Source organism: Anomaloglossus baeobatrachus, chromosome 3 (assembly GCF_048569485.1).
Source record: "Anomaloglossus baeobatrachus isolate aAnoBae1 chromosome 3, aAnoBae1.hap1, whole genome shotgun sequence".
In the NCBI taxonomy this organism is placed as follows: domain Eukaryota; kingdom Metazoa; phylum Chordata; class Amphibia; order Anura; family Aromobatidae; genus Anomaloglossus; species Anomaloglossus baeobatrachus.
In genome coordinates, this window is record NC_134355.1 from 559,052,460 (window position 1) to 559,174,355 (window position 121,896).

At 46.6% G+C, this 121,896-nt stretch overlaps 2 protein-coding genes across 5 annotated transcripts; one reads left to right on the forward strand and one right to left on the reverse strand.

The window, feature by feature from the left end:
- Positions 1-11,307: 11,307 nt before the first annotated feature.
- On the reverse strand, positions 11,308-77,965 carry ATG4B (autophagy related 4B cysteine peptidase). Of its 2 annotated transcripts, XM_075340851.1 has the most exons (13): positions 77,892-77,965; positions 66,823-66,924; positions 66,176-66,247; positions 63,046-63,144; positions 47,816-47,914; positions 37,233-37,305; positions 37,067-37,146; positions 35,892-36,049; positions 33,706-33,784; positions 32,791-32,936; positions 22,064-22,120; positions 21,168-21,261; positions 11,308-12,029 (listed from the first exon to the last, which is right to left on the reverse strand). In XM_075340851.1, the coding sequence occupies exons 1-13, from the start codon at positions 77,902-77,904 to the stop codon at positions 11,956-11,958; spliced, it is 1,146 nt and encodes a 381-aa protein (XP_075196966.1). In that variant the 5' UTR covers positions 77,905-77,965; the 3' UTR covers positions 11,308-11,955. The 2 variants fall into 2 exon arrangements, with proteins under 2 accessions (XP_075196966.1, XP_075196967.1); XM_075340852.1 differs by lacking the exon at positions 47,816-47,914.
- THAP4 (THAP domain containing 4) lies at positions 77,746-116,617 on the forward strand. Of its 3 annotated transcripts, none has more exons than XM_075340849.1 (6): positions 77,746-77,854; positions 88,205-89,106; positions 94,828-94,987; positions 96,839-96,948; positions 98,975-99,078; positions 116,424-116,617. In XM_075340849.1, the coding sequence occupies exons 2-6, from the start codon at positions 88,332-88,334 to the stop codon at positions 116,541-116,543; spliced, it is 1,269 nt and encodes a 422-aa protein (XP_075196964.1). In that variant the 5' UTR covers positions 77,746-77,854; positions 88,205-88,331; the 3' UTR covers positions 116,544-116,617. The 3 variants fall into 3 exon arrangements, with proteins under 3 accessions (XP_075196964.1, XP_075196963.1, XP_075196965.1); XM_075340848.1 differs by lacking the exon at positions 77,746-77,854 and adding an exon at positions 78,023-78,321; XM_075340850.1 differs by lacking the exons at positions 77,746-77,854; positions 88,205-89,106 and adding an exon at positions 91,790-91,864.
- Positions 116,618-121,896: the final 5,279 nt, after the last annotated feature.

Sequence of the window (121,896 nt, forward strand, 5' to 3'; positions counted from 1 at the left end):
GGAGCCATAGGCTGCTGCACTAAAGTGACAGTTGTAAAGGCTGTGAAGAAAACCCGCCATATCTGTGTACTACTAAAACTGCCCTGGGGACCCCGCTTCACCTACGGGAAGCGTAAACAACTGGCTGCCTAACCATCACCCCAGAGGTCTGACCTGCAGCCCCAGTAACCATACTGGAACCGTAGGTGGCGTCACAAAATACTTTTATTTATTTATTTAATTTATTTTTTTTTTATTTTTATTATTTATTGACTTTTAGCGACCACCAGGGCCACAGAACCGGGCACAGGCCCCGTGATATAATCCCATTAACAAACACCCGGAACCGAGTACCCCACGGCCCTGGGGCGGGTCATATACTGCAGAGGAGGAGCTATGCTTTTGCATCTACTTAGTGTCCTCCTATGGATAGGCAGCATAACACCCATGGTCCTGTGTCCCCCAATAATGGCTAAGAGAAAACGATTTTACGGTGAGTACACAAAAATCCGTTTTTTTTCAGTTGGTCTTATAAAATATTCTAATTTTCTGAGATAATGACTTTTGGGTTTTCATTGGCTGTAAGCCATAATCGTCAACATTAACAGAAATAAACACTTGAAATAGATCACTCTGTGTGTAATGACTATATAATATATGTATTTCACATATTGTATTGAATAACTGAAATAAATGAACTTTTTGACGATATTCTAATCTATTGAGAAGCACTTGTATATGAGGCAGCTTCAGATGTAGTGCTTACTACCTAAATAGGAAAAAGCTTGTAAGCACTGTGACCACCGCTGCTAGACTGCAGCGTTTGCCTGCTTTCCTGGTCACCAGCTGTAAAAAAAAAATAACTTTTTTTGCAGGAGAACACAGACAGATTTTATGAAGCAATTTGAAAAATTGCTAGGTTTTACAATTGCTTTCCAATTATACCTATCTATGAAGAGGGGAATAATCCTTTTAAAGCTACATTGCCAAGATGAGTATTTGATATTGCAGATTTTCTGCCCCTATTTGCTAAATTAGGTGACTTGCTTTTCTTTTTTGTGTGTCATATTTTAAGCAAAGTTGCTTTGTTTTTCATACTTCCTGGTATTTCACTTTGACAAAACTTTAGATACAATCATTTGTGGATTACATACGTTTTCAGTGCATTTTAGCAGCAGAAACATTAAAAATGCATATGCTTTTTTACATGCAGATTTTCTTCATGTAATGCTATTCTATGGGGAAAATTAGCACATAAACCTAAAACTGTGTACGCACAAGTAAAACAGATGTCATAGATTTTAAGCACACTGCATATAGATATATTATATATACACACATACATACACACACACAAACGCACACAGAGTGAGGAAAATAAGTATTTGATATAATGCCGGTTTTGCACGTTTTCTCATCTACAAAGAATGGAGAAGTCTGTAATTTCACTTTAAGGGAGGAATTTTGGGTAAAGATAGCTAATGGTATCTTCATACAGGGTATCAGATACCGGTGCCGTATTAGCTGTATAACAGAGCTGCTGTTAATGTATCAGACAATGATCACACAGACATGTTCTCTCTTTGAGCCAGCGTCACCCACTGAACTTCGTGTATTGGATAGGTTTAATTATACAGTTTGCATCATTAACCTTGAAAATAAAACAGAGTCTAGGGAGGATTCCACTCCCCAATTTCTCCCAGCATGTTATGAAACACATCTCTATTTGTTATACATTCTCTCTGTGTAAATCTTCTGATAAGACTTTGCACGTTTCACATTCTGGCTTCTTTATCTTTGGTTAACCCCTTCATGACTATACAGCTTAGAATATTATGGGTCTATGCGATGGCTACATAGACAGATAATTATGCACCTACATCTATATTTTGATTATTTACATACACAGATATTACGTTTAAACAAACAAGCTATAGCTCAGGCCACCGCCACAACTTCACCTGTAACAGACATAAAGAAAAAATCTAGGAAATCACATAGTAGGGTTTTTAAATAATTAATTTGCATTTTATTGCATGAAATAAATATTTGATCAGCTACCAATCAGCAAGAATTCTGGGTCTCACAGACGTTAGTTTTTTCTTTAAGAAGCTCCTACTCTGCACTCATTACCTGTAGTAATTGCACCTATCTGAAGTAGTTACCTGTATAAAAGACACCTGTCCACAAACTAAATCAATCACACGCCAACATCTCTACCATAGCCAAGACCAAGGAGCTGTTTACGGACACCAGTGTCAAAATTGTAGACCTGAACAAGCTGGGATGAGCTACAGGATAATAGGCAAGCAGCTTGGTGAGAAGGCAACAACTATTGGTGCAATTATTAGAAAATGGAAGAAAGACAAGAGGACTGTTAATCTTACTCTGTCTACAGTTCCATGCAGGATCTCGTCTCGTGGGGTAAGGAGGATTTTGAGAAAGGTTAGGAATCATCCCAAAACTACACGAGAGGACCTGGTTAATGACCTGAAGAGATCTGGTACCAGAGTCTCAAAGACTACAGTAAGTAAAACACTATGTCATCATGGATTACAATCCTGCAGGGCACATAAGGTTTCCCTGCTAACGCCATCACATATCCAGGCCAGTTTGAAGTTCACCAATGACCATCTGGATAATCCAAAGGAGGCATTGGAGAAGGTCATGTGGTCAGAGGAGACCAAAATAGAACTTTTTGGTATCAACTCCACTTGCTGTACTTGGAGGAAGAACAAGGAGTACACCCTCGAGAACATGATCTCAACCGTGAAGCATGGGGGTGGAAACATCATACTTTGGGGGTGCTTTTCTGCAAAGGGGACAGGATGACTTCACTGTATTGAAGGGAAGACAGATGGGGTCATGTATTGTGAGATTTTGGCCATCAACCTACTTCAATCAGTAATAGCAATAAAGATAGGTCGTGGCTGGGTCTTCCACCATGATGACCCGAAACACACAGCCAGGGCAATGAAGGAGTGGCTCCGTTAGAAGCATTTCAAGGTCCTGGATTGACCTAGCCAGTCTTCAGACCTGAACCCAATAGAAAATGTATGGAGGGAGCTGAAATTCAATGTTTCCCAGTAACAGCCTCGAAACCTGAAAAATTCCTGATGTAGTGTGTGTAAACTTGGTCATTAACAACAGAAAACGTCTGACCTCTATAATTGCAAGCAAAGGTTTCTGCAACAAATATTAAGTTCTGTTTCTCAATTGTATCAAATACTTATTTATGCAATAAATGCAAATAAACCCCTTCATCCCAGGGCGATTTTATGTTTTTCATTTTTTCCTCCCCTTTTTCCATAGGAGAACTTGTTTTTTGCGGGACGAGTTTTACTTTTGATTGACACCACACATTCTGCCCCATTTTATACTGGAAAATGGGAAAAAATTCCAAGTATGATGAAACTGCAAAAAAAGAGCAATTGCACGATTGTTTTTTCCGTTTTTATCCTTTCCTGTATTGAGCTGCAGTAATGTGCAAATTTCCTCACTGTGGGATCAATAAAGTTTTATCTTATCTTATTTACCACGTTCACAATTTTGTAAAACTGACCTAGCATTATGATTCCCAGGACAGTGCGTAGATACTAAACATGACTAGCTTTACTTTTATCTATGTGGTGAAAAATAATTCAGAATTTTACAAAAAAAAAAAAAAAGCGCTTTTGGCGCCATTTTCTGAGACCCGTAGTGTTATCATTTTTCAGGATCTGGGGCTCAGTGATAGCTTGTTTATTTACATTTTTACTTACACCATTGTTGAATAGGTGCAACGTTTTGATCACCTGTTATTGCATTTTAACGCAATGTTGTGGTGGCTAAAAAAAACGTAATTCTGGCATTTTGATTTTTTTCTTGCTCCACTGTGTACCGATCAGATTGATTGATTGATTTTACAATTTTGTTAGTTAGCGCATTTCTGAATGCGGCGATACCAAATTTTTTTTTTTATTATTATTCTTTTATTTTTAATAGGGAAAAGGGGTCTGTGCTTTGAACTTTTAGGTTTTTATCTTTCGTTATATTTTTTAAAACTTTTTTTATATTTTTTAATGATTTTACTAGTCCCTGTAGGTGACTTTATGCCTACACAGTCTGAACGCTTCACATGATCAGAGCGATGCTGATGCTCTGTATTCTCAGAGCTATACCTTTTTTATTTCTCCGCTAATGGAGCTCTGTGGCGGCTTGTTTTTTTGCAGGACAAGATGTAGTTTTCAGTTAAAGCATTTTTGTTTATGTTCAACTTTTTGATTGCGTTTTATTCAACTTTTTTTCCACACCATGATGAAAAAGCATTTTTTTGCATTTTTTTTTAAACTGTTCACTGAAAGGGTTAAATAGTGGCAGTTTTATAGATCAGGTCGAGCCAGACTCGTATTTTGTGATTTTTTTTATTTTTTTTACATTCTGCAAGTTGTTTTTTTTTTTTACTTTTATTTTACCTAGTCCCTATATGGAACTTTCACTTTTCTTACTATGATCGCTGGTATAATGCATTGCCATGCAGCAGAATTGCAATGCATCATACAGACAGAGTCAGCCTGCAAATCGCCTGTCAGACACTGCTGCAGGCTGTTTGACAGGCCAATGTTCATGGCAGACCTGGAGGTCATCATGTGACCTCTGGCAGCCACGACAACACTCGGCTCCCCCGTGATCGTGTCACAGGAGAGTCGGGAGAGGTGAGAGAAGGAGCTCCTCTCTAACTTCTATGTGCCGCGATCACTATTGATCGCGGCACACAGAAGATTGCAAAGGGTTAACATCATCAGGACCTGAACCAATCAGGTCCCGAAGATGTGTCCGGGGAGAACTACCATTCTGCACTGGAAACACAGCGATGGCAGCATGCAGGGGGTCGCGATCCCCACATGACCGCAGGCCATAAAAAACGTCAGTGCTGTACAGAGCCCAGCAGAAGCCGACTTATATTTACTGTTGGTGGTCCTGAAGCAGTTAATCTAACTTTTTTATGTTTCTTTTGGAGTAATGGCTTCTTCCTGGCAGAGTGGCCTTTCAGCCCATGTTGATACAGAACTCGTTTAACTGTGGATAACGAAACAATCTTAGCAGCTTCCGCCAGCATCTTCAAGGTCTTTTGCTTTTGTTCTTGGGTTGATATGCACATGTCTGACCAAAGCACATTCATCTCTGGTACACAGAACCCGTCTTCCTCCTGAGTGGTATGATGGCTGGACATTCCTATCTTGTTTGTACTTGTGTATAATTGTTTATACAGATGAAAAAGGCAAGCTCAGGTATCTGGAAATTGCACCAAAGGATGAACCAGATTTCTGCAAGTCTACAATTCTCTTCCTGAGATCTTGGCTGATTTCTTTTGACTTTCCCATGATGCTACACAAAGAAGCAGTGTGTTTCAGGTGTGCATTAAAATACATCCAGAGGTTTCTCTATAACTCAGATGTTGCTTATAAACCTATCAGAAGCTTCCGAAGACATGACATCATCATATGGGCTGCCCAATATTCTTTAAAGGCATAGTACTCTTAGTGTATATAAACTTTTGACTTTGCAGTAAGTAATAAAAATGCCTTAAAACACTCTCTCATTAGTCTGGCATTTGGCAAATATATATAATTTTGGTTCCTAATTGACCTAAAGCAGGAAAGGTTTATTCTGATTTCATGTCAGATAGTGAGAAAAACCTGCAGATGTGTCTTTTTAGATAGTGGATGTAAAGTAAAGGGTATGTTTCAACTGTATATATACAGTACATATACAATAAAATAAAAAACATTGTGTGTGGATATTATACATACACACCTGGTAGATTAACACATTGTGTTCAATTTGGACAAATAAAGGATCATATTGTTGGTAATATTTTTTGTTGACCAACCTCCAGTATCTTTTCCAATGAATTAAAGCATTGTTAATTATATTATTTGTGTGAAGCAGTATGTTAAAAACTAATCTCCAGAACCATATGTGCAAGTAGAAAAGTGAAGTTGACAATTTTAACTCAGTTTTTTTTGGCAAGAACCCTGTACTCCTAAATATTAAAAGGAGAATTGGAGTATTGTAGCTTTAACTTCTTTATAGCCTCCATATAACACATCATACTGACCTCTCACAGCTGTAAACGACAAATGTTAACACACAACTTTTATACAGAGTACTAGCTGTACTACCCGGCTTCGCCCAGGTTAATAACTGCTGTTAACAAAATAGAATGTATTAACAAAAATGTATTCTGCACACATTGGCTCTTGAGGAAGCTGCTCTTCTCTTATCAGCACGCCTCGCTTCCCTCTCCTCAGAAAGTTCATTGGCCCTTGAGAAAGCAGCTCTTGTTCTCTTGTCTGCAAGCCTCGCTTCCCTCTCCTCAGAAAATTCATTGGCTCTTGAGGAAGCAGCTGCTGTTCTCATGTGTGTCATCCTTGCTTCTCGATCTTCACATTCTTCATTGGCCCTTAATGCAGCTTTTCTTTTAACATCAGCTGACATTCGTGCCAAGGAATTCCGTTTATGAGGCATTATTGTGGTAAAAATAGTCTGTAACTGACAGTTTCTACATCCTCTCACATAGAGGTAATGTGACTGATATCAGTCTTTCCACCAACACACCCTAACTAACATCCTATTACCTCACACAAGCTTTGTTATACTGAGAATGTCCTTTGTTGCCTATATTAACCAATCAGAGCTCAGATTAATTAACTAGCAAAATAGAAGCTGAGCTGTGATTGGTTGCTATTGGCAGCCTGATAAATCTCCAGGCAACAGAAAGCCCTCCCCCCGACAGTATATATTAGCTCACACATACACATATAGACAGGTCATGTGACTGACAGCTGCCGTATTTCCTATATGGTACATTTGTTGTTCTTATAGTTTGGCTGCTTATTAATCAAATTTTTATTTTTGAAGGATAATACCAGACTTGTGTGTGTTTAGGGCGATTATGTGGTGAGGTTGGTGTATGTGTGGTGAGATGTGTGTTGAGGGTGGTATGTGTGTTCAAGCATGTGGTAGTGTGTGTGTGTTCATATCCCCAAGTGTGGTATTCCATGTCGGGGCCCCACCTTAGCAACTGTACGGTATATACTCTTTGGCGCCATCGCTCTCATTCTTTAAGTCTCCATTGTTCACATCTGGCAGCTGTCAATTTGCCTCCCACACTTTTCGTTTCACTTTTTCCCCATTACGTAGATAGGGGCAAAATTGATTGGTAAATTGGAACGCACGTGGTTAAAATTTCGCCTCACAACATAGCCTATGACGTTCTCGGGGTCCAGACGTGTGAGTGTGCAAACTTTTGTGGCTGTAGCTGCGATGGTGCAGATGCCAATCCCGGACATACACACATACATACATACATACATACACACATACATACACACATACATACACACATACATACACACATACACACATACACACACACATACACACATACACCTTTATATATTAGATTATTACAATTTTATACCTCCTGCATAAAAGAAAATATGGTTAATTTTACCTTAAAGCATAGTTTGAGTTCTGACAGTGCAGGTAGCCTTAAAATAGAGGATTTCATCATGGAAGATGCCTTCGTCAGTATGTAAGCTATGTTATGGTAGGAATAAAATTAGTCCCCACTTGAAAAGAACTAATCAATTCACAGGATCTGGACCAGAGCCATGTACAGAGTTCGAGGCAGCTACACAAGAGCCTTGCGAACCACCTCATACCCTGGTGTGACATCATCATTACGGCGTGATGCACAAATGATGGCACGCAGTGCCTACTAATCAGGAGAGGTGCCGGGAATTCTGGCAGGTCAGAAGCAGTTTGCAGGGCTCCAGTCCTGTGGCATGGACTATTGATGTGAATGTTGGACTATGGTCATGCAAATCACTTCGATCATTTCCCTTTGTGATTTTCTTTTTCATGGCAGCAAGCAGGCCCGGACTGACAGGCGGGAGGGGCGGGACTTCTCCCGGCGGGCTGGCCGGTGGAGGGGTGGGGGGGCCGCCCCCCGCCTCTCCCGCAGGTCTGCAGTGGCGTAGCAAAGGGGGGGCGGAGGGGGCGGTCCGCCCTGGGCGGCACATGTCAGGGGGGCGGCATTTTGGCCACTCGCCTTCAGTTCTGCTGTCCCCGGGCTGAGTTCCGGGGACCGCAGTCCTCGGCAGGAAACTGTGCCTGCCGTCCCTTTAAGGCAGGGGTGGGGAACATCCAGCCCGCGATGACCTTTTCTGCGGCCCCCGGGGCAGATTCCCGGAGGCTGCAGTGCTCGGGCAGCCGCTCATCTTGTCTACTGCCGGCAGACAGCACTGGGGGTGGGACTTCCTCCCTCCGGCTCCTACATGCTCCCCTGTGAAATTGCAGATAGAAGCAGAGTGATGGGGCAGGGGCCTGTATAGTGCCGTGCGTTCTGCCTCTCACCCTCCAGTTCTGTGCTCTGCTGCTCAGGTCTATAAGGTCTTTTCTTGGAGAGAAAAGAGGAGAATGAAGCCAGCCCTTGAACTGCTGCATCCATCACTTGTGCTGCACCTGATCTTACAGGGCAACTAAGCAGCAGGTACTTATATCTATGTGTGCTGTGTATACGGCGCGTGCGTGTGCTGTGTATACAGCGCGTGCGTGTGCTGTGTATACGGCGCGTGCGTGTGCTGTGTATACGGCGCGTGTGTGTGTGCTGTGTATACGGCATGTGCTGTGTATACGGCGTGTGTGAGTGTGTGCTGTGTATATGGTGTGTATGTGTGCTGTGTTTGTTGTGTTTGGCACTTAATAAAGTTTCATATTGTGAGGTTTATTGGTATATCTAATTCCTGGTGTGCATATGTTTACCTGCAGAGCTTTTTTCTTCTCCTTATGTACTGTGTATACGGCATGTTGAGTGCTGTGTATGGCTTGTGTGTGTATCTCCTGTGCATGTGTACTAAAATATATGGCCGGTGTAAAATATGACAACTGTGTGAAGGCTGTGTGCAGTATACGGCCAGTGTCAGAGCGGTGTGTGTATGTACAGTGTCTCCTGTGTGATATATATGATTTACCAATCTGCGCTCCAAACAAAGACAATCCTGGAAAACCAGTTGTGAGAAGCAAACATCACAGTCGCACCAAAGAGAACCAGCTCCGGCCGCCACAGTAGGGGTATAGGGGAGAGTTAATTGTTTGACCAATTATAGCCGGGTCATTTTCAAGTTAATAATTTGGTGCGGCCCCTGAAGGTTGGTAGAATTTTCCAAATGGCCCCCAGCAGTAAAAAGGTTCCCCATCCCTGCTTTAAGACCACAGCGTCCTCCTGGTTTGAGCTTCATCTGTGGGCGGAGCTACCGCGCGGCCTGCTCAGTCCCACAGATGAAGGAGGCGCAGTATCAGCCAGCGACCTCCGGCGCTGTGTGGGCCCCCTCTCCTCCGTGACCGAGCGGTAAGTGCTACCCCCCTCGACCTGTATACTCCCTCCCAGCCACCCGGTTTATGGGCCCCAGTGAGCTGCATGGGCTTTCCCCAACCCCCAGGAGCCGCGTGTGCGGGCCCCCAAAAGCCGCGTGTGTGTCTATGTGCAGCAGAGGTGTGTGTGTGTGTGTGTATATGCAGTAGAGCTGTGTGTGTCTGTATGTAGCAGAGTTGTGTGTGTCTGTATGTATGTAGCAGCTGCAGAGTTGTGTGTGTCTGTATGTATGCATGTATGCAGCAGCTGCAGAGTTGTGTGTGTCTGTATGTATGTAGCAGAGTTGTGTGTGTCTGTATATATGCATGCATGCAGCAGCTGCAGAGTTGTGTGTGTCTGTATGTATGCAGCAGCTGCAGAGTTGTGTGTGTCTGTATGTATGCAGCAGCTGCAGAGTTGTGTGTGTCTGTATGTATGCAGCAGCTGCAGAGTTGTGTGTGTCTGTATGTATGCATGTATGCAGCAGCTGCAGAGTTGTGTGTGTCTGTATGTATGTAGCAGAGTTGTGTGTGTCTGTATGTATGCATGCATGCAGCAGCTGCAGAGTTGTGTGTGTCTGTATGTATGCATGTATGCAGCAGCTGCAGAGTTGCGTGTGTCTGTATGTATGTAGCAGAGTTGTGTGTGTGTCTATGTATGCATGTATGCAGCAGCTGCAGAGTTGTGTGTCTGTATGTATGCATGCATGCAGCAGCTACAGAGTTGTGTGTCTGTATGTATGCATGCATGCAGCAGCTACAGAGTTGTGTGTGTCTGTATGTATGCAGCAGCTGCACAGTTGTGTGTATGTATGCAGCAGCTGGCTGCACAGTTGTGTGTGTATGTATGCAGCAGCTACAGAGTTGTGTGTGTCTGTATGTATGTAGCAGCTGCAGAGTTGTGTGTGCCTGTATGTATGTATATATATGTATATATATATATATATATATATATATATATATATGTATGCAGCAGCTGCAGAGTTGTGTGTCTGTATGTATGCTGCAGAGTTGTGTGTCTGTATGTATGCTGCAGAGTTGTGTGTGTGTGTCTGTATGTATGTATGCAGCAGAGCTGTGTGTGTCTGTATGTATGCAGCAGAGCTGTGTGTGTGTATAATAGGCCTACATGTGTGTAAAAAGGTGAAAGTCTAGGACTAATAGCAGCAGTCTACAATTAGATCTTTGATTGTAGTTCCATGAAAAATAAATATTTTGATGGTTTTCCGGATTTTTGAAAGTTTGTGGCAAGTTCCAGCTACAGTACTGGTGCTGCATGCATACAAGTATGTATTGCAGTGCTAAATTTACCACAATGCTAATGCAAATGGTTATTTTTTTGGAAAGCGATTTTTGCATGTGGGCTGCTTGGGTTTGAGTTCCAGGGCTGAATTTCAGTCCCAGTCCGGCCCTGGCAGCAAGATAAGTATGCCGTCTGCAGATGCCAGCCACTTCTCTGTTGCCTCACTGTTTGATCTTTTGCTGAAGACTTGGGTAGTCTAATTCAAAGTGGTTGAGTAGGATATTACACCCAACCATGTCACAGAATAAATAGCTCTCAATTCCACATTTCACTTTAAATTCTAAAAAGGAAACATTCTTGAGTGTAATAAGCATTCATACCTTCTATCCTCTAATCCCTACAGGTCTAGCTGGGGACTTGAGAAGGTTGAGCTTAACTTACCTGCTGTCCATTGCAGTCAGCATAGAGGAAACAAGCCAGAGATAAAGTCATCTTAGTTCCTACATTTTCTCAAACTACCTGTTACATCAGCCCTTCCTGAAGACATCTGGAGGTCTACTGGGAAACATGAAACACGTGCGCTCCACCTTTTGACTGGCATAGGACAATACAAAATTGCGGAGGGTGAAATTTTTGCTTTTTAAAACATTACTATCCCTTTAATTGGATCTTTTTAAAAAATAAAATCAGCTGGAGAAACTTTTAATAACATTGAAATAAATATTGAAGTCACAGGATGGCTACATCCATTTATCTGGCGACTGCTATACTGAAAGTTAGTAACAAGCGCTGTCCTGGTGACGGCCTACAATCTGAATCATCGAATACTTTCAGCCGCTCAGCATATTGTGATCTGGTCAGAAGACCAAGCAAGGCTTAAGCTGAAGACAATGGAGAGATTTCCTACAAACAACCACTAAAAAACAAAAAAAAAAACTGTCACTGAAGGCAATTAAAGGCTCTTTGATGGAATTCTTCATCCCAGTAAACTTAGAAGATGTATATTCTCTCTGATGGGATCAAATGAGACATGTCTGCCCAGCCAAGAATCCTGATTTTATTGTATTCCACATCTTCACAGACAGCCGGACTTCCTTCTATTGTCTTTGCACATGGAATGTAACAATACGGACTCCATACAATGCACTCAATCTTGGACGCGTCTGGGCGTCCTAGCGTTAGGTACTGTATTACGATACAGGGTTTTGTATATAGGACAATTCTTATATCCAGCAATGTTTGTATTTTCTTATGAAGAAGAAGCAGCAGTCTCCTTACTGTGGAATATTACCCTTTTCCCCTTTGTGTATCAGTCAGGTTGTCTTTTCTTTTCTTCAAAAAGATAAAATTTCAAATTCTTCATCTTCTGAGTCAAAAAATCTGTCAAGGCGGTCTGCATCTGAGGAATCTAACACAAGAATGATTATTTTAAGCCTAAAAGTTAGTACATTTTTATATTGTATACCGAGCGTGTAGGTGGTGAAATTTATCACTGTGGTAATAGGGGATGTGACCACATTAAAGTGAACCTGTCAGGTGCAATATGCAGCCAGAACCACGAGCAGTTCTGGGTATGTATTTCTAATCCCTGCCTAATCATCCCAGTATCTAGTAGTATACATTAAGAGATCTTTAGAAAAAGTATTTCTAAAGATCCTTTAAGATATGCTAATGAGTGCAGGGACTAGTCGCAAGGGCGTTAGTTCCCTTGGCTAGTCGGCCCCCTTAGCATGTAAGCACGCGCCTGTGGCGTGCTAACATGCTGATGAAAAGTGCAGCATCAGAAGCATCGTCGTACTCACCTCTGTTGCCACCGCACCCAACACTGCATTTCGGCTCAGTGCACATGATCCCTGGACTTCTGGTCATGCACACTATGAAGCCAAGTGTACACGTCCCGGTTTCAAACTGTACCAGTGTGCATGACCGGAAGTGCCGGGGACTTCTGATCATGCGCACTGACCATTCTGAGGTGGTGCAACAGACACAGGTATGTGCTTCACTGCCAACAACGCTGGGCAGTGGGCATTGAATAGCATATTAGCATGCCCCTGTGGGTGTGTTGCCATGCTAAGAGGGCGGAATAAGCGCAGGAACTAACACCCTTGCGACTAGTCGCTGGCCTCATTAGCATATCATAAAGGATCTTTAGAAATACTTTTCTAAAGCTCTCTTTATCTATGCAATTAGATATAGGGATGGTTAGGTAGGGACTAGCAATATGTACCCAGAACTGCTCGTGGTTTTAGGTACATATTTCACCTGACAGGTTCCCTTTAACTATTTGCAACAGAAATTTCTACACCATTTCTAATTCTCTTGGCAGGAAAAATGGTGCATAAAATAGACCCGTTTTTGACATGCAAATTTGGTGCAGATTTTCCCCATTTATTAGTATTAATGAAGTTTACAGCAAAAATTGCTGATAGAATTGACATGCTGCAGATTACCGTATTTTTCGGACCATAAGACGCACTTTTTTTCCCCCAAATGTTGGGGGAAAGTTGGGGGTGCGTCTTATGGTCTGACTGTGGCTGCGGGGAATGAGGTGCTGCGGTGGAGCGGGTCATCGGGGGCACGAGCAGGCTGTAACAGCCTGCTGTGACCATGTGTGCCCGCTCATTACATATGCACGCCCATCCTCCCGCCCATTTTTCAGCGCAGAAGCCGGCGCTGACAGGTGGGCGGGAGGACGAGCGGGGACGCGCACATAGTAAAGAGCCGGTCCGCATGATCACCCCTGGCAATTACAGCCTGGAGTGATCATGTGCGGTTGTATTCACTGTCCCCCGCGCGTCATCATCAGCGCGGGGTGCAGTGAATCAGTGTACTCACCTGTCCCCGTGTGTGGAGCCGTTCCCCTGCAGCACGCGATGTCTTCCTGTCTGTGCCGGTCAGCTGATCTGTGCCGGTCAGCTGATCGGCACAGACAGGAAGACATCGCGTGCTGCAGGGGAACGGCTCCAAAAACACAGGTCAGTGGTGCAGAGAGGAAGATGATCGGTGCTGGAGGGAGTGAGGAAAAGGTGAGTATAAATGTTTGGTTTTTTTTTCTCTGTGCTATAGGATACAGGCCATATACCAGGATGGTATATGAGCACGATGGGGGCATATGAGCAGGAGGGATGGGGGGGTATATGAACAGGATGGAAGTATATGAACAGGATGGGGGTATATGAACAGGATGGGAGTATATGAACAGGATGGGGGGTATATGAACAGGATGGGAGTATATGAACAGGATGGGGGGGTATATGAACAGGATGGGAGTATATGAACAGGATGGGAGTATATGAACAGGATGGGAGTATATGAACAGGATGGATGGGGGGTATATGAACAGGATGGATGGGGGGTATATGAACAGGATGGATGGGGGGTATATGAACAGGATGGGGGTATATGAACAGGATGGTGGTATATGAACAGGATGGAAGTATATGAGCAGGATGGGAGTATATGAGCAGGATGGGGGAATATGAACAGGATGGGGGTATATGAACAGGATGGGAGTATATGAATAGGATGGGGGAATATGAGCAGGATGCTGGTATATAAGCAGGATGGGGGTATATGAGCAGGATGGGAGTATATGAATAGGATGGGGGAATATGAGCAGGATGCTGGTATATAAGCAGGATGGGGGTATATGAGCAGGATGGGGGTTTATAGCAGGATCATATACAAGGCAGGAGGATCATTAACAGGATGGGGTACCTTAGTAGAGAATTTGGGGACATTACCCCCATAACAGTGTCAGCAGCAAATCCTCGCCCCATAACAGTGTGTCATGACCACATTTTTTTGCTTAAAGTTTTATTTTCCTATTTTCCTCCTCTAAAACCAGGGTGCGTCTTATAGTCCGGTGCGTCTTATAGTCCGAAAAATACGGTAGTTCTGTTACAAATCTTCAAGAAAAAATAAGAAATATGTGTATGAGACTTCAGGGATCACATTCACTTTGCTGGGACTAGGAAAGCCTTCAGGTTTTATGACAAATCTGCACAGAAAAAAAGCAACAAAACCACAATGTGTGCACAGGCCCTTACAATTACCGATAATCATCCTTTACTGTAACAAAGTCTGATGTGGATAATGAGAAGCCCTGCATTGTTATTTAGGATTGCAATTCTGATGTAAGACATGCCTAAACATCCCCCTGTCAATTCCCAAATACAGTGGAACCTTGGATTACGAGCATAATTGGTTCCGGGAGTGAGCTCTTAAACCAAGTTACTCTTATATCAAAGCGAATTTTCCCATAATAATGAAATAATTGAAACACAGACAATTTGTTCTACAACCCAAAAATATTTACAATATTTATACAAACGTATTACAGTAATACAAAACAAAATGTCCTGTATTCATAAAATTCTTACAGTACACTAATACAAAATACTGTACAGTACAGTAAAAATATGTAAAACAAATTAAACTGCACATTAGAATTGGTGTGCGAGAGGTACAGTACAAGCAATGTGCTATACTGGTTAGCTGAAAGAGTACAATACTGTGTCCACACATGCAAATTGATAGACATGGTATATAGTATATACTGTACTATGCAATGGTATACTGTATACTGTAAACAGTACATATGGACAGAAATATACCTCCAGAGTGGGTCAGAGCGCGGTGAATGGATGGAACCGGAAGTGTGCACGGTGGGAAATTGCTCTTATTGCAAAGCATTGCTCTTAAACTAAGTTACACATTTTTAAAAAGCTTTGCTTGTCTTGCAAAACGCTCTCAAACCAAGTTAAGGGTGCTTTACACGCTGCGACATTGCTAACGATAAATCGTCAGGGTCACAGTGTTTGTGACGCACTTCAGGCGTCGTTAGCGACATCGCAGCATGTAACACCTCTGAGCGACCTAAAACGATCGCAAAAGAGGTAAAAATCGTTGGTATTGAAGAGGTCGCTCCAACACCAAAAATCGTTGACAGGTGAGTAGCGAGGTTGTTTGTCGTTCCTGTGGCAGCACACATCACTATGTGTGACACCGCAGGAACGAGGAAACTCACTGTACCTGCGTCCTGCCGGCAATAAGGAAGGAAGGTGGTGGGCGGGATGTTTGGCCCGCTCATCTCCGCCCCTCTGCTTCTATTGGGCGGCCACTTAGTGACGTCGCTATGACGCCGAACGAACCGCCCCCTTAGAAAGGAGGCGGTTCGCCGGTCACAGCGACGTCGCTAGGCAGGTAAGTCCGTGTGACGGGTGTAAGCGATGTTGTGCACCACGGGCAGCGATTTGTCCGTGTCGCACAACCGACGGGGGCGGGTACGCACTCTAGCGATATCGGTACCGATATCGCAGCGTGTAACTAAGGTTCCACTGTATTAAGATTTATAATATGGATATGGATTGAGGTCAGGTTCGCAAGTTGCAAAAAAACACCTTTTATAAGGCTGCACTGTTTCTGTGCATGTACACACTAAAATACGCAATACATATTTGCATGTTTGAACATTTTTGTTGCAGATTTGACCCAGCTTTTTTTTTTTTCTCATGCCTTTTTAAATAAAGAAATGCTGGAAGTCTTTAGTTAAAAAACTGCAATTTCACTTTTTACATGTATTTTTTAGACTCCGCATAAAAGCCTATATGAAGAATGCATAATAAAGAAGTCTTTTTAAATACACAGTGACATGAGTTTTCATGAAATGACATCTACTTACCTTCAACTATTAAAGATAATCTGGTCACCAGGCTTTTGGTGTTCCATCTGAGAGCAGCATAATATATGGGTAGAGACACTGATTACAGTGATGTGGTACTTGGTGGGCTGCTTGCCAAAGTTTTTAGAAAATGAAGATTTTTGGTACTCACTCTAAAATCTCTTTTCCAAAGCCTTCATTGAGGAACACAGGAACCATGGCTTATGTCTTCTGCCACCTGGAGGCTGACACTAACAACACATCTTAATATAAAGAAAGTCTCCTCCTCAGCATACTATACCTAGCCTGATACTACCAAGCCTCATCAGCAAGCAATGGTCGCACCTTAGAGGTGGCCAGGCCTCTGCACAGGCCTTCCAGAATGACCATCAAGGAATCCAAATGTCTCAAGTAGCGCCACATGGCCCTGATGACGTCCAGCTTGTGCAAAGCTCTCTCAGCAAAAACAGAAGGCAAAAGGCAGAAAGATGGTAGGACAACTTCGAGAGAAAAAAATTGAACCGAACGCAATATCACCTTGACTAGGTGCAGAATAAGTTAAGGTGCACGAAAGGAGAGATAGCTCCAAAACCTGCCTGATGGTGGTAATTGCTATACGGCCATCTTTCAGGAGAGACAGAATGGCGAAATGTTTCCAATTGGCTCAAAGGTCAGGGCCTGAATTGTGTTTAAAACACGATTGTGATGTCAAGGAGGGTGGTACGGTAGGCTCCTGTGAGGTAAAGAAGCCAAATCTCTCTGAAAAAGAATGGCCAAGCAGATGTTTGGCCCATGAGTGAACTAAGTGCCAGTCCTGAATCCAGACTCAATTGCAAAAAAAAAGAGAATCACTGGACAAGATAAGGATATTAAGCCCTCCCAGTCCGATGGTAGATCAATGGAGGGCGGCTTTTGTGCAATTATCAAAGTCTAAATAGCTGAATTGGATAGGCCTGATACCCTCAGAATTTAAGGCTTCAACTGCCATGCCGTGAAAATGAGTGACCATAAATTCTGTTGGAAAAGTAGACCCAGAAAAAGAAGATCTGGATAGTCTGGAAGAGCCCAAGAGACACCTTCCAGGAGGTTGAATTATCTGTGTACCAGGATCTTTGAGGCCAGTGCAGTATGACCAGGTTGCCAGGAATCCCGTCTGCAGTAACTTTCTTGAAAAGCTTAGGTAGCAGGGGCAGATGTAAAAACAGGTATGGGAGGGCCAAGGGATTGCCAATGCATTGACTGCCAGTGGATATCGAGACCTGGCCACAAACCTCAGCACCTTGCAATTCCATCTGGATAGCATTAGAATGACGTCTGGCGTGTCTCACTGAAGACCGTTCTGGCTGAAGACTTCTGGATGAAACGAACACTCCCCTGAAGATAACAGCGAGGGGCTTCAAAAATCTGAAGCCCAATTGTCCACAATGGGAATGTGGATCACTGAGATGAATGGCACTATGTTCCTCCTAATCCAAAATATTTAACCTCTGCCATAGTTGATCACCTCAGAGTTCTGCCCTGTGCATTTATTTATACCACTACAGTGGTATTTTCAGACTGAATCTGGACAGGTAGACCCAAAAGTAGGTACTGCCAATGAGGAAGCGACAGGGAGATAGCTCTGAGCTCCAGTACAGTGATTGTGACTGGACCCTCCCATTCTTCCATAAACCTTAGAAGGAGAACTGAAAGAAAAACTGCTCCCCATCTGAGGAGACTGTCCACTGTCAGAATTTGCCACTGAATAGGGTGGAGGAAGTGACCCTGATATAACATGGGCAATGTCAATCAGAATCTGAGATAATGATTGATACGCAATGGTAGGTTAACAGGTTGATCCAGGTAGTGAACCGACTTGTCAAAGCAAGACAGAACGGCGATCTGCTGAGGTCTGGAATGAAACAGAGTGAAAGGAATTGCCTCGAATGCCATCATCATCTTGCCTAAGATGCTTATGCAGGAACGGAGGGGGGTCTTCACTGGTTGCCTAAAGACCCAGGTTGTAAACTGAAAAGAGGACTTGCACTGTTGAGAATCCACCGGAAGAAAGACACAGTGCCCCAGACTATCTGTAGACTCTCCAACTAAGCAAGAGAGAGGAACACAAGTGCCAGGACCCAGACACAGCAAACAAAAAAAACATGGTAGAGCAGCGCTTGGCAGGGCCACATCAAAGACATACTTCATTGTCCCGAAAAAACTTGATTCTGTGGCTATGCGTTGGAAAGTCCTGGCACCAGCTTTAGCTCTGTGCAATAGCATCTTGCTATGGTGTGCAGGAGGTCAGGAGTCACAGACAAAAAGGACCAAGCACCTCAGATGAATGATCACCGATTGTGCCAAGGTACACAGTCCTGCCATACCGATAAGATAGGATACAGGCTGACAAGTACAGGCTGGACTCTATGTTGCTCTTTAAAGTGAAACAGAGGGGCATCATCTAACTCTGCTACCCATCCTAATGACCATCCAGAATCTAAACACAAAACAAAGGTTAGCTCCGAACCAAACCAAGGCTCAAGCTGGTGTCACACTAAACGACAGCGACAACGACGTCGCTGTTACGTCACCATTTTCGGTGACGTAACAGCGACCTTGTAAGTCGCTGTTATGATCGCTGCTTAGCTGTCAAACACAGCAGAAGCAGCGATCATAAGGTCGCTGTGCTACATGTTCAGAGAGCAGGGAGCCGCGCTTAGTGCTGGCTCCTTGCTCTCCTGCAGCACACATCGGGTTAATTAACCCGATGTGTGCTGCAGCTACATGTCACAGTGCAGAGAGCAGGGAGCCGCGCGCACTGCTTAGCGCTGGCTCCTTGCTCTCCTTGCTACAGTATGCATCGGGTTAATTACCCGATGCATACTGCAGCCACATGTCACAGTGCAGGAGCCGGCGCTGGCAGCAAGAGCGGAGGCTGGTAACCAGCGTAAACATCGGGTAACCAGGGAAAGGTCTTCCCTTGGTTACCCGATGTTTACGCTGGTTACAGCTTACCGCAGCAGCTGCCAGTGCCGGCTCCTGATCGCTTCATTTCGTCGCTCTCTCGCTGTCACACACAGCGATGTGTGTGTCACAGCGGGAGAGTGACGACCAAAAAATGAAGCTGGACATTCAGCAACGACCGGCGACCTCACAGCAGGGGCCAGGTCGTTGCTGGATGTCACACACAGCGACAGCGACGGGACGTCGCTGCAACGTCACAGAAAATGGTGACGTAGCAGCGACGTCGTTGTCGTCGTCGTTATGTGTGACACCAGCTTAAGACAGGTATTAGACTCCGACCCATTTCTGATCACAATGACACTAAATTAAACTGAGGAGGCTTGGTGCTACCGAGCTGTGTATGGTATGCTTGGGAAGAGACAACTTTTTTATCAAGATGTATTGTTAGAGTCAGCCTCCAGTTGGCTACAGACTTAAGGTCCAGTCACACTAAGCAACTTACCAGCGATCCCAACAACGATAGGGATCGCTGGTAAGTTGCTAGGAGGTTGCTGGTGAGATGTCACACTGCGACGCTCCAGCGATCCCACCAGCAACCTGACCTGGCAGGGATCGCTGGAGCGTCGCTACACGAGTTGCTGGTGAGCTCACCAGCAACCAGTGACCAGCCCCTAGCGCCGCGTGGAAGATGCTGCGCTTGGTAACTAAGGTAAATATCGGGTAACCAACCCGATATTTACCTTGGTTACCAGCGCACGGAGCTACACGTGCAGAGAGCAGGGAGCAGCGCACACTGAGCGCTGGCTCCCTGCTCTCCTAGTTACAGCACACATCGGGTTAATTACCCGATGTGTACTGCAGCTAAATGTGCACAGAGCAGGGAGCAGCGCACAATGCTTAGCGCTGGCTCCTTGCTCTCCTAGTTACAGCACACATGGGGTTAATTACCCGATGTGTACTGCAGCTAAATGTGCACAAAGCAGGGAGCAGCGCACAATGCTTAGTGCTGGCTCCCTACTCTCCTAGCTACAGCACACATCGGGTTAATTAACCCGATGTGTCCTGCAGCTACATGTGCACAGAGCAGGAGCCGGCACTGACCGTGAGAGCGGCGGAGGCTGGTAACAAAGGTAAATATCGGGTAACCAAGGACAGGGCTTCTTGGTTACCCGATGTTTACATTGGTTACCAGCCTCCGCAGAAGCCGGCTCCTGCTGCCTGCACATTTAGTTGTTGCTGTCTCGCTGTCACACACAGCGATCTGTGCTTCACAGCGGGACAGCAACAACTAAAAAATGGCCCAGGACATTCAGCAACAACCAACGACCTCACAGCAGGGGCCAGGTTGTTGCTGGATGTCACACACAGCAACATCGCTAGCAACGTCACAAAAGTTGTTCGTTAGCAGCGATGTTGCTAGCGATGTTGCTTAGTGTGACGGGGCCTTTACACTATGGTTCCAGTGTCCTCTAGTGAAGTGACAGAGATAGCCCTGGTTTATCTGTGACAGCTCTTCTCTCAAGCAGTTCTCTGAATGCTGTGATCTGTACCCACCCAACATCACTAATTGGCAGCTTTCTGTATACACTGTGCATAGGCACCATGCTGCTAATCAATGGTGATGGTGGGTTTATATAGAGCTCATGAATATGGAGACATACATGGTGGTAGGTTTACTAGTCCAACAGTGATCTTTTTTTCAAAAGTACAGCAAGCAGCCCAAGTAAGTGACAAACTGCTTGAATCAGGTTCTTTGTCAGTACAGTATGCTGCTCTCAGATTAGGTGGTAAAAAATGGTGACAGATTCTCTTTAAACAGATTTCTGCCCCAAAAAATGAAGCTGGGGAAAAAAAGCAGTATTTTTGCTATATGTGACCATATCTTTATGTTGAACTAATCAACAGTTTTAACCGCAATACAGGCAATGTGAGGGTACTTACCTGGAGTAAGGTTGAGTACATCAGGATTTGATAGATGGAGCGGCAGCTGATCAACAACTTCAAACATAGGCAACGATCCCCCAGTAAGTGATATCTGAAAAAAAACAAAAAAAACAAATGCATCACTCCGAAGAGCAGCACAGCTCCATACACTGTTTATAGTCAGTGTTCAGGTACTGTAGATCAGCTCCTATTGTTTTCAACCACAGCATGTCTGCAGTACACGGCAGCTGCGGAGTTCTGCTCAGTACACCGTTTTAATCCTGACAACGCCAAAGCTGATAAGTGAGAGTGGTGGGTGTCAGACTCCATATCTTATATTTATGACTTATCCTGAGATTACGTCATCATTATAAGTAATGGAACCCCCTTTTAACCCCTTAACAACCTAGCTAAGAAAAGTATGAAAATGCTAAAGCGCTAAGCTCACTTCATACCAGCCTGGCTGTGTTACATAGCCGGCATTTGCCTGTAATTGAGCTTGATCACTGCAGTTTATCCATTTAAATGCTGCTCGCTCTTAGTGTCCGATCGCAGCATTTAAATTATATAATTGTTTACACAGTAGCTCCCATTGGAGCCTGCAACCCGAGCCGCAGCATATCAATTTATTGCTGCGGAGCTGCAAGCGTTCTCTCCAGGAAGAATAGAGAGAAAGACCACATTGGCCTGAACCCCGATCATGGGCACGAGCTGCTGCGGTCAACTCTCGCGGCCCCGCAGGACAACACGCTGTGTCCAGAGTTGTATCTAGGTTTTTCCTTTACCTGTTGACCTTCACACCCATATATCACCATGGTCAAAACTTGTTGACATCCCCCGGGCACATGCCCTGTAGTTACGCCTCTGTAGAATAGGACATTCTGCTGCTGAATTTATCTACTGCCTGCACTGACCTTTCTAATGCGCTGGCACCAGTCATCAAAATCTTCTTCAGAACTGCAAAAGAATCCCTACAGTAAAGAGAAATGATATGAGGTTTTACAGGGAATTTCCAACACTGCAATGAAACACAAATAATAGACAGTATTGAGGTTTCTTTTCTACTGTACTTTTAGAAAGTGTGTCCAGAAGGTGGCTTTTCTAAATGGCAACAGTTGATCTTTATTTATTTCTTTAAACAGTTGGTCTTTAGGCTATGTGCCCACGGGACAATTTTACCCGCGGATATATGTGCAGGTACGTCCGCAGGTTTCCCGCAGCAGCACCCCGGAATCCGCAGCTATCCATTGCTGCGGGATTCCAGCGAAATATCTGCGGTAAACCTGCGGACATTCGTGCCACTTACCTGCGAAAGTCCTGGCCTCTATCTCCATAGTGGAGAGGTGGGACATCCGCAGATATTTCCACAGGAATAATTGACATGCAGTTACGTGCAGCTATGGGACATCCGCAGCATATTCCGCAGCCTCACATACCGCCGCATGGACACAGACACTCCCCATGTCCCATAGGATAACATGGGGAGTGTTTGTACTTGCTAAAACCTGCGGATTTATCTAGAAACTTCAGATAAATCCACAGGTTTTCCGCTGCAAAATCCGCAGGTACAAAGTCCCGTGGCACATAGCCTTACATTACTTTTGTGTTCTTGACTTTCTAAAGTTAAAATATCCATATTAGGCTCCATTCACACTGGTATTGTTTTACCAAGAAAATTTTGATCTGTAAAAACAAAAATTTGAAACTTAAAGGGAACCTGTAAAGTACAATATGCACCCAGAATCACGAGCAGTTCTGGGTGCATATTACTAATCCCCGCCTAACTGTACCAGCCTAGAGTAGCATAGCTAAAGAGATCTTTAAAAAATATATTTCTAAAGATCCAATTTTATAAGCGAATGAGGCCAGGGACTAGTCGCAAGGGCGTTCGCTCCCTTGGCTAGTTGGCCTTCTTAGTCTATGTGCCCACGGGGGAAAGTGTCCTGTGGTTATATCCGCAGGATCTCCCAGAAATCTGCTGCTCAACTTTGTCTGTTTCCATGCTGCGGTTTTATTGCGGAATGTCGTGCGGATATGGTGCGGGCATTCTGCATTGAGGATACAGTACCATGGCTTCGGCACTGCATCCTCAATGCAGAACAAGTGCTGAGTGATCGGGGCGTTCATACTTACCTTCATCACGCAGCACTTCACTCCAGTCTCCGGCCGTGTTTACACTGTGAAGGAGAAGGTGGGCGGGCCTGAACTAGCTCTGGCTTTCACATGACCGGAGCTCGTGCAGGCCCCGGCCACCTCCTCCTTCCTGCTCCTGTGCTCAGAGGAAAATGACCGGGTGTCTGCTATCAAGGCAGGTAAGTATGGGACCAAGGCAGGGGTTTTACGCAGGTAATGCCGCAGGAATAATTGACATGCAGTTATTTGCGGCTGCGGGTTACCCGCAGTATATTCCGCAACTGCACATTCCGCAACGTGGATACAGCACTCGCCATGTCCCATAGGATAACATGGGGAGTGTCTGTACATGCTGAAACCTGCGTATTTATCTGGAAAAAAGAGAATTTTGTTTACTTACCGTAAATTCTTTTTCTTATAGTTCCGACATGGGAGACCCAGACCATGGGTGTATAGCTTCTGCCTCCGGAGGACACACAAAGTACTACACTAAAAGTGTAGCTCCTCCCTCCGAGCATATACACCCCCTGGATGACAAATCTAACCAGTTTAGTGCAAAAGCTGAAGGAGGACATCCACCCATAAGTAGAGATAGAGTAAAACCCGGAATAACCGGAACCTCTGTCTACAACAACAGCCGGTGAAAACACACGGAACAAGAACTGCCAACAGGCAACAGGGAGGGTGCTGGGTCTCCCATGTCGGAACTATAAGAAAAAGAATTTACGGTAAGTAAACAAAATTCTCTTTTTCTTCATCGTTCCTTATGGGAGACCCAGACCATGGAACGTCTCAAAGCAGTCCATGGGTGGGAAATAATCAGAAAACTGAGAAGTAGGCAAAACCTAACTTCACAAATGGGCGACAGCCGCCTGAAGGATGCGTCTGCCCAAGCTCGCATCTGCCGAAGCATGAGCATGCACTTGGTAGTGCTTTGAAAAGGTGTGCAGACTAGACCAAGTGGCAGCCTGACAGACCTGCTGAGCCGTAGCCTGGTGCCTGAAAGCCCAAGAGGCACCGACAGCTCTGGTCGAGTGCGCCTTAATCCCCGGCGGGGGAGGCACCTGAGAACATTGGTAGGCATCGGATATGGCCGACCTAATCCAACGAGCCAGAGTCGGTTTAGAAGCCGAGAGACCCTTGCGCTGACCAGTGGTTAGCACAAACAGAGAGGTGCAACGCCTGAGAGCGGCGGTGCGTGACACATAGATCCGGAGCGCCCGCACCAGATCTAAAGTATGCAATGGTTTCTCAAAGCGATGCACAGGGGCCGGACAAAGGGAAGGCAATGAAATGTCCTGGTTAAGGTGGAAAGAAGACACCACCTTAGGGAGAAAGTCCGGAGTCGGACGGAGAACCACCTTGTCTTGGTGAAAAACCAAAAAGGGTGACTCCGAAGAGAGCGCAGCCAAATCAGAGACTCTCCTGAGAGAAGTTATGGCCACCAGAAAGACCACTTTCTGTGAAAGTCGAAACAAAGAAACCTCCCTAAGAGGCTCAAAGGGGGGTTTCTGTAAGGCCGTGAGGACCAGATTAAGGTCCCAGGGATCCAAAGGCCGCCGGTAAGGAGGAATGATGTGAGATGCGCCCTGCATGAAGGTGCGCACCTGAGCCAGTCGGGCGATACGCCGCTGGAACAACACTGACAGAGCCGAGACCTGTCCCTTGAGGGAATTGAGGGATAGTCCTAGCTGCAGACCGGACTGCAGAAAGGACAGGATGGTCGGCAAGGAAAAAGGCCAAGGAGCATGGCCGGAAGAGCGACACCAGGACAGGAAAATTCTCCAAGTCCTGTGGTAAATCCTGGCCGAGGAAGACTTCCGAGCCTGAGTCATAGTGGAGATGACCTCAGGAGGAATGCCTGAAGCCGTCAGGATCCAGGACTCAAGAGCCACGCCGTCAATCTGAGAGCCTCAGAATTCTGGCGGAAAAACGGACCTTGAGAGAGAAGGTCTGGGCGGTCTGGGAGATGCCACGGCACCTCTACGGACAGACGGAGCAGGTCTGGGTACAAAGCTCGCCTGGGCCAGTCTGGAGCAATGATTATGACCCGACGGCCCTCCATTCTGATCTTGCGCAGGACTCTGGGCAAGAGAGCTAGAGGGGGAAACACGTAGGCCAGACGGAACTGGGACCAATCCTGAACCAGCGCGTCCGCTGCCAAGGCCTGAGGATCGTGGGAGCGAGCCACGTAAACCGGGACCTTGTTGTTGTGCCGGGATGCCATTAGATCCACTTCCGGAGTGCCCCACTTGCGGCAGATTGACCGGAACACTGCCGGATGCAGGGCCCACTCGCCGCTGTCCACGGTTTGACGGCTGAGATAATCTGCCTCCCAGTTTTCTACGCCTGGGATGTGGACTGCGGATATGGTGGACTTGGAGTCCTCCGTACACTGCAGGATGCGTTGAACCTCCAACATTGCCAGGCGGCTGCGAGTCCCGCCCTGGTGAATGATGTAGGCAACTGCTGTCGCGTTGTCCGACTGGACTCGAATGTGCTTGCCCGCCAACAGGTGGTGAAAGGCCACGAGAGCTAGGAGCACAGCTCTGATTTCCAGCACATTGATCGAGAGGGCTGATTCGGACGGAGTCCAAGTGCCCTGTGCTCGGTGGTGGAGAAGCACTGCTCCCCAGCCGGAGAGACTGGTGTCCGTGGTGAGGATCACCCAGGACGGAGACAGGAAGGAGCGTCCCTGAGACAGAGAGAGGGGCCGAAGCCACCACTGAAGAGAGCTCCTGGTCTGTGGTGACAGAGCCACTAGCCTGTGCAAGGAAGAGGTCCGCTTGTTCCAAAGGCGGAGAATGTCCAGCTGCAGAGGACGCAGATGGAACTGGGCAAAGGGAACCGCTTCCATTGACGCCACCATCTGACCCAGCACCTGCATGAGGTGCCTGATGGAATGACGGCGGGGCTTCAATAGAGAACGCACCGCCAGATGAAGGGACTGCTGTTTTACTAAGGGCAGCTTCACAAGTGCCGGCAGAGTCTCGAATTGCATCCCTAGGTACGTACGTTTCTGGGTCGGAGTCAGAGTGGACTTGGGCAGATTGACAAGCCACCCGAATTGAACAAGCGTGGCGAGAGTGAGCGAGACACTCCGCTGACAGTCTGCACTGGATGAAGCCTTGACTAGAAGGTCGTCCAGGTAAGGAATCACTGCCAACCCCTGGAGGTGCAGAACCGCAACCACTGCTGCCATGACCTTGGTGAATACACGAGGGGCCGTGGCTAACCCGAAGGGGAGAGCCACGAATTGGAAATGTTCCTCTCCGATTGCAAAACGTAGCCAACGCTGGTGTGAAACTGCAATTGGCACATGCAGATAGGCATCTCTGATGTCGATGGATGCTAGAAAATCTCCTTGGGTCATTGAGGCAATGACCGATCGCAGAGATTCCATGCGAAAGTGCCGCACCTGAACATGCTTGTTGAGAAGCTTGAGGTCCAGGATGGGCCGGAAGGAACCGTCCTTTTTGGGGACTAGGAAGAAGTTTGAGTAGAAACCTCTGAACCGTTCCCGAGCGGGAACCGGAACAATTACTCCGTTGGCCTGCAAAGATGCCACGGCCTGAGAGAAAGCGGCGGCATTGGAGCAGGGGGGAGTGGACAGAAAAAATCTGTTTGGCGGGCTGGAAGAGAATTCTATCCTGTAGCCGTGGGAGATGATATCCCGCACCCACTGATCGGAGACGTGTTGAAACCACACGTCGCCAAAGTGGGAGAGCCTGCCACCGACCCAGGACGTTGCTGGCGCAGCCAGATAGTCAAGAGGAGGCTGCCTTAGTGGCAGCGGCTCCTCCGTTCTTTTGAGGACGCGGCTTCGCGCGCCAGCTGGGTTTTCGATCCTTGGCTGAGTTAGTGGACGAGGCTGAGGGCTTAGAGGATGACCAGTTAGAGGAACGAAAGGAACGAAACCTCGACTGGTTCCTGCCCTGGACAGGTTTCCTGGTTTTAGTTTGTGGCAAGGAAGTACTCTTCCCGCCAGTAGCTTCCTTAATGATTTCATCCAGTTGTTCACCAAACAGCCGGGACCCTGCAAAGGGGAGCCCAGCAAGGTACTTCTTGGAAGAAGCGTCTGCTTTCCACTCTCGAAGCCACAAGATCCTGCGGATCGCGAGGGAATTAGCGGAAGCCACCGCCGTGCGGTGAGAGGCCTCCAGAATGGCAGACATGGCATAGGATGAAAAAGCCGAAGCCTGGGAAGTTAAGGCAACCATTTCGGGCATAGAGTCCCTGGCGAGGGAATGTATCTCCGCCAGAGAAGCAGAGACTGCCTTAAGAGCCCACACTGCTGCAAAAGACGGGGAGAACGAAGCCCCTGCCGCCTCATAGACAGATTTGGCCAGAAGGTCAACCTGGCGGTCAGTGGAATCCTTAAGTGAGGTGCCATCAGCCACAGATACAACTGTCCGGGCTGAGATTCTAGACACCGGAGGATCTACCTTTGGTGAATGAGCCCACTCCTTGACCACTTCTGGTGGAAAGGGAAAACGGTCATCAGAACTACGCTTTGGGAAGCGTTTGTCAGGACAAGCCCTGGGCTTGGTCACAGTGGCCTGAAAACTGGAGTGGTTAAAAAACATACTCCTTGCTCTCTTAGGTGAGGTAAACTGGTGCTTTTCTACCAGAGAGGCTTGTTCCTCTGACACTGGTGGATTGAGGTCCAGTACGGAATTAATGGACGCAATCAAATCACTTACATCCGCATCACCCTCAGATAGATCAATAGGGTACATAGAGGTAGCGTCCGAGCCCACAGTAAAGGCATCCTCCTCGCCCTGCACTTCAGCTCGTGAATCAGAGCCGTGGGACGAGGAAGGAGAAGAGTCCCTGCGTCTCCGTGTAGGAGGACGGGGTCCGGGAACAGATAAAAAATCCTCTGAGAGCTCTGCAGAGCGAGTCGGAGCCGCAGAAGCGCCCTGAGAAGGGGGCTGATGCATGGTCAGCAGAGTCCGGGACAGCTGTCCCATGGAGTCGGCAAAGGACTGGGAGATAGCTTTAGAAAACGATGCTACCCAAGCCGGGGGTTCAGCCACCGGGACTGGAGCAGCCGGAGAGACCCCTGAGGAGGCTCCAGGCTGAGGCACTACCATGTTAGAGCAGGCATCACAATGTGGATATGTGCTCGGTTCAGGCAGAATGAGCTGACATGCAGTGCAAATAGAGTAAAGCCTTGCAGCCTTGCTCCTAGTGTGAGTCATGCTGCTGAGGTGGAGGTTCTGCAGTAAAGAACACACTCCTTCAGAATGACCCCCAGAGAGTGTACAAGAAAGTCCACAACCAGAGGTTGTGGCTTACCAGACCGCTTTTGTGTGCCCTCCGGTTCCACAGCTTGGACCCCCAGACAGATGCAGTAGCTGCAGCAGCCAGCGCCGATCAGTGTGTGAACGCTGATAAAATGGCGCCGGAGTGAGGAGGGGGGGCGGGGTTGAGTCCAGGAGCGGGAACCGGAGGGCCAAGGAGAAATACAGGGGAGGGGAACATCTCCTGAGAGGAGTGTCCTCCCCTCTGCTGAACGGCCGGTGGGCGGCGCCGCACTGTTCCCCTGCATGACTGACATGCAGGGGCAGTGAAATCGAAACTAGGCCGCATCTGAAGCCGGGGCCTAGATTTTTCCATGCGGCCGACGAGCAGGCACCCTCGGCGCGGTTCTCAGGAAAAAACCAGAGAACCGGCCGGAAATCACAAACAAAGTGAAATAACACAACTCCCCACAATAAATGTACAAGGAACCCCTGAATAACGTCTCAATACTTAGCTTATGAGACGCAGGGCCAGGTCCCTGAGGAGTGATCGCTCCGTCCGGCAGGATCCTGACAGGGCTGCAGATGGAGACCGGTCTCCTGCAAAGCAGAGAGAACCGTGATGGCTCCCACTTCAAGCCAGAGCCTCAGAGGATGGTGAAGGAGCGCGGCATGTGAAGGCTCCAGCCTTGTAAAAATCAACCTTAACAGCACTGCCGACACAGTGGGGTGAGAAGGGACATGCCGGGAGTCCAGATTGGACCCGCTTTTCTTCCAAATCTTTGAAATGAAAAAATCAAAAATCAAAAATCAGAGAATGCATGTGTGTGTGTGACCTCCTGAACACAAAGCATTGAACTGGTTAGATTTGTCATCCAGGGGGTGTATATGCTCGGAGGGAGGAGCTACACTTTTAGTGTAGTACTTTGTGTGTCCTCCGGAGGCAGAAGCTATACACCCATGATCTGAGTCTCCCATAAGGAACGATGAAGAAATCCAGATAAATCCGCAGCAAAATCCGCAGAAGCAAGCTCCAGTGGGCACAGGGCCTTAGCATGTACGCATGTCCCTGTGCTAATAAATGCGGAGCGTCAGAGGCTGGTTGCTTTCACCTCTGCTGCCACCGTCAACGCTGGATTTCGGCTCAGTGCGCATGATTCCCGAACTTACGGTCATGTGCACTATGAAGCTGGCTGTACACTAAAATGTCCTCCACATGAGGTAAGAGACATGGCTATATCAGGAAAGCAATACTTAGCCATGTCTCTTACGTCATGCTGAGGGCATTTTAGCTTAAATATCCATGGCTACGACCATGAGCAACTAACTAACCAGCTGTCATTATATTAGTGGACACACTAATGGATACCAAAGCTGCAATGCCATGCACATGAGGTAACATATGGCTAGATCAGGAGAACTATACTACATTTCTAATTGGAGGTATTGGCTAATATTATTATTATTATTATTACTACTACACCTATTACGTATTAGGATAGGATCTTGGAGATGGGAATAACTGTTTAAGTTATAGAACCAGATAGCAGCATGAATCAGACACTGGCTCTATAATTTCTGTCAGATATGTTGTATTGTAGAAAACAGTGCTGATTTAGAGTAAATATTAGTGATGGACGAGCAGTAAAATGCTCAAATGCTCGTTTCTCGATTCGAGCTGGTCAGGTGCTAGGATGGGCTCAACGCGCATAACGAGAATTATGGAAATTAATAATTGGCCTGTCGGGTCTGCGACCACATACAGGCAGCCAATTTTGATTTTTTTGGCCACGCTACCTCCGAAAACATTGTTTTATCATTCATGAGAGCCATTTAGACTGCAAATGGCTCTCACTGGGCTGCCTGCTCCTGTCACGCAGTGACGCAAGCCTGTGCTTTGTGCTTATTATTTCAAGGATGACACATCCGAGCATGCCTGATATTCAGCCAATCATCGCAAGTGCACGTGCACCCTAATGCTCGATCAAGTACTCAGCACATTTGCCATCACTACTAAATATATATTGAAATGCCACCTGTGAACCATGCTCCTAAGGCTAAGTTCACACTTCAGTTGTTTTCAATCCGTCAGGTCCGTCAGCAACGGATCAGTTGTTTTTTAGATGTCAACTGATGCAACTGATGTGTTTTTCACAGGATTCCTTTCACAGGAATCCTGTGAAAAAACGGATCAGTTGCGTCCGTTACGTCCGCTGTGCGTCCGTTTTTTGACGGATCAGTCATGATCCGTCTGTGTTTGGGACAGCCCAGTGGGCGTGCCAAGCATGCTGGGCATGCTCAGTAGAGCATGACGGAATCCTGCGCTGGATTCCGTTGTAAGACGGATTACGACGGAATCCAGCACCATAGACATGCATTACAAGCTTGACGGATGGCGACGGATTCCTGCGCGGCGCGTTAATTTTGACGGCCCGAAAAACGTTACATTCTGCGTTGCTCCCCGCTCGGCGGTCAGTCAAAAACGACGGACCACGACACAGCGGATGCAACGCAGGGTCATCAGTCGCAATCCGTCACTAATAGAAGTCTATGGGGAAATACAGGATTCCTGCAAAATATTTTGCAGGATTCCGTAATTCCTCAAGGCTACGGATTGTGACTGATGCAAAACACAGGATGTGTGAACTTAGCCTAATGTGACTAGTCCAAGAGGTTGGTCTCCAAACTCCTCACCATGAGTGACAGGCCTCTCCGTACATCTGTGTATAGGGAGACACCTGTCAATCAGGCATAACAATGGAGGAAGATGTTGCCAGGGACTAGTCACCCGAACGGACCTGATTGTATGTTTTTGGTTTTTTTTTTTTTAATACCCCAGTGTTTTAGAGTAAAACACATGTACAAATGCCCATGGTTTTGGCAGCATGAATCAGCTGTCAGGTTAACTTTATTGAGTAGTCTAAGCTTTTTGTCTAAAAAGGTATTATATATTACATATCCTTAAAATTGTTTGGTAGATTTACTCTAAAACAAAAATAAAAAGCCAGATTACGGCACCTCAGAATTCTGGAGTAAAACACCTTAAGTTGCAACAATTTTATGCAACTCAGAAGTTGTGCAAAAGTATTGCGATGTTTGGCATTTAAATGCCAGTCTTCGCAAGTTACGGCAACTTGGGTGCAGCATGGGCTGGAAAGGGTGCAGTAGATGCTCCTCCATAAAATTAATTTAGTTTCACCAAAGTTTTATTGTAAATGACATGTACCATAAGCAACATAGATGTAATACTAATATTACTGATCCCCACGCAGGGGGCTTAGAAATAATGAGCAATTTTGTAATATTTCTAGAGTTAAAACAGGATAGGGGAAGGAGGGTATATAAAGACCATATGGTATCACATTACTATAATAAGTTATATACATTCTTACAAAGAGAATTATCCAGAGAGACACGTGACCCGTCGTTCTCATCAAATTAATTGAAAGTCACGCATAACATTCTGGAGTAGATCTCTGGCAGCGGCGCACACCAGTTAACTAATGTATTTAAATAATTCATTAGGAGCATGGTACTCCAGTGAGCTCGTTCATTATGACTTATTTTCTGTGCCAGTCTTAAAGGAAACCTGTCACCAGTTTTGGGGCCTATAAGCTGCGGCCACCATCACTGGGCTCTTATATACAGCTCTTATGAGCACAGGCCGTGCTGTAGAACATAAACACTTCTCCGTGACTGGTGCCTCCTCTTTCGGCCATCTTGATCGTCCTTCTTCTGAGGCCTGGGTGCATGATGCATCCTACGTCATACACACAGACCGGTATTGAGGTCCTGCTCATGCGCACTACAATACTTTGATCTGCCCTGAGTAGGGCAGATCAAAGTGCGCCTGCGCAGGATCTCAGTGCCGGCGAGTGAGTATGACGTAGGACGTGTCATGCACCCAGGCCTCAGAAGAAGGACGACCAAGATAGCTGAAAGAGGAGAGGAGGCGCCAGTCCCGGAGAACGGCGCCACCCATCTGACTGTTGTGCACCGGAGCGACCTTCTAGTGAGTATTATAAACTGTATTTTATGTTCTACAGCGCGGCCTATGCTCTTATATACAGCATGTTAGAATGCTGTATATAAGAGCCCAGTGATGGGGGCTGCAGCTTATAGGCCCCAAAACTGGTGACAGGTTCCCTTTAATGAATTGGGACAATAGTCTTAAGTAACAAACGCACTTTCACTGTGTATACAGGCTGGTTGGCATCAGCACAAGTCATTCTTAAATTAAGTTGTCCAAAAATCACACGTACCACAGCAATAGAAGGGTCGATCTCTGACACATGCATCCGGCATGGAGGATGCTGGCAGTGGAAGCTGTCATCTGCTATATAAATCCCATCAGTGGGCTCCACAGCTGGCTGGGTGGTGTGAGGATCTAGGTAAATGAGTTCATCACCTGTTTGATACATTACAATGTAACAGTGAATTATGATAAGCACAGAATGCTAAATAACACTGCCGAAAAATCTACCAAATAAAAAATTATATCCAAAACAATCCATATAGACAAAACCAACATAGCTGTATTACCCATTAAATGCACAATTTGTATTGTTTGGCATTCATTAAGGACTATGCATTTAAAGGAAGTCTCATTACCAAACAGCAATTGAAAATAATAATACCATCCATTAGGTGACTTAGACCATTTAAAACGCATAGCTTAAACATAAACGTTACTTCTTTAGTGCAACAGAAAAAGACTATTTATTTTATATGTAAAAAAAAGTGCTTCTCGGCGCCCCCTTGGGAAGGCCAAGAGCTCAATGCACCGTTCTGTCCCTGTGCATGATTGCACGGACACTGTAGTAATCCAATGTGAGCATATAGCCTCGGTGTGGACGTGCTCTCATCCCTCTCTCCTGAGTTCAGTGCCCACTCTCTGCATACAGGATCACACAAGAACATTATGAGATCCTATGTGCATTTGGCCTGGAGGAGCTCCAAAACTAGAGAGCCACACACCATTCCATTATCGATTTTCTCTCTAGGTATCACTGCTGGTTTTGGTTGAAAAATACTGACCAAAATACTGTGCAAGTGACCTGAGGGCGATACAAATGCTCGTATGTGGACAATAATTTTACACCCCTTTGTCATATATAGGAAACATCATAGCAAGTCTGGCACTGCTCTGTATAGTGGGCATCTAATGTTATACATACCAACATATCCTATGAAGTAATGAGCACTATTTGGCCGACCACCAATAACTCCTAATGACTGTGGAAGCATAAAGCAGTGCTGAAAAAGATGAAATGCCACAGCTGATTATATAGGATTAGGACGGACACGTATACATATAAATGTAACAGTAAATAAACACACACACACACATAGTATATAGTCATAGAAAAGCACCACTATTGCAGGTACTGGGTGCCAGGTCTTTCCGCAACCTTCCATAAGTTTCCCAGCCAGTCTCCCACGCTGATACTTGCCAGGCCTCGAACTAAGTAACATCTGCGATCCGATGAGAGCAGGCACAATGAGTTCAGCATGGCCATCGACCATCCACAACCTTCAACCTTTCACAACTTGTATTAAATATCCAAAAATAGAGAAGTAAAGGCAGCAGTCCAGCTTTTTAGTGAGAAAAGGCTTTAATGAGCCTGTGGCAACATTCCAGCCACGGCTTGGAAAAAGTTCACCTGGAACTGAAATGTTGCCACAGGCTCATTAAAGCCTTTTCTCACTAAAAAGCTGGACTGCTGCCTTTATTTCTCTATTTGTGGTATTTCTGGATATTATACACACACACTAATATATATATATATATATATATATATATATATATAATATATATATATATATAATATATTTTACATAAATACACACTGTATACACACACTAAATACACACACATACATACAGTGCACCCCTGCAATTCGCACCCTTAGCCTAATACTTGGTTGCACAACCTTTAGCCAAAATAACTGCGAACAACCGCTTCCGGTAGCCATCAATGAGTTTCTTACAATGCTCTGCTGGAATTTTAGACCATTCTTCTTTGGCAAACTGCTCCAGGTCCCTGAGATTTGAAGGCTGCCTTCTCCAAACTGCCATTTTGAGATCTCTCCAAAGGTGTTCTATGGGATTTAGGTCTGGACTCATTGCTGGCCACTTTAGTAGTCTCCAGTACTTTCTATCAAACCATTTCTAGTGCTTTTTGAAGTGTGTTTTGGGTCATTGTCCTGCTGAAAGACCCATGACCTCTGCGTAAGACCCAGCTTTCTCACACTGGGCCCTACATTATGCTACAAAATTTGTTGGTAGTCTTCAGACTTCATAATGCCATGCACACGGTCAAGCAGTCCAGTGCCAGAGGCAGCAAAGCAACCCCAAAACATCAGGGAACCTCCGCCATGTTTGACTGTAGGGACCGTGTTCTTTTCTTTGAATGCCTCTTTTTTTTCCCTGTAAACTCTATGTTGATGGGTTTTCCCAAAAAGCTCTACTTTAGTCTCATCTGACCAGAGAACATTCTTCCAAAACATTTTAGGCTTTCTCAGGTAAGTTTTGGCAAACTCCAGCCTGGCTTTTTTATGTCTCGGGGTAAGAAGTGAGGTCTTCCTGGGTATCCTACCATACAGTCCCTTTTCATTCAGACGCCGACGGATAGTACGGGTTGACACTGTTGTACCCTCGGACTGCAGGGCAGCTTGAACTTGTTTGGATGTTAGTCGAGGTTCTTTATCTACCATCCGCACAATCTTGCGTTGAAATCTATTTTTCTTTTCCTTCCACATCTAGGGAGGTTAGCCACAGTGCCATGGGCTTTAAACTTCTTGATGACACTGCGCACCGTAGACACAGGAACTTTCAGGTTTTTGGATATGGACTTGTAGCCTTGAGATTGCTCATGCTTCCTCACAATTTGGATTCTCAAGTCCTCAGACAGTTCTTTGGTCGTCTTTCTTTTCTCTATGCTCAATGTGGTACACACAAGGACACAGAACAGAGGCTGAGTCAACTTTAATCCATGTCAACTGGCTGCAAGTGTGATTTAGTTATTGCCAACACCTGTTAGGTGCCACAGGTAAGTTACAGGTGCTGTTAATTACACAAATTAGAGAAGCATCACATGATTTTTCAAACAGTGCCAATACTTTTGTCCACCCCTTTTTTATGTTTGGTGTGGAATTATATCCAATTTGGCTTTATGACAATTTTTTTTTCTTTTTCATCGAAAATAAATTTAATGAAGATAATAATACCAAAGAATATGTGATTGCAATCATTTTCAAGAATAAACTGAGTATTATCTGACAGAATTGCAGGGGTGCCAATACTTTTGGCCAGCACTGTATATATTTTATTATATAAAGAAAAATAGTAAAAGAACCACTACCTTTAAGGTTTCAATGTAGGCTTCATTGATTTCGCTTAGTCCTAGTCGGAGAGGTATGAGTAATACTAGAGGCGTCCACAGCCTGTGTGAATTCGAGGCCCCATCATGGCCATTACAGAGCGGCGCCGAGTCACAGCTTCCCAGTCTACACAATCGCCCTGCACAAACAGAAACATCTGATTTGTAAAGGGTTTCATCATGCTCCAATCACTGAATGCTTTTAAATGCAATAAAAAAAATACCTAAACTGTTATTGCTTAATTTATTAGTAAAATATATGCAGTGTATTGTGCACTTGGACAAATACCAATCACCACCTTCTCAGAATCCCAGCAAAATTACAATCCTCTTCTGAAACTTGTGACCAATATTCTGACATCTGAGTTGCAAAGCGCCTGTGTGGGCCGAAAGTTGCTTTTCCAATGTAAGTTAATGAGCGCCTCATAGGCCTACACTGCGAAAGCAACTACCGTCCACATAGAAGAAGGTGTGAGCCGGCTCAGCTGAATAGCAGTCACGTGGTTCAGAAGAGGACTGGGACGAGAGGAGACGGCGGCGATGCGCAAGTATTTGGACACATGCACATTACACTACTTATAGTTTGCTATTGGATTAGGGAATAAACATTTTCTGGGAGATTTACTTCAATGGAAATTTAGGCATTAGAACAGCTATGCTCATAAAGGAAGACATTATGTAATACTTATTTGTTGGGATTTCTATTCTGAATAACCAGAGGATACATACGGTAGTAGCTGCATCATCACCTTAGGAAGACAATGAGGAAATCCATCACTATAACTGGAGTAGTTGGGGTGGGAGTCAATATACTCCTCTATAATAACACTACAATGTTTGAAAACATAAGGATTTGACCACGGCATTGATAAGGCAAACACGACCCATGGGTTTCTGGTAGACCTTTTCAGTTTTTCCATTAGTGGGTGTTCTCAAAGGAAAACCTGTTATAGATTCCGTCATATTTACCGTAAAGAGACAGAAAACCCAGCAGACACTATTATAAAAGTGAATGAGGCCAGTGGGGGCCAATACTGTCCTTCATGTGATAGAGCCAACACTAATTCAATTTCCCTGTTTTTCTCCAGAACAGAATAAATGAAATAGCCCAGATTCTCAGATATGAGAAGAGTACTACATTGATGTTATCCTCTTACTTATCTCATCTGTCACAACAGTATTATCCATTGCTATGTGGACAGCCATCGAGCTCCACTGATCAAAAGCGGCTAGTTTTCTGCAAAGAGAGACATAAGACGTCTGCAAGTATACAATAAGATGTAGAAAGTTTGTGGATAAGTAATGATGGTGCTTTTTACATACCTCAGCACCTGTGCTACAGTGTTTGGCCCATACCACTGGCCAATGTATTTCCCTTCACCAACTCCCATTTGGGCTGTAATAAAAAAGAACAGATTACCACGAAGACGTACAAAGCAGCATAAACGCGGAAATACTGGTGATAAGCTCATTACTATACCTTATTAATAGACATTAGTATAAAAATCGCAACATTTACATGGGTGATGATGGTCTGACCTGAAGTGTGTAATTAAAGGACTTATTATGAAAGTAGAAAAGTATTGTACAGTGGTACCTTGCTTAACGAGAACAATCCGTTCTGGGGCTGTGCTTGTTAACCAAGTGACTCGTTCAGCAGAGCAAGATTTCCCATAGGAAATCATTGCAATGCAGACAATTCGTTCAACAACTTGTTAAATGTTCCATCCTGGTCCCCTATTGTGCCATTCCACACATGCACAAACACGTACAAACACATACAAACTCACACAAACACACAAGCACGCACGCACATATATGCTCACCTTACCTTCCGTTGCATCACCGGTCTCCTGGAACTTGCTGTTCTCTGGTACGGGGCCGGGCTGTGTATCGGGTTACCATAACGACGAGGGAGGAACTTCCGCGGCCAGAGCGCTAACGTCAAAGGCAGAGCCGCTTGCCTCTGATTGGCCAGCGCGCTGCCTTTGAGTAGCGGTGACAGGAAGTTCCTGCTTCGTTGCTATGGATGCCGATGCACAGCCTGGAGTGGAGCAGAGCGGCGAACTTCAGGACCCAGGAGGCCGGCGATGAAACTTAAGGTACACTATATTATATGCTCACCTTACCTCCGTTCCATCGCAGGCCTCCTGGGTCTTGTAGTTCGACGCGAGGACGTCGCGATGTACCCGGGAACTACAAGAACCATGAGACCGGCGGTGGAATGGAAGGTAAGGCGAGCATAATACTGTGTGTGTGTGTGTTTTGTGAGTACATGTGTGTGTTTCTGTGGACTGCAAGAGCGGGTCAGAGCGCGGTGGATGCACGGAACCGGAAGTGTGTGCGGTGAGGATTTTGCTCATACAGCAAAGTTTTCTCGTAAATCGAGTTACAAATTTACAGAATGCTTTGCTTGTTAAGCGAAATTCTCGTTAAGTGGGTTACTCGTTAAGCGAGGTTCCACTGTATTACTTATTACCTCCAAGATTTGAGTTATTCTACTCTATATCAAATGTTGCCTATCCTATAACTTGTAAGCACGTTCTTTATTCGAATAAAATCTTATTTACACAAAAAAAAATCACAACATATACCTCTACTGAGCATGCATGTCACACATCTACATTATATACCCACCACTGTACAATCAGACCTGCTCTCCATCTACATTCACCTGCTGACATAATAGCATCAAACATTCAGTTCTAGATCAGTCAATGACTATAGATGGCAAAATAGTAACTATTCGTGTTTGGATTATGCTTCCCCAATACAGAGTACTATTCCAATATTCATCACAAATAACAAAGTGCTCGGGTTCCCCATTGACTTGCATTAGGTTTGTTATTCATGACAAATACCGGAATAGTACTTTGGGATTTGTTATGAATAATCCAAACCCTAATAGTTCGTATTAGCCCATCACTCTCAATAACGCATCAAAATCAGGAGTCAGGTAACCAATACACCTAAAAATATGACAGTTAGGCTATGTGCCCACGCTGCGGAAACTCAGCGGAATTTGCGGCGATATTTTCACGGAAATTCCGCGGATTTCTCAAAAATCCGCAGTACAGCGAGTCTCCAGCCATTTCTATGGCATTTGGGGAGTGTTGTGCCCATGCTGCATTTTCTTCCGCAGTGGAAATAGTGTGGATTTCTCTGCGGAAAAATCTGCAGCATGTCAATTATTCGTGCAAATTTTTCTGTGCGATCCTATACTTACCTGCCTTGATTGAAGACACTGGAGTCACTTCCTCCGGTGGAGAGGAGTGCGGTAGAGCCAGGAGCGGGTGGCAGGAGGTGGGCGGGGCCTGCACGAGCTCCGGTCATGTGCGGAACTAGTTCAGGCCCGCCCACCTTCTCTGCAAAGTGCAGACAGACACGGCCGGAAAGTGAAGTGCTGTGTGATGGAGGTAAGTATGAACTCACCGATCACTGCAGCACTTGTTCTGCATTGAGGAAGCAGTGCCGAAGCCATGGTACTGTGTCCTCAATGCAGAATGACCGCACCATATCCGCAGGACATTCCGCAATAAAACCGCAGCATGGAAACAGACAAAAGTTGTGCTGCGGATTTCTGGGAGCTCCTGCGGATATAACTGCAGGACACTTTCCCCGTGGGCACATAGCTTAAGAATTTGTTCACACGTTGCGTTTTTATTACGTTTTTCCGCAAGAAAAGCAGCATTTTACTGGCCCAGCAAATTGAATGAAATTTCTGAAAATCTTATGCATATGCTGCTTATTTTTTCCTTGAAATCTGCAGCATGTCAATTCCTTCAGCATTTTTCGCCAATTCTAATGAGTAGGGAATATATATATATATATATATATATATATATATATATATATATATATATATATATATATATATATATGCTTTAAAAAAGATGCATAAAAAAAACACAAGCAAAACAGTGTCTTTCCTGCCGAGAGATCTTTTTCATGCAGAAATGTCTACATCATATAATTAGCGTGTGCACATACCCTAAGCGTCACTACATAAAAGGACAAAAATGCGTCAGATTTTTTTGTGTAAAGAAACGGAACAGCAGATTACAGTATCAGGCATGTGGATAAGGTCATAACCAGATATTGGCAGCCTGGAAATGCTGTACCATCTATAAGCACCCTAATAAAGAGCTAAACTGTGGGATATACAGGCTTGTAGGAAAAGATTTGGTATCACTGATAGTCTGTTCATTATGCATGGATATCAAGGGGGTGATCTTAATAAATGACTGACACCCATTAGGACAGCATTTTTGCATGCTAAAGTCATAAAAAACAGATTTTAATAAATATAATATAATCAAGGGTATGAGAGCTGGTCAACGCCATGAAACGGCTGAAAAAAAGAGTGAGGTGGGTGGGGAGATTACTCACAAAAATGCTTGAAAGACTCTTCCCATTAAAGGTTATTTGTCAGCAAGTTTTTGCTCTGTAACCTTAGGACAGTAGGATGCAGGTGTTAAGATATTGAATTCAGGGATCTGTCACTTATTAAGCTGTGTGCTATTTAAACATTAAAGGGAATCTGTCACTAGAGTTTTGTTACTTCATCTGAGAGCTGCATAACGTAGGCAAAGAAATTCTGAAAGTAACCATGTTTATCTTAGATCACTGTGTGCAGCCGCTCTGACCTTATCTCAGAAATGAGTGTAGCAGAGCTGGAAGCTGTCCCCATCCACATCAGGTTCGCAATAAATTGTGCATTGACTGTGAGGTCTCAATCACAGCAGGGGGTGTGCTGGTCTGCTGTGCAAAGGAGGAGACACACCAATGTTAAATCACAGAGCAATAAACCCTTTAGGCCATGTGCCCACGGGAGTCTATACCTGCAGATTTTGGCACGGAAAACCTGCGGATTTCTCTGGATTTTTTAGATAAATCCACAGGTTTTAGCAAGTACAGACACTCCCCATGTTATCCTATGGGACATGGGGAGTGTCTGTCAAGGCTGCGGAATATCCTGCGAATGTCCTGCAGCAGCACGTAACTGCAGGTCAATTATTCCTGCGGAAATACCTGCGGAAATCCCAGCCCTCCACTATGGAGATATAGTCCGGGACTTCCGCAGGTAAGTCGCATGAATGTCCGCAGGCTTACCGCAGCTATTTTGCTGGAATCCTGCAGCTATGTATAGCTGCGGATTCCGGGGAGCTGCTGCGGGAAACCTGCGGACATACCTGCGGATATATCCGCAGGTGTGATCTCCCGTGGGCACATAGCCTTAGTATGAGTAAACAGTAGCTGCACACAGATAAGAGAAACACAGATTTTTTTTCTTTTTTAACTCTTACAGCATGTGTAAGCCCCTTTAAGAACTACCAAAAACTCTGGCTGGGCTAATAAATATGATGACAGCATGTCCCTTCTAGTTTGTCAGTGCAATGTTAAAAAGGAAAAAATCTACATCAATATCTACATGCTAACTTTGTTCAATTGGTCATATTAAACCGTAACCATTGGTTAATTTTTTTTTCACAAATCAATATGCACATGATAAGAAGCTGTAAAATATCTTCGAGAAATCTGCTTCTTTCTCCTCGTGGACTGATCTTTAATTTTCAAAATTCTAAGTTCACAGGTAACATCTGTCTTCAGTGAATACAGATTTTCCCATTACTGAGCATGTGGGTTTTTTTTTTTAGTAAAATCAATGGCTGAAAAGGCTAAAAACGCAGGACATACACACAAAGAATTGACATGCTGCAGTCTTCTAGTGCACCAAAAACTGCAAACAAAAAAAGAGAATTTTGTTTACTTACCGTAAATTCTTTTTCTTATAGTTGCGTATTGGGAGACCCAGACATTGGTGTATAGCTTCTGCCTCCGGAGGACACACAAAGTACTACACTAAAAAGTGTAGCTCCTCCCTCTGAGCATATACACCCCCTGGATAACCAGATCTAGCCAGTTTAGTGCAAAAGCTGAAGGAGAATAGCCACCCACAAGTAGAGATAGAGCAAGAACCGGAACAACCGGAGCCTCTGTCTACAACAACAGCCGGTGATAACACGCGGAACAAGAAACTGCCAACAGGCAACAGGGAGGGTGCTGGGTCTCCCAATACGGAACTATAAGAAAAAGAATTTACGGTAAGTAAACAAAATTCTCTTTTTCTTTATTGTTCCTATGGGAGACCCAAACATTGGGACGTCTCAAAGCAGTCCATGGGTGGGAATAAACAGAGAAGTAGGCGGAACCTAACTTCACAAATGGGCGACAGCCGCCTGAAGGATGCGTCTGCCCAAGCTCGCATCTGCCGAAGCATGAGCATGCACTTGGTAGTGCTTTGAAAAGATATGCAGACTAGTCCAAGTGGCAGCCTGACAGACCTGCTGAGCCGTAGGCTGGTGCCTGAAAGCCCAAGAGGCACCGACAGCTCTGGTCGAGTGTGCCTTGATCCCCGGCGGGGGAGGCACCTGAGTACACTGGTAGGCATCGGAAATGGCCGACCTAATCCAACGAGCTAAGGTCGGCTTAGAAGCCGAGAGGCCCTTACGCCGACCTGTGGTTAGCACAAAAAGAGAGGTGCACCGCCTAAGAACAGCGGTGCGAGACACATAGATCCGGAGCGCCCGCACCAGATCCAGAGTATGCAACGCTTTTTCAAAGCGATGAACAGGAGCCGGACAAAAGGAAGGCAGGGAAATGTCCTGGTTAAGGTGGAAAGGAGAAACCACCTTAGGGAGAAAGTCCGGAGTCGGACGGAGAACCACCTTGTCTTGATGAAAAAACAAAAAAAGGTGACTCCGAAGAGAGTGCAGCCAAATCAGAGACTCTCCTGAGGGAAGTTATGGCCACTAGAAAGACCACTTTCTGTGAAAGACGAGACAAAGAAACCTCCCTAAGAGGCTCAAAGGGGGGTTTCTGCAAGGCCGTGAGGACCAGATTGAGGTCCCAGGGATCCAAGGGCCGCCGGTAAGGCAGAATGATGTGAGACGCGCCCTGCATGAAGGTGCGCACCTGAGCCAGCCGGGCGATACGCCGCTGGAACAACACTGACAGAGCCGAGACTTGTCCCTTGAGGGAATTGAGGGATAGTCCTAGCTGCAGACCGGACTGTAGAAAGGATAGAAGGGTCGGCAAGGAAAAAGGCCAAGGAGCATGGCCGGAAGAGCGACACCAGGACAGGAAAATTCTCCAGGTCCTGTGATAGATTTTGGCCGAGGAAGACTTCCGAGCCCGAGTCATAGTGGAGATGACTTCAGGAGGAATACCAGAAGTCGTCAAGATCCAGGACTCAAGAGCCACGCCGTCAATCTGAGAGCCGCAGAATTCTGGCGGAAAAACGGACCTTGTGAGAGAAGGTCTGGACGGTCCGGAAGATGCCATGGCACCTCTACGGACAGATGGAGCAGGTCTGGGTACCAAGCTCGCCTGGGCCAGTCCGGAGCAATGAGGATGACCCGACGGCCCTCCATTCTGATCTTGCGCATGACTCTGGGCAAGAGAGCTAGAGGGGGAAACACGTAGGACAGACGAAACTGGGACCAATCTTGAACCAGAGCGTCCGCTGCAAAGGCCTGAGGATCATGGGAGCGAGCCACGTAAACCGGAACCTTGTTGTTGTGCCGGGATGCCATTAGATCCACCTCCGGAGTGCCCCACTTGCGGCAGATTGACCGAAACACTGCCGGATGCAGGGACCACTCGCCACTGTCCACGGTTTGACGGCTGAGATAATCTGCTTCCCAGTTTTCCACGCCTGGGATGTGGACTGCGGATATGGTGGACTTTGAGTGCTCCGTCCATTGAAGGATGCGTTGAACCTCCAACATTGCCAGGCGGCTGCGTGTCCCGCCTTGGTGATTGATGTAGGCAACCGCTGTCGCGTTGTCTGACTGGACTCGGATGTGCTTGCCCGCCAACAGGTGGTGAAAGGCTAAGAGAGCTAGAAGCACAGCTCTGGTTTCCAGCACATTGATCGAGAGGGCTGATTCGGATGGAGTCCAAGTGCCTTGTGCTCGGTGGTGGAGATATACCGCTCCCCAGCCGGATAGACTGGCATCCGTGGTGAGGATCACGCAGGACGGGGCCAGGAAGGAGCGTCCCTGAGACAGAGAGAGGGGCCGAAGCCACCACTGAAGGGAGCCCCTGGTCTGTGGCGACAAAGCCACTAACCTGTGCAAGGAGGAAGTCCGCTTGTCCCAACAGCGGAGAATGTCCAGCTGCAGAGGACGCAGATGGAACTGGGCAAAGGGAACCGCCTCCATTGACGCCACCATCTGACCCAGCACCTGCATTAGGTGCCTGATGGAATGACGGCGGGGCCTCAGCAGAGAGCGCACCGCCAGATGGAGGGACTGCTGTTTGACTAAGGGCAGCTTCACAAGTGCCGGCAGAGTCTCGAATTGCATCCCTAGGTACGTGAGCCTCTGGGTCGGAGTCAGAGTGGATTTGGGCAGATTGACAAGCCACCCGAATTGGACTAGAGTGGCGAGAGTGAGCGAGACACTCCGCTGACAGTCTGCGCTGGATGAAGCCTTGACTAGAAGGTCGTCCAGGTAAGGAATCACTGCCAACCCCTGGAGGTGCAGAACCGCAACCACTGCTGTCATGACCTTGCTGAATACTCGAGGGGCCGTGGCTAACCCGAAGGGGAGAGCCACGAATTGGAAATGTTCCTCTCCGATTGCAAAACGTAGCCAACGCTGGTGTGAAACTGCAATTGGCACATGCAGATAGGCATCTCTGATGTCGATGGATGCCAGGAAATCTCCTTGGGTCATTGAGGCAATGACTGATCGCAGAGACTCCATGCGAAAATGCCGCACCTGAACATGCTTGTTGAGAAGCTTGAGATCCAGGATGGGCCGGAAGGAATCGTCCTTTTTGGGGACTAGAAAGAGATTTGAGTAGAAACCTCTGAACCGTTCCCGGGCGGGAACCGGTACAATTACTCCGTTGTCCTGCAAGGATGTCACGGCCTGAGAGAAGGAGGCGGCCTTGGAGCAGGGGGGAGTTGACAGAAAAAATCTGTTTGGCGGGCTGGAAGAGAATTCTATCCTGTAGCCGTGGGAGATGATATCCCGCACCCACTGATCGGAGACGTGTTGAAACCACACGTCGCCAAAGTGGGAGAGCCTGCCACCGACCAAGGACGTTGCTGGTGCGGCCAGATAGTCAAGAGGAGGCTGCCTTAGTGGCAGCAGCTCCTGCGGTCTTCTGTGGACGCGCCTTTGTGCGCCAGTTGGGTTTTTGGTCCTTGGCTGAGTTAGTGGACGAGGCCGAGGGCTTAGAGGTTGACCAGTTGGAGGAACGAAAGGAACGAAACCTCGACTGGTTCCTACCCTGGGCAGGTTTCCTGGTTTTAGTTTGTGGCATGGAAGTACTCTTCCCGCCAGTAGCTTCCTTAATAATTTCATCCAGTTGTTCACCGAATAGCCTGGATCCAGCAAAAGGAGCCCAGCAAGGTACTTCTTTGAAGAAGCATCTGCCTTCCACTCTCGAAGCCACAAGATCCTGCGGATAGCGAGGGAATTAGCCGAAGCCACCGCAGTGCGATGAGAAGCCTCCAGCATGGCAGACATGGCATAGGATGAAAAAGCTAAAGCTTGGGAAGTTAAGGCAACCATTTCGGGCACAGATTCCCTGGTGAGGGAATGCATCTCCTCTAGAGAATCAGAGATGGCTTTGAGAGCCCACACTGCTGCAAAAGATGGGGAGAACGAGGCCCCTGCCGCCTCATATACAGATTTGGCCAGAAGGTCAACCTGGCGGTCAGTGGAATCCTTAAGAGAGGTGCCATCAGCCACTGATACAACTGTCCGGGCTGAGAGTCTAGACACCGGAGGGTCTACCTTTGGTGAATGAGCCCACTCCTTGACCACCTCAGGTGGAAAGGGAAACCGGTCATCAGAACCACGCTTTGGGAAGCGTTTGTCAGGACAGGCCCTAGGCTTGGTCACAGTGGCCTGAAAACTGGAGTGGTTAAAGAACACACCCCTTGTCCTCTTAGGCAAGGTAAACTGGTGCTTTTCTGCCAGAGAGGGTTGCTCCTCTGATACTGGCGGATTGAGGTCCAGTACAGAATTAATGGACGCAATCAAATCACTAACATCTGAGTCACTTTCGGACAGATCAATGGGGCACATGGAGGTAGCCTCCGAGCCCCCAGTAACGGCATCCTCCTCGTCCTGCGAGTCAGCTCTTGAATCAGAGCCGCGGGACGAGGAAGGAGAGGGAGCCCTGCGTCTCCTCTTAGGAGGACGGGGTCTGGGACCAGATGAAGAATCCTCTGTGAGCTCCGCTGAGAGAGCCCTAGCAGCAGAGGCGCCCTGAGAAGGGGGCTGATGCATGTTCAGCAGAGTCCGGGACAGCTGTCCCATGGAGTCGGCAAAAGACTGGGAGATTGACCTAGAGAAGGATTCTACCCAAGCCGGGGGTTCAGCCACCGGAGCCGGAGCAGCCGGAGGGACCACTGTGGGTGCGATTCCAGGCTGAGGCATTGTCAGGTTAGAGCAGGCATCACAATGTGGATATGTGCTCGGTTCATGCAGCACGAGCTTACATGCAGTGCATATTGAGTACAGCCTTGCAGCCTTGCTCCTCGTGTGAGACATGCTGCTGAAGTGGGGGCTCTGAGCCAGAATGACCCCCAGAGAGTATATAAGCAGGTCCACAACCGGAGGTTGTGGCTTACCAGACCGTTTGTGTGCCCTCCAGATCCCACAGCCCGGACCCCAAAGCAGCTTAGCAGGGATGCTGCAGCCAGCGCCGCTCGCAGAGAGAAACGCTGATAAAATGGCGCCGGAGCGAGGAGAGGGGGCGGGACCTGCTCTGAGAGCGGGATCTGGAGGGCCAAGGAGATTTACAGGGGAGGGGACATGTACTCAGAGAGGAGTGTCCCTCCCCTGTGCCGAACGGCCGCTGGGCGGAGCCGCACTGTCCCTCTGCATGATTGACATGCAAGGGCAGTGAAATCGAAAGTAGGCCTCCGGCGAAGCCGGGGCCTAAATTTAAGCGATGCGGCCGGCGCGCAGGCCCCATTGGTGCGGTTCTCAGGTGACAACCAGAGAACCGGCAGGAAATGTCAGAACAGTTACACAGCACACTCTCCCCAACAATAAAGTACAAGGGACCCCCCGAATATAAACGTCCCAGATACTTAGCTTGCTGAGACGCAGGGTTCCAAGTCCCTGGGGATGAGTGCTCCGTCCAGCAGGATCCTGAAGGGCTGCGGATGGAGACCGGCCTCCTGCAAAGCAAGGAGAACCGTGCTGGCTCCCACTTCAAGCCAGAGCCCGAGGGATGGTGAACGAGCGCGGCATGTAAGGCTCCAGCCTTGGAATCAACCTTAACAACACCGCCGACACAGTGGGGTGAGAAGGGACATGCCGGGAGTCCAGGCTTGGACCCGCTTTTCTTCAAAAACTTTCCAAAATGAAAAATCAGATGATAATGCATGTGTGGATGTATGCCTCCTGAACACAAAGCAATGAACTGGCTAGATCTGGTTATCCAGGGGGTGTATATGCTCAGAGGGAGGAGCTACACTTTTTAGTGTAGTACTTTGTGTGTCCTCCGGAGGCAGAAGCTATACACCCAATGTCTGGGTCTCCCATAGGAACGATAAAGAAAAGACGAGCGCTCAGCATTTCTGAATTCTCATAAACTTTTCTGGTAGAAGGAAAGACATGCAGTTTTGGGAAACAAGCCGCACCCAAAAACGCGGTAAAAACGCAGTGTGCGCACACAGCCTTAAAGTGGTTTTCCCCTCTAGTGAGTAATTCAATTTACCTACTCGTCTATAATTTTGGGTATAAACAATCCTGTATGTATAATTCCATATATATGAAATGGAAATCACATGTTCATTTGGATACTTTAGTGACTATCCGCGCAGTCATGCTGCTGACAGTGAATGCATTGTCTCACCCACACAGGCCTCTCACCAATCTGATGTATGGAGTAATAACTGTCTTTCTTGTCTAGAAAAGCAGTCAGGATACTGAGGTACTCTCCTGTTGGTCCTTTTTTGTCCCATCTCCATTCTATAAAAATAAATAGTCATTTAATCATTTACTTCAGCAACATGTAGAATGAGCTCAGATACAGCCGCCCTCATATATATATATATATATATATATATATATATATATATATATATATATATATATATATATATATATATACACACACCGTATTTTTTGGACTATAAGACGCACCGGAGTTTTGGAGAAGGAAAAAAAATAGAAAAAGAAATTTAAGTAAAAAAATGTGGTCATGACACACTGTTATGGGGAAGGGGGTGGGTCTGCTGCTGACACTGTTATGGAGGTAATAATATCCTCAAATTCTGTACTCATATCCCCCATTCTGGGCCCCTTTCAGGTACAGTGCCTTGCGAAAGTATTTGGCCCCTTTGAATTTTTCAACCTTTTCCCAAATTTCAGGCTTTAAACAAAGATAAAAAAATTGAATTTTATGGTGAAGAATCAACAACAAATGGGACACAATTGTGAAGGTGAATGGTATTTATTGCTTATTTAAAAGTTTTGTAAAAAATAATAAACAAAATTGGAGCGTACAATATTATTCATCCCCTTTACTTTCAGTGCAGCAAACTCACTCCAGAAGTTCATTGAGGATCTCTGAATGATCTAATGTTGTCCTAAATGACTGATGATGATAAATATAATCCACCTGTGTGTAATGAAGTCTCCGTATAAATGCACCTTCTCTGTGATAGTCTCAGGGTTCTGTTTAAAGCGCAGATAGCATCATGAAGACCAAGGAACACAAAAGGCAGGTCCGTGATACTGTTGTGGAGAAGTTTAAAGCCGGATTTGGTTACAAAAAGATTTCCCCAACCTTAAACATCCCAAGGAGCACTGTGCAAGCAATCATATTGAAATGGAAGGAGTATCATACCACTGCAAATCTACCAAGACCCGGCCGTCCATCAGAAATTTCATCTCAAACAAGGAGAATTTTTACTGAGGAAAGCAGTCAGCCCTTTTTAAAAGCCGTTAGTATCTGCCATTACTTCCTCTTGTGGTCGGCATTCCACAGTCTGACTGCTCTAACTGTAAAGAAAGAAAGAACCCTTTCCTATTTATCTGCCAGAATCTCCTTTCTTCCACTCGCAGTGAGTGCCCCCTGGTCCTTAGTATTGTCTTTGGAAGGAATAAGTCATGTGCCAGTAGTTTGTATTGACCACACATGTATTTATACATATAAATGAGATCTCCTCCGAGGTTTTTTTTTTTCTAAGCTAAACAAATGTACCTTTTTCAAATTCTCATCATAGGAGAGATCTTCCATCCATTGTAATAATGTAGTTATCCAAATCTGGATCCCATATTCTAAATGTGGCCTTACAAATGATTTAAAGAGGGGAAATAATACATTGGGATCACAATGATTTATCTCTCTTTTTAGAGAGCTCATGAGAATGATCCTCTCCCTTTGGAAACTGGGCTGTAGGGCAGTGTTCCAACATGATAACAACCCCAAACACACCTCCAAGATGACCACTGCCGTGCTAAAGAAATGAAGGGTAAAGGTGCTGGACTGGCCAAGCATGTCTCCACACTTAAACCCTATCGAGCCCCTGTTGGGCTCTGTCAAATGGAAAGTGGAGGAGCACGAGGTCTCTAACATCCGTGATGTCGTCATGGAGGATGGAAGACCATTCTAATGGCTCCTGTGAAGCTCTAGTGAACTCCATGCCTGAAAATAATGATGGCCACATAAAATAGACACTTCGGGAACAATTTTGCCATTTTCACTTATGGGGTGTACTCACTTTTGTTGCCAGCTGTTTTAACATTGCTGACTGTGTGTTGAGTTATTCAGCGAGCACACCAAATATTAGAAGTATATTAATATACTGGTGTGGGCGATATGTTCTATTAACAATATTATGACCTTTCCTTTTATTTTTTTTCAGTATTTTCTTGAAAACTTTAATAAAAACATATTGATTATAAGTATATATTGTTTTTTTTTTGTTACAGCTCAGTTTTTTTGGTGTTTTTTGTCTGTTATCTTGCTTTATTTAAAGTTGGGGGTGCAGCCCTCCTTATACTGAGGCTGAACAACCAATTGCTTCCCACTTTGTTGTGTATTTAATCTGGGACCCAGCTGACCACTTGTTACCATCTGTGAAGATGTAATTTACCCTCTCACTGTATATGCTGTGATACTATGTCATGATATGTATATTTCCCTGGTTGTATTAGTTGTAATTCATGTATTTTCTTGGGGGAGCTACTGGTCTCAATGTGTCTCTCTCATACAATTGTAGTCTTGGCATCTAATGTGATTATGTAAATAGCCTGTCCTCTTCTTTCCAGAGTTGTGTATCTAATCTGTAATTGCATTGGCCAGTGAAGGAATAGTCATTGTGCTGCACAGCAGGGGATCCCTTCATCTACTGTGGCTGGCAGACATATTGGAGCCCTGTGATGGACCAAACCATTGATGATAGGATGTGTGACCCCTACCCCCTGAACAAACATGGTGGGCTGGTCAAGCAGCACAGACAATGCATTTCCCTTTTTGTAACTTCAGAGTGAGCTGGAACTAAGAGAGGAAGGAGCTCCAGCCTGGGTGGCTGTGGACACGGACGGAGCTAGGCCTGTGTGGCGGCCCGTGGGAGTGTGTGGAACTCTTTGGACTACTGTAAGGACGATTGCTTTGTTATCCGGTCCGAGGATTGTCGGGAAGGGCCCCCGAATCTGTTTTACGTGGACTTATCGTGTGCTGTTCCAGTGTTCTTGTGAATAAACCTGTTGGATCGTCCCTCGGCCTCGTCCATCCTTTGCTCTGTTGTACACTCCCGTCACAAACTGGTGGCAGCGGTGGGATCAGAGCAGAAGGAATGGAGGACAATGGCTCAACATCAGGAACCAGCACTGCAGAGTACAAGACCTGGACTTTGGGGAGCCTGCAATCAAAGGCCCGTGAAGTAGGAGTTCGTTTCAAAGGACTCTCCAAGGAGCAGCTGATTGAGGCGCTAGAAGGAGTCTGTTCGCAAAATGACGTGGAGGAAGGATCCTCACAGCAAACGGAAGAAAGACGGCAGCCGGAGGTGAATACCCAAAAAAGTCAATGGGTTGTGTGGTACAAGGAGGAGATGGCACTGTTGGAGATGAGGCCACCATAGAAGATAAGAGGGAGGCCATGCGTGGAGCTAAAGAGAAGGAGCGCAGGATGGAGGAGATGGTACTGCTGGATAAGGAGCTCGCTGTGGAAGCCGCGAGAGGTTCCAGACAGACTGTAACCCCAGCACCCATCATGAGGGAACTTCCCAGGGTGTCCCGCAAAGACTTTAAGCCGTTTAATGAGGCTGCAGGCGACATTGAGGGCTTCTTCCAGGACTTTGAGCATCAGTGTCGATTAATGGAAGTCCCGGACAGGGAGCGTGTCCGGCATCTGGTTGGGCTCCTAGAGGGGGGAGCTGCTGAAGCCTATAGAGCTATGGACCCTCGGTGGAACTGTGAGTATGCGGATATTAAACAGACTATTCTAGAACATTATGCTGTGACCCCAGACACTTACAGGACTCAGTTCCGTGCTTTAGCCTGTGATGGGGAAGTGTCTTTTAAGATATATGCTCATAGACTCAAACAAATATGTAATCGCTGGCTGGAGGCAGAGGAGGCCTTATCTTGGGAGACCTTCCTGCAGGTCATCCTAAAAGAACAATTCTTTGCCCAGTGCCCCGCTGAGATCCGGGAATGGGTGCGTGATAGAAAACCAGCAACAGTGGGGGAAGCTGCTGCTCTCGCTGATGAGGCTCTCACCATCAAGCCTCAGTGGAGGGTTCTGTTGGAGGATGGAGAGACGCCTAACAGCTCCACAACACCGGATGCCCCCAGTTATTCTGTCCCCATTGTTCCCCGTTCCTCTAAGCCACCACATGTTGATACCCGTGTTAATGTGCCTCCAGTTGCTTCTACTGCACTTTCTGGAATACGCCGGGGAGAGGAAGTAACAGAGTGCAGGTGTTATGTTTGTAGGCATCCCGGGCATTTGCAGGCCTCATGCCCAGCCAGGCCATGGAGGAATCATCCTCAAACCCCTACAGCACCTTCAGGTGGGAGCCGGCCTCCAAGTTCCCCTACCCCTAACCCAAGAGGACGCCTTGGATGGAGGGAGACCCAGCTCAGATGCTATCAATGTGGACAGCCAGGGTATCGGCAAGTCTCCTGCCCAGCTGTTCAAATGAGGACTGATCCTGCACCCAATCGGATTGTTAATTATTTACAGCCCAGTGCCATGGAGGAAGATGTGGCACCGCTATGTGAGGACTGGCCTAGTGACCCAGCCCCCCATGTTGCACCACCAGGAGTTTACGGGGTGCGACCCGCAGTTATGACGACTTCTGCTCATCGAGGTAAGCACTTGCAGGAGGTTGTGCTGGATGGACAGAGACTTGTTGGATTTTGTGACTCAGGTGCTTTCCTCACACTGGCTGATCCCCGAGTGGTTCGGCCTGAGGCAATCCATAGAGGACCTGGGATTGTCATTGAACTGGCTGGTGGACAATGGAGGACTATTCCCACAGCCACAGCCACTGTGGATCTGAACTTTGGTTTTGGGGTCAGGCGATGTGTGGTTGGGGTGATGGGTGGTCTGCCTGCAGCTGTTCTCCTGGGCAATGATGTGGGAGAGCTACGATGCCAATTCGTGGCTGCATGAAGCCACATGTAAGTAACGCTCTGCCTGTGTGTACTTAACCAGTGACCTGTAGAGGTCCCTAGTACGTACACAAGTTGGGAGGGGGAGGGATTGTGAAGATGTAATTTACCCTCTCACTGTATATGCTGTGATACTATGTCATGATATGTATATTTCCCTGGTTGTATTGGTTGTAATTCATGTATTTTCTTGGGGGAGCTACTGGTCTCAATGTGTCTCTCTCATACAATTGTAGTCTTGGCATCTAATGTGATTATGTAAATAGCCTGTCCTCTTCTTTCCAGAGTTGTGTATCCAATCTGTAATTGCATTGGCCAGTGAAGGAATAGTCATTGTGCTGCACAGCAGGGGATCCCTTCATCTACTGTGGCTGGCAGACATATTGGAGCCCTGTGATGGACCAAACCATTGATGATAGGATGTGTGACCCCTACCCCCTGAACAAACATGGTGGGCTGGTCAAGCAGCACAGACAATGCATTTCCCTTTTTGTAACTTCAGAGTGAGCTGGAACTAAGAGAGGAAGGAGCTCCAGCCTGGGTGGCTGTGGACACGGACGGAGCTAGGCCTGTGTGGCGGCCCGTGGGAGTGTGTGGAACTCTTTGGACTACTGTAAGGACGATTGCTTTGTTATCCGGTCCGAGGATTGTCGGGAAGGGCACCCGAATCTGTTTTACGTGGACTTATCGTGTGCTGTTCCAGTGTTCTTGTGAATAAACCTGTTGGATCGTCCCTCGGCCTCGTCCATCCTTTGCTCTGTTGTACACTCCCGTCACACCATCCACATTGGAGTTTTGATAGACACAAGTCAGGTATATATAATGGTTTTAACTTTAGTTGGTTACGGACCGTCGCAGATGGGTACACTGTGACGAGGTGGGACAGCTTCTTACCTTTTTGCAAAAATGTATACACTAAGTACCTTGCATTTTATTCATTATTATTCAGGGTATTTTTCATACAATTTTTCTCTTTGTGTTTTTTTTTTAATATATACATATACACATACACACAAATACATATATAATAATCATTAGTAACAGTGTAATTTTTACTCCGTCACTGCCACTTTTTTTTTAGACTCATACTTCCTGTCCTTACAAGAAGGGTTTTCAGCAAGGCTCCTTATCAGCAGAGGCAGGATTACGATTACAGGTAACACCTCTTTATCCAGCAGAAAACACAGCCTCCACCAATAACAATGGCTGATCTTTTCTTTCTGACAGTTTTTTTTTTTTGTTTTGTTTTTTTAAACTTGTATGTGTAAAATAGTGTCTGGCTTCCAAGCAGAAGTCACCTGAAGAGTGGGGAGGACACTTCATTTAATAGCTTCAAGTCTTCACAAACATTACCATCTATTATGTAACATGGAGGTGTCACAACTCTCCCCAAGAACCGATGCATGGGGACCGGTGGTGGGGAAAGAAGGATTGGCCATGTTGGATTTCAAAATCATCTCTTGTTCTCCTGAGGTATAAGGAGCCAGAGATGTCTTGCAGTGACTGATTCCCACAATCCTGAGAAAAATATATATGGGGGGGGGGAATAGTGTTCTTAGCTTTTCAGCTAACAGATATCTCATCTGCATGGCCAGCTTTTTATACATAGGCCACACATCATCTTAGAAGGCTAGGTGCTGTGATTTTTATTTTTGTATTCATTGAATAAATCAATTATTTTTAATAGAAAAATTAAAAATCCTGTTTTTACAATTTTGTTTTTAATTCACTTTTTTCTGAAGCCACTGGGTGATGCTATTTTCATTTGCTGGTGTGTTGGTGTCTGAACATGACACTTAGCATAAATACAGCAGCCCCTGCAGATAGGAGACTGTGGTCTGTGTATGACCGCATCTCCTACACTGTGGCTGCCTCCAGCTGTGGCCCGGCCGTGCCGCCTCTGCGGTCCAAGTCACAGCTCTGGGAGGAGATTGGCACCATGTTTTTTCCTGAAGCCCGCAGCTATGCTACAAACTTCAGTTTCCCCCTGGCACCGGTCAGCGAGGGAGATGACAGGAGGAGGTGCCAGGATGCAAGTGTGACAGGAGATGCGAGAAGAGGAGGTCTGGGATGCGGTGAGGTTGGTACAATACCAGGCTGCTGATCACCGCTCCCCGCTGCTGTCAGTCTGCAGTTCACAGCACAGCAGTGTAATCATCACACTCTGTTCTCTGACAGCACTGCTATATCAATGTAACCCTATGCAGGGACTTAGGGGTACTTTGCACGTTGCGACATCGCTACTGCGATATCATCGGGGTCAAATCAAAAGTGACGCACATCCGGCGCCGGTAACGACATCGCAACATGTAAAGCATTGATGCGCCGATAAACGATCGCAAAAGCGTCGTAAATCGGTGATCTGTGTAGTGTCGGACATTTTCATAATGTCGCACTAATAGGAGATACGATGTTGTTCCTCGTTCCTGCGGCAGCATACATCGCTGTGAGTGAAGCCGCAAGAGCAAGGAACATCTCCTTACCTGCCTCCACCGGCTATGCGGAAGAAAGGAGGTGAGCGGGATGTTTACGTCCCGCTCATCTCCGCCCCTCCGCTTCTATTGGCCGCCTGCCGTGTGACGTCGCTGTGACGCCGCACGACCCGCCCCCTTAGGAAGGAGGCGGGTCGCCGGCCAGAGAGACGTCGCAGGGCAGGTAAGTGCGTGTGAAGCTGCCGTAGCGATAATGTTTGCTACGGGAGCTATCACAAGATATCGCATGTGCGACGGGGGGTGGCTACTATCGCGCTCGGCATCACAAGCATCGGCTAGCGATGTCGTAGCGTGCAAAGTACCCCTAACACTGACATAACAGATCACGTACCTAATGCCATCATGTCTTACCCCCTAGAGCCTACACTACAGCTCCCACAGAAGTGGGGGGTGTCACACATTACATCACTGATCCCTTAGAAGAGGACAGAGTGGGGGTGGGGTCACAGATTGCATCACTGATCCCATAGAAGTGGACGGAGCAGGGTCACACAAGACACCACTCCTCCCATAGAAGTGGTCGGGGGGGTCACACATTACTTCACTGATCCCATAGAAGAGGACAGAGTGGGGAGGGTCACACATTGCATCACTGATCCCATAGAAGTAGACGGAGCAGGGTCACACAAGACACCACTCCTCCCATAGAAGTGGACAGAAAGGGTCACACATTGCATTACTGCTCCCTTAGAAGTGGAAGGAGAGGTTTCATATATTACACCTCTGCTCCCATAGAAGTGGATGGAGCGGAGGGGGGGGGGGGGGGGTCACACATTACACCACTGCTCAAATAGCCATTCAACTGGGCTCTATATCTAATCCCAACATGTGTTGCACTCCCTGTATCTAATCCCGGCACATGATACATCAAGCAGCACCTGCTAGCAGAATCTGCGCTGTCAGCCGTCCTTGGTGACACTTTCCATATGTCAATATCACTTTGCAGTCACCAACATAATGACTCCTCACTGTGATCCTAAACCTCATCCTCCCTTATCTTTTTGCAAACTCCCAGAAGGGAAGGAGGGGAGACATTAGGCTTTGTGCACACTAGAACTGTGAAGTTTCTCAAGAAAATTTCTTGAGAAACTTCTGGGAGTGGAAGATTTCCGGACCTCCGGAAAAAATCCGCGATTTTCCCGCAGGTTGTTCCCTGCGGATTTTGCAGGCTGTACTGCCGAAATCCGCAGGGTACCTGCGGAAAAGAAGGGAATTTTGTTACTTACCGTAAATTCCTTTTCTTCTAGCTCTTATTGGGAGACCCAGACGATTGGGTATAGCTACTGCCCTCCGGAGGCCACACAAAGCACTACACTAAAAAGTGCAAGGCCCCTCCCCTTCTGGCTATACCCCCCCGTGGTATCACGGGTTCTCCAGTTTTAGTGCCAAAGCAAGAAGGAGGAAGCCAATAACTGGTTTAAACAAATTAACTCCGAATAACGTCGGAGAACTGAAAAACCGTTCAACATGAACAACATGTGTACCCGCAAACAACAAAAAAATCCCGAAGGACAACAGGGCGGGTGCTGGGTCTCCCAATAAGAGCTAGAAGAAAAGGAATTTACGGTAAGTAACAAAATTCCCTTCTTCTTCAGCGCTCTATTGGGAGACCCAGACGATTGGGACGTCCAAAAGCTGTCCCTGGGTGGGTAAAGAGATACCTCATGTTAGAGCTGCAAAACAGCCCTCCCCTACGGGGGTGTCACTGCCGCCTGCAGGACTCTTCTACCTAAGCTGGCATCCGCCGAAGCATAGGTATGCACCTGATAATGCTTGGTGAAAGTGTGCAGACTCGACCAGGAAGCTGCCTGGCACACTTGTTGAGCCGAAGCCTGGTGTCGTAATGCCCAGGACGCACCCACGGCTCTGGTTGAGTGGGCTTTTAGCCCTGAAGGAACCGGAAGCCCCGCAGAACGGTAGGCCTCTAGAATTGGTTCTTTGATCCATCGAGCCAGGGTGGCTTTAGAAGCCTGCAACCCCTTGCGCGGACCAGCGACAAGGACAAAAAGTGCATCGGAACGGCGCATGGGCGCCGTGCGGGAAATGTAGATTCTGAGTGCTCTCACCAGATCTAGCAAACGTAAGTCCTTTTCATACCGGTGAACCGGATGAGGACAAAAGGAAGGCAAGGATATATCCTGATTAAGATGAAACGAGGATACGACCTTAGGGAGAAACTCCGGAATGGGGCGCAGCACTACCTTGTCCTGGTGGAACACCAGGAAGGGAGCCTTGGATGACAGAGCTGCCAGCTCCGACACTCGCCGAAGCGATGTGATCGCAACAAGAAACGCCACTTTCTGTGACAGGCGAGAAAAGGAAACTTCCTTCAGAGGCTCGAAAGGCGGCTTCTGGAGAGCAACTAGTACCCTGTTCAGATCCCATGGATCTAACGGCCGCCTGTACGGGGGCACAATATGACAGACCCCCTGCAGAAACGTGCGCACCTTAGGAAGACGTGCTAGACGCTTCTGAAAAAACACGGATAGTGCCGAGACTTGCCCTTTAAGGGAGCTGAGCGACAAGCCCTTTTCCAACCCCGATTGCAGGAAGGAAAGAAAGGCGGGCAATGCAAATGGCCAAGGGGATACTCTCTGTGCAGAGCACCAGGATAAGAAAATCTTCCACGTTCTGTGGTAGATCTTAGCAGACGTTGACTTCCTAGCTTGTCTCATTGTGGCTACGACTCCTTGAGATAATCCTGCGGACGCTAGGATCCAGGACTCAATGGCCACACAGTCAGGTTCAGGGCCGCAGAATTCTGATGGAAAAACGGCCCTTGGGACAGTAAGTCTGGTCGGTCTGGCAGTGACCACGGTCGACCGACCGTGAGATGCCACAGATCCGGATACCACGATCTCCTCGGCCAGTCTGGGGCGACGAGTATGACGCGGCTGCAATCGGATCTGATCTTGCGTAACACTCTGGGCAAGAGTGCCAGAGGTGGGAAGACGTATGGGAGCCGGAACTGCGACCAATCTTGAACTAATGCGTCTGCCGCCAGAGCTCTTTGATCGCGCGACCTCGCCATGAATGCCGGGACCTTGTTGTTGTGCCGGGACGCCATTAGGTCGACGTCCGGCACTCCCCATCGGCGACAGATTTCCTGAAACACGTCCGGGTGAAGGGACCACTCCCCTGCGTCCATGCCCTGGCGACTGAGGAAGTCTGCTTCCCAATTTTCTACGCCTGGGATGTGAACCGCGGATATGGTGGAGGCTGTGTCCTCCACCCACATTAGAATGCGCCGGACTTCTTGGAATGCTTGCCGACTGCGCGTCCCTCCTTGGTGGTTGATGTATGCCACCGCTGTGGAGTTGTCCGACTGGATTCGGATCTGCTTTCCTTCCAGCCACTGTTGGAAGGCCAGTAGGGCAAGATACACTGCCCTGATTTCCAGAACATTGATCTGAAGGGTGGACTCCTGCGGAGTCCACGTCCCCTGGGCCCTGTGGTGGAGAAACACTGCTCCCCACCCTGACAGACTCGCATCTGTCGTGACCACTGCCCAGGATGGGGGCAGGAAGGATCTTCCCTGAGACAATGATGTGGGAAGGAGCCACCATTGTAGAGAGTCCTTGGCCGTCTGGGAAAGAGAGACTTTCCTGTCCAGGGACGTTGACTTCCCGTCCCATTGGCGGAGAATGTCCCATTGAAGTGGGCGCAGATGAAACTGCGCAAAGGGAACTGCTTCCATGGCTGCCACCATCTTCCCGAGGAAGTGCATGAGGCGCCGTAAGGGGTGCGACTGGCCTTGAAGGAGGGATTGCACCCCTGTCTGTAAGGACCGCTGCTTGTTCAGCGGAAGCTTCACTCTCGCTGCTCGAGTATGAAACTCCATGCCAAGATACGTTAGCGACTGTGACGGTGACAGATTCGACTTTGGAAAGTTGATGATCCATCCGAACGTCTGTAGAGTCTCCAGCGTAGCATGTAGACTGAGTTGGCATGCCTCTTGAGAGGGTGCCTTGACAAGTAGATCGTCTAGGTAAGGGATCACCGAGTGTCCCTGAGAGTGCAAGACTGCTACCACCGCCGCCATGACCTTGGTGAAGACCCGGGGGGCTGTCGCCAGACCGAATGGCAGAGCTACGAACTGAAGATGGTCGTTTCCTATCACAAAACGTAGAAAACGTTGATGTTCTGTAGCAATTGGCACGTGGAGATAAGCATCTTTGATGTCTATTGAGGCAAGGAAGTCTCCTTGAGACATTGAGGCAACGACAGAGCGGAGGGTTTCCATCCGGAACCGTCTGGCGTGCACATGTTTGTTGAGCAGCTTTAGATCCAGAACAGGACGGAACGAGCCGTCCTTTTTTGGAACCACAAAGAGATTGGAGTAAAACCCTCGCCCTTGTTCCTGAGGCGGTACAGGAACCACTACTCCTTCCGCTCTTAGGGAGTCCACCGCCTGCAGCAGGGCATCTGCTCGGTCTGGATGTGGGGAGGTTCTGAAGAACCGAGCTGGAGGACGAGAACTGAACTCGATTCTGTACCCGCGAGACAAAATGTTTGTCACCCACCGGTCTTTGACCTGTGACGTCCAAATGTCGGAAAAGCGGGAGAGCCTGCCCCCAACCGGAGATGCGGAGGGGGGGGGCTGGAAGTCATGAGGTAGCCGCTTTGGAAGCGGTTCCTCCATTTGCTTTCTTGGGGCGTGCGTGAGCCCGCCAGGAATCTGAGACTCTTTGCGTCCTCTGAGTCCCTTTGGACGAGGAGAATTGTGTCTTGCCCGAACCTCGAAAGGACTGAAACCTCTGCTGCCATTTTTTCTGCTGAGGTTTGCTTGATCTGGGCTGGGGTAAGGAAGAGTCTTTACCCTTGGACTGTTTAATGATGTCAGCCAATGGCTCGCCAAACAGTCTATCTCTAGATAAAGGCAAGCTGGTTAAACATTTTTTGGAACCAGCATCTGCTTTCCAGTCCTTTAACCACAAGGCTCTGCGCAAAACTACCGAATTGGCGGACGCCATTGAGGTGCGGCTGGTAGATTCTAGGACCGCATTGATAGCGTAAGACGCAAACGCAGACATCTGCGAGGTAAGGGACGCCACTTGCGGCGCCGCTGGATGTATGATAGCATCCACTTTTGCTAAACCAGCTGAAATAGCTTGGAGTGCCCATACGGCTGCGAATGCTGGAGCAAACGACGCGCCGATAGCTTCATAGACAGATTTTAACCAAAGGTCCATCTGTCTGTCATTGGCATCCTTAAGTGAAGCGCCATCCTCCACTGCAACTATGGATCTAGCTGCAAGTTTGGAAATCGGGGGGTCTACTTTTGGACACTGGGTCCAGCGCTTGACCACATCAGGGGGGAAAGGAAAACGTGTATCCTTAGAACGTTTAGAGAAACGCCTTTCTGGATGAGCGTCGTGTTTCTGGATTGATTCTCTGAAGTCAGAGTGATCCAAGAAAGCACTCAATTTACGCTTGGGATAGAGGAAACGAAACTTCTCCTGCTCTGCAGCTGCCTCCTCTGCAGAAGGAGCTGGGGGAGAAATATCCAACAGTCTATTGATGGCTGAGATAAGATCGTTTACCATGGCGTCCCCATCCGGGGTATCCAGATTGAGAGGGGTTCCAGGATAAGACTCCTGATCACTCTCTTCAGACGCATCACAGGGCGACTGATTGCGCTGAGACCCTGAGCAGTGTGATGACGTTGAGGGTCTTTCCCAGCGAGCTCGCTTAGGGTGGCTGGGGCTATCATCTGAGTCATAATACTCAGCCTGGGAAGCCGGGGACCCCCTTGCAGTCTGGACTAATTCCAACTGAGGGGGATTAGAGGACAGAGACCTCGCCGTGTCCATAGACTGAGCCCCAGTCATGGATTGCAAAGTTTCAAGGATCTTTGCCATAGTCACAGACATTCCATCAGCAAAAACTGCAAAGTCTGTCCCTGACACCGGGGCAGGACTTACAAGCGTCTCAGCCTGGGTCACTACCCCTCCGGACTCCGGCTGGCGAAGCAGCACCGGATCTGAGCATTGCACACAATGGGGGTCTTTGGAACCTGCTGGTAGAGCAGCCCCACATGCAGCACACGCAGTGTACACAGCCCTAGCCTTGGCAGCCTTGCGTTTTGTGGATGACATGTTGCTGCCTCCTCAGAGCGATCTGGGGTATCCAGCCAGGAAGCGACCTCACAGTGCAAGAAATAAATAAATATATATATCTGGTGACACAGTACACCAATACACACTGAGGCACTAGAGGGGCCAGCTGAAATGCCGCTTACCGCCCGCTTAAGAGCGGGTGTGTGGTCGCCAAAAGCCCCCTAGTCCAGGTCTCCCAGAGCCTTGCGTCCTTCCTCCAGCCAGACTGCATGTAATGGCTGCCGGCGTCCTGGGAGAGGAGGGGGGGCGGGCCCTGGGCGTTCCTGGCTAAGAGCGGGAAGCCTGCTTCCCTCTGTGCCTAGTGAGAGGGCTGGAGCATGTAAATCAGGCTCCAGCCCTCGTCGCTGCTGCGAAACAGCGTCTCTCCCCTACCCTGATTGACAGGGTGGGGGCGGGAACGAAGCGGAGCTAGGCCGCAAAAGCCGGGGACTGGATTTATAAACGCCGCCGCCGTAAAAACGCGGTCGGCGTGTCCCCGGCGCACCACAAGTCACAGCAGCGCCGCCCGGTCCAGTGGGGGTCGGCGCTGCGTTCCCACAACACAAAGTCCCCCAGTAAACTGTAGGAACACTAACTCCAACGTTACGGTCCCCGGCGCACTACAACACCCAGCCAGCCCGGAGTGTGTCTGTGCCTGCCGGGGACACAGAGTACCTGTATGATGCAGGGCCATGTCCCTGATTGTACTCCTGCTCCATATCCATCAGGTTCAACTGGGTCTGTGGATGGAGCCCGGCGTCAGAGCTTAGAGGCCGGCAGGATCCCAATTCCACAGAGCCCTACAAGGGGATGTGGAAGGAAAACAGCATGTGGGGCTCCAGCCCCTGTACCAGCAATAGGTACCTCAACCTTACAACACCATCCACGGGTGAGAAGGGAGCATGCTGGGGGCCCTATATGGGCCCTCTTTTCTTCCATCCGAAATAGTCAGCAGCTACTGCTGACTAAAATCTGTGGAGCTATGCGTGGATGTCTGACCTCCTTCGCACAAAGCTTGAAAACTGGAGAACCCGTGATACCACGGGGGGGTATAGCCAGAAGGGGAGGGGCCTTGCACTTTTTAGTGTAGTGCTTTGTGTGGCCTCCGGAGGGCAGTAGCTATACCCAATCGTCTGGGTCTCACAATAGAGCGCTGAAGAAGAATTGACATGCTCATTTTCTCAAGAAATTTTCTCAAGAAATTCTTCTCAAGGAAATTTCTTGAGAAAAATCCGCAGCGTGCGCACAGCTATTTTTTTTTCACATAGGATTTGCTGGGAAATGTCTGCACAAAGATTGCAGACATTTCTCAAGAAATTTCCGCGGCAAATCCGCGGGTAAAACGCACTAGTGCGCACATAGCCTTAGACAGATCCCAGCCACATTTACTGCAGTCATGATGCAGGCTAGTTTTACACTACATTTTCATGGCAATTTCAACAGCTGCACCTCATAGTATTTAAAAGTGGAAAACATCAAAACTTTTTCATTTTTTTCATACTTTACTCCATTAAAAAACAAATGATAATGTTTAGTTTTTATTTTAAATTACATCATTAATACCTTTCATGTTTTCAATTGTTGTCCCTTTAATATAACGTACAAAAGTGTAATTCAAAGAAATGTTCTCTCAGTAGCAATCCAAACAAGATCTTCCTACATTCCATGTTGCTGTTGCACCATATTTAGCTTAGTGTGGATAATGACTTATCTATCCTGCACCAGGCTTATCATAATGGATTAGTTTTGTGAAGAGTGTCCTTTTACATGCAATCCAAAATTCACACAACTGTACCCTACGAGTGACTCCACCATTCAATCAATAAAAAAAATAAATACAAACACAGCAATAGAAGAGATAGCATAACAGTCTATGATATCTTACCTCTTCCTATATGTCTACAGATCAAAGACTGAGCAAAAATCATCTGCCCGCATCGCAGCATGCAGCCCCAGCCAGTGTCCGATGTCGGACCAGTCCCACCTGCAGAGAGAATATAGAAATAAAGGTGTTTTTTTGGGAGGGGTGGGTGGTAAGGGGGGACTACATTTGTATGGAAGATCAGTTCTAGCAGTTTACAATAATTCCCTTACTGGAATATGGGGTCCGGTGAAGAGGGGGGCCCTGCCTGGGTACTTACTTCCCTTCATTAACTACCAGGCCGAGCCCTAGTCACAAACTGCAGAAAATATGTCCACTGTGAGCACCGAAGAGCCGCGGAGGTGGCAAGGATGTGGCAGCCAGCTGGGAATGGTAAGCGCTCCATGGAGGAGCTGAAGACAAGGGCGGGACAATCGCAGAGGCCGGGGTGATGGTGGTTTTCTTGTCATGTTCCAATTCTTTTTGCATAGTTTTTGTTAGCACCCCTCCCTTTACTTATATTTATTACCATGTGGTGCCTAAAACTGCTTTCTTTGTTGCAAGGAGCAGTGTGTGTGGGGGATATTACATAGAGGGGCAGTGTGGGAGAAATATTATGGAGAGGGGCAGTGTAAAGGGTGTATTATGGAGAGGTGCGATGTATTATTAATTTTCTGAGGAAAATACTTCCTTTTCTGGAATAACTTCAAGGGTGTTTGATAAGAACTGTTAATGTGTGATTGGTGGGGGATGTACTGCAGAAGTGGAGTTTTTCCAAAAGCGGTGGTGAGACTGGATGGTTTGAGGGGTGGAGGTGGAGCTGGCATGGAGCCTGAATGGAGTCTCAAGGAGACCCAAACATTTTGCCAGTATAGGGCCATGAGACTCCTGGTGGCAGCCCTGTACATACTAAGTGCATAATATTATAAAAAATTATGTAAGTACTATATGCTGTAAACAGTAAAAGTAACCAGCATCTCCAAATATCCTGTTATTATATATTTTTGTAAATCTGATATTTATAGTAGTTTCACACACACATATACATACATATATATATATATATATAATATATATATATATATATATATATATATATATATATATATATATATATATATATATATATATATATATATATATATATATATAAAACAAAAAATATAACATTCAAACCCACCCTACCACCAAACAAATCCTGACCATTTTCTTTTCTGTAACTATATGCTATTTTTAGTGTAAATGTTCTCATTCTCCACATCTGTAAATACTTTGGTGTTGAGGATAAAGAATTGAGTATCCAAAAATACTTAATTCAGCCATTTCATAGACTCAGTTATATAGTTCAGTAGATGTGAACTAACACACATATTTGTGAATGCTTTTGTTTCTTAGTAACATGTACATATGTATATTGCATATTCAGTGTATTTTCCTTAGACACAGTATATACCAGCACATGTAATTGTAAAGATGGCTGCTATTTCCTGTTCTACACCCAAGACAGATGGACAAAGGAAATTCCTGGAGTCTGGACTGACCAATCCAAGGAGGATGTGGAGATCTCTCTACGTCATGAAGCCCTGCCCTGCGATACTTGATTGGACTAAAACTTTTGTTTACACCCCCTTACTGCTCGGTTTAGAGTTCTTTCAAACAATAAAAAGTACACTTGGTTAAGAGCCAGTCATGGAGATAGATGTAACTGACTTGCTGTCCAGTTATTTAGTCTCTAAGTGCACTCATGACATTTTAATTAGAAACAGCAGCCGGATATCAAGAGATCCTTTGAGTCTCATCATCATCGTCATTCTGACCTTGACATTGGTATATAGCAGAAATATATCACGGAGGAGCGCACACAATCCGACTGAGTCACAAGAACTGGTTGTGCTATTTAAAGCCAAATTACATTCACGAAGGCAGAAACTGCAGGTAGCAATCAATAAATCAATGACTATATGCTGGGAATCCTAGTAACAACTAAGTTCCTGGCTTCTAGATGTGGCAGCTTCGAGGCTTCATTAGAAATTAGAAGCAGTCATATATAAATGACCAAGTAAAAATCGACCATCAGAGTTATATTTTTTTCTCTTTAAAGAGGGGAGGGGGGGAGTAAAAAAAAAAAAAGTGTAAAGAACATTGCTAAACACAAAAAGTCCTTGTTTAATCTTATATTCTGTGATCCATTTTGTGTTGTTACACAATTACTAATATATATATATATCCTCCTCACTGTCCTGCTGTAACACATCCAGCTTCAGCAGGAGCCTCCCCCCTTTGCCTTATTTGCAGTAGGAGAAATCAATGGTAAGTCCCCTTCACCCAGCCAAAAGTGCTGAAACTGGTCAGCAGGAGAATAACATCTACATGAGATATATTGTTTCAGGACTAACAGTGAGATGATATTTCTAGTTTATGGTTATCGTTTCAACCATGTCTTGGTGCCCGCCTAAAATTGATGTATACTTCAGAAAATTATGCCCGACACAGTGACTCCATCAGCATCATTACAATGAATGGCCCAGTCAGTGTATACACCCGAATCCTGTTTTCCAGGAGTATAAGTGGAGCCATGTTAACATAGCCTTAGTGTTCCTTCAATGGCTTGTTCTCTACAGTTACATACAGCAACATGTCAGTACAATAAAAACAATTTTTAAAGAAGCACTTGGACCAGACCTATACACAGGGGGCATCTGGCAGTGACTTATTCTCCTCTCTCGGCTGAGAATACATGCACCCTCAATACAGCTGAGAGTGCATGTGTATGGGGTTATCAAAATTAAGACCTGTTGGTCAGAAGATCATTAGCCCAGAGTTATGTAAGGTGTACGATCACCGTACGTATTGCACAGAAGCCGCTGACATTATTGTTCCGGTTCCTACAGAGCAAAACACACTTTATAACAGCCTTTTTGGATAACTGATACCTAAACAGCGGTCAACACCTTCCCTATACACCGCTAGCGCTCCCTGCGGATACTTTATTATACAAATACGCCGTATTGCTAGTAAGACCCTTGAAAACTACTGGAACAGAAGAAAAACTATATGACATTCCCTGGATATTGTGCAAATGTTCAAGAGCAAATCTGACACAAGTGGAAGAGGCATCCTCCCTTTGTCGACCATGCCTGTAAATCATTCTTACCTATTGCTGGGAAGTTCCGTCGGTAAGTAAACCACAGTCTGGACGTGACATCATTCAGAAGCTCCTCTTTTTCTACAAAAAAATGAAAATAAGGAAAGGTGATCGTAGATCAGTACGTTTACTGTAAAACCGGCCATACACGGCCTCACTCTACTGCTTGATACAACATGTTATGGGTTTCTGACAGCAGTAGAATGTGGCTAATAGTTAGAAATGAAACTGATAAAGGGTTAGTGGATATTAAAGGGGGTTCGGGGCTGAAAAGTCTGCATTCAGCCCATGTATCAGACTGCTGAATTGTGACAGGTTTCACTGCGCACACTGTCACAATTTCCCTGTAGTCCCTGTATGGTTAAGGCTGTCATGTGATTGCATCCATGTTATTTGAGGTCACATGCCACCTAAATTCTCCAACATTTCTCTCAATAGAAGCCAGATGAGACTAGCTGGCAAGTGATCCCATCTATGCAAATAACATACATGTTGTCAAGTGACAGCCCAACTGCAGAGGGAAGTCCTGACAGTGTTCACATCACACGCTGTCACAATTCACTTTTTTTTTTTTTTCAGCTCGGAAATCCCTTTATTTAAATTGAAAAAAGAATAACGGAGTGAAGTAGAGACAACTCAGAGATATATTTTAGTACCTGTTAATGCACTGTACTCTTTCCCCAAAATCCAGACAGGCTCTGCAGTTTCAGGAAAGTCTGGGGTATCAGCAAACCGCAGCGTGTCATAGGTAAGTGTTGCTAGAAAGACAAGAAAACACAGATCATCATCACTAAAAAGATTATTTTGATTTACAGAGCTCTGCACTACAATAAGGCCGAAAAAACAGGTTGGAGACCAATTAAGTGAAAACTCAATTGAGAGTGTTAATCTCTTAAAGGAAACCGGTCACCTCGAGAGAAACGCTATTTACCTGCAGGTAATTTGATTGATGGCTGTACTGCTGTAAGTGTGTGTAGAGTAGGCTGTCTATCAAAGTGCCAGGCAGCTCAATGTAGAAGGATTGGTGACTATCTGCTCCCTGCACCTCCCCGATCCTTGTAGCTGCTCTTCCAAAAAGCTGATAACACAGGGTTTACACACATTTTAGATGCAGACTACCCCTATATCTGCAGGCAAATAGCTTTTCTTGAGGCACCAGGTTCCCCTTAAGGACCAATGTACTTAGCACATTCAAAACCGAATATTTTTTTCACTTGTTCACTGTCATATTCCAAAAGCTAGTATATTATTTTTCCGTCAATGTACACTTTTTATGGTGAAAATTAACTAGACCCTTCCTTCATTAAAGGGGTTATCCGGCTTCTTTGACTTTTTTTTTTTATTTCCCTATTGGGCTACATTGGGGCAGGTAAGTAGATAGAGAGCACTTACCTGCTCCGCTGTCAGCCCCTCTCCCCTGGCTCAGAGTGGTCATGTGACCGCTCCTTCCGCGATTTTGCTGCTTCCGGTCATTTCATGTCTACATGGGCAGGGCCATGTTGACATGCAAATCTGGAACAGCATGTTACCGCCCTGCTGGGCTGTACAGTGTGAGGAGTCACCGCCCCCCTTCCCTGCACCCTCCCACACATTGCCCAGCACCTCCAGCAACCTCCCCCTGCACTGCTGTAGGGTCCGTGCCCTGGGGGCGGGGCCTGGCGGCGGCTGCCGTGGTGTCAGCTCCAGCACCGGGCCCTCTGCTCAGGATCACACATTCAAATATACCGACATCACAGATCACAGATCACCGATGCCGGTACATTTGAAAGTGCTGATGAGCAGCAGCGCAGCGCAGCTTCTCATCACTGTCCCTCCCGCTGTCTGTGCTCTCTTCAGCACAGACAGCGCGCGAACGCGCAGGAGCGGCGGGGACCGAGGACGGGTGAGTATGTACTCCACATGTGTTCCGGATGGGGATGGGGGGGGTTGCAGAGCCATATGTGTGCGGTGCAGAGCCATATGTGTGCGTGTGCGGTGCAGAGCCATATGTGTGCGTGTGCGGTGCAGAGCCATGTGTGTGCGTGTGCAGAGCCATATGTGTGCGTGTGCGGTGCAGAGCCATATGTGTGCGTGTGCGGTGCAGAGCCATGTGTGTGCGTGTGCAGAGCCATATGTGTGCGTGTGCGGTACAGAGCCATATGTGTGCGTGTGCGGTGCAGAGCCATATGTGTGCGTGTGCGGTGCAGAGCCATGTGTGTGCGTGTGCAGAGCCATATGTGTGCGTGTGCGGTACAGAGCCATATGTGTGCGGTGCAGAGCCATATGTGTGCGTGTGCGGTACAGAGCCATATGTGTGCGGTGCAGAACCATATGTGTGCGTGTGCGGTACAGAGCCATATGTGTGCGTGTGCGGTACAGAGCCATATGTGTGCGTGTGCGGTACAGAGCCATATGTGTGCGTGTGCGGTGCAGAGCCATGTGTGTGCGTGTGCAGAGCCAAATGTGTGCGTGTGCGGTGCAGAGCCATGTGTGCGTGTGCGGTGCAGAGCCATGTGTGTGCGTGTGCAGAGCCATATGTGTACGGTACAGAGCCATATGTGTGCGTGTGCGGTGCAGAGCCATATGTGTGCGTGTGCGGTGCAGAGCCATGTGTGTGCGTGTGCAGAGCCATATGTGTGCATGTGCGGTACAGAGCCATATGTGTGCGGTGCAGAGCAATATGTGTGCGTGTGCGGTACAGAGCCATATGTGTGCGGTGCAGAGCCATATGTGTGCGTGTGCGGTACAGAGCCATTGCCCAGCACCTCCAGCAACCTCCCCCTGCACTGCTGTAGGGTCCGTGCCCTGGGGGCGGGGCCTGGCGGCGGCTGCCGTGGTGTCAGCTCCAGCACCGGGCCCTCTGCTCAGGATCACACATTCAAATATACCGACATCACAGATCACAGATCACCGATGCCGGTACATTTGAAAGTGCTGATGAGCAGCAGCGCAGCTTCTCATCACTGTCCCTCCCGCTGTCTGTGCTCTCTTCAGCACAGCGGTGACGTCACTACTGTGCTGATATGGCCAGAGCACAGACAGCGCGCGAACGCGCAGGAGCGGCGGGGACCGAGGACGGGTGAGTATGTACTCCACATGTGTTCCGGATGGGGATGGGGGGGGTTGCAGAGCCATATGTGTGCAGTGCAGAGCCATATGTGTGCGTGTGCGGTGCAGAGCCATATGTGTGCGTGTGCGGTGCAGAGCCATGTGTGTGCGTGTGCAGAGCCATATGTGTGCGTGTGCGGTGCAGAGCCATATGTGTGCGTGTGCGGTGCAGAGCCATATGTGTGCGTGTGCAGAGCCATATGTGTGCGTGTGCGGTACAGAGCCATATGTGTGCGTGTGCGGTGCAGAGCCATATGTGTGCGTGTGCGGTGCAGAGCCATGTGTGTGCGTGTGCGGTACAGAGCCATATGTGTGCGTGTGCGGTGCAGAGCCATATGTGTGCGTGTGCGGTACAGAGCCATATGTGTGCGGTACAGAGCCATATGTGTGCGTGTGCGGTACAGAGCCATATGTGTGCGTGTGCGGTACAGAACCATATGTGTGCGTGTGTGGTACAGAGCCATATGTGTGCAGTATAGAGCCATATGTGTGCGTGTGTGGTACAGAACCATATGTGTGCGTGTGCGGTACAGAGCCATATGTGTGCGTGTGCGGTACAGAGCCATATGTGTGCGTGTGCGGTACAGAGCCATATGTGTGCGTGTGCGGTACAGAGCCATATGTGTGCGTGTGCGGTACAGAGCCATATGTGTGCGTGTGCAGTACAGAGCCATATGTGTGCGTGTGTGGTACAGAACCATATGTGTGCGTGTGCGGTACAGAGCCATATGTGTGCGTGTGCGGTACAGAGCCATATTTGTGCGTGTGCAGTACAGAGCCATATGTGTGCGTGTGCGGTACAGAGCCATGTGTGTGCGTGTGCAGTACAGAGCCATATGTGTGCGTGTGCAGTACAGAGCCATATGTGTGCGTGTGTGGTGCAGAGCCCGATGTGGGGCTGTTATTTGCAATGCTGTAGTGATACCAGGTCAGGTGCTGGGGAAGAATACTGACAGGGAATGTGTGTGCAGGGGGCGGGCAGAGGGCGAGGCTGGACACTGGGGTGGGGCTGGACACTGGGGTGGGGCTGGACACTGAGGCTGGACACTGGGGTGAGGCTGGACACTGGGGTGGGCGGTGCCAGCTGTGACTGGGAGGTTTAGCACAGGAAGTGGTCATGTTTGCTGGATCTGAATGTAAACAAGGAGCTGCAGAGAATAAAGGGATAATTCAAGAGGAACAAAAGATAGAAAACAAAAAATAACAATGTAGGTGTGATTTATATGACAATACAGCACAGATAAACTCAAACATTTTTGTTAAGCTAATGTCAGACAACTCCTTTAAGTATGTGAGATATTTTGACCTGGAACAGATCAGTTCTGTTGTTATTTTTTCTATTTTCTGTCAATGTAGCCATGGGAGGACTCTTTCTGTGCTACAATTGTTTGTTTTTTTTTATTTATTTTTTAAATGGTGCTGTTTGGGGGGAAACATTTATTAAAATAGAAAGACTTGAAAAAAAAAAATCTTGTTTTTGTGTCTCCATTGTCTCAGAGCAAAGTTCCCCAACTCGAATCCCCAAGACCCATCAACAGGTCATGTTTTCAGGATTTCCTCAGGATTTCCAGGTAATGATTCCAACCCCTGTGCCATGCTGAAGAAATCCTGAAAACATGGTGTGTTGTGGCTCTTGAGGGCTGGAGTTGGGGAACACTGTCTGAGGCCCCCTCGCAGGTCCGTGTCTCTGGTATGTGTCGTGTCCGCTCACACACGCACTGGAGACACGATCACACGTATACTCATTAAAATAGGTGCCGATTTTCACACAGGCCAAGTGAACCATACGTTTGTCCGTGTGATCCACAAGAAGACATGTCCATTTTTTAGCGTTTTCACAGTTGACAATAGAAGTCTATGGGTCTGTTTAAAACACACATTGCACACAGATAACATCTGCATGCCGTCCGTCTGACAGGAACCAGGATTAAACGCATTCAAAGAATTACTGATTTAAGTGTTAAAGATGGGCAAGGATGATAAAGATGATAGATTTTACAGCTATTAACCAAATAAATAATTAAAAGGAAAAAAAAAATACCCAGCAAAGGTAAAACAATCAGCTGAGAGTGGATTTTATCAAGCTGGGAAGTTCCATTCTTATTTGGCCCTTCCCAGCCTAAAAATAGCGGCCCGTAGCCACCCCAGAAGTGGTGCATCACATTGAATGTGCCAATTCTGGGGCTTCCCCTCGGCTTTTCCCAATTGTCCTGATGCCTAGGTGACAGGTGTAATGTTGTTTGGGGTTGATGTCAGCTGTGTAGTGTCAGCTGGCATCAAGCCCTGTTGTTAAAGGGAACCTGTTACCAGTTTTTTCACTATTAAAACTAAAAGTATCATCTTCTGCAACTCCTGGGGCTGCATTCTATGAAGGTGCACCTTGTTCCCTGACTCCCCTTGCTGACCCCAAAAATAACTTTATAAAAGATGACCGCCACGTATGCTAATTACCTGTGTGGCTCAGATGGGTCTGCTCTTTTTTGGCTCCGGTCTCCCCTTCTGCTGTTCGCTGTCCTTCTTTCTTGATTGACGTGGATGACGCCTCAGTCATCATCCACATTGCTCTTTCAAATCTCACGCCTGTGTAGTCATGTCCGCTTGCACAGCCATATCGCGGGCAGAGCATAAAACATAGCTGCCCTCGCGCGCTCGTGTGAGCTATTTGCGCAGGCGTGAGATTATGGTCGGCGCTGTGCATGGAGTCCCTGCGTCATCCTTGTACTCGACCTAATCCTCGAGATGGGCTCCATACACTGCAGACACTGGTAGGGACCCCTGCAGCTGCAGTCTGCTATTTCTAGGCTGAGAAGGGCCCAATAATCATGGACCTTCCCAGCCTGATCATATTAGCCCCTAGCTGTCTGCATTACCTTGGCTGATTATGAAAAATGGGGGGCCCCCTTGTCGTTTCTCTCAATTGTTTATTTGGCTAATAGCTATAAAATCTTTGAATATTATTAACACATAAAAAGCTTTCATTTCAGTCATGTTTTTTTTTCCAGGTACGTGTCACATGGTTGTCTCACATACCAGAGATACAAACACTCGGATGACAACAAGGATGGTGAAAACGGAACATGCCACAAGTGAGGTTTTTTTATATGGATGTGTGAAGGGGGCCTTAGAGCAATAGCTGTCTAATTGCTCTGCTGATAGAGGTGTGTGAGGTCTTTTGTACATGTTATCAGCTCGGCTGAGCGAGCCCTAGGGCTGGGGCTACATAGTCACTTTGGCCATGGCACAGGTCCCACAACCAAAGACTACTGTATGCTACTGCTACACCATAGTATAGTGCAAGTGAATGGTGTCATATTGCCACAGGCAAAATACTGCAACAAGTAAATCATTAAAAAAATGCAAATTGCAATGTGACCTCATGTACTTGCACTATGCTGCGCTGTGGAAGCAGAATACAGCGATCTTTGGCTATGTGAACTATGTTGCGGCCAAAGCCACCATGAAACCCCAGCCCTAGGGCTCGCTCAGCTGAGCTTATGACAAGACCGAGTGCTAGCCGATGTTTTATCAGATAGCACTTAGAGCAGTGTAAGGCTGCTTTCACACTACGTTTTTTTAACATCCGTCATGAACGGTTTTTTAACGCAAAAGCGGATCCAGTGCAAATGCGTTTTCATTTCAATGCATTTGCAATGGACTCGCGTTAACATGCGTTCACCTGCGTTTGCGTGCGTTATAGTGAGGATCCAGCGAGTTGCAGTTTTTTAACATTTTTCAAAAACGCTACTTGTAGCGTTTTTGAGCTGCATCCAAATACTGCAAATTGCTGGATCCTGACTAAACAGCACGCAAACGCAGGTGAACGCTGGCATGCTGATAGACAGGATCCTGCTTGCTCTACTGAGCATGCCCAGGAAACCAGTCTCGGGTGATCAGTCTCTCTCTCTCCTCCCTCTCTCACCCTTTCCCTCCACCCTCTCATTCCTCCCTCTCTCTCTCTGTCTCTCCCCCTCCCTCTCCTGTCTCTCTCTCCCACCTGAGAGCTGCGGACACTCGTAACCAAGGTAAATATCGGGTAACCACTTCTCTTAGTTACCCGATGTTTACGTTGGTTACGTGTACAGACGCTCGTAACCAAGATAAATATCGGGTATCCAAGCAAGTTACCCGATGTTTACCTTGGTTACGAACCTCCGCAGTTGTAAGAAGCCGGCTCCCAGTCTGTCCCATTCAGTTCCCCTCACTCCCGATTACATGACTCCAATGCCCGCCCCTAAACATCCAGTGACAGGATCCTGCAAAATAACACGTGTTAGCATGCGTTTTTTGCTGTAAAAGCAGGATCCGCTTTTACAGCAAAAAAACGTTCATGACGCATGTTAAAAAAACGTAGTGTGAAAGCAGCCTTATACTACGGACTGCTCTCTGATGACATCCAAGTGCAGTCCGATATACGCACACACTGGAGAAATGAATGTCTCCATCTTCTCCCTGTGTGCCGATCCTAACATGCGAGAGAATTGAATCCCACTGAATGACACTAGGCTCATGCTCGCAGCACAGTCTGAGCCGAGGGTTATTAGCCCATCACATCCGATGCTCTCACATGAGAGAACATACACCACTGTGACCCTGACTTATTGATATTTTATTCCACTCTTTATGAGGTGGGAGGCATGAAAAAAAAAAAAAAAACACAAAACAGATTTTATTTTTATAGAGTTCATTGTACAGTAACATGATTAGTTAAAAACTCAGATCATTATGGACACAGTCATATATTAAATAAAAACTAAAAATTATATATGGGAAAAAAAACTTGTATTACAGTGTATTGAGCCTGTCAGTGTAACGGTGGCATTCCATTAGGCCCTGGCTGCCATAGAATCTGATGTGCTATAGTGGAGGGTAATGGGAACAGGCATCGATGGGGTGACAGAAGGAGCCCCCTCCCTTGTCTAATCACCAACGGTAAATGCTACTGTCAATATTGGGAGCAGTATTTAATGGAATCTATCACCAAGTGTTTTCCATATAATCTGAGAGGAGCATAACGTAGGGACCTAGACCCCAAATGCAGCAATCTGTCACCTACTTGATGCAGTTTTGATAAAAATCACCATTTTTTCTGCAGGAGGTTATCACTAGAGGACTAGTAAACGTTCTGCAATGTAGTCCTCTATTTTCATGAGCTTTGTATAACCCCACAACCACCACTAATTGGCAACTTGGTGTATGTTCTGCATAGGCAGAAAGCTGCCAATCAGTGGTGGGGGCGGGGTTATACAGAGCTTAGGATTCAGAGAACTGGTAGATCTACTGCAGCAACAAGCCCAGTAAGTGACACATTGCTGGAACCAAGGTCCCTACCCCTATATTATGCTGCTCTCAGATGTGATGGATTCCCTTTAAAACAAGCCCTACCATATAGTTTTATTTTTTTCGTTCTATCTGTACATATACAATTGTAGTGAAGTGTGAGTGTATTAATATGCTCACATATTGATGCGTTCTCTGGTATCCAGTGCCGACACCACTCTTCTGATTCTCCGGGTCACACTGCGCTGACCCAGAAGTCCCTTTTACAATGTAAATCTATGGAACATCAGAACACGACTCAGGACGAAGCTCCATAGACTTGCTTTGTAAAAGGGACTTGTTGTTCACACATAATTCAATTTAATCAACAGATCTTGTAATAATAATAAGTGACACAATTGGATGTGTTAATAATAAGAGTTCCTGTGCTGAGATAATCTTATGTATGTGCCCCTGCTGTGTACTGTGTAATGGCCGTGTCTGACCGTACAGGGACATGATCTGATCATAGCACATCTCCTGGGCCGAGCAGAATGCAAAAATAATATAAAGACAAGACAGCGTGGGATTAAGAGTGATTCTTTTTTGAGATAAAACGGGTTTAAAAACAGGCAGAAAAAAATGTTTTACCTCACAGAAAGAATCATCTCTGATCCCATGCTGTGGTATTTGTATACTCTTTTTCTTCCTCCCCGGCCCAGGAGATGTGGTATGATCAGACCATGTCCCTGTTCGATCAGACACGGCCATTACACAGTACATAGCAAGGTCAAACATAAGATCTCAGCAGAGGGACATTTATTTTTTTTTAAACACATCCAATTGTGGAAATTATTATTATTATTCCAAGATCTATTGATTAAAAACAACTTTGTTCATGGGAAAACCCCTTTAAGTAGAGAAACTAAGGCAGCATCATGAACAACATAGTGGCAATAATATAATAATAATAATAATAGTATAATATTTATTCATTTATATAGCGCTGTTAATTCCACAGCGCTTTACATACAATGGCAACACTGTCCCCATTGGGGCTCACAATCTAGGTTCCCTATGAGTATGCTTTTGGAGTGTGAGAGGAAACCGGAGAACCCGGAGGAAACCCACGCAGACACGGGGAGAACATACAAACTCCTTCAGATGGTGTCCTTGGTGGGATTTGAACCCAGGACCCCAGCGCTGCAAGACTGCAGTGCTAACCACTGAGCCACCGTGCCGCCCTAATAATAGTCTATGATGGTTACCATGGCAGCCAGGACTTGTCTATATGCTTTTAGGCAGAATTTAGCTGTCCATAAAACATGGTCCGCGATGTATGAAGTTCCTGCAAGTCTCCTCACCCGAAATCAATAGCAGGTAGATATGAGGCTGTTGAGTTTGGGAGACTCGAGGTCAGTCCCCCATGTCTGAATTAGGACATATCAATAGCCGCCAGTGTGTGGAGCCAGAGGGTCCATGTCAGGGTGCCCGCCAGTGTGTGGAGCCAGAGGGTCCATGTCAGGGTGCCCGCCAGTGTGTGGAGCCAGAGGGTCCATGTCAGGGTGCCCGCCAGTGTGTGGAGCCAGAGGGTCCATGTCAGGCTCCCCGCCAGTGTGTGGAGCCAGAGGGTCCATGTCAGGCTCCCCGCCAGTGTGTGGAGCCAGAGGGTCCATGTCAGGCTCCCCGCCAGTGTGTGGAGCCAGAGGGTCCATGTCAGGCTCCCCGCCAGTGTGTGGAGCCAGAGGGTCCATGTCAGGGTGCCCACCAGTGTGTGGAGCCAGAGGGTCCATGTCGGGCTCCCCGCCAGTGTGTGGAGCCAGAGGGTCCATGTCGGGCTCCCCGCCAGTGTGTGGAGCCAGAGGGTCCATGTCGGGGTCCCCGCCAGTGTGTGGAGCCAGAGGGTCCATGTCGGGGTCCCCGCCAGTGTGTGGAGCCAGAGGGTCCATGTCGGGGTCCCCGCCAGTGTGTGGAGCCAGAGGGTCCATGTCGGGCTCCCCGCCAGTGTGTGGAGCCAGAGGGTCCATGTCGGGCTCCCCGCCAGTGTGTGGAGCCAGAGGGTCCATGTCGGGCTCCCCGCCAGTGTGTGGAGCCAGAGGGTCCATGTCGGGCTCCCCGCCAGTGTGTGGAGCCAGAGGGTCCATGTCGGGCTCCCCGCCAGTGTGTGGAGCCAGAGGGTCCATGTCGGGCTCCCCGCCAGTGTGTGGAGCCAGAGGGTCCATGTCGGGCTCCCCGCCAGTGTGTGGAGCCAGAGGGTCCATGTCGGGCTCCCCGCCAGTGTGTGGAGCCAGAGGGTCCATGTCGGGCTCCCCGCCAGTGTGTGGAGCCAGAGGGTCCATGTCGGGCTCCCCGCCAGTGTGTGGAGCCAGAGGGTCCATGTCGGGCTCCCCGCCAGTGTGTGGAGCCAGAGGGTCCATGTCGGGCTCCCCGCCAGTGTGTGGAGCCAGAGGGTCCATGTCGGGCTCCCCGCCAGTGTGTGGAGCCAGAGGGTCCATGTCGGGCTCCCCGCCAGTGTGTGGAGCCAGAGGGTCCATGTCGGGCTCCCCGCCAGTGTGTGGAGCCAGAGGGTCCATGTCGGGGTCCCCGCCAGTGTGTGGAGCCAGAGGGTCCATGTCGGGGTCCCCGCCAGTGTGTGGAGCCAGAGGGTCCATGTCGGGGTCCCCGCCAGTGTGTGGAGCCAGAGGGTCCATGTCGGGGTCCCCGCCAGTGTGTGGAGCCAGAGGGTCCATGTCGGGGTCCCCGCCAGTGTGTGGAGCCAGAGGGTCCATGTCGGGGTCCCCGCCAGTGTGTGGAGCCAGAGGGTCCATGTCGGGGTCCCCGCCAGTGTGTGGAGCCAGAGGGTCCATGTCAGGCTCCCCGCCAGTGTGTGGAGCCAGAGGGTCCATGTCAGGCTCCCCGCCAGTGTGTGGAGCCAGAGGGTCCATGTCGGGGTCCCCGCCAGTGTGTGGAGCCAGAGGGTCCATGTCGGGGTCCCCGCCAGTGTGTGGAGCCAGAGGGTCCATGTCGGGGTCCCCGCCAGTGTGTGGAGCCAGAGGGACCATGTCAGGCTCCCCGCCAGTGTGTGGAGCCAGAGGGTCCATGTCAGGCTCCCCGCCAGTGTCTGCAGTGTATGGAGCCCATCACCAGGAATAGATGGTATCACTACTCCCTGTGAGCCACAAGGGGCGCTGCATAGTGCACAGTCCGATAGGACTCGTACAGTGGGAATGTGACTGCCATGCAGCTGTGTAATGGACAGCAGGCCTGGCCAGGAAATCCAGGACAGACCCTCCCCTGGTGGCCGCGGCCCTGTCCCCCGGCGGTTCCCATACACGCCCCTATATAATGAGGTTACAAGACACACAGGTAAGAACACGAGCAGACAATGCAATGCTGGACTCACCTGCGTCCATCATTCCTTTCCTCTCACCCACTCATAGGGCAGCAAGACAACCTACCCTGGCTGCAAACACTAGATCAGCTGATATAAAACGCACCAATCAGAAGTGAGCTGGCTGCAAGACGCTTGAAACGTATTCACACGGAAGTCAGGCTGCTACGTAGGGGCTGACATACTGCTGTACGGAAACAGGCAGAACCACGGCAGGACTTCTATGTTCTCATTATACACAGACTTCTGGGTGATAGTTTCGCTTTAGGAGCGGGGAGAAGCACACGGATTGAAGAAACCATCTTGTTTCCGTACAGTAGGGAGAAGGGCGCCGCCATCTTGTACGGAACACGAAAGAGGCTGTCATGGTGATATGCTGTGCAGCACCGAATTGCACGAACCGACAAGGGAAGGGAGAGAGAGGAGCTATTTCCTTTCACAGGTACCGGCCTGGCTGGATCCTGACGGATATTAATGGCACATAGCAGCCACCTGCTAATTACCAACTGTTGTGCTGACTATCTGAAGCAAGGCATGCTGGGATTTGTAGTTTCAAATAAGTTATGTAAATAATGAAATGGCTCTAAAGAAAACTGTTGCTAGTATAGGGGGCGAGCTGCGCTACATAAGGGCTGCTTCTCACTTGCGAGTTTCTCGCAGTAGAGCAATGCGAGAAAATCTCGCATTGGAATCGGACACATGTTAGTGAATGATTCAGCTCTCATCTGCGATTTTTTTCTCAGTCCAAATCGGACCGAGAAAAAAATCGCAGCATGCTGCTTTTTTGCGAGTTTCTCGCACCATTTGTCCCAATGATTTCCTATGGAAGGGGATTAAAAGTAGCATCACACACGCGCACCACCGTTCACATTTGCGAGTGTGGCAGTAACTTCGCTCATTAGATGAATGTGACAGCACATTCCCATAGGTTAATTAAATGACACATGTGTAATAGCTTTTATCTAATTAAGATGTTGCATGAAACTAGCATCGCAATCGCAACACACACGCGAGCAAATAGCATCGCACTTGCGTTGCACTCGCACCTAACGTGAACTAAAATCAGCCGAGTATTTTTCAGCCCAGTCGGACCGATTTTACTCGCATAGATGTGTTTCCACCCTTAGGGCTGCTTCTCCCTTGCGAGTTTCTCGCAGTAGAGCAATGCGAGAAAATCTCGCATTGGAATCGGACACATGTTAGTGAATGATTCAGCTCTCATCTGCGATTTTTTTTTTTTTCTCAGTCCAAATCGGACTGAGAAAAAAATCGCAGCATGCTGCTTTTTTGCGAGTTTCTCCAATGCAAGTCTATGGGAGCGTGTATCGGATGTCACGGGACGGCATTCACACCATCCTAGTGACATGCGATTTTCTAAATACATTTCTTGCATGTTTCCTAAAACACTGGAAACGAGCGATGTCTCCCAATGTCTGTCAATCACTATTCTCTGTCAGTCGGTCTCTCCCTCTCGGTTTCTATTCTCTCTCTGTCGGTCCGTCACTATCTCTGTCCCTCTCTCACAGTCTGTCGGTCATTTTCCCCTCCTCTCTCATACTCACCGATCACCGATCATAGGCACAGGCGCCTATGATTGGTTGCAGTGAGACACGCCCCCACGCTGAGTGACAGCTGTCTCACTGCACCCAATCACAGCAGCCGGTGGGCGTGTCTATACTGTGCAGTGAAATAAATAATTAAATAATAAAAAAAATCCGGCGTGCGGTCCCCCCAATTTTAATACCAGCCAGATAAAGCAATACGGCTGAAGGCTGGTATTTTCAGGATGGGGAGCGCCACGTTATGGGGAGCCCCCCAGCCTAACAATATCAGTCAGCAGCCGCCCAGAATTGCCGCATACATTAGATGCGACCGTTCTGGGACTGTACCCGGCTCTTCCCGATTTACCCTGGTGCGTTGGCAAATCGGGGTAATAAGGAGTTAATGGCAGCCCATAGCTGCCACTAAATCCTAGATTAATCATGTCAGGCGTCTATGAGATACCTTCCATGATTAATCTGTAAGTTACAGTAAATAAACAAGTAAAATATATCTTTGTACCGTGTTAGCCAGTAGAGATAAAAAAAAATAAACACACACACACCTGAAAAAATCATTTATTAGAAATAAAAAACACAAACAAATTCCCTCATTACCAATTTAATAAGCCCCAAAAAGCCCTCCATGTCCGGCGTAATCCACGGACCTCCAGCGTCGCTTCCAGCTTTGCTGCATGGAGGTGACCGGAGCTGCAGCACACACCGCCGCTCCTGTCACCTCCACGCAGCAACTGAAGTGAGTAGCGCGATCTGCTGAGGTGTCACTGAGGTTAATCGCGGCCACCGAAGGATCCAGTGACAGCGGGTAACCTCAGTGACAGCTCAGCTGATCGCGATACTCACCTCAGTTGCTGCGTGGAGTTGACAGGATCGGCGGTGTCTGCTGCCGCTCCTGTCACCTTCATGCTGGAAGCGACGCTGGAGGTCCGTGGAATACGAAATTGTTTAATGAGCGGCTGGCTTTTTCAAAATAGTAAAAGCCGCCGGAGCAGTGTGAACGCCGTGCAGCGCCGCACCGGAGATCGGGGATCGGTGAGTATATAAGAGAGGGCTGCTCACTTCAGTCACTCAGGGGATTAGCGGTCACCGGTGAGTCCTTCACGGGTGACCGCTAATCAGGACGCGGCACAGACAGAGCCGCAGCATGACAATGAAGTCGGGTGAAGTTCACCTGAGTTCATTCTGATTGTGCAGCTCTGTCTGTGTCTGCTGTCATCTGCCATTAAGCTCTGCTGCATGACTGTCTGTGTCTGCTGTCAGCGGCCATGTAGCAGCGCTGAATGGCAGATGACATAGTAAAAAATACGCATTACACACGCCAGTAAAATCATTAATTTATTCAGAAAAAGCATCGCACTTGCGTTGCACTCTGACCTAACGTGAACTAAAATCAGCCGAGTTTTTTTCAGCCCAGTCGGACCGATTTTATTCGCATAGATGTGTTTCCAGCCTAAGGGGCATTATCCAGACTAATGCAAAGGAAAGGTGGAGCAATTGCATGGCAATCAATCTGGAAGATAGTAGATGGTCCCAGGCAAGTCCACTTATTATTCCGCCAGGATTGATAAACCTTTGTGCTCTAGTAATAGAAAACATTACACCTGTGACACCTATGTATCCCTGTCATTGCCGGGATCAGTGGGACCCCTGGGGTTTGGGCCACCATTATACAGTGAGCCCAGTCATAAGCCTTTATCACGTATTTCAAGTTTAACTGGACAAAATGTTTTAGCATCTGCAGCCTGGATGACATATATTAGTACAGACCATAAGTTTGGACACACCCATTCAAAGCGTTTTCTTTATTTTCATGACTCTGAAAATTGTAGATTCACATTGAAGGCATCAAAACTATGAATGAAAACGTGGAATGAAATACTTAAAGGGAACCAAACATCAGGATTTGGGTATATAAGGTGCAGCCAGTGCAGTACTGGCACTATCAGGCACAGGCTGTACATACCATTAGTGGCAGCTCGGATGTTTAGGCTGTGAAATCCAAGTTTATGAAGTTTGAAAATTCATCCACTTTTTGATTGACGTGTGCGCTTCTCCAGATAATATCTGGGCAGGTTATGCATGTTGCTGCGGAGGATAAGTTTATGGGAGTCCCCAGCCTCAGAAATCGCAGGTTAACAGCAGCTCAGATTAGAGACCAGGTCAATGCCACACAGAGTTCTAGCAGCAGACACATCTCTAGAACACCTATTAAGAGGAGACTATGTGCAGCAGGCCTTCATGGTAAAATAGCTGCTAGGAAACCACTGCTAAGGACAGGCAACAAGCAGAAGAGACTTGTTTGGGCTAAAGAACACAAGGAATGGACATTAGACCAGTGGAAATCTGTGCTTTGGTCTGATGAGTCCAAATTTGAGATCTTTGGATCCAACCATCGTGTCTTTGCTGATAGCAGAAAAGGTGAACGGATGGACTCTACATGCCTGATTCCCACCGAGAAGCATGGAGGAGGAGGTGTGATGGTGTGGGTGTGCTTTGCTGGTGACACTGTTGAGCTGGTGTCACACACAGCGACAACGACAACGACGTCGCTGCTACGTCACCATTTTCTGTGACGTTGCAGCGACGTCCCGTCGCTGTCGCTGTGTGTGACATCCAGCAACGACCTGGCCCCTGCTGTGAGGTCGCCGGTCGTTGCTGAATGTCCAGCTTCATTTTTTGGTCGTCACTCTCCCGCTGTGACACACACATCGCTGTGTGTGACAGCGAGAGAGCGACGAAATGAAGCGAGCAGGAGCCGGCGTCTGGCAGCTGCGGTAAGCTGTAACCAGCGTAAACATCGGGTAACCAAGGGAAGACCTTTCCCTGGTTACCCGATGTTTACGCTGGTTACCAGCCTCCGCCGCCCTTGCTGCCAGTGCCGGCTCCTGCACTGTGACATGTGGCTGCAGTATGCATCGGGTAATTAACCCGATGTATACTGTAGCAAGGAGAGCAAGAAGCCAGCGCTAAGCAGTGCGCGCGGCTCCCTGCTCTCTGAACTGTGACATGTAGCTGCAGCACACATCGGGTTAATTAACCCGATGTGTGCTGCAGGAGAGCAAGGAGCCAGCGCTAAGCGCCGCTCCCTGCTCTCTGAACTGTGACATGTAGCTGCAGCACACATCGGGTTAATTAACCCGATGTGTGCTGCAGGAGAGCAAGGAGCCAGCGCTAAGCGCGGCTCCCTGCTCTCTGAACATGTAGCACAGCGACGTTATGATCGCTGCTTCTGCTGTGTTTGACAGCTAAGCAGCGATCATAACAGCGACTTACAAGGTCGCTGTTACGTCACCGAAAATTGTGACGTAACAGCGACGTCGTTGTCGCTGTCGTTAAGTGTGAACCCAGCTTTGGGGATTTATTCAAAATTGAAGGCATACTGAACCAGCATGGCTACCACAGCATCTTGCAGCGGCATGCTATTCCATCCGGTTTGGGGTTAGTTGGACCATCATTTATTTTTCAACAGGACAATGACTCCCAAACACACCTCCAGGTTGTGTAAGGGTTATTTGACTAAGAAGGAGAGTGATGAGGTGCTATGCCAGATGACCTGGCCTCCACGGTCACCAGACCTGAACCCAATCAAGATGGTTTGGGGTGAGCTGGACCGCAGAGTGAAGGCAAAAGGGCCAATAAGTGCTAAGCATCTCTGGGAACTCCTTCAAGACTGTTAGAAGACCATTTCCAGTGACTACCTCTTGAAGCTCATCAAGAGAATGCCAAGAGTGTGCAAAGCAGTAATCAAAGCAAAGGTGGCTACTTCGAAGAACCTGGAATATAAGACAAATTACCAGTTGTTTCACACTTTTTTCTTAAGTATTTCATTCCACATGTGTTAATTCATAGTTTTGATGCCTGCAATGTGAATCTATAATTTTCAGAGTTATGAAAATAAAGAAAACCCTTTGAATGAGAGGGTGTGTGTACTGTGATTTTATATATATATATGTGTGTGTGTGTGTGTGTGTGTGTGTGTATATATATTTTAGCCTCTGTGTTAGCAGACAGTTTTCACTGGGGGCGTACACTTCTACTCCTTGTATTATGCTGACCAATCATAAGCATGCAGCAGCAACAGCAGAGAAAGAACATGCCCCCAGCACAGCTCAGGACGGTTTTCTTAGTGTGTGAGATACAGCACCGATCTCCTGGTTTAACCTTCTGCAACTTGTAATTGCTCTGCCGTCAGATCTGTGCAGGCTGTCATTACATGTCACTCAGGAGTAGCCCAGAATGGCCAGCTCTGCTCTCACTGCAGAGCAAGTACAAGTTTTTGTGAGCACAACAGACATAGGTGGGATTATGGCAATGGCACCTTTGAGCTTTCACCTTGGGACAGGCAGTGTGGTAGAAGAGCAGTACAGCAGAGGTGACAGTGCTGAGAGGAGGAGAGCTGATAGAAGGGTTTGTAATGTGACACAGCCAAAGTCAGCGTTGCTGCCCCTCACCCACACTGTCTGCTGGGACTTTATCTAAGGCACATCTTCACACATCCATGTCTCCGGTACGTGTGAGGTCCGTCTTCACACATACTGGAGACACGGGCACACGTAGACCCATTAACCCCCTCAGCCCCCAGGCGTTTTGCGTTTTTCCGGGTTTTTTTTCCTTTCTTTGTTTTTTTGCGAGTCACGTTGTAGTTTTAAATGAAACCATAAGTTTTACCATATGGTGTACTGGAAAACAGCTAAAAAATGTCAAATATGGAAAAACTGCAAAAAAAGTGTGATCACGCAATAGTTTTTGGGATATTTTATTCACCATGTTCACTATATGGTAAAACTGAGGTATCTATGTGATGCCTGAGGTCGGGCGAGTTTGGAGGCACCAAACATGTAAAGGTTTACTTTTATCTAAGAGGTTAAAAAAATTCACAAGATTGTCCTAAAAAAGTGGCGCACGTTTTGCGCCATTTTCCGAAACCCGTAGCGTTCTCATTTTTTGGGATCTATGGCTCAGTGACGGCTTATTTTTTGTCTCGAGCTGACGTTTTTAACCGTACCATTTTTGCATAAATGCTACTTTTTTATAGCCTGTTATTGCATTTTGTGCAAAATTTGCGGCGACCAAAAAACGTAATTTTGGCATTTGGAATTTTTTTGCAGCTACGCCGTTTACCGATCAGATTAATTTATTTTATATTTTGATAGATCGGGCATTTGTGAACGCGGCAATACCAAATATGTGTATACTTTTTATTTTTTTAATCCTTTAATTTTCAATGGGGCGAAAGGGGGGTGATTTTAAACTTTTAGGTTTTTTATTATTTTTTAATTTTTTTTAAACTTTTTTTTTTAAGGGTTTTTTTTTTTTTTTTTTATTTTACTAGGTCCCCCTAGGGGACTATAATGATCAGCAGGCTGATCACTTTTCCATATCTCCAGATCACAGCTACAGAGCTCTGCAGATATGGTGACTCATGTTAGCTAGAGGCGTCATCATATGACCCTGTGCTATCATCGCAACCACCGGAAGTCACGTGATCACATCACGTGACTTCCGATGGGGGCGGGATGAGTTATCCTAATGGTGACACGCATATACATCTTTCTGCCAGATTTCGGCAGCGAGATGTAAGGGGTTAATAGTTGCAGGTGAAACGCGATTCCACAGGCGACTAGCAGGCACACATGTTGTGAATGTCAGTTATGCTTTGGCTGCTGGGAGGCTCCCTCTTGTGGTCAGGAATGGTTTGGACAGAGACCAGGTGTGTTGAGCAATGGGCGTTTCCATTGCTAACTCTCTGCTTATTTAAACCCTGGTCTGCTAGCAGGCTATGCCGGATGTCAGTTGTTCTTTGTTCACCAGCCCGCTTCATCCTGCTCCAGACCACATCAACCCCAGATAAGTGCTTGGCTCTTTATTTGTTGTTTGGTTCTTTTTGTTCTTATCTGAGTTTGTCATTTGCTGTGGTTGTTTTCAGTTTATTTGCATGCTTGGATCTTCCCTCTCAGTTACTTAGCTGGAAAGCTCCCTGCAGCTATGTTTGGAGTATTGCTCCTATTAGTCCATGTGTTTGTTGCTTCTTGAATTTGTAATGATCCCTGCTTTCTGTTCATTGGTATGACAAGAGCGCCTGGTATAGGACGGAGTTCAGATCTAGCGATCTGAGGGCTTTTTGTACTATCAGGTTTTTGGATTTTTGCAGGGTTTTTCTCTGGCCACCATCAGTCCCATTCCTATCCTGTCCTATTTAGTCAGTAGGGCCTCACCTTTGCTAATCCTATTCTCTATCTGTGTATTGTGTTTTCCTATATCACCGCAGTCTTTGAATGTGGGGGGCTTGCTATTCTTTATCTATTTTCTGAGGCAGCGAGTTATTCATCTTTCCTTCCTTTAGGATAGCTAGTTCTCCGGCTGGGTTCGCGGTGCACAGGATGTTAGTTCACCCCTCGGCTACTTCTAGTGTTGTTGGTTAGTAAGGGGATGGCGGCCAGATTAGTTACCAATGCTCTTGTCACCTTTTACCAATGATTTATGGTGGTTTTCCATGGTTCCGGATCATAACACACACATGTCAGCTGTGGAAATCAGCTGATATGTGTGCGGAGCGCCGCGGCCTGCCCATGGCAGGGGGCGGGGATTAACAACCTCACACGATCCATGACGTACCATGTCATGGGTCGCTAAGGGGTTAAAATCAATGGGGCTGCACACACATGCGTGTTTTCAAATGGACTGTGTGTCCGTTCGCTCCACACGTAGACATGTCCGTTTTTCTCCGGTAGCACAGATGTCACACGGACCGCACGGATGTGCTTCGTGTGACATCAGTGTGACACATACCAGAGAAAAACACATTTCTGTGAAATAAAATAAATTTCTATACTCCCCTTCTCCAGCGATGCTGCTGCTGCTATCACTTGCTTCCGTTCCCTGCTGATTTAACTCATTGCATATTCACTGCACTTCGGGCCGGAAGCAGCAGCAGCGGGGAGTCAGCATGGCCGGAGACCACAGAGTCGGAGACATCAGCACCACAGACAGCAGCGACTGGGATAGGTGAGCAGAAAGTTCCTGCTCTCCGTGTGTTATCACGGATAGCACACGGAGAGCATTCGTGTGCCAAAATCATGGCACATGGAGGGCCACAAGCACCTTTTACACATCCGTGGAAAATGTGTGTGTTTTTCATGGACGTGTGAAACAGTTCTAAAATGTATTACTTATCTATGCTCTACTCTCAGTAATTTCTAATAATGCAGGAGCTTTGTCCAGGGGATCCGGGCTCTCTGGCATTACATCTCACACAGGAGTAGCCTGTTCTGAGCTATTGTGGGGTGTGTTCTTGTCCTGATTGATGCTGCCTGCTTATGATTGGTTAGCATGTTACAAGCCCAGTGAAAACTATCTTATAACACCTACTTGGTGTTAAAGAGAATTAACTCATTAGGTGCCAATAATTGAATTGCTAATATCTCCGCAAAGATGCAAAATTAAAAATATAGCAAAACATTTTTTCCACTCTGCAGAAACAATTTGGGCCAGCTGTCCATGCATTCTTCTTTCTGCAAATACTAACCATATTGTAACAGAAAGTGGAGGTCACAGGCCCCCCCGCGTACTCCCAATTACCGTGTTTCCCCTAAATAAGACAGGGTCTTTTTTATTATTTTTTTTTTTTGCTCAGAAAGATGAGCTAGGGCTTATTTTCAGAGGATGTCTTATATCCCATGAACAACCATCTACATTTATTTATTGAAATATAATTATGTCATCACATTCTGGAACATCAACAATTTGTGTCTATAAGATTACTGGTTCAGATGCACATTTTCTTGTCTGATTTGCTATTCTCATGGTGCAGAATCAGTCCTATAGTGGTGGGTACATACCCTATTTACAAAGGTATAAATTACCTGCTTGAATTTATTATTCTCTGTACTGCTAAGTTTACCCCCAAAAGAAATCAGACACCTCCTAAAAGATTTGCACTTACCAGACCCCAAACAATTAGTGTTGGCAAGTGAATGGGCTCTCACATACAAATCTGTCGCTGTTGGGTCCCCATGCGATCTACAGCGGCTGGCTCCCCCTGGTGACTGGAAGCAGTATCACTCATGTGGAATGATACCGGTACCCTATCTGTTTATGAGAGTTGCAGTGTAATGCAGCTGGAACAGAGAGGGACCTGACAGCGATGCAGCTCTCTGTGTGAGAGCCCATCTACCATTGGCACTTACTAACTGGAATAGTTTGTGGCCTGGTGAGTGCAATTGTTTGTATTTTTTTGGGGGGAGGTCTACTTTCTTTTGAGGATGTCTGCTTTCTTTGATGAAGAGTTCGGCTGTATTCTTTAACTTTTTTAGTTGCTTGGACACTTCCTTATGGATGCACAACTAGGGCTTATTTTTTGAGTAGGGCTTATATTTTAAGCATACTCAAAAAAGCTCCAAGGATACTACTTGGACTTAATTTGGGAGTTGGCCTTATTTTTAGGGATTAGGGTAGTGGAGGTTCTAGGGGTAAGAGCTTAATTTATTGAACAGCAGATCCTACTGACCTATGATTTTGGGGTGCTCAGACAGTCCTCATTGAAATGGTCTCTTTGCTTTGCAGGACTGTAGTAAAAATGGTAGCAATTTTGGTTGCTATCCAACTTTTTTCAGAGTGGGATATACAAAATAGTATTTTTATCAATCGGATCTAAATCAAAGATTTTTATTTAGTGCTGAATTTTCTTTTTATTATTTATTTTTCAAAATATTGTGTTATTATACAATTGTGTGCATTTTATGGTGAATACTTTCCTTTTTCTTCCAGGTTTCCTCTGAAGGATTCTGCCCGCCTCTACCTGTGGACAGCCGCAATCCAGCGCGGTGACTGGACTCCGGGCCCTTACTCATTCCTGTGCAGTGAACATTTCAGTGAGGACAGCTTCGTGCCCCGTATGCCTGACCAGCACCCTCTTCTCAGACCAGATGCTGTGCCATCCCTCTTCAGAGGTGGCAAAGAGGTAAAGAGAAAAGGAGCATTTGAGCCACAGATATTGCGGCTTGGAAAAAGAAAACATCTAAGGAAAAAGATATCCCCGTATTCTCTAGAAGATAAAGGGCTCCTTGTGTCGCCAAGTGGAGACTTTGTAGGTAAAAGTGATGCTTGCAATAAAACTGATGCTAGGGACCCCGGCCATAGTCTTCGTCGATGTAGCCATCATATAGCCTCGAAGTTTATCTTCACTCTGCACTCGTACAGTCGCTCTTCAGCTATGACATTTTCACAAAATTCTGATTCTTCACTTCATCAACTGGAAGAAGGAACCAATCACCCAAATGATCTACATCTTCAAGAAAAGGACCGACCGTCGTCATCTCCTGACTATGGAAGTGAGGACATCTTGTTTACTGTAGGAGGTTCTCCGACATCATTTGGTGGCAATAATACAGCATTGGCCTCAATAGCACCGGTTTCTTCTAGCGTATGCAGCAGTGAAGTATTTGAGTCGCCTGTATATGGGGTACAGGACACAATCCCAGGTATACAGACTGAATATCCTTCTCATGACATCAATTCAGAGGTTTTGGACACTTTTGATTCCCCACATTCATATTGCTCCATAGAAGAGACCACGACCAGCCAAACAAATCAATGCGATAACCAGGAACTTACAGCTGGATTCAGAGAAGAAGAGCCCCGCAGTGCCCTGTCAGGCCATAAAGCACGAGGTGAGGACGGACTATGACATCATGTTATCACTCTGTACGTATTCACCATTCACTCTGTATTGCACCAATACGTGGGCGTACTATTGAGTACACGCTTCAAGGGATTTCCCACAAACAAAGTTAATTTTAATCAATAGATTCTGGAATAATAAGAAGTTCCACAATTGGATGTTTAACCCCGTCACCTTGGACATACCAGTATATCTAACTTTGCGGTGCCTTCTCGAACTTAGATATTCTGGAACATCCTGGAGATCTTGCGGATCACAGGAGCTTTGCCTGGATGATGCTGGGAGCTCGGCTTACGTGACAGCCCCTGTGCCGCCCCTGACTGTTTAACCCCCTAAATGCTGCAATCAATTACGATCGCAGCGTTTAGTGGCTGTGAGAGGGAGTGCACTGCCTCATCCATGCAATCGGGAGTCTTGCGACATAATCACAGAGGCCCAATCAATGCAATGGCAACCCTTTTAGACCATACTGGGAGCATGGTCTGAGAGGCTTCTATCAGTGTAAAACTAAGGCCTCTTTCACACATCAGTTTTTTGCCATCAGTCGCAATACGTCGTTTTGTGAAAAAAACTGATCCAGCGCTAGATCTGTTTTTTTTCTCATTGACTTGTATTAGCAACGAATTGCGACGTATGGCCTAAGGTTTCATCCGTCGTGTGACAGATCCGTTGAAAAATGTTTGTCCGGCTGACGGAGCCGACATCCACATGAACGTTTTTTTTGTCTGCGTCGAAAAAACGGACAGCGACGGATCTGTCGGCGTCTGTCGTTTGTTATAATGGAAACCTATGGGCGGAAGATCCGTCGCAATCCGTCAAATAACGGATTCCGGCAACGGATCCGTTTTTTTGTAACCGAGCATGCTCAGATGTGTAAATTCCATTCTTTGTCATGAAAAAAAGTGGTATGACGGATCCGTTTTTAAACTGGGTCCATTGCAACAGTTTTACCACAATCTGCGATGGATCAGTCGCATCAGTCACAAAACGAATTGTGACTGATCGAAAAAACTGATGTATGAAAGAAGCCTTATGGGTATAATCCATTGCAATGCTGGTGCATTGCAATGGATTATACCAGTGATCAGAGTAATAAAAGTTACAGTATGTGCCCATGTAGCAGATTTGTGTGTAGATTTTCTGCACACAACTGCATCTTTTGGCGGGAAAAAAGCAGCAGAAAAAATGCGTATTTTTCATTGTGTTGTTTTTTAGTAATGGCGAACGTGGGGGTCCCTGCACTGTACCCCTGCAATCTCCGGCTGATGTTACAGCCATCACCTCGCTCTCAGAGCGGTGCCTGTGCCGTTCCTGGCAGTTTAACCCCCTGAATTCTGTGATCAATGCGATCGCAGCATTCAGGAGGCAGAGAGAGGAATCGCTTACCTCTGCCTGGCAATCGAGTGTATATAATGCGATTAAAGGGCCCGATCACTACCATGGCAACCCTGGGTCGTCATTATGACGATCCCGGGTTACTGAGCTACGGAGAGCCTCGCACACCATGCCGTATGCATGGTGTGTGAGGCAAAGTGCTGCGATATAATCCACTATACTGATAAAGCATTGCGGGGGATTCTAGAAACACAGAAACAGTTGTCATGGTGTTTCTTTTTTCTGCAACAAAATCTGCAAGGAAAAAATAAGCAACATGTGCACAGCAAGTCAGGACTCTTGGATGCTTTTTCTTTGCAGTATTGATTAAAATCTGCAAAGAAAAGCACATTAAAAAAAGCAGCAAAAAGGCAACGTGTGCACATAGCCTTAGAGAGACCAAAGGCCGCTTTACACACTGTGATATCGGTACCGATTATCGCCAGCGTGTGTACCCGCCCCCATCGGTTGTGCGACACAGGCAAATCTCTGCCCGTGTCGCACAACATCGCCCAAACCCGTCACACTACTTACCTTACCTGCGAGGTCACTGTGACCGGCGATCCGCCTCCTTTCTAAGGGGGCGGTTCGTTCAGCGTCACAGCGACGTCACAGCAGCGTCACTGAACCGCCACCCAATAGAAGCGGAGGGGCGGAGATGAGCGGGACGAACATCCCGCCCACCTCCTTCCTTCCACATTGTGGCCGGGAGGCAGGTAAGGTGAGGTTCCTCGTTCCTGTGGTGTCACACGGAGCGATGTGTGCTGCCGCAGGAACGAGGAACAACTTCGTTACTGCTGCAGTAATTATATTTGAGAATGGACCCCCATGTCACCGATGAGCGATTTTGCACGTTTTTGTGACGATGCAAAATCGCTCATAGGTGTCACACGCAACGGCATTGCTAATGCGGCCGGATGTGCGTCAGAAATTTCGTGACCCCAACGAGATCACTTGAGCGATGTCGTAGCGTGTAAAGCCCGCTTAAGTAAAAAAGGGGAAAAAAACGCAAAAATATTTAAAAAAAAAAAAAAGCACAAAAATAAATAAACATGTTTTGTTTAAAAAAAAAATAAAAAAAAAATTAGACATATTTGGTATTGCCACGTCAGGAACAACCTGATCTATAAAATTCTCACCTTTTTAACCCCTTCAGTGACCAGTGTTCTGCAGTTGACACTGTTGTCACATTTTCTAGGGGGAGATGTGGTATTGTGCTGTCACTTCCTGGGGGAGTGATCACATTACAGTACTTAGTAACATACAGGACATGTGCTGAGTGTAATGGGAAACTCTGTCTCCCAGCATGCACTGCTCCCTCCTGACGTCACATTTGTCTGCGGAGGAGAGAATGGCAAGTGATCTCCGTGCAGGTAAAGGACTGTGATCGGAGCGGACGTGTACCACACAGAGCCCACCCTATACAGATGAAGCACTGGCACTAGTGACTGACCTTTTAGTGACTTTTTTTATTTTTTTTTGTCCCTGTTGATCTTTAATTTTCGGCAAGATAACATGCTGTGCATTAATATGACCGCTGCAGCCAATCACTGTCACTGGTAGCTGTATGCTGTACGCAACCACTAATAAGCGTGATTGGCTGCATCGGTCACATGGATGTACATGATGTCATATAGTTGAATATTTTTTTTTCTACAGCATATTATTACATTTTATTATTTTTTTTGGACAACCTCTTAACTTTTTTTTTATTACTTTTTTTGTTTCTATATTGTTATTTTTAGGAATGTTTTATCCTGTCTAAATTTTGGACAGTTAATAAATCGGCCTCCCCTGTTCTTGCAATCAGTGGGGTCTCATAGGTCCGAAAAATCCCTGTGGACAAGTTTTCACTGTAATTAGCAAATCATTACCAGGACCACATTATTGAGGTTTTTTTTAATTAATGTCTAATGTACATGAAGTAGAAATAGTATAAATTGTGTTTATGATTACCGTATTAACCACTAGGAGGCAGTAAAGGACTGAGGGAATTGTGAGATGGGATGTAATTTTAGTTGTATAGAAATATAGATGGGGCTAAGGGGTTCCACAACTGTTTGACTAAGACCTTGTGCGCACTAGATGGAATTTCCCGCGGATTACCCACAGATTTGCTGCATGTTTCGCTGCAGAAAATGTTCAGAACATCTCTGCAGTGATTCACCAGCAAATCCTATGAGAAAAAAAACTGCTGTGCGCACTATGCAGATTTTGACAGCTGCATGTTTTGCTGCGGGATTCCCGCAACAAAAACAATTGCATGTCACTTCTTTTTCGCAGGTAACTGTGGGATTTCACTCCATTGACTGTAATGTAATCGTGAAATCCCGCAGGGAATAACACAGGCAGCAAATTCTGTGCGGTTCATTGCATTTTCCTGTGTTATTCCCTGCGGGATTTTGCGTTTTTCGGGACATAATGTTCATCACTGGCCTGCGTTTTGCAGGGAAGTGATGTCTTTATGACAGGAAGAGGAAGCGGAGCAGAGTAAACACACACACATCACACTCACACACAGACATATAGAATGCACATAAAAATCAAACGTACATATAAAAATAAAAAAAAGCAAACAAAAAAAACCCATGGGCTCCGCTGTATTTTTACCATCCAACCAAGGTAAACACACAGCGGCGGCCCGGTATTCTGAGGCAGGGGAGGGCGAGGGCCAGGGTTAATGCCCCCTCCCGCAGCCAAGAATATCAGCCCGCAGCTGCCCCGGGACTGTCGCATCCATTATGCAACAGTCCCGGAGTGTTCCCGGCTCGTCCCGATTGCCGTGATTCAGTGGCAATTCGGGGTAATAACGAGTTAATGGCAGCGGATCGCTGCCACTAAGTCCAGGCTTAATCATGGCAGCGTCTATGAGACAGCTTACATGATTAACCCGAAAGTAGAGTGAAAAAACACACACACCGAAAAATCCTTTATTTTAATCCACCGAGGTCCCACGATGCTTGCAGACTGCTGCAGCCGCATCTGACACACTGTACTGAATGCAGCCTCGTAACGAGACTGCAGAGAGGTAACTACAGGTCATTTCTCACGGTCGGTAATGTGAACACATTACCACTTGGGAGAACTTGCAGTGTGTCCTCACAGGGACTCTATCTATCCCTCTATCTATCTATCTATCCATCCCTCTATTGAGATACGGAATATCTCACCTTTTTAACTTGTGTTTAAAGGTGAACATATGCTTTAAAGGGGATGTCCGGTGAAAACAAGTTCTCATCTATCCACAAGATAGGTGATAACTTACTGATCGGTGGGCTCCGACTGCTGCGGCCTGTACTGATCAGCAGAACATGGAATTTTTGTTCAAATCAGAGTTTATTGCATATTATGAAACAGTAACACAAATATGCACAGATTTGGCTTGAAGCGTTGTATATATATCAAAAGAATACTTGATACAGGAATGAATATGCTTAATACAGAAGTAAATCAATACAGGAATACATAAAGAATAAGTCCTATAAGTAAAGAGAGGGAGCAGGAAGTAAGAAGGAAAAAGCAGGAGAAAAAGGGGGGAAAACAAGAATGACAAGAAAGTCCTGCAGGGGTGTCCTTGCCCTTTAAGTGCCTGTAAACCGATCTAACCAAAGCGTCAAGGTTCACTTCGTGATCCAATGTCTGGAGAGTCTCTGAACGTTACCCAAGGAGTCCAAATATCAAGAACCCTTTCCGAGCTATCGGTTGCTTGGCCTATCAGCTCCTCCATCCGGAAAAGATGGTTGAGTTCACAAACTCCATCTCAGTGGGAGACTTCTCCTGTTTCCACAATTTGGGGATCAGCCTTCTAGCAGCTGCTAAGAAGTGTCTGCAAACTCTTTATATTTAGAGATAGAAAATTCACTCAGAGACAAGAGCGCAAGTTCAGGCGAAAGCCGTACCTTAGATGTAGAGACCATATGAAAAAGATGAAACACACCCTCCCGAAAGCAGAACATAGACTTTTTATTCCCAAAGGGCGACTTTTATATGGCCAGCCGCTGCTCCGTTCATTACCTAAAGGGCTCATGGAAACAGCTGAGCGCAGCACTGTGCAGACCCATAGGGAGTGAACGGAGCAGCGGTAGAGTACTGCTTCATTCTAGACTGGATATAAAACCCCAATTGATGAGGTGTACCCGTAGTCAGACCCTCACCGATCAACAAATTGTCACCTCTTCTGCGGATAGGACATTGAACATACCCTTTAAGGCTTAGCAATCTCCTTACACCAGGGAAGAAACCAAAAGAATGAAGAGACCTATTTGTAAGACTGTATCAGAGCAGGTTTTATGTATTTACAATAGCGTTTGTAAGTGACCATGTGTTATTCTGACAGGTACTCCTCCCTTGAACCCAGCAGTAGCATCTCTTGCCTGGATGCTGGGGACATGGGTATCAGATCCCCCGGGTGAAGGAGAGTTTCCATCCATCCCCTGCTTCCGTTACATGGAGGAAGCGGTCGTCTCACATGTGGGGCAGCCCATGCTGAATTTCACGTGAGTGATGCAGTAGGACAGATGATGGGTCTCTGCAGTTTTGTATTACATACACCTCAATGCTGATGGCTTATAGGTGGTTACTATGACACAATAGTCTAGGTTTGTTCTATAAATACATATTGAGACTGTAGACTATTTAATTTTAGATAGGAAGAAGGAAATAAAGTATTTGCTGCTGCATGTTATACAGTATACAGTGGGTACGGAAAGTATTCAGACCCCTTTACATTTTCCACTCTGTTTCATTGCAGACATTTGTTAAATTCAAAAAAGTTTATTTTTTTCTCATTAATGTACACTCTGCACCCCATCTTGACAGAAAATAACAGAAATGTAGACATTTTTGCAAATTTATTAAACAAGAAATATTGAAATATCACATGGTCATAAGTATTCAGACCCTTTCCTCAGACACTCATATTTAAGTCACATGCTGTCCATTTCCTTGTGATCCTCCTTGAGATGGTTCTACTCCTTCATTGGAGTGCAGCTGTGTTTTATTAAACTGATAGGACATGATTTGGAAAGGCACACACCTATCTATATAAGACCTCACAGCTCACAGTACATATCAGACCAAATGAGAATCATGAGGTCAAAGGAATTGCCCAGGAGCACAGATCTGGCCAAGGTTACAAAAGAATTTCTGCAGTACTCAAGGTTCCTAAGAGCACAGTGGCCTCCATAATCCTTAAATGGAAGAAGTTTGGGACCACCAGAACTCTTCCTAGACCTGGCTGTCCAGCCAAACTGAACAATTGTGGAAGAAGAGCCTTGGTGAGAGAAGTAAAGAAGAACTCCAAGATCACTGTGGCTGAGCTCCAGAGATACATTAGGGAGATGGGAAAAAGTTCTACAAAGTCAACTATCACTGCAGACCTCCACCAGTCGGGCCTTTATGGCAGAGTGGCCCGACGGAAGCCTCTCCTCAGTGCAAAACATGAAAATTTGCATAGAGTTTGCAAAAAACACATGAAGGACTCCCAGACTATGAGAAATAACATTCTCTGGTCTGATGAGACGAAGATAGAAGTTTTTGGTGATAATTCTAAGCGGTATGTGTGGAGAAAACCAGGCACTGCTCATCACCTGCCCAATACAATCCCAACAGTGAAACATGGTGGTGGCAGCATCATTCTATGGATGTGTTTTTCAGCTGCAGGGATAGGACGACTGGTTGTAATTGAAGGAAAGATGAATGCGGCTAAGTACAGAGATATCCTGGAAGAAAACCTCTTCCAGAGTGCTCTGGACTTCAGACTTGGCCAAAGGTTCACCTTCCAACAAGACAATGACATAAACACACAGCCAAAATAACAAAGGAGTGGCTTAAGAACAACTCTGTAACTGTTCTTGACTGGCCCAGCCAGAGCCCTGACCTAAACCCAACTGAGCATCTCTAGAGAGATCTGAAAATGGCTGTCCACCAACGTTCACCATCCAACCTGACGGAACTGGAGTGGATCTGCAAGGAAGAATGGCAGAAGATCCCCAAATCCAGGTGTGAAAAACTCATTGCACCATTCCCAAGAAGATCCATGGCTGTACTAGCTCAAAAGGTGCCTCTACTCAATACTGAGAAAAGGGTTTGAATACTTATGACCATGTGATATTTTAGTTTTTCATGTTTAATAAATTTGCAACATTTTCTAAATTTCTGGTTTTTTTTCCGTCAAGATGGGGTGCAGAGTGTGCATTAATGAGAAAAAAAAAGAGGGTTTTTTTAATTTACCAAATGGCTGCAATAAAACAAAGAGTGAAAAATTTAAAGGGGTCTGAATACTTTCCGTACCCACTGTATGTGTTCAATAATGGCAGTGTATTTACTTAATTAATTTTGTCGTGCAGGTTTTGTGCCTCTAACCCAGAGACGGGGAAAGCAATGCACAGAGAATGTGGATTTATTCGTGTGAAGCCTGGGACCAATCAAGTGGCCTTTATATGTGCCCAGAACACAGGTAATATCCACAGACAACAAACCACAAAGGAATTCCTAGAAAACATGTGCGGTTATCATTATTCACATATTAAAATTAGTTCTAATTAAACGTCTACTTGCACTATATAGACGATATAACGCATGCATAAGAGCAGTGAACGTATACAGTGTGTCCACCCATATCCTGTCCACCGCCATTAACTTGAGAACGGCGGCAGCTATAGGCATAGAAGTGGTGTCTAGGTATAGTAATGTAGCCATGCGCTGTGCAATGAAACCACCTATAGCGCCACCTGGTGGAAAACAACGGTGTTAGCATTTTTATCTCGAAAACGGAACGACATAGAGAAAAAAAGTGAATTAAAAAATTGTAGGGCATCATCAATTCAATACGAATCGACACCTTGCATACAGAAATGCTATGTTATGAAACCCATGACCCCCCCAAAAAAACATTGAATGGTGGTCACGCATATGGCGTTCATTTAACTTTGATGCTCAAAGTGGCCACAGTCAGCTGCAATGCACATCTGGACTCTGGACAGCATACTGTATCTTGCTGCACGTTGTGCAATATGGTAGGTGACACGTTTGCACAAGCATCTGTAATACGTCGTCATAGGTCCTGCAATGTTGTTGGAGGGGTCGCTTACACCGGCTGTTTGATGTGACCTCACAGAAAGAAGTCCAATGGGGTCAGGTCAGGTGAACGTGGAGGTCACTCCACGCAGCCACCATACCCAATGACTTGTAGGAAAGTCTCCATGAGGTATCACTTCACATCCGCAGCCTTGTGAGTTTTACACGTTCTAATCACAGCATTTCTGTATGCAAGGTGTCGATTTATATTGAATTGATGATGCCCTACAACTTTGTAATTCACTTTTTTTCTCTATCTCGTTCCGTTTTCCAGATAAAAAAGCTAACTCCGTGTTTTTCCACCAGGTGGCGCTATAGGTGGTTTCATTGCGTAGCGCATGGCTACTTTACTATACCTAGACACCACTTCTATGCCTATAGCTGCCGCCGTTCTCAAGTTAATAGCGGTGGACAGGATATGGGTGGACACACTGTATAATCTGTACATACAATATATTTTAAAGCTATGCTCACACAAGTGTTATGGTTTCCATTGAAATTGGCACTGTAATAGATCCAATGTATTGACTTGTGTAACAGGGTCTGTTTTGAGTTTTAACTGTATTTAAAGGGGTATTCCCATCTCCAAGATCCTATCCAAATATGTAGTAGGTGAAGTAATAATGATATTAGCAAATATCTCCAATTAGAAATTAAGTATAGTTCTCCTGATCTAGCCATATCTCTTACCTCATGTGCAGAGTATTGCAGCTTAGATATCCATGGTTACGACCTCAAGGAGCTAACTGTGACTATAGGAGTGGACATAACCATGGATACCTAAGCTGCAATGCCCTGCACATAAGGTAAGAGATATGGCTATATCAGGCAAACTATACTTCATTTCTCATTGGACGTATTTACTAATATTAATATTATTATTACGCCTATTGCATATTGTGATAGGATCTTGGAGATGGGAATACCCCATTAACATCTGTCCAGGGGATGATTGTTGGGATTCCTTGCCATTTAGTAAAATGATGGTCCATTTTACCGAGTCCCTAGTTCTTCCTCATTACATGAATATGGTATTAGCTTGAAAGGATCCAGTGATGGAGCATGTACACGCACCGCTTTTCCATTCAATGTATATGGGGCCGATTTAGCATCCATTACATTATAAATGCTCTAACTGGGAATGAAGCTAGTGGTCTCCAGTAGTAGACTGGAATAACACTTGCACTTTTGGACGCAGTTTTTGTTTTTGCTGAAGGCGTAGTAGGTCAAAAAGAATAGAAATTATAAAGGGAAAACTTCTCATTCCTGCTTGATCTTCTGGTTTTGGCTCAAAAAACTATGAAAATTGCATGATGTGCCTCCAACCTTATCAAGATTTCTTATGCCTCCATTAACGCAGATTGACCCTCATCTTCCATAAAATCTGTACGTCTTGTAACTTTCAGGTGTAGTTGAGGTGGAAGAAGGCGAGGTACAAGGCGAGCAGCTCACTCTGACCTCACAGTCATTAAGCAGGATCAGTTTTGCCAAAGAGCCTCATGTCCAGCAGGTAAGAGTGCATTAATACGATGAGAAGCGGTGCCATTGATGTACCATGCTATGATACCACAGTCATGTCAAAAAGTTTTGAGACAGAGACTAATTTTAGTTTTCACAAAGTTTGCTTCTTTAGTGTTTTTAGATTTAAGGCCGCTTTACACGCTGCGACATCGCAAATCCGGTCGCTTTAGCAATGCCGTTGCGTGTGACACCTTTGAGCAATTTTGCATCGTTGCAAAAACGTGCAAAATCGCTCCTCGTTGACATGGGGGTCCATTCTCAAAAATAGTTACTGCAGCAGTAATGAAGTTGTTCATCGCTATGTGTGACACCGCAGGAACGAGGAACCTCTCCTTACCTGCCTCTCGCAATGAGGAAGGAAGGAGGTGGGCGGGATGTTACGTCCCGCTCATGTCCGCCCCTCCGCTTTGATTGGCCGGCCGCTTAGTGACGTCGCGGTGACGTCGCTGTGGTGCCGAACGTCCCTCCCCCTTGAGGGAGGGATTGTTCGGCAGTCACAGCGACGACGACGACCAGGTAAGTGCGTGTGACGCTGCCGTAGCGATAATGTTCGCTGTGGCAGCGATCACTCGAAATCGCATTCAAGACGGGGGCGGGTGCTTTCGCATACGATATCGCTAGCAATTGCTAGCGATATCGTAGCGTGTAAAGCCCACTTTAGTTGGATGTTTCTACAATTATCAGCAGCATTTCATTTGTTTTTACACATTTCTTGACAAATACATCAGGTTTGTGTAAAGCCTCAATATTCACAGGGTTGACCCTTATTTTCAAGACTTCCACAATTCACCTTTGCAGCTGGATATCAGCTTCTGGGCCAAATCCTGCCTGATGACAACCCATTGTCCAATCAGTGCTTGGGGCTTTTCACAATTTGTGTTTTTTGTTTGTGCAACTGCTGTTTGAGGATCAACCACAGGTTCTCAATGTGATTGAAATCTGGGAAGTTTTCTGGTCATGGACCTCAAATTTCAATGTTTTGTTCACCAAACCACTTAGTTATCTCTTTTACCTTGTGACATGGTCTCCCTCATGTTGGAAAAATCATTGTTCATTACCAAATTGCTCCTGGATCTTTGGGAGAAGTTCCTCTTGGAGGATCTTCAGTTCCCATGCTATATTCATGCTGTGATCTTAGGCAAAATTTTGAGTAAATGGGCTCAGGATGCTTTACTGTTGGTATGACACAGGACTCATGGTAGACCTCACCTTTTCTTCTCCAGCCAACCATTCTTTCAGATGTTCCAAACAGTATTAACCCCTTCATGACCTTTGATGTACCAGTACATCATAGGTCGTGTGTGTCCCTTTAATGCGGGCTCCCATGGCAAGTCCGCATGTTTCCTCGCACATGTCGACTGATATGATCAGCCAACATGTGAAGCTAACAGTTGCAGGTGGATCTCTGATCCACCTGCGGCTGTTAACTAGTTAAATCCTGCTTTCAATCTTTGATGGTGGGATTTAAAGGAAATCTTTCACCCTTTTGAGGTTTGTTTTTTTTCTTAAGTTATTAATATGGACATACAGGTAGAATAGAGATGAAATTGGCCATACCAGTGTGCCTCCTTTGATGAGGGTTTGTAGTGGAAAAATCATGTTTTATATCTTCTATCTTCTGGACTATGGGGCCTGCAGTGCCCAGAAGATAAGCCGGCCTCCCGTCTTCATTATACAGGATTCTTCCTCCCCTTCTCTTTAGTATACCTGTGATGTCAGGTGTGTGTCCGGAATTCCCACTCCTACGCATTCTGCCTGCTACCTGTCCCCTGCACTGTGAAGTTGCAGTGACTCCGCGGCGCCTGCGCACAGCAAAATTGAAGACTGTCCACAGAAGGGAATCTTGATATGCCACACCTGGGAGGTGCATGGAATATCTCAGCAAAGGAGAAGTGCAGATTTAGACAAATTTGTGAACAATATTTGAGCGAAAAAGGCCTTTTGTGTACATAGACAAAGTCTAATGCCGGCGTCACACGGTACGATATATCGTGCGATATGTCGGCGGGGTCACGGAATTCGTGACGCACATCCGGCATTGTTAGAGATGTCGTACCGTGTGACACCTCCGAACGACTGTGAACGAGCAAAAATACTCACCTTATCGTTGCTCGTTGACACATCTTCATTTTCAAAATGTCGGTCCTCCTTCTGTGCTCCGGTTGTTCATCGTTCCCGAGGCAGCACACGTCGCTCCGTGTGACACCCCGGGGACGACGAAAACAGCTTACCTGTGTCCCGCCGGCAATGCGGAAGGAAGGAGGTGGATGGGATGTTTACGTATATAAACTCAAACACTTTTGTTTATGCTCCCAATTTTCATGAGCTGAACTCTAATGCCGGCGTCACACGGGACGATATATCGTGCGATCGCATGAGACCCCCGTCGTTTGTGCGTCACTGGCAATTCATTGCCCTTGGGGCACAAAGTCGGTAACCGCCGTCACACGTACTTACCTCCTGCACGACCTCGATGTGGGCGGCGAACACCCTCTTGAAGGGGGAGGGACGTTCAACGTCACAGCGATGTCACACAGCCGCCGGCCAATAGAAGCGTTGCAATCTCAAACTCTTCCTCTATTGTGGTCTCGCTAGACATTTCCTTAAAGACTGCTGGGCACACCCTCAAGCAAATAAACCATCGTAAAACACCTAAGCCTGGGTGATTGTCGAGGAGGTCAACCAGAGACACCGCTAACTTCATAGATTCAGGACTGGTTCTGAAACCAGGATAGGATCGTTGGGTTGGAAGAACCCATTCTAATTTTTGCCGTTGACAGGACACTGTTACCCCAGAACCTTGTAAAGCTGGTAATGGTTGAATTCACGCCCTATATTGTTATGTATCGGGAATCCCATTCCCTGTATTCATAATCCTGTCACCAGTGTCAGAGGGATATTGTCAATTGTGGTCCTTATTGTCATAAGAAATGTCTTAATTCTGTACAGATTTTCTCCGCTAGTCTGGAGGGTCTGCTGGGGGGGTCACTGAAGGACTTCCGAAATGTGTTCTTGAAAAAGAACATAAATTAAATGCTGATGTCTAAGCATTCGGTGTTCATGCTCAATTAAGGACTAATAATAATGCTCTATCACCACAGAGCATACATCGTATATAGACAAAAGTGCAAAGGAGACAAAATAATTGATAAAATTAATTTTTATTATTTATAAATATTAAAAGCGAAAATAGGATTACCGTTAACAAATAGCCAGTAGGTGGCACCACACTACCATAATTGCAGGCTTACAATAATCAACACGCCATTATATACAATGAAATTATGACAACAATGTACAAGTCAGAAATACCGATATTAGGAGCATGGTGCCACTTCTCTCGATGCGCATTTTGGCTCTGTGCCGTCTTCTAGAGGAGTTGCCGCCAACTCTTAACATCACATCCTTTTACAAAAGAGCAGGCCAATAGAGGGAGACAACTTACCATTGTACTGGTGTGTAGTGTATCACCAATTGTTATTGGTGCATGTGATTGCCGACACATGCCTTATCACCAGCATGCCAAGACGCGTCTGATTAAAGAGCAAAGGACCGAGACCGGCGACACCCACAAGTCATGTGAGCAGAATCTGGGTCAGGTGATTGCAGCGTCATCCTTGTGTTGACACGGCTGAGAACACCAGCGAGGACACGTCCGCCCACATGTGCATAAATTGGCAACCAGAAATTAGTTAGATAACCAAGAACCATACAACACTGCATATATAACGGGATGGTATATGAGGTACGGTATATGGGTGGTAGGATTGAACCTTTTAACTTATAGATTGGGTCCCTTATGCCACTCAGGTCAAATCTTCATTTATTTCACGTCTATGCGTGCATGCAGAATTTTCTTATTTCTTTTTTTTTTTTTTTTATTCATTACTATTCTTATTATTATTTAGTTATATTTATTTTCACATACCGTATTTTTCGCTTTATAAGAGGCACCTGATTATAAAACACACCCCCAAATTTGGTGAAGGAAAAGAGAATTTATTTTTTTTTTAATGTTAAATGGGGTCCATCTTATAATGCCAGTTTCCGTCTAACAAATCATATAGGGTGTGAGACTGTGACCGGGGTTATCTATGATGGCCGGTATGTCTCACCCCGGTTGTGCTCACTCCATGATAGAAAATAACTCCACTCCAGGGTTAATCCTGTTTCCCTACAGGTTTAAGGAAGGGTTAAAAGGAAACAGGAACGAGGGCAGGTGTGCCGGGTGTGAGGGAGTGATCACATCTCCCTGAGTTCTCTGCCGGAAAGGCACATATGTACTATTATGGACTTTGCTTTGGATAATAAACCGTGTGCTGTGAACCTTGGTGCCTGGATCCCGTGTCTTCTGCAGCGCAGCCGACGACGCTACCTCAAATATGGTGGAGAATGCGGGCATGCCAGCCCGGTGAGGTGTAGCATCCATCCCTGGTGACCCAGCAGCGCATGTCCTGGATTCGAGCGGCTATACTACAGCCCAAACCCGGCGACGCCATGGAGGACATACTAAAGCATTTGGCTCAGGCTAATGCACAGCAGCAGCAGACCAATGCACACATACTCCAATCCTTGAAATCGCAGGAACAAAGACACCAAGAACACATGGTTCTCCTGGCCAAGTCGATCCGTGCCGGACCGGCAGCAACAACCCCGGGATCGGGTGACGACGGCAGCGTCCGGAAAGCGGTGAGACAAGCGTTGCAAAAGATGACCCCGGGGGATGATGTGGAAGCGTTCCTAGCGGTGTTTGAGTGGGTGGCCGAGCGGGAAAAACTGCCGACCCCCCCAGTGGGCTGAGGTATTGTCGCCCTATCTGACGGGGGAGCCCCAAAAAGCGTACCTGGACCTCTGTACCGAGGACGCCTTAGAATATGCGACCCTGAAAGCCGAAATACTTGCTCGGATGGGGGTGAATACCTATGTACGGGCTCAGCGGGTAAATCAGTGGTTCTATGAGGAAGCCAAACCCGTACGCTCACAGGCCTATGACTTGTTGCATCTCGTAAAAAAGTGGTTGCAGCCTGACACTCTGAGCCCGGCGCAAATGGTGGAAAGGGTAGTTGTTGATCGTTTTGTGCGCACCTTACCCGTCACCATTCAACGGTGGGTAGGACAGGGCGACCCAAGTACCCTGGACCAATTAGTGGGCCTGGTAGAGCGGCATGTGGCTACGCAGGACTTGATACGGGACACTGAGACTTTGCGTACCGCCCGTCGGTCCGGCCCCTCCAAGCCTAGGGCCAAGGAGCCACCGCTGACACCGGTGCGGGAGTCCGCTACCGTCCCGTCTGAGGCCGCACCCTCCGTCCCTGAGGTCCGGAAAACTATGTACCCTAAACGACAACTCGTCAAGGGGGTGTCCTTCCCTATTAGATGTTGGCGGTGCCAGCGGGTGGGACATATGGAAGCCCAGTGTCCACTCACCACGGAGCCCATGGATTGTGGGGTTACCCGGCGGGGTTCAATGTATGCTCAGGTGGTGTGTACCGCTGACCTGGTCTACCCAGAGACTGAGCCCCACTTGTGCCAAATACAGGTGAATGGATGTCCGGTTACAGGCTTGTTGGATTCCGGAAGCTTAGTGACCCTTGTGCGATCAACCCTAAAGTAAAGGCCACAGGACGTACCGTGGGGGTGGTTTGCATACATGGGGACCGCCGAGACTATCCCACGGGGATAGTCACCATCACAGCACCTTGCGGTCAGGTGCAACATGAGGTGGGACTTATTAATACTCTTCCCTATGATGTGATCCTAGGAAGGGATCTGCCCTATTTTTGGACTTTATGGAAGGGACCTCCTAAGTCTCCTCAGATATTGGTCAGTCCAGGACCTGAGCCCTACAATCCTGAATCCGGGACGCCTGCCGTAGGGGTCCCCATGATAGGGACAGAATGTGAACCTGATAGGTCGCCCCTAGAGGTATTGGCAGGAGAGGCTGAGACGGTCGAGCCCATCCCGGAGTTGGAGGCGTCCCCGGATACGTTTGGGACAGCCCAACTCCAGGACCCTACATTAATACATGCCCGGAGTCGGGTGACAGTAGTTGACGGGGTGGCACAGCTGCCCGGTGCCCAGGTAAGGTACCCCCATTTCGCTCTTAAGCAGGATTTACTCTACCGGGTAGATGAAGTACGGGGCGTAGGGGTAGAGCTGTTGGTGGTACCCCAGCCGTATCGCCGGCGGGTCCTCGACTTGGCTCATAAACACCTGATGAGTGGTCACCTAGGGGTCAAGAAAACGCAGGAGCGAATATTGCAAAGGTTCTATTGGCCCGGGGTCTTTGGGGAGGTAAAACGGTTCTGCGAAACCTGCCCGGAGTGTCAGCTTACCGCACCCCTGACCCACTTTCGCAGTCCGTTGGTACCGTTACCCATTATAGAAGTCCCTTTTGAACGGATAGGGATGGATCTGGTGGGGCCCCTCGTAAAGTCTGCTCGAGGGCACCAGCATATCCTAGTGATCGTTGACTATGCCACCCGGTATCCAGAGGCGATACCTCTCCGACATACTGCGGCGAAGCTTATAGCTCGGGAGTTATTTGCTGTGTTCTGCCGGGTGGGGTTGCCCAAGGAGATCCTTACGGATCAGGGGACCCCATTCATGTCTAAAGTGACCAAAGAGCTATGCCGGCTACTCCAGATCAAGCAGTTGCGTACGTCTGTGTATCATCCTCAAACGGACGGTTTAGTGGAGCGATTCAATAAAACCCTGAAAACCATGCTCAAAAGGGTGATTTCCAAAGACGGGAAAGACTGGGATATGATGCTTCCCTATTTGATGTTTGCCATACGAGAGGTGCCACAGGCATCCACGGGGTTTTCGCCTTTTGAATTGTTATACGGGCGACATCCCCGGGGATTGTTGGACCTGGCAAAAGAAACATGGGAGCAGGAGCCCACCCCCCATAAAAGTGTGATTGAACACATTTTAGGAATGCAGAACCGCATAAGCGCGGTCATGCCAATTGTGAAGGAGCATTTACAGGAGGCTCAGGCCGCGCAAAGCGGCCGCTACAATAGACAAGCCACCGTGCGGACCTTTAAACCCGGGGATCGGGTGTTGGTATTGATCCCCACGGCGGAGAGTAAATTCCTGGCTCAGTGGCAAGGCCCCTACGAGATAAAGGAAAGAGTCGGGGTGGTCAACTATAAGGTATTGCAGCCCGGTAGGCGGAAACCTGAACAATTATACCATGTCAACCTATTAAAACCTTGGCAGGAACGGGAAAGCCTGATGGTTGATTTTCCCCCGTCCCCCTCCTCTTCGGGTCGTTCAAACCCGGCTCCAGCAACCTCCGGAAAGGACGAACCGGAAGTAAGGATTGGAGAAGCCCTCACCAAGCAACAGAGGCGAGAGGCTAGACGGCTGGTTCAACAGAACCCCGATGTCTTCTCCGAGTTGCCGGGTAGGACCAGTCTGATACGACATGACATTGTCACCGAGCCTCACCTGAAGGTACGCCTGAAGTCATACCGGGTGCCGGAGGCTCGAAGACAAGCCATATCAGAGGAAGTGAAGACAATGCTACGCCTGGGGGTCATCGAAAAATCCCGGAGTGAATGGGCTAGTCCTATTGTCCTAATACCAAAACCCGATGGCTCCTTAAGGTTCTGCAATGACTTTAGGAGATTGAACGAAATATCCAAGTTCGATCTCTACCCCATGCCCCGGGTGGATGAGCTGATTGATAGGCTGGGACAGGCGCGATATTTTACCACGCTCGACCTGACCAAGGGGTACTGGCAGGTGCCCCTGACGGAGTCCGCCAAGGAGAAAACCGCTTTTGTTACGCCGGAGGGTCTCTTCCACTATGTTGTCTTGCCTTTTGGGTTACATGGCGCTCCGGCCACGTTCCAGAGGTTGATGGACTTAGTGCTGGAACCCCACCAGGCGTATGCATCAGCGTACCTTGATGACATCATTATTTACAGCTCCGATTGGCAGACCCACTTGGAACAGGTACAAGCGGTGGTGGACGCGCTTCGAACAGCCGGATTGACAGCCAATCCCAAGAAATGTGCGTTGGGACTCACGGAAGCCCGCTACTTGGGCTACGTAATAGGCCAAGGAGTGATTAAGCCCCAAATTAACAAGGTTGAGGCGATCCAGAAGTGGCCTAGACCCCTGACCACGAAGCAGGTTAGGGCCTTTCTGGGTATCGTGGGGTACTACAGGAGGTTTGTAAAAGATTTTGCGGGACTATCAGCCCCCTTGACGGACCTTCTCAAAGGCAAGAAGTCCGTCATGGTGCGTTGGACTCCGCAGGCCGAGGACTCCTTCCGGGTCCTGAAGGGGGTCCTGTGCGGACAGCCCGTTCTTGTAAACCCTGATTTCCGGAAGGAGTTCATAGTACAGACTGACGCCTCGGAGGTCGGCCTGGGGGCAGTGCTGTCTCAGGTGGTTCAGGGGGAGGAACACCCCGTCACCTTCTTAAGTAGGAAGCTCACCCCTCCCGAGCGGAATTATAGCGTAGTGGAGAAGGAGTGCCTGGCGATCAAGTGGGCCTTGGAGTCCCTTCGCTATTACCTGCTGGGACGTCAGTTTCGCTTGGTGACGGATCACTCTCCACTGGTCTGGATGAGGTCCGCCAAGGAACGGAATGCCCGGGTTACCCGGTGGTTCCTTTCACTGCAGAACTTCCGGTTTACGGTTGAACACCGGGCCGGTAGGTTGCAGGGCAACGCCGATGCCTTGTCCCGCGGCCCGTGTTTGATGGCAGGAGTTCAACCCCGCACGCTTGAACTGAGGGGGGGGGTATGTGAGACTGTGACCGGGGTTATCTATGACGGCCGGTATGTCTCACCCCGGTTGTGCTCACTCCATGATAGAAAATAACTCCACTCCAGGGTTAATCCTGTTTCCCTACAGGTTTAAGGAAGGGTTAAAAGGAAACAGGAACGAGGGCAGGTGTGCCGGGTGTGAGGGAGTGATCACATCTCCCTGAGTTCTCTGCCGGAAAGGCACATATGTACTATTATGGACTTTGCTTTGGATAATAAACCGTGTGCTGTGAACCTTGGTGCCTGGATCCCGTGTCTTCTGCAGCGCAGCCGACGACGCTACCTCACAAGGGTATATGTCCCTCGTAGCCCCCCCATCCTAAAATTAGCCCCCTTAATCTGGATATGGCCCCCTTATATTGAATATAGCCCCCTTCTGCTGGAACACGTTCCCCTGTGCTGCCTATGGCCCCCTATAGATTGCACACGTTCCCTGTGCTGCCTATGGCCCCCTATGGATTGTACACATTCCCCTGTGCTGCCAATGCCCCCCTATGGATTGCACATATTCCCCTGTGCTGCCTATGGCCCCCTATGGATTGCACACGTCTCCCTGTGCTGCCCATGGCCCCTATAGATCGCACAAGTCCCCCCTGTGTTAGATATCGCCCCCATGCTGCTGCCCATAGGAAAATAAAACACACTTTCCTGACCTCCTCCAGCGCTGATCTCCCTCCGTGCTTCTGTTCCTCCATTTCCTGTTTCTTGGTGCCGGTCATGTGATCAGCACAGCAGAGTGAGATCATTGCTGCGTGCCTGATCACAGTGGAAGCAGGGACACCGGGGAGAAACGCTGGAGGGGGTAAGTAAAGCTTTTTTATTTTAGGATGAGCAGCAGCATGGGGGTCATATCTAACACAGGAGGGGCATGTGCCATCACAGGGAGCGCAGGCACATATAATATGCACCGCTCCCCCATCCCGTCACTGCGGTGCGGTTTCAGCACCACGGTGATGGACAGCGGCTGTGCATATTATATGAGCAGGAGCAGGAGATCTAATGCTGCCGCCCACAGCGTTCACCTGCCCCCCACCTCCCCTGAACCCTGCAGAGTGTGTTTGTGTGTGTGTGTGTGTGTATATATATATATATATATATATACAGTTAGGTCCAGAAATATTTGGACAGTGACACAATTTTCGCGAGTTGGGCTCTGCATGCCACCACATTGGATTTGAAATGAAACCTCTACAACAGAATTCAAGTGCAGATTGTAACGTTTAATTTGAAGGTTTGAACAAAAATATCTGATAGAAATTGTAGGAATTGTACACATTTCTTTACAAACACTCCACATTTTGGGAGGTCAAAAGTAATTGGACAAATAAACCAAACCCAAACAAAATATTTTTATTTTTAATATTTTGTTGCGAATCCTTTGGAGGCAATCACTGCCTTAAGTCTGGAACCCTTGGACATCACCAAATGCTGGGTTTCCTCCTTCTTAATGCTTTGCCAGGCCTTTACAGCCGCAGCCTTCAGGTCTTGCTTGTTTGTGGGTCTTTCCGTCTTAAGTCTGGATTTGAGCAAGTGAAATGCATGCTCAATTGGGTTAAGATCTGGTGATTGACTTGGCCATTGCAGAATGTTCCACTTTTTTGCACTCATGAACTCCTGGGTAGCTTTGGCTGTATGCTTGGGGTCATTGTCCATCTGTACTATGAAGCGCCGTCCGATCAACTTTGCGGCACTTGGCTGAATCTGGGCTGAAAGTATATCCCGGTACACTTCAGAATTCATCTGGCTACTCTTGTCTGCTGTTATGTCATCAATAAACACAAGTAACCCAGTGCCATTGAAAGCCATGCATGCCCATGCCATCACGTTGCCTCCACCATGTTTTACAGAGGATGTGGTGTGCCTTGGATCATGTGCCGTTCCCTTTCTTCTCCAAACTTTTTTCTTCCCATCATTCTGGTACAGGTTGATCTTTGTCTCATCTGTCCATAGAATACTTTTCCAGAACTGAGCTGGCTTCATGAGGTGTTTTTCAGCAAATTTAACTCTGGCCTGTCTATTTTTGGAATTGATGAATGGTTTGCATCTAGATGTGAACCCTTTGTATTTACTTTCATGGAGTTTTCTCTTTACTGTTGACTTAGAGACAGATACACCTACTTCACTGAGAGTGTTCTGGACTTCAGTTGATGTTGTGAACGGGTTCTTCTTCACCAAAGAAAGTATGCGGCGATCATCCACCACTGTTGTCATCTGTGGACGCACAGGCCTTTTTGAGTTCCCAAGCTCACCAGTCAATTCCTTTTTTCTCAGAATGTACCCGACTGTGGATTTTGCTACTCCAAGCATGTCTGCTATCTCTCTGATGGATTTTTTCTTTTTTTTCAGCCTCAGGATGTTCTGCTTCACCTCAATTGAGAGTTCCTTAGACCGCATGTTGTCTGGTCACAGCAACAGCTTCCAAATGCAAAACCACACACGTGTAATCAACCCCAGACCTTTTAACTACTTCATTGATTACAGGTTAACGAGGGAGACGCCTTCAGAGTTAATTGCAGCCCTTAGAGTCCCTTGTCCAATTACTTTTGGTCCCTTGAAAAAGAGGAGGTTATGCATTACAGAGCTATGATTCCTAAACCCTTTCTCCGATTTGGATGTGAAAACTCTCATATTGCAGCTGGGAGTGTGCACTTTCAGCCCATATTATATAATAATTGTATTTCTGAACATGTTTTTGTAAACAGCTAAAATAACAAAACTTGTGTCACTGTCCAAATATTTCTGGACCTAACTGTATATATATATATACCCCCCCCCCGTATATTCGGCTTATAAGACGCACCCCCTACTTTCCCCCAAAATTTGGGGGAACAAAAGTGCGTCATATAAAGCGAAAAATTCATCATTTTTTTAAATTTATTTTATTCTTTTTCATTTTTGATATTCTATTTTTTTTTTTTTTAAATTTATTCTTCACTTAACAATCTTCTACTTAATTCAGTTACCTGCACGCCACATAAAAAAAATGTGTTTATTAATATTGTACAGTGGCATGCAAAAGTTTGGGCACCCCTGGTCAAAATTACTGTTATTGTAAACAATTAAGTAAGTTGAAGATGAAATGATCACTAAAAGGCATACAGTTAAGGATGACACATTTCCTTTTGTATTTTAGGCAAAAAAAAAGTTAATCTTTTCAGTCGGCCCATTTTTCTTTTTTGTTAATTTTAAATTGTTAAAGTTTGGACACCCTGCATTCTTAGTACCTAACAGCACTCTCTGACAAGTACCACAGCTTGTAAACGCCTTTTGTAGCTAGCCAAGAGTCTTTCAATTCTTGTTTGCGAGATTTCATTCATTCTTCCTTGGAAAAGTCTTCCAGTTCTGTGAGATTCCTGGATCGTCTTGCATGCACACTGCTCTTTTGAGGTCAGCCACAAATTAGGGGACTGTGAAAACTTGTGTTTAGGATCATTATCTAATTTTAGAAGCTATCCTCTTTTCAGTTTCAGCTCTTTTGTAAAGATAGTGTTATGTTGGCATCAAGAATTTCATTGAATCCATTCTTCCTTCTACCTGTGAAATGTTCCCCATTCCATTGCCGGTAACACAACCCCAAAGCATGATTGAGCCATCCCCACGCTTAATGGTTGGCGATATATTATTTTCCTGTAATTCTGTGTCCTTTTCTCTCCACACATCCCTTTGATCATTGTGGCCAAAGAGTTCTATTCTAACCTCATTGGTCTACAGGACTTGTTTCCAAAAGGCATCGGGCTTGTTTAGATGTTCTTTTGCATACTTCTGACACTGAATTTTATGCTGAAGACGCAGAAGAGGTTTTCTTCTGATGACCCTTCCTTGATGGCCATATTTGTACAGGTGTCTCTGAACAGTAGAACAATGTACCACAACTCCAGAGTCTAGGTCTATTTAAAAAACTTACAAGACAAAACAATCACTGATCTTGGGGAGACCAGCCAGAGAAAACCCTGCTGGCAGCTAGCAAAGGCGCTCAACACAGTGAAATCCTAGGTGCATTGCCCCCTGGGAAGTATACAAATCAAAAAAGTCCCCGAGCCTCTTGTTAGGAGTCTCGACATGGAAAATAGCCAGATATCCCTCCAGGAAGGACCTAGCCAAGCAGTGGCTCTTTTTAGGAGACCACCATAACCACCATATTAACACTAGAAGTCCCAGGAATTTCGAGCTCCATAGGGTTCCAATGGTAGAAATGTTAAATAACCCCTCTCTGGGACTTCTAGTGTTAAGTGGCCCTTTTAGTCAATATCCAACTCTTGACGAGTTTAAGATATGACAAGGGACATACCAAGGCCAGGTATCCATCCACAGACTCCCCGAGATCATTGATTGTTTTGTCTTGCTGGTCTACTAGGAATTGCTCCCACCTAGCCAGAATCCTACTCCACACTGATGAGGGGCAATACCCCGAAACAGCTGTCTGTGGATGGATACCTGGCCTTGGTATTTTCCTTGTCATGTCTTTAAACTTGTCAAGAGTTGGATATTGACTAAAAGGGTCATTTAATATGGTAGTTATGGTGGTCTCCTAAAAAGAGCCACTCCTTGGCTAGGTCTTTCCCGGAGGGATACCTGGCTATTTTCTCTGTCGAGATTCCTAACAGAGGCTCCCCGGACCTTTTTGATTTGCATACTTCCCAGGGGGCAATGCTCCTAGGATTTCACTGTGTTGAGCGCCTTTGCTGGCTGCCGGCAGTTTTTTCTCTGGCTGGTCTCCCCGAGATCAGTGATTGTTTTGTCTTGTTGGTCTACTAGGCATTGTTCCCACCTAGCCAGAATCCTACTCCACACTGATGAGGGGCAATACCCCGAAACAGCTATCTGTGGTTAGATACCTGGCCTTGGTAATTCCCTTGTCATGTCTTTAAACTCGTCAAGAGTTGGATATTGACTAAAAGGGTCACTTAATATGATGGCTATAGTGGTCTCCTAAAAAGAGCTACTCCTGGGCTAGGTCCTTCCCGGAGGGATATCTGGCTATTTTCTGTGTCGAGACTCCTAACAGAGGCTCCACGGACCTTTTTTGATTTGCATTTTTGTAGTTTGGTGAGCATAAGGGAGATTTCCCCTGTCAAACTTGATTATTTGCACTTTCATATTTTTTGTGTTCTTTTTGGTATTTTGTCTCTCCCATTATTTACAAGAGTACCTGATATAGTGGGGGTGAGATTGTTTGACCTCCAGGGCCATTTTTACTATCAGGAGATTTGTTTTTTGTACTGACCGCAATTGCGTTCCTTTTCTCTCCTTTGTATCTAGGTAGTCGGGCCTCGCCTTTGCCTCTATTTTTCCTATGTATTGTGTTTTCCTACATCACCGTAATGTCTATATGTCGGGGGCTGGCTATCCCTTTGGGGACTTCTCTGAGGCAAGGTAGATTTCCTCATTTCTATCTGTGAGATGTAGCTAGTTTCTCCGGCTGTAGGAGATTGCGGTCAGCTCAGGTTCCAACTACTCTTGTTTTTCTTGGTCTTTTTCTACTAATGGGAGTTTTTTGTAATCTTCCATGGTTACCGGATCATAACAGGCAGTGTTTTTCCATCTTTTTTGTTTGGTGCACACTACATCTGATTATGCTGTTGTTACCCTCGGTGTGAGCTGTTCAAAAAGTGCAAGCAGCTTGCACCAAGCGTATGAGCACCAAGCAATGCTCGCTCGAGTGGTTTGCATGCGTACAGCACCCGATCTCCGAATCCGAACTCTGTTTTTTTTTTCTTTTTGGGGGGGGGGTATGTGTTTGGCACACCAAACCTCGGGTTTGCTTATCTCTAATCGTGAATTCTTGGAAGGTCTGGAATTCCCTTCAATATCTGGTTCATTACAAGGGATACGGACCGAAGGAGAGATCCTGGGTTCCGGCTTGTTCTATAAGGGCCGATTGTTTGCCAGGGCCTTTATTGTAGGTTTCCTGGAAAACGTGGGGTTTGGTAGCCCCAAGAAGTAGAGAAACTGTCACGACGGCTCTGCTCAGTGCGGCCAGAAAGCAATGAGTGACTGTCTGCTGTAACTATGGAATCAAGGCGTCCTGAGATGTCAGTTTGGTAAGTGACATCTCAGTCATCCATTCGGATACCCTAGTGTGGTGAGCTGTCGGTGAGTTGAATGACAGCTTAGTCGTCCAATCTGACTTTGGGTGGTGCTGGGTTATTTAGGGTATTTTGTTCCCAGTAATTGCACAGCTACTTAGCTGAGCAGTTTCTCCCTAGACTCTGCCAGTCGTAGCATTATGTTATATTGGTGCTGTTGACCTGCATTCCTGTACTCTATTAGTTCTGATTATTGCTGCCTGACCTTGGACCTCCTCTAACCACCTGTTTGCCTTGACCTTTTGCTCTGTTCTCCTCCTGGTATTTTGACCCCAGACCGTGACTTGACTACCCCTCTGTGTACTGCTTGTATCCATAAGCTCTCCTGGTATGTAACCTCATCTGACTACCCTGCCTCTCGGCTTGCTCGTCACTAAGTGACTAGTGTCATATTCCCCCTCTCTAATATTTCCGTAGAATCTAGTCCCTCCTATTCATCTGTTTTAGACATATACTGGCTGATGAACAGATCACACAGCATTATTTGAAAACTCCTATTTATTATAATAATGGCTGGACGATACACAACAAGCACGTTCTGCTTATTGTGTCCCCCCCATTTTATAGATTGTGAGCAGGGCCCTCCTGTAACTGGTGAACTCTGTGTTACTTTGTAATGTCTTTATTGTCTGCACATGTCCCTGCTTAATTGTAAATTGCTGTGAAATATGTTGGTGCTATAGAATATTTGTTATTATGATTATTATTATTATTATTATTTAACACCCTTCAGACTTTTTGGGACATCTGTAAAAATGACTGAAGAACAAAATTGATCTTGGTGTATTGATGAAATAGGACTTTACTGGAGCCAAATATTGAGGTCACAAAGTGAAGTAGTTGGTGTTGGTGAAACCTTCCACATTTTGGTAGTTGGCACTTTGGGGAGTGGTGGGCTGGGTACTCTAAAATTTCTACTAGCATCCTCTCTTGCTTCTTTGTATGTCCGTTCACTATGAGCTTTCCGATGACATACTATACAAATGCGCACTGAAAATTGCAAAATACAGCATGTTAAATGTTAATAATTTTTTAAATCCCTCGCATAATAGACTTTTTTAGGCTATGTGCGCACGCTGCGGATTTACCATAGATTTTGCCATGGATTTTCTGCAGAAAATGTGTCTATCATTCCCTAGCAAATCCTATGGGTTTTAAAAAATGCTGTGCGCACACTGCGTTTTTTGATACCTGCGGATTTACCCGCGGATTTTCCGATGCGGAATTAATGAGCATGTCACTTCTTTTTAGGTACCTGCGGTTTTTGTCATAGATAATGGTAAAAATCTGCAGTGACCAACCTGCGGAAAATCCGCGGTAAATCCGCAGGAAACCGCTGTAAAACCGCATGCGGATTTCGCTGCAGTTTTCGTGCGTTTTTGTTACCGCGGGGACTGTTTAAGAGGGTCCGGATTTTCCTTAAGAAAAAGTCACTTTCTAGTGTACACATAGCCTAAAAGGCCCTTTACACGATCCGACTTCGCTAACGATATATCGTCGGGGTCACGGTGTTTGTGACGCACATACGGCGCCGTTAGCGACATCGCAGCGTGTGACAGGCAGGAACGACCTTAAACAATCGCAAAAGAGACAAAAATCGTTGGTATATGAGAGGTCGTTCATTTACCAAAGATCGTTGTCTCGTACGTAGCGAGGTTGTTCATCGTTCCTGCGGCAGCACACATCGCTATGTGTGACACCGCAGGAGCGACGATCATCTCCTTACCTCCGTCCACCGGCAATGAGGAAGGAAGGAGGGGGGTGGCATGTTCCAGCCGCTCATTTCCGCCCCTCCTCTGCTATTGGGCAGCCGTTTTGTGACGTCACTGTGACGCCGCACGAACCTCCCCCTTGAAGGAGGGATTGTTCGGCGGTCACAGCGACGTCGCGGAACAGGTTTGTGCGTGTGACGCTGCCGTTAGCGATATTGTTCGCTACGGTAGAGATCACAACATATCGCACCAACGACGGGGGGCGGGTGCTAACGCTCGCGACATCGCTAGCGATGTCGCAGCGTGTAAAGCACCCTTAAGAGTGGTAAAATCTATGTACAACATAAGTAGAGAGCTCCTGGACGTGCTGAAGATTTGCACATCATACATAGTGGATCTTTGGCACCATCTCCAAACTTTCCACTAAATTTCGGGAAGCAGGAGTACATAGGAGATGAGCTGGAATAGGGAGAACAAGAGTAACTAGATTATTCAGGTATATGTTAGACATAGCAAAAGATTGGACTGTTATGGATGCAGCATTATATGCAGAATCCTGACAGAGGGGTGCATTGACATGATGTATAAACTTTACACAGTATTTACCAATTCTTTTCTCAGGTCTTCTCCTCATACGTACATGGCGTGATTTTGCTGCTTGGATTATATTTACCAAACCGTAGATAGACATGGTATAATTTTCATGGATGCCTTTTCTTCCCGTGACGCTGTGACTCCTTTTCCTTGCAGATCTCCCGTACCTTCCGCCTGACCGCTGAAGGGAGGCTGGAGCAGACGGTCTCCATGGCAACCAGCACGCAGGTTATGGCTCCACACTTACGAGTTACATACAAGAAAGTGACCTCCTAACACTGTGCTGACATGATGCTGAAGTAGTGCCTGTACTGATTACATTACTTGAATAAATGTTACGCTGTAATAAATGCCTTGGGGGTATTTCCTCATCATGTGTGGAATTATTTTTCCTATGACACCATTTTTCCAGAAAAATCCTGCTTTTATCACCACGTTACAATTAAATCTATATCAATGATAAACTAAATTTGCCTTGTTGACCTCAGCAACCAATCGCAGTGTAACTTCCATATATCCACTGTAGTTTAGGAGATGAAAGCCAAGTTCTGATTGGTTGCTATGGGCAACAACGCTAACTTTTTTTTTTAGAAATTTTGTGCACACTTACTAACATGAAAATTGCCACAATCGTAACATCTACGCTCCTTCAAGTACCTACTTTTTGTTGAGGTTTACATAAGCCCATCACTTTTGCTGAACAGATCTTAGTCATTTTATTCTCATCACAAGCGATATTGCAATGATGGGTAACACCTTCTATATGGGCAGCACATGGTCTGTTCCTCACAATGGGTTATGGACACTGCCTCATGCCTTTCCAGCACTATGACCTCTGCACAGCCCTCTGCTATACAGTTCTCTATGACCATTATCTATGAACTGGTGTGTAGTGTTGCGGCTCAAGGAAGATGGCCAACAATAGTCAGCCAGTTCAAGCACAGGCTGTGCACATTTTCCTGTTTATGTGGACATGTGGCTTAAAGCACAACTCCAGTGTTAATTTTTTTACTTTACAACTGGAGTGGTGCCCCCTGGTCTTAGGGCTCGATCACACTGGTGTATATTCTCTCATGCCAGAGAATCAGGCCTATTATGCTAATGACACTCCAATGAAACACTGCTGCACGCGTGAGCCAAGTGTCATTTTACTGTGATCTGATTCTCTTGCATGTGAGTATCAGAGCATGTGAGCTCCATGTCCAATCAGCACCAACTTTGGTTTCCCTGCCTTTGGACAAACTAGTCCCGGGATGTGTGTGGTGATGATGGGGGCGTTAGTGCTGGGGTGTGTGCGGTGATGATGGGGCGGTAGTGCTGGGGTGTGTGCGGTGATGATGGGGGCGGTAGTGCCGGAGTGTGTGCAGTGATGATGGGGGCGGTAGTGCTGGGGTGTGTGCGGTGATGATGGGGGCGGTAGTGCTGGGGTGTCTGCGGTGATGATGGGGGTGGTAGTGCCGGGGTGTGTGTGGTGATGATGGGGGCGGTAGTGCTGGGGTGTGTGCAGTGATTATGGGTGCGGTAGTGCCGGGGTGTGTGCGGTGATGATGGGCGCAGTAGTGCAGGCGTGTGTGCGGTGATGATGGGTACGGTAGTGCCGGTGTGTGCGGTGATGAGGAGGGCGGTAGTGCCGGTGTGCGCGGTGATAAGGGGGGCGGTAGTGGCAGTGTGTGCAGTGATGATGGGGGCTCTCTCGGCTAAAGAAAACTAACGCAACGTGTTATTTCACAAGAATCCGTTGCCTTTATTATCACACTATTTACAACACATCCGTCACATGTCATACAACGCATTGTGACGGATGCCAAACGACGCAAGTGTGAAAGTATTCTAATTTAATCAACAGGAAGGGAGCAATGCAGCTGCTGTTCACTTCCTGTTGATTGCTCCTGTGTCCGAAGGTGGAGAAACACAAGCCAGCACTAATTGGATGCAAGCCTCACGTGACATCACAATGTCATGTGACCCCGGGCATTGCTGGATTCGCGCTGCCCGCAGAGAGGTGAGTATAGGTCTTTTTATTCCACCTGGGGGAAACCTGTGGAATGAGAAGGGGTTGTCATAATAGTGGATAACCCCTTTAATTTCTCCATCTTCTCCATTATCTGTGTCGACATATCAGACTGCAGCACTCAAGTAATATTAGCGATTTATTGGTATTCATTTTTTTTCTTATACCGAAAAAAAAAAAAGAAAAATGCGCCGGTCATCACTGGACATAGCGCTCACTCCAATGTTCTGCTATCTGATAAAACATCGGATAGTACTTGTACTAGCTATATGTGTGAGTGAACCCTTATACTTGCCCTCCGGTGTTTTCAGTCGTTATCAGCGCAGCTCCCGTTGGTCTCCAGCAGTTTGTGACCTGTTGGCTGCTCTAGTGTGTCATGGAGCGCGCCAGAGGTCACTCTTCCATGTAAGCCTTGTTCTGGTGTCATAAAGATTCATAGGGAGCTGTGACAGAACTTCTGACTTCCGGCCAGTCTGTAGCTGCAGTCACAAGATGGCACCGCAGGATCAGAGCTGTATAGGTAAAAGGTGAAGACGCCAGAAGTGAGTATAAGAGTAGGGTAGGGACCATAGAGTAAACGCTCCATTCCAGCGCTGGAAAAAAAAATCGCTTTCAGTGTTGCCTTAAAAGAACTGCACAGTTTTTATTTTTTTTTTCTTGTTTGGATATTTAAGTACAGTAATTTTGACATCTTATTTTTGTGATATATGAGGTGTCAACCATATTTTTTTTCTGCTAATATCAGATTGAAGATAAGGGAAAATGTGTTTCAGTTTTTTCCATTTTCGTTTGTTTTTCTTAATTTTTGTATTTTTATTTATTTTTTTTTCCACAAAAGACCAGTAAAATACCGTATTTTATTGAATTATAAGACGGACCGCACTATAACGCGCACCTAAAATGTAGATGAGGAAATAGGAAGAAAAAAAATCTTACTGTAAAATTGGAGTTCATCTTGTAGTCTTATGGTCCGTCTTATAAGCCCAATGTAGCTTACAGGAGGCAATGGAGTGGGGTCATAGGAAGCCAGCGGCGGTACAAATGAGGCGGTGCTGCGGGTCCTCGGCTGGAAAGAGGTGGTGTCTCAGTGACGTGAGGCAGGCGCTGTTAATCTCCCAGCGATGGACTTCAGGAAATATGACGCCGTAGGCAGCGCATGCACAGATTGGTAGATTGAGATCTCTGCTCATAGGAAGCCTGCAATGGCACAAGTGAGGTGATGCTGTGGGGCCTGGGCTGGAAAGAAGCGGTGTCAGGGTGACATGATGCAGCTGCCATTAATTTCCCAGCAATGGACTTAGAGATCTCAATCTGCGCATGCACCTGCTCTGGCGCCACTTATATGAAGTCCATCGCGTTTGTCGCTTGGAGAGTAATGGAACCTGCTTCGCGCCGCCAAGACACCTCCCTCTTCCCAGCCCAGGACCCGCAGCTTTCTCACTTGTGGTGCTGCCGGCTTCCTATGACCCACTCCACCGCCCCCGGTAAGTTACATTCAGCTTATAAGATGCACCCCCAGTTATCTATCTTTCTAGCTTTTTTTGACTATATGCAAAATCCATGTTAAAATCGCATGTCTGTGTGTGCTGTCCATGTGCTGCACGTTTTTCACGCACCCATTGACTTGTATTGCCGAACTACGGAGCCACTCGCAGCATGCTGCGATTTACCCTGCACGCATACGTTTTCAAAGATAAAACTACGGTAGCAGATGTACTCTGCTCTATTGGTTAACATTGATGCGAGTGCAATGCGATTTCTTTTTTTTTCTCGCCATGCACTCGCACATTTTATATGCAGATATGACTGAACCCTAATAATAAGGCTATATTCGCATGTTGCTTTTTTCTGTAGCCAACACCTGACCTCTTGGCAGTAAAAAAAAAAAAAGCTGAAGCCAAAAAGCAGGTTTTGCTGCATTTTTTTGCAGCATTTTTCAAGATCCCAAAAATTTGGCTTTGCTTCTACTTTCTAGGCATAAACAATACAAGGTATAGGCCACCAACACATGACATATGTGAAACCAATAAACATTTGAAAAAAAAGAGGGCAAATTGATCAACTTATTTAGGGGAAAATGGGTTTTTTTATGTTTATTAGGCAGGGCATTGTTTACTTTTATCACATATTGTTTGTTTGTTTGTTTTAATGTTTTGTTTATTGAAGCAAAAAGTAAGAATACAAAGTCAACAGAAATCACAGTTTTAACCAATAATATTGCAACTGTATCAAAAGCTTACCAATGTATCTTTGTAACTCGGACTACTTGTAAATTGTCTGAGCTTATCCAAACAACATATTGTTAATTTCAGTATCACTTATTGAACTAAACTGTACTTTAAGTGGGGAGAAATAAAAGGATTGCTTTTATTAAAAAAAAAAAAAAAAAGTTTTTTTTATGTCTGAAAAAATAGTGACTATTCTGAACATAAACCGCTGGATTCATGTATAAAGCATAGCTGTGAACTAAGGTTATATGAATAATGCATTAAAAAAAATAGACAATTGTAATTGTATAAACAGTGGGGGAAGTTGAATTGGTCAGGAATTGTGTACTTTTAGCTTTGCAGATATTTGGCCAAGTATCGCGAGAGTCTGCGGCGGTAACGTCGGTGGCTCTTGCGATACTTGGATTGAGAACTGTTTGGATTACCGGTCTGCAGGCCTGCAGCTGTCTACTTCACCTTAGCTGGCTAGCCAAAATAAGGGGGATCCCACATCGGGTTTTTTTTTTGGAAACTATTGAATTTGGGGCTAAAAACAAGGCTAAACACCCTTTAGTGCCACATGAAAGGCACTTAAGCCCACTTTACACACTACAATATATCTTACGATGTGTCGGCGGGGTCACGTCGTAAGTGACGCACATCTGGCATCGTAAGGTAAATTGTAGTGTGTAACAGCTACGTGCGATTGCGAATGAACGGTAAAACGTTCATCGCATGCACGTCGTTCATTCCTCATGAATTGAACGTCAGGTTGTTCATCGTACCCGGGATAGCACACATCGCAGTGTGTGACACCCCGGGAATGATGAACAGATCTTACCTGCGTCCTGCGGCTCCCGGCCATCAATGCGGAAGGAAGGTGGGCGGGATGTTTACGTCCCGCTCATCTCCGCCCCTCCGCTTCTATTGGCCGGCTGCCGCGTGACGTCGATGTGACGCTGAACGTCCCTCCCACTCCAGGAAGTGGACGTTATCCGCCTACAGCGAGGTCGTATGGACGGGTAAGTACGTGTGACGGGGGTTAATCGTTTGTGCGGCACATTCAATAAAATTGAACGTGCCGCACATACGATGGGGGTGGTTACGATCGCCTACGATATCGTATGCAGACTACCCATCCATCCATTCATCTATCTAGCTTTTGACTGCATGTTAAAACCACATGGCACACGGATGTCACCCGCACGACACATCATCACACGGAGACTAGGTGAGAGGAAAAATGCACTTGCATGATATGCGGAATGACACTTGCACGTCACTCCCGTCTCACTCCAAGACACTTCAGGAGCAACAACGGAGCTACTTTTACACACAGATGTGACTGAACCTTTATACTGAGTCTTTCTATATGGTTGTATATACACTCAATATATCTTGTTTTAAAAAG

Excerpts from the sequence above, each read along its gene's own strand:
- ATG4B (XM_075340851.1), bottom strand. Across the intron at positions 22,121-32,790 it reads TCGACCCTTCTATTGCTGTG|GGATTCTTTTGCAGTTCTGA; the intron begins GTACGTGTGATT and ends TCTTTACTGTAG. Across the intron at positions 12,030-21,167 it reads TGTACTCAACCTTACTCCAG|ATTCCTCAGATGCAGACCGC; the intron begins GTAAGTACCCTC and ends TTCTTGTGTTAG.
- THAP4 (XM_075340848.1), top strand. The coding sequence starts at position 78,245 with ATGGTGATATGCTGTGCAGCACCGAATTGCACGAACCGACAAGGGAAG. Across the intron at positions 94,988-96,838 it reads CAGCCCATGCTGAATTTCAC|GTTTTGTGCCTCTAACCCAG; the intron begins GTGAGTGATGCA and ends TTTGTCGTGCAG. Across the intron at positions 99,079-116,423 it reads AAGAGCCTCATGTCCAGCAG|ATCTCCCGTACCTTCCGCCT; the intron begins GTAAGAGTGCAT and ends TTTTCCTTGCAG.